Genomic DNA, 104095 nt, shown 5'->3' with positions numbered 1-104095 from the left:
TTATATTACTTCAACATTAAATTATTAATTTCAATTTGTCTTCAATATTTAGTATGTTCATCAAATATTGTTTGATTTTAGCTTTTTTCTATATAGCTTTAATTTAATTAGATTTTTGTTTTATTAATTTTAGCACTTCAACAAACTTATTAATTTAAGTTTGTCGCCAATGCAGTATTTTTCTTTTTTTTGTATTTTTAAGATTTTTATCTAATATATATATATATATATATGTTGTTTTATGTTTACTTTTTGTTCAATGACCAAACTAACTTTGAAGTTTAAGTTTTAAGTCTTTCATCGAATATATTTTGTTTTTGCTTTTTCTATAGTTTCTATATAATTTCTATATAGTTTTTTAATCACATTTTTGTTTTATTTTTGTTTTGTTTTATTTTCCATTTAGCTTTATTTATTTATTTTGTTCTTTTTTTTGCTCAGTATAAGCATATTCATTTTAGTGTGTAGCCAAGGCATTTCTATTTTGTTTTATTGCAGCTTTTTCTTTATAGCTTTATTTTTTATTTTAGTATTAGTAATTTTATTACTTCAACATAAACTAATTAATTTAATATTTTCTTTTTTTCATCAAGTATTTTCATCAAATATTGTTTGGTTTTGTCTTTTTTCTATATAGCTTTAATTAAATTGTATTTTAGTTTGATTAATTTTAGCACTTCAACATAAGCATTTTAATTTAAGTTTGTCGCCAATGCAGTATTTCTCATTTTTATTTGTATTTTTAAGCTTTTTATCTAATATTTATATGTTGTTTTATGTTTACTTTTTGCGCAATGACCAAAAATGATTTAGTTAACAATAACAGCACTGATCTGCCACAAGGGTAAAATAATAAAATGTCTACTTAAATGCAAGTAGCAAAAGTAGTGAAAAGTAGCAAAGAAAAAGGTTTCAAGACAGAAAGTTCTCACTAAATCTGTGAGTTTTAATTCAAATCAACTCTTGAGACACAGAAGTGCCTTAATTTGCAGACACAAGTGTGTAGTTCTGCTGTGAATGCAGTGTTTAGTTGTAACCCAGCAACCTTTGATGAGAAGAAATGTGAGCCGCTCCTCCAGTGAATATAAGAGCTTGACAAACCTTTCTGCCAGTCCTGTGTTTCTCCATCAGCCGCTTGAACAGAGACTCTCTGTCCTCCAGCGATGATCTGACAAAATCTGCGTCCAGATTCTGAGAAGCCATGACCGTCTGTCTGTTTACACTGGTTGCTTAGCAACAGCAATGAAGGGGGCGGGGCCGAAAACACAGAGCGCTTAACGTTTTATTTGATAAACACTTATACAGTCAAACACTCTTAAAAGTCTCAGTTCAGTCTCTCAGCCTCAACAAAAAATGATACAAATATATTTATATTAAACTATACTGTATTATATGACTTTTAAGGCTCAATTTCCAGTGTCACATAATGACAAAAGCAAAACAAAACATTATTTCTAATATTAGCTGTGTTATAAAAAAACAATTTTGCATTGATTTAAATGATCACAGTATGATTTGGCTTCAAAACCAACATCTGAACAGTCAAATGAGAAGGCAAACCAGCATTACAGTACTAAAAGTCTCATTAAGAGCAAATGTTTACAGAGAACTCACAATTTCAGAAATATAAAAAAAATATAGAAAAAAAAAAGTAATTGCGACTTACAATTCTTACATATCGTTCTTTCTCATAATTCTGAGAAAAGTAAAAATTGCAAGATATAAATTTTCTTAAAAAAATAACATTTTGCCACAAAAAATAAATATAAAATTATTTTTATCAAACAGTTAAAATTAAGTCTAGTCCTGAAACATATTTTCAAATAAAATGAGAAGGTAAACCAACATTACAGAACTAAACTTCTCATTAAGAGGAAATGTTTACAGAGAACTCACAATTTAGGCTTAGTTTTTCACATTTTTAGAAATATAGAAATATAAAAAAATAGTTACAATTCAAATTACAAAGTTACAATTCTTACATATCGTTCTTCTTTCTCATAATACTGAGAAAAAGTAAAAAATGCAAGATATAAACTTTCTTAAATTCAATTAAACTTTTTTTTTGCCACAAAAAATAAATAAAAAATATTTTTATCTAACAATAAAAATTAAGTCTAGTCCTAAAACATATTTTCATTTAAAATAATTTATCTTATAATTATTTATGATTTGTTTTTCAGAATTGTTAAAACTTATTTAGAATAAAACAACAACTTTTGTTTTGGAGTTTGTCTGACAATACTTTTTGACACAATTTCGACCTTTTTCTCAGAATTTTGAGAGATAATTATTCATAATTCTGAGAGAAAGGTCAAAATTGTGAGAAGAACTTTCTAAATAATTCTGAGAAAAAGTATAAAAAAAAAAAAAAAAAAAAATTTTTTGCCACAAAAAATAAATAAATTATTTTTATCTAACAATTAAAATTAAGTCTAGTCCTGAAACATATTTTTCATATAAAATCACAATAAGCATTATACAGATACCCATTTTCCACCACATGTAAAAAAAAAAGTAATTTATCTCACAATTTTTTATTTTTAAACTCATAAATCAGACAAAAAAAATCTAAATATAAATGTAATACAGAAAAAAATCTGCCACACAATAGCAATATAAAAAAGGTAGTTGCCACTTACAATTCTTACATAGTATAGTTCTTCGTTCTCATAATTCTGAGAAAAAGTAAAAAGATATAAACTTTCTAAAAAAATAAAATGAAACTTTTTTTACCATAAAAAATAAAAAATATTTTTATCAAACAATTAAAATTAAGCCTAGATTATATAGATTATATAGATGCCCTGTTTTCCACCACAGCTAAAAAAAGTAATTTATCTTACAATTATAATTTTTTTTATTTTTAGAATTGTAAGATAGAAACTTATTTTGAAAAAACTTGTTTGGAGTTTGTCTGACAATATATTTTTTAAAAGGTAATGGGAACTTTTAATCTCACAATTAGATTTTTTATTCAGAATTTTGGGATATAATTACTTCTAGAAATTATATATAATTCTGAGAAAAATGTCAAAATTGAATAACTTGAATTTAAAAAAAAAGAATTTTTAATTTCTTAAATTCTTAATTTTAAAAAAGTACAAATTGCAGGATATAAACTTTCTAAAAAAAAACTAAACTTTTTTTGCCACAAAAAATAAATAAAAATATATATTTTTATCTAACAATTAAAATTAAGTCTAGTCCTGAAACATTGATTCATATAAAATCACAATAAGCATTATATAGATGCCCGTTTTTCACCACAGCTAAAAAAAGTAATTTTTTAGAAACTTATTATTTTGAAAAAATAAGAAAAATATCTGTTTGGAGTTTGTCTGACAATATATTTAAAAAAAGGTAATTGCAACTTTAAATGTCACAATTCAATTTTTTTATTCAGAATTTTGAGATATAATTACTCTGAGACTTAATTACTTTTGAGCTATAATTACTCTTAATTCTGAGAGAAGTGTCAAAATTGTGAGATAGGAACTTTCTAAATAAATAATAATAATAAAAAAAATCTGATACTTTTTAAGAATTCTTAATTAATTAATTGAATTAATTAGTTCTATTTTTATTATTATTATTATTATTATTAAAAAAGTAAGAAAAGTAATTTCTCACAATACTGACTTTCTTTCAATTCTGCGTTTATATCTCAGATTTTCCTGCCAGGAAAAAAAGGCTAAATTATGAGAACAGAATTGTGAGGTAAAAAGTCACAGTTACCTTTTTATTTTTTATTTTGTGGTGTGAACAGGCTTTCGTGTGATTCTAGTGTGCATGTTTCAGTGCTTTTCACTCTTTGTGGGATTCATTGAGTGTCTCTATGTTTAACAGCAGGCCTCCTTCTGCTCTGAGAACCAGCTGATAGAGACGGCGCACAGGTCTGGGGCCCGGCAGGATCCTGAACCTCGACAGAGTCTGAGCCACCACCACCTTCATTTCTGCCATGGCGAAGTTCTGCCCGATGCAGTTCCTGGAGAATGACAAGATCGAAGATGGAGGTGTATATATTTAAGCAATAAGGTCCGCTTCGCGTCGTGCCTAACAACGCCCTTCAGCCGTGATTTATTCACGATACAGCACGGCCTCAAGTACCTTATTGCTTTTATAAAATGGTTACCACACAATAAAAATATTAATATCAAAAATATATATTAATTTATATATATATTAGGTTGTACGTTTTCATAAAGTAAAATCATTAACTGCCTTCCGCTGTAAAAAGTAGTCCCTAACTGCTGCAGCTTTGTTTACGTTGCTAAGGGTGGTTGCTAAGGAGGTTCAATGATACAGAGAACGTTGGGTGAAGCGGTCATAGCCGTGCTGTATCGTGAATAAAACACAGCTGCTGACCAATCAGAATTGAGGAATGGAACTAACCGTTTTATAAATATATATATATATATATATATATGTGTGTGTGTGTGTGTGTGTGTGTTTTAGGCAGTATAACACACCTGGGTCCCGCCGAGAAGGGAATGTAAGCGTGAGGCGAGCGTCTGTGTGAGTTTTCCGGGTCGAAGCGCATGGGGTCATAAACCTGCACAAAGAAAAACGTATCATTTAATGCATTCATTGACTGCAGATCAGACCTGTGCTACTTGACTAGTGTGTCATCACACAAATACACCTCAGGTCTGTTTGGATCAGTTCATGGACAGCAAGACTACATGCACATTATGAAATACACTATTTAGTTTTATTTTTTTATGATTGAGATATTATTATAGTTTTGTTAATATTTTAAATTATTTTTATTTGTCCTGTTTTTATTTAATTAACATTTTGGTGTGCATTTTTAATTTAATTTTTTTTGTTTGTGTATTTTTATTTACAGTACACCAGCTACAATTCAAAGATAAGTATATAGATTTATATATATATATTATTTTATTTCAGTTAAAATTTATTTTATTTCAGGTAACAAAAGTTATATATGGTTTTACTTTTAGTTACCTAATAACCCATAAATGCAACTAGCCATACAATCATGCAATGCCATTGATAATAAAGATAAAAAAGATGCATCAGCTTTTAAAAGGAAGAGAAAATACTTGCCATATCTTCTAAAAAAAAAAATGAGCTCAGTTCAGTATCATCGTTAACAAAAATTAAAACTATATTTTTAAAAAACCAAAAACATTTTTGGTAACTGAAATAAACTTGAATTACTTGAAATGTAAATACTAAATAAAACAAACTAGAAAACTTAACTTAAATTTCATTTAATATTTTTTATTATTATTATACGGTGGCCAAGAGCTCAAAGCGCTGCAACTTAAGAAAACACATGCAAAACTGAAAAAAACAACAACATCTTCATCAGTTTGACAACACAGGCGCTGCAAATAGCACGGAGCACAACGGAAATGTTTTTGCGGTGCATTGTGGGATTGAATGAGTGCACTCGGAAACGTCCACTATGGTTTCGAACACCACTTAAAATAGCCGTCCCCTCAAATAGTGCACTATTTAAGGGTATAGGGGGCGATTTCGGATACAACCTATCACCTTTTAGTTCACGGACAACACCTCTGCTCTGAACAACAGCCACGGAACAAATAATCAGGTCCCAGATGGGTTCGTCACTTTTTGAGTTCCCCCTGAAACATTTCCGTTGTGCTCTGTGCTATTTGCAGCGTTTTTTTGTGTTTGCAGCACGTTTCCGTATTTGTGTTTGTGTTGCGAGGATTTGCAGCGCTTGTGTTGTCAAACTGATGAAGATGTTTTTTTTTAAGTTGTTGTTGTTTCTTTCTGTTTGCATGTGTTTTCTTAAGTTGCAGTGCGTTGAGCTCTCTCGGCCACCATATTAATAGAATTAATTATTTATACATTATTTATTATTTGTTTAATTGTTTTTTTAGTATTGTTTAACTAAAACAATAGAAATATGGAAATAAATATTAAAAATGACTAAAATAATGCAAATGTAAAAAACGAAACTACATGAACTAAAACTAACTCGCAATAATTTAAAATATGAATAAATATTATAATACTAATATATTACAGTTTTTTACAGACGCTAGGACACATTTCTCAATGCTTAGGTCACTTTTGCTAAACTCTTGACACAGTGAGCACAACAGAAGTCTATGTGGGTTAAACCGAGGATCAATTATCATTGTTTTGGCACAAAATGCATTCAATGACTACATCTCTCAAATTTCATGAATTCTTTTTTCGCTCAGACACAACAACTGACAAAAATCGTTTTTGTACGTGCTTACATACTGTTTTCAAAACTGTTAAACTTATGTTCAAAACAATAACATAATGCAAAACTGAATAAGACAGCAAAATTCAACAGCGATATTTTATTGAAACATTTCAAATCTAAAAATGCGAGTAGATTAGCATTACTATTGTATCTGTATCAGTGGATGGTGTCTATACAAATTCTTGTATTTTGGAATTACTTACAGTTTTTTACAGACGCTAGGACACATTTCTCAATACTTAGGTCACTTTTGCAAAACTCTTCACACAATTCTCCTAAGCGACTTTCAGCTTGGCAAAGCAGTTCATTTCACATTCAAAATGCACTACAACTACCAAAACACTTTATTCAGGTCTCAAATAAACTCATTCTTCCAGAACACTAGCAAAGGTTGACAGCCGACAAACACACTTTGTCAGCCACAAAACAATGAGCTAAAAAACACTAACAACATGTAGCATTACACACTGTTTTCTTGTGTAAAACAAGGACACATCTCTGTTAATAATTGCAATATATATTGTTTATAACTGCAATATATGTTACTGGAATGAATCAGACATGATGCAGAATTCATCAATATTTTATGTTGTTTATTTTTTTTTATTTTTTATTTTTAATTATTAAAAGTCACCAAAAAAGGCAGTGCTGTGCGCCTCGCGTTTTTAGAACGAAAAGACGCGTTCGGTGTGATCGCGGCCTAAGACAGCAAAATTCAACAGCGATATTTTATTGAAACATTTCAAATCTAAAAATGCGAGTAGATTAGCATTACTGTTGTATCTGCATCAGTGGATGGTGTGTATACAAATTCTTGTATTTTGGAATTACTTAGTGCAAAAAAATAAAAATAAATAAACAACATAAAATATTGACAAATTCTGCATCATGTCTGATTCATTCCAGTAACATATATTGCTGTTATAAACAATATATATTGCAATTAAAAACAGAGATGTGTCCTTGTTTTACACAAGAAAACACTGCGTAATGCTACATGTTGTTAGTGTTTTTTAGCTCATTGTTTTGTGGCTGACAAAGTGTGTTTGTCGGCTGTCAACCTTTGCTAGTGTTCTGGAAGAATGAGTTTATTTGAGACCTGAATAAAGTGTTTTGGTAGTTGTAGTGCATTTTGAATGTGAAATGAACTGCTTTGCTGAGCTGAAAGTCAGTTAGGAGAATTGTGTGAAGAGTTTTGCAAAAGTGACCAGAGTATTGAGAAATGTGTCCTAGCATCTGTAAAAATGACAGAAAAATAGCATTGTCCCATTAGCAAATGAGTGGACTCACCTCTGGATCGGGCCAGACTTCCGGGTTTCGGTGGACGCCATAAATACTGATCAAACACAGACATCCTGCAGACACACAGATACAGCAGTGAGTTATTCTCCCATCATGCAGTGCGTCAGTGCTCAAAATGTTGGTCAGTAGTGTGAGATGCTCTGACCCTGTGGGATGACGCAGTCTCCGGCCGTCTTCATGTCCTGTGAGTAATAGCGGGTGAGCGCCAGAACGGGCGAGTGGAGTCTCAGACTCTCCTTGATGCACATCGTGGTGAAGGGCAGCTGACTCAGATCCTCCCTAAACACCAGACACACAATAATACACTCATCATGTGTGCAGTGCACAACAGAGGACATTATACACAAACACTCTATCCCACAATGCAATATGCTTAACTCTTTTGACTCATTAAAATGCAAAATAACCGTATTTCTCTGAGATTGCAACTGAATGCATTTAAATAAAAATGCATTAGCTTGGCTTGAGAAAGCTGCTACAAACAACTTGCTAATGATGCTAGAAACATGCCAACAACTTCCCTGATAGCATTTACATCTGCAAAACATCTATTGGACGTTTCCTATCAGATGTCTATTAGATGTCTTTAAGATGTTTATGATTTAGAACGTATGCAAAACTGTCATCTTACAGACGTCTCCCAGACCTTTGTACACAGATCAAGATCAAGAGATCTTTAACAGACATCTTGCAGACGTACATGTGCTATCTGGGTTGCTAACCATGCTAGAAACATGCTAGCAACTTGCTAATCAAGTTAAAACCATGTTAACAACTCGCTAATCATGCTAGTGACATGCTAGTAACTTGCTAATCATGTTAGAAACATGTTAACAACTCGCTAATCATGCTAGAGACATGCTAGTAACTTGCTAATCATGTTAGAAACATGTTAACAACTCGCTAATCATGCTAGAGACATGCTAGTAACTTGCTAATCATGTTAGAAACATGTTAACAACTCGCTAATCATGCTAGAGACATGCTAGTAACTTTCTAATCATGTTAGAAACATGTTAACAACTCGCTAATCATGCTAGAGACATGCTAGTAACTTGCTAATCATGTTAGAAACATGTTAACAACTCACTAATCATGCTAGAGACATGCTAGTAACTTGCTAATCATGTTAAAACCATGTTAACAACTCGCTAATCATGCTAGTGACATGCTAGTAACTTGCTAATCATGTTAGAAACATGTTAACAACTCGCTAATCATGCTAGAGACATGCTAGTAACTTGCTAATCATGCTAGAGACATGTTAGCAACTTGTTAATAATGCTAGTGCCATGTTAGCAACTTGTTAACACTGCTTACAACTTGTTAGTCCCTTTCGAAAAATGTTAGCAACTTGTTAATCATGCTAGAAACATACTAACAACTTGTCTATCATTCTAGAAACTTGCTAGCAGCTTGCTGATAATGGTAGCGGCTTGCTAGTCATGCTAGAAACATGTTAGCAACTTGCTGATCATGCCCGAAACATGTAAACAGCTTGCTAATCATGCTAACGACATGTTAGCAACTTGCTAATAATGCTAACAATTTGTTAGTCAGGTTAGAAACATGTTAGCAACTTCCTAATCATGCTGTAAACATGCTAATAATATCAGCAACTAGCTAGTCATGCTAGAAACAGGCTAACAACTTGCCAATCATGTTATAAACATGTTAATAACTTGCTAATCATATTAGAAACAGGTTAATAACATGGTAACCACGTGTCAATCATGCTAGCAACACGCTAATATAATGTTAGAAACAGACGAGAAACATGCTAAACTTTTTTATCTATTTAAATGTTATTTAAATTTTGAATTTGCTATTTATTTTTCACTTTAAAAATATTTAATGATTTATTGTTCTATTGTAACTACATTTTCAAAAAAATTACAAAGAAACCCTCAGAGATTATAACCGGATGCATTTAAAAATAATTAATTATTAAGCTATTTTATGGTTTTATTTAACTACATTTTAAATCCTGGATGTACTGAAGAATTTTATGTTTATTCATCAATTTAAAAATCATGAATTAATTTATTGTTTTAAGCGTTAAAGATGTATTTACTTCCAAAACAAAAATGTACATATTATGTAGTCACCCCCTTGTCATCCAAGATCTTCAGTCGTAAAGAATTAGTTTTTTGAGGAACACATTTCAGGATTGTTCTCCATATAGTGAACTTCTATGGTGTCTGTGAGTTTGAACTTCCAAAATCAAGTTTAAATGCAGCTTCAGAGGACTCTAAATGATCCCAGCCGAGGAAGAAGGGTCTTATCTAGTGAAACGATCGGCCATTTTTTAAAATAAAATAATATTTATACACTTTTCAGCCTCAAATGCTCGTCTTGTCTAGTACTGCGTGTATATTCATGTTCAAGACAGTTAGGGTATGTCGAAAAACTCCCATCTCATTTTATCCTCCAACTTCAAAATCAAATTATCTGTACATTTTTGTTCTGGAAGTGAACTTGTCCTTCAAGTAAACTATTTTAAATTATATAATTAAGCATTATAAAACGGTTAGTTCCATTCCTCAATTCTGATTGGTCAGCAGCTGTGTGGTATTCATCAGAGCCATATAAAAAGAGAGTTGCGACACGCTTTGATCTCGCCGCCGCACGGTCACGTGGTTCATGGAGCTCTCAATAGTTCCAAACAGCTCCGCGCTGTCAATGTGTTTGAATGGAGTTAAATAGGATAGACAGAAGTTTTACTATATTTGCAGCAATTTCGAGTAATTATTAACACATAATGTGCATTGATTGTGTATTGATAACTTCTCTGAATACGCTTTACAATCGCATTTTATTCTGGGGAGTGATAAAGAGACATAATTAATATGTTCTCATACTCTTTGGCAGTCAAATGTGACCAAACACCTTAAGTGTAACTTTTATTCAATTAATTAACTGTAATATATATAGTTAAGTTCTATTTAGTAAAAATTTTGAGGAGGTTTTTTTTGTACTTAATATGTGCAATAATGATCCTGACCATTTAAAAGATAACATTTTCTAATATAGTATTTAGATTACAGTTAGTGTAATATGTAAGGAATAATTGACGACGGGCCGTAGAATTCTTAGAAAATAATGCACACCCGAGGTGGTGATGCGGTCACGACGCGAAGCGGAGTGGCCGTTACACCTCGGGTGTGCATTATTTTCGTAGAATTCTACGGCCCGAAGTCAATTATTCCGCTTATACTACAGTTACCACACCTCAAGACATCGATCAAATGATATATTTCAAGACATTCGTCCCGTTTTTATCCTTAAAACGCTATTGTGAGTAGGATTAATTTCTTACGCAGCTCATCCAACAGCTTCGTTGCTAGTTCCAAAACGTCATTTTAGAACTAGTAACGACGCTTGGGCTGTTAATAGCAAAATAATACCGTTAATAATGAAGTTTAGACAGACCGACAGACAAGCAAACAGACGGAAAGAGTGAGGGAGAGAAACTAAGTGTATGACTTTACCTCTCTCACGTCTGTGTCTCTCAAGGGTGACTGGCAGCATCGTCTCTACTAACAGTTAAACTTTAAGTTCATTTTCTTCAAGACCACGCCGTTGTTACCTCGCGTGTGAGAGCTGTCATGTCGTTTTTAAGTTGTTAATCATCAGAGCAGCGCTAACAACATTAGCGCGAATGCTAACGCGAGTGCAAACTGTAACGTTATGTGTGTGCGTCTGTGAGGTGAGTGAGAGAGGGCGAGAGAAATAAGAGTTTGTGCTTTCCGTACATAATAAAACGTAATATATTGTGGAAAAAAACATGGAAATAATCTATCGTTTTTATCCTGATGTTTACTGTATTTATTAGTTTGGCCAGTGTTATCGTGGGTTTTAGTTATTTTGCTGTTTTGGGCTGTAAGGACCTTTGAAATAACTGAAATCTTATGGCGAAGTGATATAGACATGTGCTGCGGTCTAAAGCTACCTGGAACTACGTTCGCCGTGCGTTTCCCTGAATATAATGCACACCTCTAGAACGTTCGTCAGCCAATCAGATTCAAGCATTCAAGGGCCCTGTAGTATAATTAAGGTTAAATACATCTGCATGTGTATTTGGACATGATCAAACACTTTTTTTATACAGTATGTTTCGATTTAACGATTTAATGTTAAAAAAAAGTAATTTACTCTTGTTTTATGATATTCAAATATACAACATAAGTGAATATTATAAAAGGCAAGCAAAAATGGCATTTAACATAATAGAAAAGATGAAAATAATGTTTTAAAAACACAAGGCAACGAATTGCATTCAGCATACATTTTTATCGTGTTTCTTGAATGCAGTCTTTACTGAAACTCATTCAACCTCCTACAGTGAGAGAAAGATTGCAGAAAGACTAAAAACATAAAAGTATGACAACTAGTATCTGGTTATGGTCGCTATTACGGTGTTTCTCACGTTATCCAGCTGCATTTACAGTTTAACTGTTTATTTTTTTAACGATAAACATTAACTATAACACGCTTCATAAAACACCACTATTGGCCAGTTTTTCGAGAGGTCAACTGATGCGTTAAAATGTAAAGAAATGCAGTAATTTCTTCAATATACTTGCGACTGTGCTTGAGAAGCGCTGAAATGAATGGGCTTCAATGGAGGAGCTATTGGTTGTTTGGAACTATTGACCGCTCCATGACACGCTTTACTTCCGCATTCCTCAGTTCCTATGGAAGCCTATGGGAGTGTCGCAACTCTCTTTTTATATGGCTCTGGTATTCATGATAGGGCACTGCTATGACCGCTTCACTCAACGGTTTTGTGTATCATTGAACCTCCTTAGCAACCACCCTTAGCAACGTAAACACAGCGGCAACAGTTAGGGACTACTTTTTACAGCGGAAGGCAGTTAATGATTTTACTTTATGAAAACATACAACTTAATATATATAAATTAATATATATTTTTGATTTTAATATTTTTATTGTGTGTTAACTGTTTTATAAAAGCAATAAGGTACTTGAGGCCGTGCTGTATCGTGAATAAATCACGGCTGAAGGGCGTTGTTAGGCACGACGCGAAGCGGTTACCACACAATAAAAATATTAATATCAAAAATATTTATTAATTTATATATATTAGGTTGTACGTTTTCATAAAGTAAAATCATTAACTGCCTTCCGCTGTAAAAAGTAGTCCCTAACTGCTAAAGCTTTGTTTACGTTGCTAAGGGTGGTTGCTAAGGAGGTTCAATGATACACAGAACGTTGAGTGAAGCGGTCATAGCAGTGCCGTATCATGAATAAAACACAGCTGCTGACCAATCAGAATTGAGGAATGGAACTAACCGTTTTATAATGCTCTTGAAAGTAGTATACAGTATAAAATGTGCAGTGTGTTTGCAGTAAAGCTCTTTTCTGAATGAGTTTCTCTGACCAGCTGATGTCGTGTTCGTCTCCGTCCCGCAGCACTGATCTGATTTCAGCTCGACAGCGCTCCTGATGGTCCTGATGCATGGCCAGGTTGTAGAAGATCCAGGCGAGGGCGCTGGCGGTGGTGTCGTGACCTGATGAAGACAACGGTGATGCTTCATCATCCAAACACACACGGAAGCAGTCAATACATGAACATGAGACTCACCGGCAAACATGAACATATCAGCATGAGCCTTGATCTCCTCGTCCGTGAGTCCCTTGTCATTCTCATCCTGAACACGAGAAAATTACATTAAATACATGAACTTAATAAAACACTTACTTTAGTTTGTGATAGACACTACTGCTCAAAAGTTTGGGGTCAGTAAGACTTGTAATAGTCTTTAAAGAAGTCTCTTCTGCTCATCAAGGCTGCATTTATTTGATTAAAAATACAGAAAAAAACTGTAATATTGCAAAATGTTTTTACAATGTAAAACAATGTTTTTTATTTTAACATACTTTAAAATAGAATTTATTCCTGTGATGAAAAGCTGAATTTTTATCAGCTGTTACTCCAGTCTTAAGTGTCACATGATCCTTCAGAAATCCTTCTAATGTGCTGATTTATTATTAGAAAGATCAATGTTGGATAATATCAATATATATTTTTTGGAACCTGATTTTTTTTTTTTTCAGGATTCTTTCATGAATAACAAGTTTAAAGGCTACAGTGTTTATTCAAAATATACATTTTTTATAACAATGTAAATTATTTATTATTAACTTTTAATAAACTTTTAATTATTAACTTAATACATCCTTGGTGAATAAAAGTATTAATTTCCTAAAAAAAAAAAAAAAAAAAAAAAAAAATGTACTGACCAGTAGTGTACATGAACTTAATGAAACACTTATTTTAGTTTGTGATATACACTACTGCTCAAAAGTTTGGGGTCAGTACGATCTTTTATGTTTTTAAAAGAGGTTTCTTATGCTCATCGAAAATACAGAAAAAATGAATATTGTGAAATATTATTAAAATGTAAAAATGTATAATGTTTTTCTATAATAATATACATTACCATTTTATTTATATCTATAATTAAAGTTAAATTTTCAGAATTACAGTCTTCAGAGTCACATGATCCTTCAGAAATCATTCTAATATACTGATTTATTATCAATGTTGAAAAACATTTTTTGGATCCTATGCACATTTTTTTCAGGATTCTTTGATCAATGAAAAGACTTTTATTCAAAACTAAAAAAAAATTTCTAACGATATACACTGCTGTTTAAAAGTTTGGGGTCAGTAAAGTAATTAACACTTTTATTCACCAAGGATGTATTAAATTAATAAAAAGTGGTAGCATAGATTTACATTGTTAGAAAAGATTTATATTTTTAATAAATGCTGTTCTTTTTAACTTATTATTCATTAAAGAATCCTGAAAAAAGGACTCCCAGGTTACAAAAAAAATATATTGTTTGTTGAAACTGTTTCCAACATTGACAATTCTAATAATAAATCATTATATTAGAAGGATTTCTGAAGGATCATGTGACACTGAAGACTGGAGTTACAGCTGATAAAAAAAATCTGCTTTGCATCACAGGAATAAATTATATTTTAAAGTATATTAAATTAAAATACATGATTTTACATTGGAATAACATTTTGCAATATTGCTTAATTGTTTCTGTATTTTTTATCAAATAAATGTAGATTTATTGAGCACAAGAGACATCTTTAAAAACATTACAAGACTTTTATGCAGTAGTCTATAAATACACTGGTGGCCAAAACTTGGAATATTTAGGATTTTTAAATGTTTTTTTTTTTTGAGTTGCTTCGGCTAACCAAAGCTGCATTTATTTGATCAAAAATTCAGTAAAATTGTGAAATATTATTACAACTTAAAATAACTGTTTTCTGTCTGAATATCTGTTGAAATGTAATTTATTCCTGTGACCAAACCTGAATTTTCAGCATCATTACTTCAGACTTCAGTGTCACATGATCCTTCAGAAATCACTCTAATACGCTGATTTGCTGCTTAAGAAATATTTCTGATTATTAATGTTGAAAACTACGGTGCCCGCCAGGGGACACCTTCGGTTCACTTATGTTTGTCGTGGCCACGACATAATATCACGTTCCCACGAGTTAATATGACGTTCCCACGAATTAATATCTCGTGGCCACAACCTAATATCATGTTCCCACGAGTTTATATGTCGTGGCCACGACAAACATAAGTGAACCGAAGGTGTCCCCTCCCGGTCACCGTAGAAAACAGTTGTGCTGAACAATGCGTTTGTGTTAACTAAATTAAATAGCTGGAAAGTGCCAGTAAAAACATTTCTAATGTTCCAAAAGATTTCTTTTTTAAATAAATGCTGTTCTTATGAAACTTCTATTCATTGGTGAATCCTGAAAAATAAAACGTATCACAGTTTGCACGGAAATATTGTGCAGCACAACTGTTTTCAACATTGATAATATTTCTTAAGCAGCAAATCAGCATATTAGAATGATTTAATATCTACAGACTGAAGTAATAATGCTGAAATTTTAGCTTTGATCACAAAAATAAATTACATTTTAAAATATATTCAAATAGAAAGCAGTTATTTTAAATAGTAAAAATATTTCACAATTTTGTACGGTGTTTTCAGTCAAATAAATGCAGATTTGCTGAGCAGAAGAGCGAATCGTAATTAGTGTATGTTTAGAAACACTTGCTTTTGACAGCAGCAGTAGATCAATAAGATCCGTGTCTTTTTTCTTGTATCCTCCTGTGTATTCCAGGTTTTCCGTGTGGTTCTTTGCAGGTCCCTGCTGGTCGAGTTGGGAACGGCGTTCTTGCACGATCTTAGCCGTGAACTCGTGTACGATATCGCACGCCTTGCGAAAGCGCTTTCCCTGTTCGGAGCGCCAGTACAGCCAGTCCCAGTGATACGGAAGGTAATGCTGCCTCTGAACCAACAGTTTAGACAGATCCTGAATAGCTGAGATGTATTTGCTGGGTTTTCTGAAAAACAGACGTGAGTTACGAGTGTTTTTTTTGTTGTATTGGTGTACTGTGTGACATAAGGACACACTCACCCCTGACAGTGGCTGTCACAGCTGAAGGTGCATTTGAGCAGACTATCCAGTGTCATTGAGCTCATGTGCTCAAACATGTCCAGACTGTTGTGTCCTTCGGCCAGCAAGCGGCGCCATTTAGCCTGAATCACACAACAAACACATGTGACCACAGAACAAACCACTGGTCATGCAAAGCGCCTCGCACTTCAGTACAGACATGCATTCATCTTCCGTTTTCAAGACAGTGTGAAATACAAGTGCTATTGTGATGACTGCCGATGGAAATAGAAAGAAAACATGCACAAAAAACATGTCAGGTCAAGGTTTCACTGTAAAATCTGAGGAAATAAGAAATAATATTTTGCTTAAATAATGTAAAAAATATTTTAAGAACACTGAAATAAAGTACTTGGAATTTTTTGAATTGTTTAAAAAAAAATTGTAGGCAACTGAAACTAGTTTGAAGTACTAAAGTAACAAAAGATGCATATTTTTTACAAACAGAAACTAATATAAATAACACACCAAATACTCAAATTAAAATGAAACATTTATTACCATTAACTAAAACTATAAAAAAAGGGGAACGTTTTAATAAATTTGCATGTTAAATAATAAAAAAAAGTAGTTTAAGTTAAAGCACTAAAATAATTCAATATAATAATAAAAATTAAATTTAACCAACAAAAACTAATACAAAATGACCACAAAATAACACCAGAAAATACTCAAATTAAAATGAACTATTTATTATTTATAAAATAGGTGATGACTGCTGATGAAAGAAATTGGAAGAAAACATTCACAAAAAACATAAATAATGTAAAAAATATTTTAAGAACACTGAAATAAAGTACTTGGAATTTTTTAAATTATTTTAAAAAAATTGTAGCCAACTGAAACTAGTTTGAAGTACTAAAGTAACAAAAGATGCATATTTTTTACAAACAGAAACTAATATAAATGACCACAAAATAACACACCAAATACTCAAATTAAAATGAAACATTTATTACCATTAACTAAAACTATTAAAAAATAGGTGATGACTGCTGATGAAAGAAATTGGAAGAAAACATGCACAAAAAACATGTCAAGTCACGATTTCACTGTAAAATCCGAGGAAATAAGAAATAATATTTTGCTTAAATAACGTGAAACATATTTTAAAAACATTGAAATAGAGTACTGGGAATTTGGAGAAACATTTTAATAAATTTGTAGTTAACTGAATCTAATTTGAAGTACTAAAATAACAAAAAAATAATTTTTTTACAAACAGATACTAATATAAATAACCACAAAATACTAAAATTAAAATGAAACATTCATTATAATGAACTAAAACTGTAAAAAATATTTTACTATATTGAAAATAATATTTTGATGACTGCTGAAGGTGAAAATGTCACGATTTCACTGTAAAATATTATATTTTGTAAAATATTTTGCTTAACATAAAACATATTGTAAAAACATTGAAATAGAGTACTGGGAATTTGGAGAAACAGTCTTATGAATTTGTAGTTAACTGAAACTATTTTGAAGTACTAAAAAAACTAAATATGCATATTTTTACAAACATAAACTAATATAAAATACCACAAAATAACACATAAAACATTTATTATAATTAACTAAAACTATAAAAAAAATATTTTACTATGTTGAAGGGGATATTGTGGTGACTGCTGATGAAAGAAATTGGAAGAAAACATGCACAAAGTGCTTTTCAGGTCATGATTTTACTGTAAAATCTTATATTTTGTAAAATATTTGCTTAAGTAACATAAAACATATTTTAAGAACATTGAAATAGATACTGGGAATTTGGAGAAACATTTTAATAAATTTGTAGGTAACTTAAAACTAATTTGAAGTACCAAAATAACTAAATATAACTAAAACTAAATACACATATTTTTTTACAAACAGAAGTATAAATAACCACAAAATAACACACACAAATTTATAAAATTAAATTGAAACATTTATTATAATTAACTAAAACTGTAAAAAAAATATTTTACTATGTTCAAGATGATATTGACATGACTTCACTGTTAAATCTTATATTTTGTAAAATATTTTGATTAAACAACATAAAACAGGTTTTAAGAGCATTGAAATAGAGTACTGGGAATTTTGGGAAGGTTTTGATAAATTTGTATGTTAAAAAAAACTTTTTAGTAAAATTAACTGACATAAAATATAAAGTATTATATTTATAACACAAATTAAGAAGATAATAGGAAGAAAACATGCACAAAATCCTTTTCAGGTCATGATTTCACTGTAAAATCTTATATTTTGTAAAATATTTAGCTTAAATAACAAAAACATTTTAAGAACATTGAAATTGATACTGGGAATTTGAGGAATATTCTAATAAACTCATTAAAATAATTAAATCAAAAAACAATAAAAAAAAACTTTTTTGTAACATTATCTGACATAAAAATATAAAGTATTAAGGAGTTTGTTAAAGTACTAAAATAAATAAATATAAGAATAAAAAATAAATTTAACAAACAAAAACTAATAAATAATTGACCACAAAATAACACAAAAAAGTAAAATTAAAATCATTATTATAATTAAATAAAACTATGAAAAAACAATGTACTACTTGAAATAAATTAAAATGAAATCCAAAAAGCCTTAAACTTATTTTGTTTCAGCTAGTTGCCACCAACTAAAAATAAAAATTATACAGACGTATTAAAAACAAATGACTAAACATACAACCAAATTGCTAAATCTTAAAAAAGAAAATATAAACATTAATAAAAACTATAATATCATCTTAATAATCGTAAAATAACACTAAAATAAACTGAACATCTAAGAAAAGGCTTTACTTTATGCAAAATATAATTTCTTATTTTCTTCTTTTGATTTTGCATTGAAATCATGACCTGAAATTGTTTCTTCTCTCCTTTCAGATAAATATCTTGAATGTTTGAGCTGGCAGATTATCTGATGTGATAAAAGTGATTAAACTCATTGTAGGTCAGCGGTCGGCTTGCGTGCGGTCGGCTTGCGTGCAGTCGGCACTGCCAACGTAAACACGGTATCTGAGAGACGTGTTCAGCAGCACGAAACACACAAACACCAGGAAATGATCTGTCATCAAAGTAGATTGTTTTCACAAATCTGCAACCTTGTGGTGTTTCTGCTGGTCAAATGACCTCACATGCACAAAACTACAAAATGCTGTTGATTTTAAAATGTGTGTGTGCTTGACGTACATGCATGATGTTGGTGGACTGGTTGAAGATGTGAACGTATTTTTTGAGGATGTCGAAGTGGAACGCAGGAGTCAGAAGTCGCCGATGGCGTGACCATTCCTGACCGTTCTGCAGCAGGAGACAATGACCTGTAAAACACATGAGAAGAGCTTGACAAACAGAAACAAAAGTTTAGGGTCAGTGACATATTTTAATGTTTTTGAAAGAAGTCTCTTCTGCCCACCAAAGCTGCCTTTATTTGATCAAAACTACTGTAAAAGTTAGGAAATATTTGTACAATTTAAAACAGCTGTTTTGTATGGAAGCCGACAATTCCAACTATTTTTCTCGCAATTCCGAGTTTGTATTTCGCAATTACGACTTTTTTTTCTTGCAATTCTGAGTTTGTATCTCGCAATTCCGACATTTTCTTTTTGCAATTCCGAGTTTATCTCAATTCCACATTTTTTTTTCTCACAATTCCGAGTTTGTATCTTGAATTTTCCGAATTTTTCCTCACAATTCCGAGTTTGTATCTCGCAATTCCGACATTTTCTTCTTGCAATTGCGACTTTTTTCTTGCAGTTCCAAGTTTGTATCTCACAATTCCGAAAAAAAATTCTTGTAATTCTGAGTTTGTATCTCACAATTCCGACATTTTCTTCTTGCAATTGCGACTTTTTTCTTGCAATTCCGAGTTTGTATCTCACAATTCCAACTTTTTTCTTGCAATTGCGACTTTTTTCTTGCAATTCCGAGTTTATCTCAATTCCACATTTTTTTTTTCACAATTCCGAGTTTGTATCTCGCAATTCCGACATTTTCTTCTTGCAATTGCGACTTTTTTCTTGCAATTCCAAGTTTGTATCTTACAATTCCGACATTTTCTTTTTGCAATTCCGAGTTTATCTCAATTCCACATTTTTTTCTTGCAATTCCAAGTTTGTATCTCACAATTCCGAAAAAAAATTCTTGTAATTCTGAGTTTGTATCACACAATCTGAAAAAAAAAATTCTTGTAATTCTGAGTTTGTATCTCACAATTCCGACATTTTCTTCTTGCAATTGCGACTTTTTTCTTGCAATTCCGAGTTTATCTCAATTCCACATTTTTTTTCTCACAATTCCGAGTTTGTATCTCGCAATTCCGACATTTTCTTCTTGCAATTGCGACTTTTTTCTTGCAATTCCAAGTTTGTATCTTACAATTCCGACATTTTCTTTTTGCAATTCCGAGTTTATCTCAATTCCACATTTTTTTCTTGCAATTCCAAGTTTGTATCTTGCAATTCCGACATTTTCTTTTTGCAATTCCGAGGTCATCTCATAATTCCACACTTTTTTCTTGCAATTCCGAGTTTGTATCTCACAATTCCGAAAAAAAAATTACTTGCAATTCTAAGTTTGTATCTCACAATTATGAAAAAAAATTTCTCGCAATTCCGAGTTTGTATCTCACAATTCCGACATTTTCTTTTTGCAATTCCGAGTTTATCTCAATTCCACATTTTTTTCTTGCAATTCCAAGTTTGTATCTTGCAATTCCGACATTTTCTTTTTGCAATTCCGAGTTTTTCTCAATTCCACATTTTTTTCTTGCAATTCCAAGTTTGTATCTTGCAATTCCGACATTTTCTTTTTGCAATTCCGAGTTTATCTCATAATTCCACACTTTTTTCTTGCAATTCCGAGGTTGTATCTCACAATTCCGAATTTTTTTTTTTAATTGTAATTCTGAATTTGTATCTCACAATTCTGACATTTTCTTCTTGTAATTGCGACTTTTTTCTTGCAATTCCGAGTTTGTATCTCACAATTCTGACTTTTTTCTTGCAATTCCGAGTTTGTATCTTGAATTTTCCGAATTTTTCCTCTCACAATTACGAGTTTGTCTGACATTTTTCTTGCAATTCCGACTTTCTTCTTGCAATTCCAAGTTTGTATCTTGCAATTCCAAGTTTAAAAGTCAGAATTGCAAGTTTGTATCACGCAAATATGAGATAACAAGTCGCAATAGCCTTTAAAAAAAAAAAAAATATTCATTGGTGGAAATGGGCTTCCACAATTTTCTGTGAATATCTGTTAAACTGTAATTAATTTCTTTGATGTGTTGCTGATTTTCAGCATCATTACTCCAGTCTTCAGTGTCACATGATCCTTCAGAAATCATTCTAACTTGCTGATTTTCAGTGTTGAAAAAAAATCATATTTTATTTTTCAGGATTCACAGATGAACAGAAATGTCAAAAGAACAGCTTCATTTGAAATAGAAATCTATGGTAACTTAACAAATGATAAATTTAATGCATGCTTGATGGATAAAAGAATCCGTTCTTTCAAAACAAATTGCATCTGACCCCAAACTTTTAAACTGTACTGTAATTCTTGCAAACTATGTAGGACAGAGAGTATGTGTTTGGACATCACTTACCCAACCATGGTTTCATAAACCCATAAAAGATCTTGTCTTTGAAAGTAATGTTCGCTGCCAGAACAAATATAAAGAGTTTGTTATTACAACACTTTTTATAGCAACCGATGATCATCTGCACACTAGGGATGTTAACAAATGCTTGGAAGCTCTAGAATGCATTTGTGGACATTAAACAGAGACTGCTGCAATATTTCGTGTGACCCTCAGAGCGGAAACACTCGTCTCAACCCTCACACAGACACCCGAGATGAACTTCTGCGAATGTTTCGCAAGGAAGCTCCCGTATTAGGTTGTACTTGAGTTTATTTCTTCAGCAAAATTGGAAAAATGTGTCATTTCATCACTGTCTAACCAATGGATCCACTGGAGTGAATGGGTGCCATCAGAATGGGAGTCCAAACAGCTGATAAAAACATCACAATAATTCACAAGTAATCCACACCACTCCAGTCCATCAGTTAACATCGTGAGGAGACAAAAGCTGAAACAAATCCATCAAGACGTTATTAAATAAAAAATAAAGTCTATAATCCATAATAACGCTTCCTCCAGTGAAAAAGTGGTCTGATCTGAATCAGGAGAGAAATCTGCACAGATCAAGCACCGTTTACAAGGCAAAACAGCTCTAAACAAATACGAGGCTGGATTTTGATGAGAGAGACAACAGGAGGTGGACTTTTTCACTGGAGGAACACTGCAAAAAATGCTTTTCTTACTTAGATTTTTTGTCTTGTTTCCAGCCAAAATATCTGAAAATTCTTGAAACAGGAAGGATTTTCTAGACAAGTAAAAATTATTGTCTTGTTTTTAGTAAAAACAAGTCAAAATTAAGTGAGTTTTTGCTTAAAACAAGCTAAATAATCTGCCAATGGGGTAAGAAAAAAAATCTTATTTCAAGCAGACAGCTAGATTATTATTTTTTTACCCCATTGGCAGATTATTTTACTTGTTTTAAGCAAAAACTCACTTAATTTTGACTTGTTAACTGATGGACTGGAGTGCTGTGGATTATTGTGATGTTTTCATCAGCTGTTTGGACTCTCATTCTGACGGCACCCATTCATTGCAAAGGATCCATTTGTGAGCAAGTGAAGGAATGACACATTTGAGCATTTCTCCTCATGCTTTACAGTTCTATAAATTCTCACCTGAGGCTGTCAGAAGTGATTTAATGTAGTCTGGGTGGAACAACCGGACCATATTGTAGAACGGACCCAGATACCAGGCGCAGGAGTGAACGTACCTCCTGACCAGATCATCAACGGCCTGCAGTCCCTCTTCATTATGGCCCATCTGAAACACACAGCAGCTGGTTCGGTTGAGGAAAAACTCTCGCGGGCTTCCGCTCAAAGCACAAGTGTTATAATTACGACTCCTGTGGCTTTAACACTCGACTTTGTGTGAAGCGTTTTACGATCTGCTACTGCGAGACATTAAAGCCACTCTGACTTTGAAGTTTTGCTAAAAACACACAAAAACTATCCAGATGCTCAATGTACACTGCCTACTGTATTTAACAGTATGTGAAACAAATAATAGTATGCTACAATGTATCATTTTCCTAGTTATGCGAACAATGAGAGAATGTTACTTTTGAATGTTCTCTAAACATTCTGCAACAATAGTAACATTTAAAAAACATTAGCTGAACATCAATCTAAAATGTTTCTATTAGTGTATAGGGTAAAAGAATGAACTACTAGTTTTTGGCTTACACAGTTGATTGATTACATTGATAATTGCAAACATTTTTTGTATTACAAGTTTTTTTTAAATGTTAGGTATAAATATGCAAATGAGGCATTATTTAAGGAAATATGCGCTAATATGCAAACATTTCTAGTACAAAAATCTAAACACAGGATGAAGTCAGTTTCAAATTTCTTGTTTACATTTTTTTTTTTACATTTTCGAGCCATTTTTTTTTACAGAGGGAATTTTGGAATCTCATTTTGTCACTCCAAAATTCAGAAAATACTGACAGAAAACAATATATTTTTGCAATTTTGTGGGGAATAAAATGTTGTATACAATCAAGCAAATTAAAAATGAACAAATCCCTTTGTGAAACCCCTTCAGTATATAGACAGGAATACAAATATAAAGTTTGGTGTGTATAAGTGCTACTGAAGTGGAGATTTCTTGGCCTTTAAAATATGCATTGTAATTGAAATCTAATGACACAAATAGATAAAGTGCTATAGAAGAAACACTTAACAGTGTCTTTTAGATGTTTACTATCCACTAGTCTGAAAAAATACTTTATGAACAACCAGAAAGCCCAAAATCTCAAATTTGACAGGTGCATGAAAAAACACAGCGTTTTTGCCTATAATGTCTCCCCTTAAGAAAGTAGGATTCAGTTTAAATGTTTGTTTGGTTTTCCATTTTTAATTAGGCTGTCTTTCTGTTCATGTACTGCAGGCATATAAGTATCCTGGTAGAATGATGTTCTGTTTTATGTCCTCATTACAGTACATGTGCATAAAACATGCAAATAACACTGCTTGCTAAACAATGCTGAATGATCACTCACGAGAAAAGCAGTTTTGAAAAAACTCCCCTCGATGGCAGCTCATACTGAAAACCACTGATCAGATCAAACTGTGAGCTCTGAGAAGCGTGATAGTGATCTTTTGCAGAGCAGCACAGTGAGATTTAGTCTAGTTCCTGTATATTCACACAGTGAGTAGCTACTGTATCACTATTGTTATACTATAAAGCATTTCTAATGAACTGATCCATGGCATTTGTGGCTTTAGGAGAACCCGTTTTTCTGCTTCGCCTGCCAAATATGATGTTGTTGCACATGAGCTTGTGCAACTTCAAAGCAATGCAATATCAGTTTTTGAGTTTCTTTCCTCTTTTTAAGAACATGCTTCCTGTTGTTCATGGTCAACTTGAGAAATAACAGTTCTTTTGCTGGTAGGCCACAGTTTAAGAGACACGACTACGATAGGAATAGATCAGTATGACACCGCAATGCAAAATATGAACATACATTTGTGATTTGTTATAAAAAGCTACTATAGTGGTTCCACAGCTAATGTTTCCTTTAGGTTATGAAAATGTTATTTTTGAAACGTCTGGTTTTTAATTAATTTAAAATTATGTTTTTTCTTGATTAGCCGAATGTTATGGGAATATTTCATTTTTTAATGTTGCAAACATTATTGAAATGTTACTTTTGTATCTTCTCCAAACATTCTGAAACAAGTTGTTACATTTAAAAATAAAATAAAATGAACATCCAACTAAGACGTTTCAGAAAAAAAACAGTGAACAAAGTATATTACATAGTATGAACAGGGTTCGTGCAGATACTCTAAAAGGACTTTTCAAGCACTACTTTTTATTTTCAAGGGCTTTAAACAGAGATCACTTATCAAACAATGTCTTCTAAAAAAGATAAATCGATAAATAAAAATATACTAATAAAACAAACTGGCAAAAATAAAGTGAAGCAGATGCCAAGTATTACTACTATTACACTTGTACTATAGTAAAACCATGAATATATATAACTGGTTTTATAACTGTACAGCCTTGTTTTAATGTTTTCTACTGTTTTGAGGAACTGCTCCAAAATCCTGATTTGAATCAAATGATTCACGAACCCGCACTGAAGTCCAGAACTGAATCGAATGATACACGAATCCACACCAAAGTCTCGATTTCAATCAAATGATTTGCGAACCCGCTGCAATTTCTCAAACTGAATCAAATGAATTGCGAACCCACTGTGAAGTCCCGAACTGAATCAAATGAATCATGTACCTGCTCCGATGAACCAAACTGAATCAAATGAATCGCGAACCCACTTCGAAGTCCCGAACAGAATCAAATGAATCACGAAGTCCCAAACTGAATCAAATGAATCACGAAGTCCCAAACTGAATCAAATGAATTGCGAACCCACTTCGAAGTCCCGAACTGAATCAAATGAATCATGAAGTCCCAAACTGAATCAAATGAATCACAAAGTCCCAAACTGAATCAAATGAATCACGAAGTCCCAAACTGAATCAAATGACTTGCGAACCCGCTCCGAAGTCCCGAACTGAATCAAATGAATCACAAAGTCCCAAACTGAATCAAATGAATTGTGAACCCACTTCGAAGTCCCGAACTGAATCAAATGAATCATGAAGTCCCGAACTGAATCAAATGAATCACGAAGTCCCAAACTGAATCAAATGAATCACGAAGTCCCGAACTGAATCAAATGAATTGTGAACCCACTTCGAAGTCCCGAACTGAATCAAATGAATCATGAAGTCCCAAACTGAATCAAATGAATCACAAAGTCCCAAACTGAATCAAATGAATCACGAAGTCCCAAACTGAATCAAATGAATTGCGAACCTGCTCCGAAGTCCCGAACTGAATCAAATGAATCACAAAGTCCCAAACTGAATCAAATGAATTGTGAACCCACTTCAAAGTCCCGAACTGAATCAAATGAATCACGAAGTCCCAAACTGAATCAAATGAATCACGAAGTCCCAAACTGAATCAAATGAATTGCAAACCCGCTCCGAAGTCCCGAACTGAATCAAATGAATCATGAAGTCCCGAACTGAATCAAATGAATCACGAAGTCCCAAACTGAATCAAATGATTCGCAAACCTACACCAAAGTTAAGTCCCGATTCCAGATCTGAATAAAGATTCACAAACCAACATCAAGACTTCAGTATGCCAAATCATTTGATTTGAATCATTCAATTCTCCAAATGATTTAGTGCGGAAACAGGTTCGTGAATCATTTTGCAAATTTAATGATTCAAATCAAATGATTTGCTATACACGATCTGATTGGAGCGCTTCAAAACAGTGTTTAAACATGTTTAAACGACACTGTCAGTACTACTACTGGCTTATTAGCTCAATAGTTTTATGACATTAACTGAAATAAGCGAAAAAAGTCTTTTTTTATTGTGTTAATTTTGCTTAAAAAGAAATGTGCTTTTAAAAAAAAATCAACACTTATTTCATAGAGATACATTTCCTTTCAATAATTAAAACACCTTTCAAGTACTTCATCAGGCATGATTGATTTTTTTCAGGGGTTTTTCAAACCTTTTAATGAAAAAAGTCCAATTCATGCACTTTAAGCACCTTGTACGAACCCTGTATAAATGTAAATGACATATAAACTATCTATCTATCTATCTATCTATCTATCTATCTATCTATCTATCTATCTATCTATCTATCTATCTATCTATCTATCTATCTATCTTCAGGTGTCAGGAGAACTCACTAGTCCCATGTGCCCCATGATCCAGTTTCTCAGCGGCGGCTTATTGAAGCATCGCAGCGCGTGTCTTTTGAGGGCGAGCCGCGTCGCGAACGCGCACAGGAGCGCCGCACCGGACAGCACGAGGATCCCGAACAGCGAGCAACCGGAGAGGAGCGAGAGCAGAAACCCGATCAGACCCGCTGAGACCACCATCATCCAGAACCTGGAGACAAAAACACTTTTACTTTCCAATATTAATAGACCGGTTTTAATGTGAGCGCCAATCAGAGAGGAAATTAAAATCGAATAAACATAAACACATCATAAATGCGCGTATAATATACAATAAATATATAATAAAAAGACGTATATCTGCTATAAACCCTCTAAATGTCAGATGAATTTTAAATGAAGACCTGTATGATGAGCAGCTGCTTTTGAAGTGTTTGTTGTCAGATACAGTTGAGCTGCAGTTCCGGGTGTTGACACCTGATGCATCAGAAACACGCAACATATAATTGACTGTACATCATACATGATTCATCAACTCTGATATGATTCATGCACATCACTGAAACTTCATGAAAAATTATTTTGACCTTCACATAGGAGTATAGAAGGTGTTAAGATGCTCCACACACCTTTAAGAATTAAATATTGTACATCTGTAATATTCATAATATCAGTTTATTAAATGTAGTCTATATTTGAACCCGGAATACAAATTCAAATGTACATGCAGGAAATGAAAGTGTGTTGTTTCAACATGTTTGTGCTGAACAGACTTGTTTTACATCAATTTCACCAGAAGATGGCGCTGCTGTAACATGAAGAAAAATTTAACAAAAGCACGCACATCAGTCTCAAATGGGTGCTCGACTAAAAAGCAACAAGTACAAAATAAAGTGTAAAGTCGGCAACACCAAAGCTCCAAAAATATTTATTTTTAAAACAAATGAAAGTTGTTTTAAAAATAAATATTTTTGGAGCTTTGGTGTTGCTGCTGTAACATGAGGAATAGATCTTCAGCAAGTTAATCAATCTATCCAGATCATAACTGTGACCCTGGAACACAAAACCAGTCTTAAGTAGCACGGATTTCCTACCGTGAATATATCAAAACTTAATTTTTAATATAGGCTATGCACAGGGCCAGATTAACACTTTGTTGTACCCTGGGCAACAATATTCAAGGGCCCCATCATCACGACCCCAGGATCACCATAATATGGTCATATATAGAATATATTACTGTAATATACAGTAAATATACTCAATACTTCAAATCCTAACTGTCATCATATTTTGATTTACAAATATTTAAATGCTCATAGAACTACAAATGCACTACTATGTCCCCTATCAAAGACATTCACTCACATATGATGCTATGAAAACAAAACACATCAGCATCTGTATAATCTGGTAATTGACCCACTACATTGAGAGGGAGGAAAGTATCCTACATTTTCACAAAAAATGAATAGGTAAGCAACCACTTTCAAACCATTTGCCAGTAGCCAACGTTACTTTTTTCCCCGGTACTTTAGCCTACTTTGTGTAAAAACAAAAACATTTATTTCAGTGAAAAATAAGTCCAAACTCTCTATTTTAACATTTTGAACAATCTTTTGCTTTTTTTTTTTTTTGTTTTTTTTTTTTTTATTCTTATGTGTTTTAATTTTTCTGATAATCAAATGAAAGCATAAACATTTATTTATTTTTAATCAAATGAAAAATAAACCCTTTTAATTTTTGGCAAACAAACAGAGGTTTACTGTTAAAATTAATACATTGAAGAAAAATAATATTCAGTTTAAAACGTTTAAATAATAATTATAGTATTTTTTTTATCTTGATGTAATATTTATTTTTTATCATATATATTGTTTTATGTAAATTATTTAAATAGGAATATATAAACACCTACATTATACTGTACAAAAGGAATACAAGACTAATATTGTTGTTACATGTTAAACCGTACTTTTATTTTGACAGGTTGCCGTGAAGTTTCTGTGTGTATAGTATGATATGATGCTAGTTTTCTGAAATTAAACGGTAAAAGTGACACACACAGCAGTTTTGGAGATTGAGTTAATCTGTTCATGTGAGATGCAAATGCAAAAAAAATTTAGCGGGAGCATCATGCGTGCTTCAGTAACGTTATGCCTGTAGTCAAAACGCGTATCCACCATTCATACATCCAGACGCAAACGGAACAAACCGGATTCATATTAAAACGGTCTTTTTGCATTTCAGTTTTCACATTCACTAGTCCATATCGCGATTTGAATTAAGTGACAGACCAACTTTTGATTTATTAATCCAAAAATCAACGAATTCCGTGGCATTCCGACTTCCGAGCTATATAGTAAATTCCGTTTTTATGAATGGAGTGCGCGATCCCGTCCGTGTTTTCGCAGAGGAGACATTGTAAACGCGCGACTATGTAGAGACAGAAATGACATGCCTTCGTGTAAATAAGATAAATAACATAAGGCAATTTATTTTGCTCGTGCCCTTGCTGTCCTGGGCCCTTTAGATGTCGTGGGCCCCTGGGCAATTGCCCAGTTGCCCGTATGGTTAATCCGGGCTTGGCTATGCATTGCTGAGAACTTCATTTGGACAACTTTAAAGGCTTTTTTTTTTTTTTTTTTTTGCACCCTCAGATTTCTTAAATAGTTGTATCTCGGCCAAATATTGTCCCCTAACAAACCACACATCAAAGCGTATTTATTCAGCTTTCAGATGTGTATAAATCTCACTTTTTGTGGTCCAGGGTCACAATTGATGTATTATTTTTTTTTTTTTACTATGTATAAATGGTTTTGTGCAAATTTGTGCTGGTAACAAGACGTAGAAACGTTTTTAAAACATTAAAATGTCTAGTTTTCTTCTTATGATTACCATGTTATTTAAAAGTTACAAAAATGTATCTCAAATAACTTTTTCATTGTTTTGTCATGTCTGCTGGTTGATAGCGTTATTAGAACGTTTATTTATTTTATATTCTAAACATTAAAATGTCCAGTTTTCAGAACGTTCTGTAAGGTTACAAAACACGTTTCTTAGAACGCCCATAAAGAACAAATAACTTCATATGAACATTTAAAAAAAAAGTTCTAAAACATTTTCTTCCAACATGAGGACGTTCATCAATTACAAACAACATAAGGGCATTCCAAGAAGGTTGATCTCAAGACCTTTTTCTCAATGTATATCAAATGTTATTAAAGTTAGAAAAATTTGTCGGCACTAATAGCCTTTTGACTGTTACGGATGTCCCGAGTTCGAATCCCGATTTAAGGACCTTTCCTAATCCTGCCCTCTCTCTCTCTTCCACTTTGCTTCCTGTCAGTTCTGATCCGTCCTATCCTAATAAAAATGTCAAAAAATAGATCTTTAAAAAAAAAAAAGATATATAAGAGCGTTATGTCCCAATATTTTAATCGTTAAAAAGCATTAGTGAGAACGTACCTGTTAGCTGAGACGGCACCTCACTCTGTTACATTTTAATTAAGCGAGTAGCGCAAGTTTTAATTTCTTAAATTAATGTTTATTTTCCTTTTTTTTGTAAATTTCCCATTTATGTATAAAATGTCTTTTGGTAATTTAATTATTATTTAAAAATAAGAAAACTTTTTGAATATGAAGCCTATTCTCTCTTTAGAAATGGAGGTCGAATTGCAGTTTTTTTATTTTGGCATTAATTTTTGTGTCTATCTGTCCCTATTCTGATTGTTTTCCGTGAACTACATTTCCCATGATGCCTCGCGGTGCGCGTGAAAGTCTCTCAGCGGTGGAATGCGTGGAATGCGTTTCCTGTGTTTTGCATCATGAGCGCGAGAGAGAGACGCGCAGCTCCGTTCTTCAGCGCAGTCTCCGCGCTTTTCCGTGTGTTTCCTCGGAGATCCTGTCGTCCAGTCCCGCAGAGGAGCTGAATGAGCGGCTCCGAGGCGCTTCAGTGATGGCAGAGCCGCTGCTCAAACGAACCTTCTCCAAACTCCGCGCGAAGGAGCGATTTCGCCGCAAGACGGACCCCAAACTCACCGGTGAGAGACTAGACCACTTCAGACCACATCAGACCACCACACACGACATTTGCATACAGGTTTATTAATATCACAGATCAGCTAAAGATTTGCAAAAGATGCAAAATAAGTGGTTCTAAAACAATAACAAATGCTGGAAAACAGTTAGAGCTGACATTCTGTCGATATCTTACATTAATAAGTTTGTGAGTTTGGAAAACAAATGTCTGTTTCTCTAATAATATATGCTTTCTATTATGTTTAGGTTGTTATTGTTTACTTTTTACTTGTATCTACTAGTTTAGACGACTGTTTTTCCACATGTTAGAAAAAAACTAGATTTATTTTACATAAATAATAAAATTCCATAAGATACTTTTATAAACTAGAGAAGGAGGATGTATTATTTTAAGAAAACAATATATATTTTTTAAAGACTGAATTGGAGCAGATAATATTAATATTAAAATAAATAATATTTTTTTCATTTTTGTTTTGAATTTAGATTTAATAAGTTTGTCAGTTTGAAAAAACAAATGTCTGTTTCTCTAATAATATATGTTTTTTATTATGTTTATATTGTTGTTATATACTTTTTCCAACATATAAGAAAAAATAGATTTATTTTACATATAATACAATTCTACCTCTGGACATTCATTATCAAACTTCATAAGATAATTTTATAAACTAGAGAAGGAGGATGTATTATTTTAAGAAATACATTTTTTTAAAGACTGAATTGAAGCAGATGAAAATAAAATATATTTTTCGTTTGTTTTTAATTTAGTTTTAAAAAGTTTGTTTACGTTGTTATATACTTTTTACTTGTATCTACCAGTTTAGACGACTGTTTTTCAACATGTTAGAAAAAAACTAGATTTATTTTACATAAATAATAAAATTCCATAAGAAACTTTTATAAACTAGAGAAGGAGGATGTATTATTTTAAGAAAACAATATATATTTTTAAAGACTGAATTGGAGCAGATAATATTAATATTAAAATAAATAATATTTTTTTCATTTTTGTTTTGAATTTAGATTTAATAAGTTTGTCAGTTTGAAAAAACCAATGTCTGTTTCTCTAATAATATATGTTTTTTATCATGTTTACGTTGTTATATACTTTTTCCAACATAGATTTATTTTACATAAATAATACAATTCTACCTCTGGACATTCATTATCAAACTTCATAAGATAATTTTATAAACTAGAGAAGGAGGATGTATTATTTTAAGAAATACAAATTTTTTTATGACTGAATTGAAGCAGATGAAAATAAAAAATATATATATTTTTTTCGTTTGTTTTTAATTTAGTTTTAATAAGTTTGTTTACGTTGTTATTATATACTTTTTACTTATTTCTACCAGTTTAGACGACTGTTTTTCCACATGTTAGAAAAAAAAAACTAGATTTATTTGACATAAATAATACAATTCTACCTCTGGACATTCATTATCCAACTTCATAAGATAATTTTAAGAAATAATATTGTTTAAAAGACTGAATTGAAGCCGATGAAAATAAAAATATATATTTTTTTATTTTTGTTTTGAATTTAGTTTGAATAAGTTTGTTTGGAAAACAAATTCAATTTTCTTTTATTTTAAGAAAAAAAAAAGACTGAATTGGAGCAGATGAAAAAAAATATATATTTTTTTTCTAAAGATACGATTTCAGGCCAAAAGTATTGTAGACGTAATTTATTTTTGTCTTCGAAACTCATTTTTTGCCTTTGCATCAAAGTCTATTGAGATCATGAGTCAGTGTGTCCAGACTTTTGCCCGCTGCTGTAATTGATTTGTTTATTTTGGAGAAATGCTCACGTTGTATATCTCACAAAGAGCGCTCTGTCCTTTGGTATAAGGCTGCTTTAATGCTTCTTTCTCATGTGATGAGGTTATTTTGATGGAACGGCGGACAGAGAGTGACTAACGCTGCTGGATCTTGAGAAAACCGTTGTGAGTCGGTTACATAATGCCTTCATTAGAGAGAAGAGCAGCTCTGACATCATCCAACAAACGCTGCTTAGACTCTGTTACACACGTCTCTGCAAACACTTACTTTTTCAGTTTTTGGAAATTTTTATTAAAGGATTACTCCACTCTCTCGATCAAAACAATTACATGGAGACTTGGGAAGATCATTTCTCCACTGAGGGAAAGAAATGTTCCTCAAAAGATCCTGATGATCAGATGTGAGACTCTACAAAATGATTCAAAAATTGCGTCAGTCCACTAAGTGTTCTTGAAATACTACTCAAATAAGATACAGCAGGCTTTATAGGGTTAATACGTGATTATATAGTCCTTATACACCCACACAATCTTTCACTTTAACCTGAGTGACAAGAGAGCGTTTAGAGGGAATCTCTTGTGTATTAATTTGTAGACTCTAACAAACATTGCATTCAAACTCTAAGTGACCGTGTGTTGGTTTAGTCTGGTTTTATTTACTCAGCCGCTCATTCACACAGCTCACTGTTCTTTACTGCGGTACCGTAGTACACTGTTGATAACATAGTACTGTAATTAGTCCCGTTTTCTTGAGTGTGGTGCTATTTGCATGACAATCCAAAGTGCATTTAGTACACATAATCTCCTTTTAAAGTATTGCTGCAGTTTTGTGTTTGAATCCCAAGACGGACAGGTTAAGATGTCATGTTTGCATTGGGCTGTAGAATGGCATGATTATTATGATTAGTGTTTGAGTTCATGTTTGCATGATGAGATCAGCTCAATAGTCTCAGAAGTGATGTGAGAACATGTGTGGACCGTTTCAGTCCTGGTGCATGAGTAGAGCTGGATTAAAGGAGAAGTTCACATCCAGAACCAAAGTTTAAGGATAATTTACTCATCCCCTTGTCTTTCTTTAATGATTTCTCACCCTCATGTCAGTTTCAAATCTATTTGATTTTCTTTTGTGGAACACAATAGAAGACGTTTCGTTGAATGTTCATGCTGCTCGCTTTTTACACAGTGACAATAGAGGATCATTTACGCTTTTGAGCTCCAGAAAGTATCATAAATATTCAATAGTTAATGCATTAATGAATGTTAACTAATGGGAGCTTATTGTAAAGTGTTTTTGAAGTATTTATAGTCATGCATACTTTGGAAAATAGCAGCGTTGTCATTCTGCTAAATGGTGTTTATCTGAAAAGAAAAGGTCTAAGTGTGTTAAATGATGACTGTTTATGAATGTTTAATTTTTGGATGAATTATGTGTGACCGTGGACCACAAAACCAGTCATAAGGGTAATTTCTTTGAAATTGAGATTTCTGATCTGAATGCTGAATAAATAAGCTTTCCTTTGATGTATGGTCTTGTTAGGATTGAACAGTATTTGGTTGAGATACAACTATTTGAAAATCTAGAATCTGAGGGTGCAGAAAAAATTAAACATTGAGAAAATCACCTTTAAAGTTGTTCAAATGAACTTCTTTGCAATGCATATTACTAATCAAAAATTAAGTTTTAATATATTTATGGTAGGAAATTTACAAAATATCTTCATGGAACATGATCTTAATATCCTAATGATTTTTGGCATAAAAGAAAAATCTATAATTTTGTGGCCACAATATGTTTTAAATATGCTAAATATAAAGTTAAATTAAATATTTTTTTTGAAACAGAAAATATATTACTTTAATCCATATATTTGAAAATATATATATATAAAAAAAACATTTCCAAACTTACAATAGATGATATTTAGGTTAAATGCAAATTTAGATGGAATAGCCTAGATTTAATAATATTTAATTTTTAACAAAAATATTTTTTTCTTCCAATGTATTTTCTTGAAATAAAATATTTAGGGCAAAATTTTTAGTTTTCAAAATGTATATTTTTTAAATATATTTTCAAAAATAATGGCCAAAATATATTATTATAAATGGACATAAATATATTTTAGCTAATATATTTTGATTTCAATGTATATTTGTTTAAATATTTGATTGAGATACAACTATTTGAAAATCTGGAGTTCTTAGCAATGCATATTACTAATCAAAAATTAAGTTTTAATATATTTATGGTAGGAAATTTACAAATTATCTTCATGGAACATGATCTTAATATCCTAATGATTTTTGGCATAAAAGAAAAATCTATAATTTTGTGGCCACAATGTATTTTAAATATATGCTAAATATATATTATATATAATTAAATATATTTTTGAAACAGAAAATATATGACTTTAATCCATATATTTGAAAATATATATAAAAAAATACATTTCCAAATTTACAAATTACAATAGATGATATTTAGGTTAAATGCAAATTTAGATAGAATAGCCTAGATCAAAACTAGATTTAAAATGATTTAATAATATTTCATAAAAAAAAAATTCTTCCAATGTGAAATGTATTTTATTTTAAATAAAATATGTAGGGCCATTTTTTTTTTCCAAAATGAAAATATTTAAAAAATATTTTTAAAGATATGCAAAAAATTGCCTAAATATATTTGTATAAATGGACATAAATATATTTTGATTTCTATGTATATTTGTTTTAATATTTGGCAACTATTTGAAAATCTGGAATCTAAGGGTGCAAAAAAAATTAAATATTGAGAAAATCACCTTTAAAGTTGACCAAATGAACTTCTAAGCAATGCATATTACTAAATAAAAATTAAGTTTTGATATATTTACAGTAGGAAATTTACAAAATATCTTCATGGAACATGATCTTAATATCCTAATGATTTTGGCATTAAAGAAAAATCGATAATTTTGACTAGGGATGGGGCCGATCCGATCCAGTATCGGTATCGGGTTCCGATACCAGCTTAATTAATGGATCGGAAATTTCCGATCCAACCTAGAGAAATTTCCGATCCAGAGTTATGTCTACGTACAGTGCTGTCTGCTGAAATGACTTCACAAGTGATCCCGGGCTAGGTGACGTGTCTGTGCTCCAATAAGACACTGAGAGAGATGAGATGCCTCCTTTCAGAAAATCTTCAGTTTGCAGGTAGCAGTTTAGCATTGAGCGTCATACATGTCCGCTGTGTGGAAATACTTTACGGTCGGAAACGCCGCAAAGACAGCAACGTGCAATGTTTGCAAAGCCGTTGTTCCGAGAGGTGGCACCTCGTGGATTTATTTAGTAGATTAGCTGTTAAATATCACCCATCATAGAGTAAAAGTTTATAATTTGTAGACTTCGTGCGTGTTATTTTCTGTTTTTAACGTTGCCGCACACACCTGAAGCGAGCACGCGCACAGAGAGAGAGAGAGAGAGAGAGAGAGAGAGAGAGAGAGAGACGTGATTCAAACTGCGCGATTCAAAGACTGATTAATCTTTAACGTCTCTTGAACAAAAACATTCACACAAAGTTATGTTTAAATACCCGTTGTTTTATTCTGGTAACACCGTCGGTTATGTCTTCAGTGAACCGAAACAGCTGAGAAGGAGATGCGAGCCAGTATTACGTGCATTAGGCCTTAAAGAGACAGCATCCTATAAATACCTGCAGTGAGAAGCACTTGTTATTTAACAATGAAATATTAAATTTCTGCACCTGAATACTAGTATTGATTTTATTAGTAACTTTATGTTGTATTCATCTACACTTGTCATTTGTGTTAGTGTTCTTGTTTTGTTACTTATTATATTAGTTCAGCTAGTTTTTGCTGTGGATTAGAAGTACTTAAAGTAAGCATTCAGTAATTAATAAACAACAAACTTTTTTTTGTTTTGTTTGTTTTTTGCTGATCCGAAAAGTGCACTTATTGCACTTTTATTCAAAATGTTTAACATTTGAAAACCTTATTTTGTTGCTGCTACACAAGCAAGAATTTACTGAATTTATGTTGATCAGATGCACATTGTTCTATTTATAGTGTGAATATTTATTTTTTATTTCAAATATTTGAAAACCTTTTTGTTTTATGCAACAAGAGTGTATATTGCACTAGTATCTAGTAACCCTGTCTTGAAATTTAAATAAATATCAATTTAAACCCTTAAAGTTGCATATTTGTTTTCAGGATGGGATTTCTGCCATTTTCTAACCTCATACTTACCTCAAGTTGCTTTTTGGGAGATACTTAGACTTGCTTGTGGAGAAGTTTGTTACAGCCTCATAAAATCAACAATAATGATAATAGTCATAGTGATATAAAAGCAAATAGAGCTCTGGTATCGGAATAGTATCGGTATCGGCAGATATCCAAATTCAGGTATCGGAATCGGATCGGAAGTGAAAAAATGTGGATCGGTGCATCCCTAATTTTGACCCATACAATGTATTTTTGGCTATTTCTTCAAATATGGTCACATCTGTAGCAGATATGAAGTTTGACAACTTTCACTGGTTTTGTCTTCCTGTTTCTGTCTCTCTTTCTCTTTCCCCGCCTGTTATGTCTAAAATAGGGAAAGTAGTTTGTTGGCTGGCTTGTGTTAGAGCTTTGGTGTGTGTGTGTGTGTGTGTGTGTGTGTGTGTGTGTGTGTGTGTGTGTGTGTGTGTGTGTGTGTGTGTGTGTGTGTGTGTGTGTGTGTGTGTGTGAAAACAGTGCCAGTGTCTCTCAAGCAGTGTGTGTGTCATCATACACTCATTGTGGCACTATGTGAGGAATGAGACTGAGAAACATTGATAAGAGGCCGAGAGCATGAGTGTGTCTATGACATTGGCATTGCTGTCTGCATAGGCTGCATCCTAACTGAAATGAACCCTCAAAAGTGATTTGAAATATTGTGCATTGCAGAAACACTATGATATGATACCATAACTAAAGTGCATTGCACAGAAACACTACCCAGTGTTTGGAAAACACTACTAGTGCTTGGAAAAGTCCTTGAAAGTCCTGGAATTTTGTTTTACAGTATCTGTACGAACCCTGAATTAAACCGGCATGCATTTAAAATATTAATTAATGCATTTCAGGTTAATTTCATTCATGCATTTAAAGTCATTCTTGTATGATCCCTGACAACTGCTCAAGTAGCTATTGTAAATATTGGATAAAGTTTTTATTGACTTTGCATAAAAGTCTCTACCAGTTGCATGCATGTTGAAATTGCATCGTCCATATTTGAAGCTGCCTTTGAATTTGTTCAGAAAAAGTAATGCCGTCTATTTTGCCCATCTCAGATCGATTAGAAAGGAGGGCAGAATCTTATATTTAATATAAATATTAGATGATAAACCTAAAAATGTCTAAATGAAAATGAGAAAATTTTTAAAAAGTTAAAATACTAAAATGACTAAAACCAAAATAAAATAAATGAAACCTAATAATAAAAAACTTAAAAGCAAATTTAAATTAACCATCTGACACAATGCACATATTGTGTGCAGTTTTGCACTTAATTTTGCAAAAATAAATAAATAAATAAAAATGTTAAATATAAATATTAGATGATAAACCTACAAATGCTTAAATTAAAATGTAAGAAAATTTAAATAAATTGGAGTTGAAATACTAAAATTACTAAAACTTAAACTGAAATAAAATAAACGAAACCTAAATTAATAAAAAACATAAAAGTAATTAACCATTTGACACAATGCACATATAATGTAAAATAAAACAATAAAAAACAATACCTGCATGTAATTACAGCTGTAATAAGTTACAGCTAATTAATATAAATATTAGATGAAAAACAAAAAAGACTTAAATTAAAATTTGAAATGTTGCCTTGATCACTATCGTTTTTAGTATCTGAAATATAATAAAATATAAATATTAGATAAACCTAAAAAGTTGAAATACTAAAATTACTAAAACTAATGTAATTACAGAAATATTAATTAATATATAAGCATTAGATGAAAATCATAAAAAACTTAAATGTTGCCTTGACGACTATCGTTTTCAGTATCTAAAATATAATTAAAATATAACAAATATTAGATAATAAACCTAAAAATGTCTAAATGAAAATGAGAAAATTATTAAAAAGTTAAAATACTAAAATGACTAAAACCAAAATAAAATAAATGAAACCTAAAGTAATAAAAAACTTAAAAACAAATTTAAATTAACCATCTGACACAATGCACATATTGTGTGCAGTTTTGCACTTCATTTTGCACTTAATTTTGCACTTAATTTTTCCAAAAATAAATAAATAAATAAAAATGTTAAACATAAATATTAGATGATAAACCTACAAATGCTTAAATTAAAATGTAAGAAAATTTTAATAAATTGGAGTTGAAATACTAAAATTACTAAAACTTAAACTGAAATAAAATAAACGAAACCTAAATTAATAAAAAACATAAAAGTAATTAACCATTTGACACAATGCACATATAATGTAAAATAAAACAATAAAAAACAATACCTGCATGTAATTACAGCTGTAATAAGTTACAGCTAATTAATATAAATATTAGATGAAAATCATAAAAAACTTAAATGTTGCCTTGACAACTATCATTTTCAGTATCTGAAATATAATTAAAATATAACAAATATTAGATGATAAACCTAAAAATGTCTAAATGAAAATGAGAAAATTATTAAAAAGTTAAAATACTAAAATGACTAAAACCAAAATAAAATAAATGAAACCTAAAGTAATAAAAAACTTAAAAACAAATTTAACTTAACCATCTGACACAATGCACATATTGTGTGCAGTTTTGCACTTAATTTTGCACTTAATTTTGCCAAAAATAAATAAATAAATAAATAAATAAAAATGTTAAATATAAATATTAGATGATAAACCTAAAAATACTTGAATTAAAATGTTAGAAAATTTTAATAAATTGGAGTTGAAATACTAAAATTACTAAAACTTAAACTGAAATAAAATAAACGAAACCTAAATTAATAAAAAACATAAGTAATTAACCATTTGACACAATGCACATATAATGTAAAATAAAACAATAAAAAACAATACCTGCATGTAATTACAGCTGTAATAAGTTACAGCTAATTAATATAAATATTAGATGAAAAACAAAAAAAACTTAAATGAAAATTTGAAATGTTGCCTTGATCACTATCGTTTTTAGTATCTGAAATATAATAAAATATAAATATTAGATAAACCTAAAAAGTTGAAATACTAAAATTACTAAAACTAATGTAATTACAGAAATATTAATTAATATGTGACCCTGGACCACAAAACCAGTCATAAGGTTAAATTTGACAAAACTGAGATTTATACATCATATGAAAGCTCAATAAATAAGCTTTCTATCGATGTATGGTTTGTTAGGATAGGACAATATTTGGCCGAGATACATATATTTGAAATCAGGAATCTAAGGGTGCAAAAAAATCAAAATACTGAGAAAATCACCTTTAAAGTTGTCCAAATTAGGTTCTTAACAATGCATATTACTAATCAAAAATTACATTTTGATATGTTTACAGTAGGAATTTTACAAAAAATCTTCATGAAACATGAACTTTACTTAATTTCTTAATGATTTTTGGCATAAAAGAAAAATCAAAAATTTTGACCCATGCAATGTATTTTTGGCTATTGCTACAAATATACCCCAGCGACTTAAGACTGGTTTTGTGGTCCAGGGTCACATATAAGCATTAGATGAAAATCATAAAAAACTTAAATGTTGCCTTGACGACTATCGTTTTCAGTATCTGAAATATAATTAAAATATAACAAATATTAGATGATAAACCTAAAAATGCCCATCTCAGATCCATTAGGAAGGATTGCAGAAACTGCAGCTGAAAGTATGTGAGAATCAGAGTCCGAGAGAGAATGAAGGAATGTGAACTCTGCGCTTGGGAATAATGATCCCAGCTGCAGCTTCACGGCTGTTGAGAGCCGTAGCACTGCTTCCCAGAGGAACCGTTTAGTGTGTGTGTGTGTGTGTGTGTGTGTTGATCAGTGAGGGTCAGAGTTCTTTTATGGCTATGCATCTGTGAACCACATGAGAGTCCGCAACAGAAAACTCATTCTCGATCTGTTTTCCTTGATCTTTGCCTCTTCGCGTCTCTGCCTGCAGCGAATGAAACAAATGCACGCTCGATTATTGAAGGAATATTTATTTAAATCTTTATTTACTCGTCTCATGTTACTAAAACTAAAAAATATGACTTTTTCTTGTTTTCTAGTAGTTGATATGACTCATGCACTGTAGTCTAAGTATTCTGGGCTGTGTTTAACTACTATGTACTTAATTGTTAGGTATTGCAAAACACTTTTACTGGTATTGTTGTGGGTTTTGGTGATGTTAGGGACATGTTTCGCAGTTTGGTAAAGTTTAAGAGTGGGTTAAGAGATTCTGTTTACAGAAATTACATTTAGCCATTTAGCAGACGCTTTTATTCAAAGCAACTTACAAATGAGGACAATGGAAACAAATCAATGAAAGAGCAATGATATGGAAATGAATTACAGCTATAATTGCATTATTTATTTATTTTTTTTGCAAAATTGAAGTTTAAAATTTTACTGTGCATACAATAATGTGCATTGTGTCAAATAGTTAATTAGTTTTTAAATTACCTAATTTTTGATTACTTTAGGTTTTATTTATTTTATTTGAATTTTAGTTTTAGTATTTTAGGTTTATCATCTATTATTTATATTTTAATTATATTTCAGATTCCAGTAATTCCACTAATTCCAGTTTTATTTTGCACTTAAAATTAGCAAAAAAAATAAAATAAAATTGTGTGTGTGTGTATATATATATACACAGTTTTTTTTTACATTTACAATTTTTATTATTTTTTGCAAATTTTAAGTGCAATGTAAAACTGGAATTAGTAATTTTATTATGTGCTTTTGCCATTTTTATTAGTTTTATTTATTTTTTTAGTACTTTAATTTATTTTGTTTTTGTCTTAGAAATTTTAGTATTTTAACTTCAACAACTTTAAATTTTAATTAATTTAATTAAATTTATCTTTTTGTTTATGTATTATTTTTGTTTTAATCGATGTAGTGAACACTTGTATTTTTATTTATTAACCTAAAAGGAAAAAATGAACAAAAAACTAAAAAAATGTAACTAACATTAAAATAAAAATTGTAAAATACAAAGATAAAAACTATATATAGTTTATATATAAAGAAAGTAAAAAAAAAGTATCAAATTTAGTATGCATTGTAGTACTTTATATATAGTTTTTATTCATATTTTAAGTTTTTATTTGTTTGTTTATTTATACATACATGATATATATATATATGATTTATTTCAGTTCTGTTTTATTACAGTACATTTTGTTGTATTATTTTAAGTAGTTTGTCTAAATAAAAAAAAATAAAAACTATGTAGACAATAAAAAATTACTAATAAAATGACAAAAACACAACAAAATGAAGAAAAAAAACAAAAAACATTAAAATGAAAACAGAAAATACAATATTAATTTATTTAAATGGTTTTTAATCAAAATCTTAACCTTGTAATTTTATCCATTGATCTTAACAATGATTAATAAATATTGTAACAGTTGTTTATTATTATTAACTAACATTAACTAATGGAACCTTGTTATAAATTTACCATTTTGATGCTAAATGACTAATTTAATTAAAATTAACAATAGCACTGATTCTTCTAGTCATATGATGTTTTGCAAAAGAAACCAGCAAGTTTTTATCTGGGTCTGTTTATCGCCTCTTTCCCATTTCTGCTCACGTTGGTCTTTGGTCTGACATCACGAGGAACCTTCATCAGAAAAGTACAGCGTGTTCTCACTGCTCCACATTAGAATGTAAACATACGCACTTAATACATCTTTTTGCTTTATAATGTCTCTCTCTCTAGTGGCCATCTAATGCTTCAGGCTCTAGACTGTTTGTACGAAGGGTTTAAGTGCAAAATCAAGTCCACAGAAGACTTCTATTGTGATTGTGACTCAGTAATTCATTTAATATTTCTGATATTTACAGATAATTAGATTTGTATTTGTTATCTGGTATAGTAATAGTGAGGCTTGAAGTAAACAGCACTCATAGATGATTAAACTCAACAGATCTGATCTTAGAAAGTGTTGTATTAGAGATTGTAAACCATTGCAGTCGGTGTTAATTAGATCAGTTTTGTCAGGGTCTCCTGTGTAGCTTCAATAGACTTCCTCCAGGTTTGCTGTGTGTTTTTCTGAGGAAAAACATTTACGTTTTTAATCCTTTTTTAACGGCTTCCTCTTCCTGAGGCTCTTCCTGGAAGCGCAGATTCACAGCGTGAGCAGAGAACAGCGTGAAAACTGTCTGTCTGACCTAAATATATAATTGAATAAAAACACTGCTGTTCAAAAGTTTGGGATCAGTAGGATTTTTAATGTTTTTTTAAAGAAGTTTCTTATGCTCATTAAGGCTGTGTTCATTTGATCAAAAATACAGAAAAAAATGTAAAATTGTGAAATATTTTTACGACGTGAAACAATGTTTTTCTATATTAATATACATTAAAATGTAATTTATATCTGTAATTAAACTAGAATTTTTTTTTAGCATCATTACTCCAGTCTTCAGTGTCACATGATCCTTCAGAAATCATTCTAATATTTCGGAACTTGCTACATTTTTTTTTTTTTTTTTTTAGAATTCTTTGATCAATAAAAGGCTCAAAAGAACATTTAAATTTATTTAAAATAGAAAGTTTTCTAACAATATACACTCAGAAGTTCAAAAGTGTGTCAGTACATTTTTATTCTTTCTTTTTTTGAAAGAAATGAATACTTTTATTCACCAAATAAAAAGTCATAGCATAGATTTTGTTAGACATTGTTAGAAAAGATTTATATTTTGAATAAATGCTGTTTTTTTTTTTTACTTGTTGTTCATAAAAGAATCCTGAAAAAAGATTTTGACAACATTGATAATTCTAACAATAAATCAGTATATTAGAATGATTTCTTAAAGATCATGTGACACTTAAGACTGGAGTAACAGCTGATGAAAATTCAGCTTTGCATGACAAAAATAAATTATATTTTAAAGTATATTAAAATAAAACCCATGATTTTATATTGTAATAACATTTTGCAATATTACTGTTTTTTTCTGTATTTTTGATCAAAGAAATGCAGCCTTGATGAGCAGAAGAGACTTCTTTAGAAAACATTACTGTCTTACTGATCCCAAACGTTTGAGTGGCAGTGTATTTAAAAAAGTATATGTATTTTAATAGTTTTATTTATTATTACTATATTGTTCACAGTGTATTTACATTTACAATATGTTTTTTTGGTCGTATGGGAAAGCACATTTTATGGGCCTGCGTCCAAACAGAAGTAGAGTGTAATGTGCGGTTTGAGGCACTCTGTGAAAATATGTAAGCAGAAATGCAGCTGTCAGCATCTGCTCATACTAATAAACTGATAACGCTGTTCTGCACCGTATCTGTCATGTGCTGTCTGGGCCCATGTTTAATTCTATAATCCTGCTCTAAACACAGATGAGACCCGCTTCCAAAATGAAAAATAGAGCACTGCAGAAAACATTCCATACGATGTTGCTCCTGCGCAGAAACAAAACATCCATTGCAGAATCAAGAATGTGTGCAAAACAGAGCTATAATAAATGCATGGCGTTTCAGTAGGATGTCCATTGTTTTTCTGTGTAACAGCAGCGCTGATTAATCGTTAAGATAAGAAACTCATCCTAGAACAGTACGGATTGTTCAAGTTCACTTCGAGGCCCTCGGATGACACACATTATGATTTATGTCTCGTTTCCTTGAACTCTCAAAAAAGAGAAAATAATGCATGATATTTAGAGGTCATGCATGCTCTAAATAGTAAATAATCTTTTTTTTTTCAATTTTTACATTGTTTATGCAGATTATCTTCACTGTGATCTTCATTTTTTACTTTTTGTTTATTCCTTTTCTTAATCTTTGAATATACGCTTTCCTGAAGCTCAACCTGTAAAGCTGGCAACACTAATATAATAGGTTTGATTCCCTGGGAATGCATAAACTGGCAAAATAAATGCATGGATAAAAGTGAGAGCCAAATGCATGAATGCACCTTTCTTCAGTTTATTTGCATTTTTTTGTCTGTGCAATATCTCATTAAGTAGCTCTGTCTGTGTCTCTAATTCTTTTTTTCTGGGCTGCTTACACCAATGTCATAGGGTCGATTCCCTTGCAATGCATGAAGTGGCAAAAAAAAAAATGCATGGATAAAAGTGAGAGCCAAATGCATACATGCACCTTCCTTCAGTTTATCTGCATTTTTTTTGTCTCTGAAATATCTCAGAAATTAGCTCTGTCTGTTTCTCTCCTCTTTTTCTGGGCTGCTTACACCAATGTCATAGGGTCGATTCCCCTTGCAATGCATGAAGTGGCAAAAAAAATGCATGGGTAAAAGTGAGAGCCAAATGCATAAATGCACCTTCAGTTTATCTGCATTTTTTTGTCTCTGAAATATCTCAGAAATTAGCTCTGTCTGTTTCTCTCCTTCTCTTTTTCTTGGCTGCTTACACTTATGTAAGCATGCAACTTTGTTCAGTTTATCTGCGTTTTGTCTGTGAAATATCTAAAAAAAAAAATGGCTCTGTCTGTTACTCTTCTTTTTTTCTTTTTTTTCTTGGCTGCTTACATCAATGTCATAGGTTCGATTCCCTGGCAATGCATTAACTGGCAAAAAAAAGTTTTTAGTATTGCTCAGTTCTGACCATCAGAAAGACCTTGCTCAGCAAGAAGAAAAATTACAGAGAACATTGAGCGCAGATGTTTAGAAGTGAGTTTCCTCTCGATCTAATGACTGAGGACGTGAGAGACTTTCCACAGATCTGATCTGATGTTTCAAACTCTCGGAGGAAGCATCTTCATGGGGGTCTGGATCTGGATAGGCCAAGGCTCTTCCAGATTGTGTTTCCCTCTGGATCGTGCCTGTATTCGCACTTACAGGTCTTTTAGACGAGGCCAGAACTATTCCTTTAGTTGTAAAGATCATGCATGTTTATTTTGGCTCTATCATCGCCGCTCTATTAGATGAAATAACTCATAGGAGTTTCGTAATGCCTCGAGACATGCATGTTTTGAAACAGAAGATCAGCTTCCATGTTTTTAGTCTTTTCCTGATGTGATTATTAATAGTTTGGCTCGTGTTTTCGGGGCAGATGAGAGCAAGTACAGCGACAGGATGTCTCAAATTATGCTGCAGAGATGTGGGCGGCTGAAGGGGGTGGGATCGACATTCTGGGAAAAACTCTTTAACCGTTACGCCGTGAATATTCTCAGCAAACATCACCACTAATTATTTCACACTGCCAAACATGGTAAATAAACTCAGGAGTAAACAAACAGGCTGTTTCAACACATTTTATCTTTCAACAATTTGTCATGGATTTGTTTTTCGAAACACATCTGTGACTACTAACTTCTGAAACATTGAAAAATGGCACTTTAACAGAATGTTCTCCAATCAAACATGTTATTGCTGATACAGATAATGTACAAATAATGAGTATACAGTCTATAAATGACTAAACTGAAGTTCTATGTAAAAGTTTGCCAGTTCTGGGCCGGGCGCATATGCCTATTTAGAGTCGTAACAAACTAAATAGAGCCGCTCCAGTTTATCAATGTGCTGTTTAAACCTAGAATAGACTTCATAAACACACAGACTGGTGAATGAGCGTCAGAGGTGAAGGGTGAGTCCAGCGTGCCGCCCGTGAGAGCATGCTTTGTGTGAGCGTGTGTATTTTGGGGTGTTGTAATGAATAGTGAATAGGGTTAAGTGTGTGTGTGTCTGTCCAGCTGTGAAGGAAAGCCCTTTACACAGACCGCTCATTGAAAACCTCTTAGCGGCCCAACAGCTGTGTTTGTCACTGAAGTCGCTCCCTGTTTTAGCTTTTCGGATTTCCATGTGTGCCACTGTTGTCTTGTTTGTCTTCATTTTTTACTTTTTGTTTATTTCTTATCCTAATCTTTGAATATTTGCTTTCCTGAAGCTCAACCTGTAAAGCTAGCAACACTAATATCATAGGTTTGATTCCCAGGGAATGCATGAACTGGCAAACCAAAAAAAATGCACCTTTCTTCAGTTTATCTGTTTGTTTGTTTTTTTGTCAGTGAAATATCACAGAAAGTAGCTCTGTCTGTTTTCCTTCTCTTTTTATTGGCTGCTTACATCGATGTCATAGGTTTGATTCCCAGGAAATGCATAAACTGGCAAAAACAATGCATGTATAAAAGTGAGAGCAAAATGCATAAATGCACCTTTCTTCAGTTTATCTGCATTTTTTGTCTTTGAAATATTTCAGAAAGTAGCTATTTCTGTTTCTCTCCCTCTCTTTTTATTGGCTGCTTACACCAGTGACATACGTTCGATTCCCAAAGAATGCATAAACTGGCAAAAAAAAAAAGTGGATAAAAGTGAGAGCCAAATGCATAAAAGCACCTTTCTTCAGTTTATCTGCATTTTTTGTCTGAAATATCTCAGAAAGTAACTCTGTCTGTTACTCTCCTTCTATTTTTCTTGGCTGCTTACATCAATGTCATAGGTTCGATTCCCAAAGAATGCATAAACTGGCAAAAAAAATGCATGGATAAAAGTGAGAGCCAATTGCATAAATGCACCTTTCTTCAGTTTATCTGCATTTTTGGTCTGTGCAGTATCTCAGAAATTAGCTCTATCTGTTACTCTCCTTCTGTTTTTTTTTTTTTTTTTTTTTTTGGCTGCATACATCAATGTCATAGGTTTGATTTCCAGGAAATGCATAAACTGGCAAAAACAATGCATGTATAAAAGTGAGAGCCAAATGCATAAATGCACCTTTCTTCAGTTTATCTGCATTTTTTGTCTTTGAAATATTTCAGAAAGTAGCTATTTCTGTTTCTCTCCCTCTCTTTTTATTGGCTGCTTACACCAGTGTCATACGTTCGATTCCCAAAGAATGCATAAACTGGCAAAAAAAAAAAAAAAAATGCATGGATAAAAGTGAGAGCCAAATGCATAAAAGCACCTTTCTTCAGTTTATCTGCATTTTTTGTCTGAAATATCTCAGAAAGTAACTCTGTCTGTTACTCTCCTTCTATTTTTCTTGGCTGCTTACATCAATGTCATAGGTTCGATTCCCAAAGAATGCATAAACTGGCAAAAAAATGCATGGATAAAAGTGAGAGCCAAATGCATAAAAGCACCTTTCTTCAGTTTATCTGCATTTTTTGTCTGAAATATCTCAGAAAGTAACTCTGTCTGTTACTCTCCTTCTATTTTTCTTGGCTGCTTACATCAATGTCATAGGTTCGATTCCCAAAGAATGCATAAACTGGCAAAAAAATGCATGGATAAAAGTGAGAGCCAAATGCATAAATGCACCTTTCTTCAGTTTATCTGCATTTTTGGTCTGTGCAGTATCTCAGAAAGTAGCTCTGTCTGTTACTCTCCTTCTGTTATTTTTTGGCTGCATACATCAATGTCATAGGTTTGGTTCCCAGGAAATGCATAAACTGGCAAAAACAATGCATGGATAAAAGTGAGAGCCAAATGCATAAATGCACCTTTCTTCAGTTTATCTGCATTTTTTTGTCTAAAATATCTCAGAAAGTAACTCGGTCTGTTTCTCTCCTTCTCTTTTTCTTGCCTGCTTACACTAATGTCATAGGTTCAATTCCCAGGGAATGCATGAACTGGCAAAAAAAAAAAAAAAAAAATGCATGAATAAAAGCATCCACCAAATGCATAAATGAAAATCAAACTATACTTTTCTACACCTTCTTTCAGTTTATCTGCATTTTTTGTCTGTGAAATATCTCTGAAAGTAGCTTGGTCTGTTTCTCTCCTTCTCTTTTTCTTGGCTGCTTAGGCAAAACAGGAAGTCATCTGCTGGCCCACTTAACGTACTGTAACACTTCCTGCTCAGGGAAGCATAAAAGGGGTCTGTGTTGTGTTTGTCTGTTTTCATCTTAAAGTCAATTTGGCTTATGTAATGTGGCATATTTTAGAGCAAACCAGGATGAAGAAAGAAAAGAAGGGTTGGAACTGAAAACATTTAGAGTCACTTATATTTATGCATTTGGTAATGCTTTTACCTAAAACAACTTATATTGCATTCAGAGTACACATTTACATTGTATCAGTGCATGCATTCCTTAGAAATCAAACCCTTGACTTTAACAACCCTTGATACTCTATTTTAGGAGTGGGAAAGCCACTTGTTAGAGAATACTTCAAATGCATTGATTTCAGTAGACATCGAAAGGTCCGCAAAAGCCCCTTTTTGTCCAAACCTTGAATGTAAACTTTTTCCGAAACGCACTCTGACGTAGGCATCAAATGACCAGTCAAGTGCTCGGAAATCCAATTTGCTGTATTCCCAATTGATTCCCGAACTGATCCGGCTCTCTCTGCGCCCTCAAATTAGACTTGCGCATTCCTATCTGTCAAACTTTCCATCAGAGCTTTGTGCAGTGTTTAAGCAGCATTTGTGGTTTAGGCATTTGGTTGTGGAGTGTTGTCTTGGCCTTGTAAACTAGCAACGCTTTTGACATGCTCATGAGCAGTGCTAACTAAAGAGATGTTTTATTCAGCGCTTCCAGAGTCATGCGAGGCAGCAGAGATAATGTGCAGAGCCGATCTGGAGGGCAAACGGGAGTTATTCATGGCTTCTGGAGCTGGATAAGATATTTGGCTAACTGTGTGTCACAAGCCACGTTCATAATTTCAAGAGGGGAAAGAACAGACTGAGAGAGAGAGAGAAAGGGGGAAAACAGGGGAGGAGGGAGTTTGGAGAAACTTCCAGATGTGCAAGAGGGTGGGAGTGCAAAGAAGGAGATGGTAAATATCTGCAGCCCTCCTCTCGATGTCTGTTTTTGGTCTTTTTTTTATTCTTTTCAGTCGTCCTTTTTCTTCGCTGCTCTCTGTCCACCTACGTCACTGTAAACTCATCTCAGAAATGTTGTTTTAGGGAGGAATGAAACCCTGTAAAGCTTAATAGCCCCCAGTTTCACTTTTACTTGCGGTATTTGATATTTCCGAGTGTTGCAAGTCTCCAACGATCCATTCTTCAAGTTAGTCACTCCAATCCAGACAAATATTTCAACACCAAATAAGGCCAAAAACTCCTGCTATGGTAATGATTGCTGGTTTCTTTCCTCTGCCTTAGAAGTGACAGGGAAAGTGGACCTTTTCCAAAGTTCTTCAGCAACTGCATCCACCTCAGGCCAGGCTGAAACAGAAAGCTCCACCGTGGAGGAGTGCACCAAACGCTCCCAGATCACCGTCTCCAAAAAACAAAACTGGGCCAAACTTCCCTCCACGAGTAGAGACCCAGCCAGCACAGATTTGTGTACGAGCCTGGTCTATGGGCCGCAGGACTGGGATTTGTGCTCAGGAAAGGCTGAGGTCTCAAAACAGGCCTGGAGCCAAAGGACTTTGAGTGAGGATGACTTTAAGAGGAAGCGGAATGATCTGGAATTGGAGTTTGGATATTCCAGGACACCGTGTGACTCGGTTGACTTCGGTTTACCAGAATTGACCCCTGCATCCACAACTTATGTGGATGTGTGTGTCCCCTCTAGCTCAGCGAAGATCTCTGGGCAAGGTGCCTACCTTCAGCACCTGGACAGGAGTAGTCGAGCCTGGGTGCTGTCCACCGGAAAGCCCCAGGCATCAGATGAAGTCCTCCCAACCAGAATCACAGAGTGGCGACAGGGCAAAGATGGAGATGGGAACATTTGGTACAACCCCATTCCTGAAGAGGATGACTCGAGGGCCAGCGGAGGAGCGGATCAGGAAAACTATGGAGATCCGTGGAGAAGGAGAGAAACGGCCGAATTGGCAAAGGAGAAAAGAGACCAGAAACGATCAGGGGCTTTGAGTCCCACCGGTGTCCATCAAATGAGAGAGATTCAAACGGAGGCCGACGTCATCAGGGCGGATAGTTCGGGTATGATCAGGTTTTCCATTATGTAAGAGTTTGTCAGAAGCTAAGCTGCATTGCCAGCACACTTTCATTTCACACAGCTGGTCTTAAAAAGGAGGCTAAAATGAGCAGTGCTGTTTTGAAACAATATTTATAACAAGTAGAAAGAAATGTTGTGCTATGATTGGCATTCACACATTTAAAAAAATGGGATGGGAAGCAACCACAGTAAATGTAATTACAAATTCTTTTCTTAAAACCTAGTGAGCTGCCTACATAGATGGCATTTTAGGTGTGCTCAAAAGGTGAAGTTTGTTCCAAAAGGTAGGTGGCATAATTATAATTGTGCTACCTTCTTTTTGGCAAAGTTATATGTGACCCTGGACCACAAAACCAGTCATAAGGTTAAATTTTACAAAACTGAGATGTATACATCATATATAAAGTTCAATAAATAAGCTTTCTATTGGTATATGGTTTGTTAGGATAGGACAATATTTGGCCGAGATGCATCTATTTGGAAATCTGGAATCTGAGGGTGCAAAAAAATCAAAATACCGAGAAAATCACCTTTAAAGTTGTCCAAATTAAGTTCTTAACAATGCATATTACTAATCAAAAATGACATTTTGATATATTTACAGTAGGAATTTTACAAAAAATCTTTTTGGAACATGATCTTTACTGAATTCCCTAATGATTTTTGGCATAAAAGAAAAATCAATAATTTTGACCCATACAATGTATTTTTGGCTATTGCTACAAATATACCCCAGCGACTTAAGACTGGTTTTGTGGTCCTGGGTCACATATGAGATCTATGGAGCACTTCAAATGTGAACTTGTTTTTTACTGCCTATGTAGAGCAGTGGTTCCCAGCCACGTCTCCTTAATCAAACACACCTGATTCAGGTCATTAACTCATTAGAAGACACTCCAAGACCTGAAGTGGGTGTGTCAGACAAAGGAGACTACAAAATCTGCAGTGTTGTGGGTTCTCCAGGAACGTGGTTGGGAACCACTAATAAAGCAAAGCTGGGAAGCTCTTGCACTCGAAGGCCTACTGTTCTGCTAAGATTAGTTCCAGCCCTGATGGAACTCACCTCTCTGTAGCTTCCTAGTACCTGAAGACCTTGATTAGCTTGTTAAACTTTTCAGGAAAGTTGATCTTGAGATCCACAGTAGATCCCTGATGTAGTGTGGTCCAAATCAGTTTACGACAGGGGTGTCCAATGCTGCTCCTGGAGGCTCACCTTCTAGATAAGTTTATCTCCAGCTCTAATGAAACCCACCTGAATCAGCAAATCAAGGTATTCTGGATCTCTAGAACAGGGGTCTTTAGACTCAGTTCTTGAGGGGTGGTGTCCTGCAGAGTTTAGCTCCAACTTGCCTCAACACACCTGCCTGGAAGCTTCTTGTTGGCCTAGTAAGACCTTGATTAGCTGGTTCAAGTTGGTTAATTAGGGTTGCAGCTAAACTCTGCATGACAGTGGCCCTCTAGGACTGGACACTCCTGAGTAGAGTTTGGCTCCAACCCTGATGAATGTACCTGTCTGGAGCTTTCTAGGAATCCTGAAGAACTTTATTAGCTTGTTCAACTCTGCAGGAAAGTGGATCTTCAGATCCAGAGTTGCCCAACCCTGATGTAAAGCGTTCCAAATTAGTTTAGGACAGGAGTGTCCAATCCTGCTCCTGTAGGCTCACCTTCTAGACAAGTTTATCTCCAGCCCTAATTAAACTCACCTGGATCACCTAATCAAGGTCTTTAGGATCTTTAGGACAGGGGTCTCCAAACTCGTTCCTGGAGGGCCGATGTCCTGCAGAGTTTCGCTCCAACTTGCCTGAACACACCTACCTGGAAGTTTCTAGCATGCTTAGAAGGACCTTGATTACTTGGTTCAAGTCTATTGAATTAGGGTTGGAGCTAAACTGCAGGACAGTGGTCTTCTAGGAGCAAAATTTCACACTTTTTCTGTAGAGTTTAGATCCAACTCTGGTCAAACTTACCTGTCTGTAGCTTTTATTAATGCTGAAGAACTTGATGTGTGATGGAAAGTAGATCTTGAGGTCCAAAGTTGCCCACTTATGATGTAGAGTGTTCCAAATCAGTTCAGGACAGGGGTGTCCAATCCTGCTCCTGGAGAATCAACTTCTAGACAGGTTTATCTCAAGCCCTAATTAAACCCACCTGGATCAGCTAATTAAGGTCTACAGGATCTTTAGAACAGGGGTCTCCAAACCTATCCTAGAAGGGCCAGTGTCCTGCAGAGTTTAGCTCCAACTTTCCTCAACACACCTGCCTGGAAGTTTCTAGCTAGCCTAGTAAGACCTTGATTACCTGGTTCAAGGGAACCTAAACTGTGTAGAACACTGGCCCTCCAGAACCAAGTGGAGATTTCCATTTCTGCTCCCAAGGTTAAATTTCTGTTGTCCTGTGTAGGTAGTAAACATCCAGGCAACTCACTAGGTTTTGGAACAGACTTGATACTAGAGCACAACTTCTACTTGCCTGTCTGAGCATAAGTTGTAAGTTCTTGTACATTTCTAACATTGTATGTTTCTTTCGGTTTAGATCTGGTTGTGCTACAGTCAGACTGTGTTAGCTCTACTAGTGGTGTGAACTCTGACAGTCCCGGGGCATCAAAGAAAAGCCCGGGAGAGGGTGGAAGTGGCAGCAGTGTGATGGACAGGATCAAGTCTCCAGGTACAGTGCGCCGGCTTTCTATGAAGATGAGGAAGCTTCCGGAACTAAGGCGGAAGCTTAGCCTACGCTCGTCTCGTAATCAGCGCCACGGACAAGGGAACACCAGCGGTGCACAAGTAGCATCCGACGAGGCTTCCCCACCAAATGCACGCAAGGAATCATCCAATGTCATCAGCAAGTACCACCTGGACTCTAGTGCACCCGCAAGGCCAAGGCGCCGATCCTCTCGAACGCGTTCTGCGAGTAAGGGAGGATATCTTAGCGATGGAGACTCACCTGAACTCTTGCCAAAGGGTCAGGGGCCCAAAGGGTCACCTACACCACCACCACACGGCTGTGGACCACAGGATTCTTTCACTGTGGTAGACGCAGAGTCGTTCCGCTTGTACTCGATGGCGGATCAGCCTCGCTGTGCTCAGAGACTTTCAGGGCTGCTCACAGTGCATCTGCTGGGCGTTGACGAGCTGCTACGATCTCCTCGGACCGACGCTACTAAAGAGGTCTTCTGTGCCATTCAAGTGGATGGGGTTACCCGGGCTCGAACGTCCCTGCTCACCTGTCGAGGGGCGAGTCTCCCGCTGAACCACACCTTTAATCTGGAGCTTGAGAGAGCGAGGTTGCTCAAACTGGTCATCCTGACGCCAACGACTGTTAGTGCAAACAACGGATCTTCTGCGCCTGCCGCTCCCGCACGTAACCGGGTGTGCTGTCTGGGTGCTGTGGCTTTACCGCCCCTCTTCAAGGGTAAGAGAACAACTTATTTGCATATGAAGTCCCAAGGTGAATTCTGATTGGATGAGTCATTTTCAAAGCTATTAAAATACTATGAGAATAAAGTCGAAATACTATGAGAATAAAGTCATAATATTATATAAATAAAGTTGAAATAATACGAGAATAAAGTTAAAATATAATGAGAATAAAGTCAAAATTACGAGAATTAATTCTTAGCAATTACGAGATTAAATGCATTACTAAATAAATATTCATCTATGATGTTTAATGTTTCAGTTTTCATCACTATTTATAAACTATGACCGCGTTTTAGTGCCACGTTAAAAAATTCAATCTAAGATTGCAAGAATAAAGTCAAATTACTCTCTGAATATTTTTATTCTTTATTCTCGTAATATTTCAATCTTTATTCTTATAACATTTCAACTTTATTCTCAAAACATTTCAACTTTATCAAAACATTTCGACTTTATTCTTGAAATAAAACTTCAACTTTATTCTCGTAGTATTTCGACTTTATTCTTGTGATATTTAACTTTCTTCTCATGAATATTTCAACTTTATTTTCGTAGTATTTTGACTTTATTCTCAAAATATTTTGATGTTATTCTTAAAACATTTTGACTTTATTCTTGAATCATTTCAACTTTATTCTCGCGGTAAAATTTCTACTTTACGAGATATTTATTTTATTCGAAAAATGTCTACTTTATTTTCGTAATATTTTGAATTTATTCTTGAAATATTTTGATGTTATTCTTGTAGTATTTCAACTTTATTCTCAAAATATTTTGGTGTTATTCTCGTAATATTTGAACTTTATTTTTATAGTATTTTGACTTTATTCTCTAAAAAATTAGACTTTATTCTCAAAACATTTAGACTTTAGTCTCATGATATTTCGACTTTAATCTCTAAACATTTAGATTTAGTTCTCAAAATATTTAGACTTTTATTCTTGTAATATTTCGGCTTTTTTTTTTTTTTTTTTACGTGCCACTAAAAATCTTAATAAACAAAATAAATTTTAGCCAGTAAAGATTTGACAAGACCCCATTACATAATAAATTCTGTAGCACTGACATATTTATATAATTGCACAACCATTGCACAGCCATACCCTGCTTTGGCTTTAATCTTGCGCCTTGCTCTTATCTCTTTATCTCGTCTGTCTCTCTCTCCCGCAGCGTCTCGCAGTCAGCAGCTGTGTGTCCGTCTGGAGCCTCGCGGGTTGCTGTATGTGAAGCTGACCCTCCTAGAGCAGTTTGTGACCCCGTTCCCCCGCCAGAGTGACCTGCCGCCCCCGAATGTGTTTGGGGTGGAGCTGCGCCGCCTGGTGGAGAAGGAGGCGACTACGCTTAAAGTGCCTTTGATCATTCAGAAGTGTGTTTCTGAGATTGAAAGGAGAGGCCTGAGGGTGAGACAAGCTCAGATATCTGTCAGACATGATGTGTGTTAAATATGACTGTATTAAATATGACTATATGCCTTTCTGTGTGTCTGTAGGTTGTGGGATTGTATCGTCTTTGTGGCTCCGCAGCGGTGAAGAAGGAATTGCGGGATGCGTTTGAGAGGGACAGTGCAGCGGTTACCTTAAATGATGAGCTCTATCCAGACGTCAACGTCATTACCGGTCAGTCAACCACAAATAACACTGTACTTTGATATTTACTATAAAAGCTTAGTTCTGTCGTGGAAATTAACATTTTAATTGTGGCATTTTTCCCTCAATTCTGAGTTTATATTTCACAATTCTAATATGAGAAAAAGTCAGAATTGTGAGAAATATACTCAGAATTCTGAGAGGTGAAGTTGAAATAATGAGAGGGGTCGTAATTTGTGAGAAAGTCAGAAATTTGAGCAAAACATTTTTTTTTTATGGTGGAAGCAGAGTTATTATAGTTGACTAAAACCATAAATTAAATTAAATAAATGTTAACTGAAATCAAATAAAATCTAAAAAACATTAATTCATTTTATTTGAACTAATTTGCAAAGCAGCATTTCTCATTTTTATCTAGTTTAACTTGATGTACTAAAATAACTAAAACTGAAATAAAAATTAATACAAACTATATAGACAAAAATTAGAAAATGCACATAAAAATGACTAAATCTTTATGTAAAATGAACATGAAAAAAATTATTCTCAAAATATTTAGATTTTATTCTTGTAATATTTTAACTTTATTCTCATAGTATTTCCACTTTATTTTTGAAATATTTAGACTTTATTCTCGTAGTATTTCCACTTAATCTTTTTAATATTTAGACTATTCTAGATATATTTTTACTTAATTCTCAAAGAATTTCAACTTTATTTTTGAAATATTTAGACTTTATTCTCGAAATATTTCTACTTTATTCTCATAGTATTTCCACTTTATTTTTTAAATATTTATACTTTATTCTTGTAATATTTCTTCTTTATTCTCGTAGTATTTCCACTTTATTTTTTAAATATTTTCACTTTATTCTCGAAATATTTCTACTTTATTCTCATAGTATTTCCACTTTATTTTTTAAATATTTCGGCTTTATTCTCGTAATATTTCAACTTATTTAATTTACTAAAAACAACAAAACTAATAAAAATGAGAAAATGCACAGCAAAAATGACTAAATCTAAAAATAACATGAATTTTCAGAATATTAACAAAAACTATAATGCTGTATACAATTATACTAAAGTAACAATGGGTGGAAACAAGCTTGAATTCTTAATTAATTCTAAATTCTTAATTCTACATTTTTCTGAGAATTGCAAGGAAAAAAGTCTGAAATATGAGATATAAATTGCTCTATGGTGGAAACAATCTTGACTTTCAAGTGTGAGTTTATATCTCAACATTCAGAATTTTTTTTTCTTAGAAATTAGGTTTTTATCTCTTAATTTTGAGTTTATATTTTGCAAGAAAATTGCAAAAAAAAGTCTGGATTGTGATTTAAAAAGCTTTCATAATTTAGTTGGTATATCAAGCTATTTGAATGTAAGTTAATAGTGGATTTTTGTTGATGAAAGTATTGATTGATTTGTAATGTTGTTGTCAGGCATTCTGAAGGACTACCTGCGTGAGCTGCCGTCTCCTCTCATCACGAGGACCCTGTATGAGGTAGTTTTAGAGGCCGTGATGGTTCGACCGGCCTGTAGAAACGACAGCGACGCTCAACGATCACAAAACACCGTCTCACTGCTGCAGTGTCTTCCAGAACCAGAGAGGGTAATGCATCTGTCTGAATGTCTGTCGGACGTTTTTGATCAATCGAATGAATCCAGTCTAAAAGTTCTAAAAATTTCTGCTTATATCAGTGTTGCCAAGTCCACGGTTTTCCAGTCTACTTTTATTTTTAGTTTATATGCACCCTTTAAAATCCAAATCAAATATCTTTGTGCATTGCATCTATTTAAAAAATAAATTAGAATTTTTATCAAAATGCATTTATTTATTTTTGTTTGTAAAGATGATATTTTCCAATACAATTCAGTGAGTTATTACTGTTATGATTATTTTAACTCTCATTTACCCTTGAGTTTGCCATAAATATAGCATTTGATTCTGGTGTTTAATGGTAAAAAATGAACAAATTTTAAACTGGTCATAATATGTCATTTAAATATAAGCATGTTTCCAAAAGGTGAATAGACACATGCATCACATTTTTGAATAAGATTGATAATGTTGTTGAATTCATATAAACAAAATGTTTCTGTTTTTTACATTTACACTACCAGTCAAACGATTTTGAACAGTAAGATTTTTTTTAATGTTTTTTAAAGACGTCTCTTCCGCTCACCAAGCCTGCATTTATTTGATCCAAAGTACAGCAACAGCTGTAATATTGTGAAATCTTTTTACTATTTAAAGTAACTGCTTTCTATTTGAATGCATTTTAAAATGTAATTTATTTCTGTGATCAAAGCTGAATTTTCAGCATCATTACTGCAGTCTTCAGTGTCACATGATCCTTCAGAAATCATTCTAATATGCTGATTTGCTGCTCAGGAAACATTTTTTATCATTATTATTATCTGTATTTAAAACAGTTACTTTTAGGATTCTTTGATGAATAGAAAGATTCAAACAGCATTTATCTAGAAATTGTAGAAATGAATACTTTTATTTAGCAAGGATGCTTTAAATTGATTAAAAGTGATGATAAAGACATTTAAAATGTTACAAAATATTTTTATTTCAGATAAATGCTGTTCTTCTAAACTTTCTATTCATCATAGAAACCTGAAAAAATTCTACTCAGCTGTTTTCAACTTAATAATAATAATAAATGTTTTTTTGAGCAGCAAATTAGAATATTAGAATGATTCTGAAGGATCACGTGACACTGAAGACTGGAGTAATGATGCTGAAAATTCAGCTTTAATCACAGAAATAAATTACATTTTAAAATATATTCAAATAAAAAGCAATTATTTTAAATAGTAAAAATACTTCAAATTTTGACAGCTTTTCCTGTATCAAATAAATGCAGGCTTGGTGAGCAGAAGAGGCTTCTTTAAAAAGCTAAAATCTTGACTGGTAGTATATTTATTTATTTCAGATCTACACCATTGTTAATTATTTATGATTATTATTTATTTAGACTGAGCTCTGCTGGATTGATTGAGGTGTCATTTAGAAATATAAACAGATTATTAGGTTGCATGTAAATGCTTCTACTGTTACTCTTTTATTAAACTGCACAGCTGACAGTAGCGGACAAGTCCTTGAGTTTTCTGGAAGATTGTAACCTCAAACAATTCAAACTAAGTTTTTGGCATCAATAATTAAGCTGTTTGTCACTGTTATTTCATTGCATCTTGTCACATATACGACTCTCCGTGCATCTGCCAGACTCGAGTCTGAGCTTCTTCCTGTCGTCCTCTTTATTAAAAAACAGTAAGAGGAAGTGATTTTCTGTAAGAGTATTTAGGTAAGAGGGGGTGTGTGTGTGTGTGTGTGTGTTGTACGTGGAGTTTGTTTGTCCCATGTGAGCAGCAGAACAGCAGCCGGAGGGTTTCCAGCATGTTCCAAAACAAACTGATTGGGAATGAGAACCTTCTGCTCCTCCTGCTCTCATACACTCACACACTCTTTCCTTTCTCATCTCCTGTTCTTCATTTAGATGCAAACTGGCCACTTTAGGAGCTTGCCTAATTTTACTATGTTTATGCATCCTGATATACTATGTTACATGGGAATTAAATGTGGTTATTTGTATTTACAGTAACCATTCAGCAACCGTTTTAGTATATCTTCTCAAGCGACAATCCAATGAAACTTGGATACATTTTAGAGTAGTCAGTGTGCAGCTTGTAAAGCAGTGTAGATTTACTGTCCTCTGAAAATAACTCAACATACAGCCATTATTGTCAACAAACGTGAGTTCACCCTAAGTGATAACAGAAGTGTGTTGTTTAACCATGCAAACGTGTGTATCTTCTATTAGAGCAGTTCAAATGAGGTGCTTTAGGTACAGTTCTCTCATACTGACCACTGGATGTTCAACATGGCATCTCATGGCAAAGAACTCTCTGAGGATTTGAGAATTAGAATTGTTGCTCTCCACAAAGTTGACCAAGGCTATTAGAGGTTCAGTAACACCCTGAATCCGAGTTACACTACAGTGGTCAGTGAGTGTACTCACTTTTGTGACATACTGTCTAATTTTGAGTGACAATGTCTGAACTTTTGTCAGCCTGATGAAAGTCATAAAATAAGAGTTTAAAAACCACAGTTGATATTTTCTTTCTAAAGTCCATTGTGGGATACAGTACCTAATACGGCACATTTTGGCAAATGCATAAAAGTTTGTGTGATTCTGATTAAATCCTGCCTTGTTTACTTTTAAATGTCATATTACGTAAGTAAAATGGGTTGTAAATGCATCTTCAGTACTTGCTGTTGTTTGATGGGTGTGTGATTTATTTATTTATTTATTTTATCTCCTGAAGGCGACTCTTTCCTTCCTGCTGGATCATCTGAGTCTGGTGGCGTCTTTCAGTGACAGCAACCGAATGACGTGTCAGAATCTGGCTGTGTGTTTCGGGCCGGTTCTCCTGACGCCCACACAGGAGTCGTGGCAGGCCGGGATGATGGCTCCCGGATCGGGGGCCCTGACGGGGTCCGGGGCCGGTCGAGGAGGCCGCAGCTTCGCGCACAGTGAAGAGATCGCCAGCGCCGTGGACTTTAAACGACACATAGAGGCGCTGCACTACCTCCTGCAGCTCTGGCCTGGTGAGACTGAGCCCCAAAACATCATTTACTCATTTACACAAAACATCTGACTTTATTCATATCTGAATCAAATGATTTGTGACCCCATTCTGAAGCCCTGAACTGATTTAAATGATTCATGAACCAGCACCAAAGTCCAGATCTGAATCAAACGATTCGGGAACCCATTCCGAAGTCCCGAACTGAATCAAATGTTTCACAAACCAGCTCCAAATTCCTGAACTGAATGAAATGATTCACATACCAGCACCAAAGTCCCAAATGCATCAAATGATTCATAAACAAGCTTCGAAGTCCCAAAACGAATCAAATGATTCACAAACCAGCACCAAAGTCCTGAACTGAATCAAATGATCCACAAACCAGCACCAAAGTCCCAACTGAATCAAATGATTTGTAAACAAGCTCCGAAGTCCCAAAATGAATCAAATGATTCACAAACCAGCACCAAAGTCCCAACTGAATCAAATGATTCGTAAACAAGCTCTGAAGTTCCAAAATGAATCAAATGATTTACAAACCAGCACCAAAGTCCCAACTGAATCAAATGATTCGTAAACAAGCTCTGAAGTTCCAAAATGAATCAAATGATTCACAAACCAGCACCAAAGTCCTGAACTGAATCAAATGATTCGTAAACCAGCTTCGAAGTCCCAAAATGAATCAAATGATTCACAAACCAGCACCAAAGTCCTGAACTGAATCAAATGATTCGTAAACAAGCTTTGAAGTCCCAAAATGAATCAAATGATTCACAAACCAGCACCAAAGTCCTGAACTGAATCAAATGATTTGTAAACCAGCTCCGAAGTCCTGAACTGAATCAAATGATTCGTAAACCAGCTCCGAAGTCCCAAACCGAATCAAATGATTTGTGAACCCATTCTAAAGTCCTGAACTGAATCAAATGATTCACAAACCAGCACCAAAGTCCTGAACTGAATCAAATGATTCGTAAACCAGCTCCGAAGTCCCGAACTGAATCAAATGACTCGCGAACCAGCACCAAAGTCCCAAACCGAATCAAATGATTTATGAACCCATTCTAAAGTCCTGAACTGAATCAAATGATTCACAAAACAGCACCAACGTCCCAACTGAATCAAAGGATTCGTAAACAAGCTCCAAAGTCCCAAAATGAATCAAATGATTCACAAAACAGCACCAAAGTCCCAACTGAATCAAATGATTCGTAAACAAGCTCTGAAGTTCCAAAATGAATCAAATGATTCACAAACCAGCACCAAAGTCCTGAACTGAATCAAATGATTTGTAAACAAGCTTTGAAGTCCCAAAATGAATCAAATGATTCACAAACCAGCACCAAAGTCCTGAACTGAATCAAATGATTTGTAAACCAGCTCCGAAGTCCTGAACTGAATCAAATGATTCGTAAACCAGCTCCGAAGTCCCAAACCGAATCAAATGATTTGTGAACCCATTCTAAAGTCCTGAACTGAATCAAATGATTCGTAAACCAGCTCCGAAGTCCCGAACTGAATCAAATGACTCGCGAACCAGCACCAAAGTCCCAAACCGAATCAAATGATTTATGAACCCATTCTAAAGTCCTGAACTGAATCAAATGATTCACAAAACAGCACCAACGTCCCAACTGAATCAAAGGATTCGTAAACAAGCTCCAAAGTCCCAAAATGAATCAAATGATTCACAAAACAGCACCAAAGTCCCAACTGAATCAAATGATTCGTAAACAAGCTCTGAAGTTCCAAAATGAATCAAATGATTCACAAACCAGCACCAAAGTGCAAACTGAATCAAATGATTCGTAAACAAGCTCAAAAGTCCCAAAATGAATCAAATGATTCACAAACCAGCACCAAAGTCCTGAACTGAATCAAATGATTCGTAAACAAGCTTTGAAGTCCCAAAATGAATCAAATGATTCACAAACCAGCACCAAAGTCCTGAACTGAATCAAATGATTCACAAACCAGCACCAAAGTCCTGAACTGAATCAAATGATTCGTAAACCAGCTCCAAAGTCCCAAAATGAATCAAATGATTCACAAAACAGCACCAAAGTCCTGAACTGAATCAAATGATTCGTAAACCAGCTCCAAAGTCCCAAAATGAATCAAATGATTTACAAAACAGCACCAAAGTCCTGAACTGAATCAAATGATTCGTAAACAAGCTTCGAAGTCCCAAAATGAATCAAATGATTCACAAACCAGCACCAAAGTCCTGAACTGAATCAAATGATTCGTAAACAAGCTTTGAAGTCCCAAAATGAATCAAATGATTCACAAACCAGCACCAAAGTCCTGAACTGAATCAAATGATTCGTAAACAAGCTTTGAAGTCCCAAAATGAATCAAATGATTCACAAACCAGCACCAAAGTCCCAACTGAATCAAAGGATTCGTAAACAAGCTTTGAAGTCCCAAAATGAATCAAAAGATTCACAAAACAGCACCAAAGTGCAAACTGAATCAAATGATTTGTAAACAAGCTCCGAAGTCCCAAAATGAATCAAATGATTCACAAACCAGCACCAAAGTCCTGAACTGAATCAAATGATTCACAAAACAGCACCAACGTCCCAACTGAATCAAAGGATTCGTAAACAAGCTCCAAAGTCCCAAAATGAATCAAATGATTCACAAAACAGCACCAAAGTCCCAACTGAATCAAATGATTCGTAAACAAGCTCCGAAGTCCCAAAATGAATCAAATGATTCACAAACCAGCACTGAAGGCCCGGTCGGAATTAAGTGTTTCGTGATGATTTGGCTTTTGCTAGTGAATCGCTTAAAATGAATGATCAAAGTCACGAGTTTGAATCAAGCCGGAGCGGTTCCAGCGTAAATGACTTGATTGGGTTCATCTGTTCCTCTTTTCGTGTCCTCAACCATGTTTACATGAAACTGGCTTAGCTCACTATTTTTATGACATTAAATGAAATAAGTGAAAAAAGTATGTTTTTTAAGTGTGAATTTTGCATCAAAAGAAATGTGCTTACTGAAAAAATTTAACACTTATTTTATAGATACATGTTTTTCAGTAATTCAAGAACTTTTCAAGTACCTCTTAAGGAATATTGCTATTTTCAAGGGTTTTAAAATCCTTAAGTTTCAAGTACTTCAAGCACCTTGCATGAACCCCGTGAATGTCATCTGGTTTTAATTGTCCTTGAGCGTCATATTCCGACCCTTGACTCGTGCGCATTAGCTGAAGCGTGTTCTCGTGACGCAGCACGTGTGCAACATGCATGTGACAGCTGTGGCAGATTTGCATGGCACATCAGTCTAAATGTGCGCTCATCTGCTATGTGTCAAGCGTGTAACGCATTTCATGTGTGTTTCTTCTTCGCAGTACCCAAAGGACGAGTGACGGATGACTCGTCCCAGAGTTCCTCGCTGCGGCGATCTCAGCGCGTGCCGCTGCACATGGAGCTCCCGGATGTTCAGGACGTGGTGGTGGTTTCCCGTAGGGGGCGTGGCCGACTGGAGAGCCCGCCCTGTAACCGCTACGCTGGCGATTGGAGCGTTTGTGGGCGGGACTTTGTCTCGAACGACGAGGCGGATTACGACGAGGTGGCGGGCAGCGAGAGCGACGACGATGACATAGAGGAGCCGAAGAAGAGAGACGTGTGGACCTCACCCGACGGTTTGTACGTGGATGACTTCGCGCTCGACTTTGACGCTCCGTTCACGTGCAGATTGAGTCTGAAAGACTTTGACACTCTGATTTCAGATTTGGAGAGAGAGTTAGCCAAACAAATCAACATCTGCCTCTGAACCAGAACTGAATGTGCACAATTGTCATTTGGACCAGCTGAGCGCTCGACAGATGCGTTTTGGAGACGCAGCGTGAAGTTAAAATAGAGTAACTTTCAAAAGATATTTGTGTTCCGTTGCATGTCCAGTTTTGACACAAAATGACAACCACAAGTTGCCACAGAAATGCCAACATAACAGTCAAAATGAAAATATATACCGTGTTTTCCGAATAAGTTGCACTGGGTCAACATTGCATCGTTATGAGAACAAAAAAACACACATATAAATTGTGTTTAAGTTACATTTTAGAATAATGCAACATTCAGAAATAATGTAAAAAACGCTAATTGAAACAAAATGTTTACAAAAATTATAAACATATTTTAGATTTAGAAAATTGAGTTACTTGCAACTTTTTTCTTATAATTATGTTTGTTCTTAGAATACACAGACTCAGAGAACTATGAGATACAAACCTGTAATTCTAAGAAAACAGGTCAGAATTGTGAGATAAAATATTGCAATTAACTTGTATTTAGTTGCAGAAACAAAAAATTGAATTGTGAGATATAAACACAGAATTCAGAGAAATAGGTCAGAATTGTGAGAGATAAATTTGGAATTCACTTTTTCATTTTATTTTTTAGTTATGGAAACAATTCCAAACAAACAATAGAATTGTGAGTTATAAACTCTGATTTTAGAGATAAACACTCAGAATTGTGAGAAACTGAGTTTTTTTTTCTTTCTTAGAATTACAAGTTTATATCTTGCAATCTTGGCTTCTGAGTTTCTAAAAACAGCAATTGTTACGAAAAAAGTCAAAATTGTAAGATAAAAAGTTGCAATTGCTTTAAATTTTTTGTTGTTGTTCCTTTGGTACAAAGCATCTATAAAATTTCTGAATTTATAAAGTGCAACATATTCTAAAAAATATGGTAGATTTACTGATTGATTATTATTCTTTTTTTTTTTTTTTCAAAAACTTTTTCTTGGCACAGTTTTCATTGTTGGGTAATTTATGCCCAATCCTAGCGTTTATGTTGAGAACATTTGATATAAGTCAGAATTTTGAGATATAAAGTTGGAATTAACCTTTTGCTTTAGTTGCAGAAACAATTGCAAAAAAAAAAAAAAAAAGTTTGAAATCTGTTTTTGAAATCTGAAATTTTTCTGCAACTAAATAAAAAAACAATTTAAAGTTAATTGCGAGTTATAAATTCATAGGAAAAAGTCAGAATAGTGAGATTTTTTTTTCTTAAAATTAAAAGTTTATTTTTCATCTTAAAATTTAGACTTTTCTTAGAATTCTGAGTTGATAAAAAGAGTAATTCTTAGAATTGTGAGAGGAAAAACTTTTTCAATTACCTTTTTTTATTTTACATTTTCTCCCCTGTGGCAAAAACAAGCATCCATAAAAATCTTTTTATCCGTGTAAATGTGTACAAGTCAAACTTTTCTAAATATATAAAATGCAACATATTCCTGCAAAATATGGTAGGTTTACTAATTGATTATTATTATTTTTTATTTTTTTGCCAAAGAATTTTTCTTGACATGCAATAAATGTTTTCATTGTTGGGTATTTGTGCCCAATCCTAGCGTTTATGGTGAGAACATTTGACGTAAGTCAGAATTGTCAGATATAAACTCAGAATTCCAAGTAAAAAAGTTAGAATTGTGAGATATAAAGTTGAAATTATTATTTTTTTCTTCACAATTGTTTCTGCAACTAAAAAAAAAAATTAAAAGTTAATTGCGAGTTATAATCTCAGAATGCATAGGAAAAAGTCTAAATTGTGAGATATAAGTTCGATTCAGATAAAGTCAGATAAAATGCAACATATTCCGAAAAATATGGTAGATTTACTAATCAATTATTATCATTTTTATTTTTTTGCCAAAGAATTTTTCTTGACATGCAATAAATGTTTTCATTGTTGGGTATTAGTGCCCGATCCTAGCGTTTATGGTGCGTTTTGAGACATTTGATAGCAGCTACTGTAACATAATATCAACAAGCACAAAGACTGATTTTTCTCCATTGTTCTTCTGAAGGGCAGACGTGTATTAATTATTCTAGCGATCTGTATAGTGCATCATAACGCTGTATAAACACTAGCTGTTAATGAGGTGCTGATGCTGAAGGACGACGGCAGGCGTTTGGTCTGCGTTACGTTTGTGTGAAGTTTCTCTTATTTAAAGCTCTGTGTACGACTCTTTATTCCAGAAGGCTGGTTTGTGACGACCAGCGGCGTTCGGGCCAAGATCTCATCACTCTTTCCAGCGGGACATTCCGTTACGTGCCTTTCTCTGCCAGACTCTCTCTGGCAGCGCTTTTCTGACCAGCCTTAGTTTTACTTTCCTGCGTAATGTTTAACGCTCAACGTATTTATTACATTCCCTTGAGGTCACATCATAGGAACGTTCTGGGTTTGATGCATCTTCAGCATTTGTGACGTAATGTCTTAAAGCCAGAGTCAATATGTGACGTAATGGGGCTGAATGCTTCAGTAATTGATGTTATTTAAAGGTTGGAAAAGCAATGACAACTTTTCCTAAACTAATCCCGTCTGTCATTGGTCGGTCAGACAGATAGCCCCGCCCCAAACTCGCGTGATTGGTTGAGTCGGTGTTTTGAAAGTGTCACAATGTGACATTAAACACAGCTCATCCAGAAGTAACCAAAAATGTATTTTTAGCTCGTATTGAATCTAGAACATTCGTTTAAAGCTGAATATGTCTTTGAGATGCAAGTAGACAATCTGTAAAATTCAATATAGTGACTGAATTTGCACACTTTCTAAGCCAAAATGTTTGTTTTTTCATATTCATGTGCTAAAATGACACGATGTATCAGGACATGCACACGCACTAAAGTGTGCTCTTATGTTTAATGTTATCTTTTATAACCAGTGTTGTCAAGCCAAAGACTGTTGTGATGATTATTGCACTTCTGTGTCTAGTTTTCTAGATTGTGCTTGCGCTGCTTTAGCTGATTTGAGATCAGTTACGGAGAGCAGCTTTTTTTGACCTTGTTTCATATCTGAGCGCGGTACAAATAATCTCGACTGTGATTTGATTCGAAAAGCCACAAGTGGAATATAAAGGCCATGACTGAGCTCACCAGCTCCTTATGCAAAACCTTTGACATGTTTTATTGGAATTCTATTTTGTTTAGTTGTATAAACAGTATTATTGTATTGTATTATTGCACCTGTAACATTAAGCACTTCTGTCTGTGCTCATGCATAGCTAAACCGCTGCCATGAGATGTACCATTCAGTGTTATGTAAAAGAAATAAAGCACAGTGTTACGTTTCTACAATGTCTGTTTTCTGTTTTAAACATCCTAAATGTCATTTAAAGGAAAAGTTACAAGAGTAGTTCAGCCAGAAATTGAAATTTGCTCACTCTCAGATTCATCAGATTTGAAAAAAAGTGTCATTCCATTACTGTCTCATCAATGGATCCTCTGCAGTGAATGGGTGCCGTCAGAATTAGAGTCCAAAAATTCAAATGTGCTCAATCTTTAGGTCATCCAAGATGTAGATGAGTTTGTATCCTCATCAGATTTGGCAAAATGTGTGATTCCATCACTGTCTCACCAATGGATCCTCTGCAGTGAATGGGTGCCGTCAGAATGTGAGTCCAAACATCTGATAAAAACATCACACTAATCCACAAGTAATCCACACCACTCCAGTCCATCAGTTAACATCTTGACAAAACAAAAGCTGAAACAAATCCATCCTTAAGAGTCCATAATAACACTTCCAAAAGTGAAAAAGCGGTAAGGAATCTGTACAAAACAGCTTTAATATGTGGCTGGATTTTAATTGGATTTTAAAAATGTCTTAATGTTGGATTTGTTTCATCTTTTGTCTTCTCAAGATGTTAACTCATGGACTGGAGTGGTGTGGATTACTTGTGGATTATTGTGATGTTTTTATCAGGAGTTTGGACTCTCATTCCGGCGGCACCCATTCACTGCAGAGAATCCATTGGTGAGTAAGTGATGGAATGACACATTTCTCCAAATCTGATGAAGAAACAAACTCATCTACATCTTGGATGAGCACATTAGAATTTTTGGACTCTCATTCTGACGGCACCCATTCACTGCAAAGGATCCATTGGTGAGACAGTGATGGAATGACACATTTTGCCAAATCTGATGAGGATACAAGCTCATCTACATCTTGGATGACCTAAAGATTGAGCACATTTGAAATTTTGGACTCTAATTCTGACGGCACCCATTCACTGCAGAGGATCCATTGGTGAGCAAATGATGAAATGACACATTTCTCCAAATCTGATGAAGAAACAAACTCATCTACATCTTGGATGAGCACATTTGAATTTTTTTACTCTCATTCTGACGGCACCCATTCACCACAGAGGATCCATTGGTGAGCAAATGAAGTAATGACACATTTCTTCAAATCTGATGAAGAAACAAACTCATCTACATTTTGGATGACTTAAAGATGAGCACATCTGAAATTTTGGACTCTCTTTCTTAAGGCACCCATTCACTCCAGAGGATCCATTGGTAAGACAGTGATGGAATCACATTACTCCAAATCTGATGAAGAAACAAACTCATCTACATCCTTGATGACCTGAGGATGAGCACATTTAAATTTGTGGGCTCTCATTCTGACGGCACCCATTCACTGCAGAAGATCCATTGGTGGGCAAATGAGGGAATGACACATTTCTCCAAATCTAATGAACAAACAAACTCATCCACATCTGGGATGGCCTGAGGTTGAGCACATGTCCAGCACATTTTAATTTTTTGGCTGAACTGTTCCTTCATGCCGCTCCAAGCCAGTATACTGTTATGTCCGCCAAGGATATAACAGTTTTGGTTGCTGTTTGCTTTAAGAGTCAAACTCTGAAACCTCTAATAGTGTTTAATTTGCGGTGCTGAAGCTGGTAAGTGAGCGTGACTGTTCACGTGTGCGCGTGTGTGTTGAGGTTTGGACTGAAGAGGAGTTGGAGTTGTTTCTGAATGAGTCTGACAAACACATTGATGCACACGTGAATCCGCACACGCCTCGTGTTTCTTTAATTAAGCTGTGTTGGAATAAAATACTAGTGGATTTCTTATTTGTAAACTGCATGCAAAACACTCAAAGGTTTGGGATCAGTAAGACTTAACGTTTTTTAAAAGAAGTCTTCTATGCTCATCAACGCTTGATCAAAAATACAGAAAAAACAGTAATATTGCAAAATGTTATTACAATATAAAATAACGTTTTTTATTTTAATATACTTTAAAATATAATTCATTCCTGTGATGCAAAGCTGAATTTTCAGAATTTTGAAGTGTCACATGATCCTTCAGAAATCATTCTAATATGCTGATTTATTATTAGAATTATTAATGTGGGAAACATTTGTTTTTTTAAGCATGTGATTCTTTTTTCCAGGATTCTTTGATGAATAACAAGTTAAAAATAACAGCATTTATTCAATTCTAAATCTTTTCTAACAATCTATTCTGTCACTTTTTATTTGGTGAATAAAAGTATTAATTTCTTCCAAAAAAAGAAAGAATAAAAATTTACCCACCTTTGAACACTAGTGTATATTGTTAGAAAACCTTTCTATTTTAAAGAAATGTTGATCTTTTTAACCTTTTATTGATCAAAGAATCCTGAAAAAAGTATCACAGGCTCCAAAAAGTACTGTTTCCAACACTGATAATAAATCAATATATTAGAATGATTTCTGAAGGATCATGTGACACTGAAGACTGGAGTAATGATGCTCAAAATTCAACTTTAATTACAGATATAAATTAAATTTGAATGTATATTAATGTAGAAAAACATAGTTTTACATTGTAATAATATTTCACAATATAAATGTATTTTTACGTATTTTTGATCAAATGAACACAGCCTTGATGAGCATAAGAAACTTCTAACTGATCCCAAGCTTTTAAGCAGTAGTGTATGTATTTCTATGTATGTAGTGTAGTTTGTATTAAAAATGCATGAAATGAAATAGTATTTAGTGCATAATCAGTACTGTATAGATTTATTATTAGAATTCATTCTGAGCAATGAACAGTGATATGAGTCATAAAGGCACTTGTGAAACGTCCACATCATTCATGTGTGTTTTCATCCCAGTGACAGATACTTCCTGTGAAGCGTGTGCTGCTGTCTCACTCCCAAACACTCGTCTCTCTTCTTCACCGCACTCCTACAGACAGAAAAAGAGAGACGGGTCAGCATAATCAATCGAACCTAACTTGACTGTGTTTCTGATTAACATGCAGCAGTTTCTAAACAATGTAGAACATAATGTTCACTCAGTTGAGTTTGTGTGATGATGTTGTGATGGAACAGAATGTTTGTGTGTTAAAGTGACTCACTGAGAGGAGCAGATGCTGTTGTGGCTGAGACGGGGCTGCTGGATCCTACAGGACAAACAGAGATCAGATCAGATCAGGTCAGTCAGGAGCAGTGTTGGGGGTAATGCATTACAAGTAACGCAAGTTATGTAATAATATTACTTTTTCCAAGTAACTAGTAAAGTAACGCATTACTTTTTAATTGATAAGAAAATATCGGAGTTACTTTTTCCCCCATTTATTGATTAAAAGCTCTTCTGTCCCCATGTTGAGAGAAATTGTGAGTAAGATGTTACTTTAGTTCTAGAATAAATGTCAACATGCATTCATTCAGTGTTCTTCAAAATGAATGAAAACACTGAAATTCAACGCAAACCTGCAATAATTAAATGTTAAATAATACAAATATCCTTTATGTATTTAATCCCATTTTATTAACCTTCGATGATCCAATTCATCCATACTAATGAGCACAAATGACTCAAGATAATCTAACATTTGTTTTCCTTTTTTTATTGCTGAAGAGTTGACGTTTGTTCTTCTGCGGTCTACTGTACAGACGGAGATTTACTTTTCTCTAAGCCTGAGGCTTTTGCTGTAAAAAGGCTTTTACATTTGACAAAAATACAACTTTTTATATTAAAAACAAACAAGCAAGCCCTGGCCAGATTTAAAAAGTAACGCAAAAGTAACGTAACGCATTACTTTCCATAAAAAGTAACTAAGTAATGTAATTAGTTACTTTTTTTAGGGAGTAACTCAAAATTGTAATGCATTACTTTTAAAAGTAACTTTCTCCAACACTGGTCAGGAGCTCATTGCACAAACAGAGAAATAAATATTGTGTTCATTTCAGATGGAGTTTCATTCTGTACCTTGCCGATGTGCTCTTGGGATTTACCTGTGTCTTCTTGGCTTGCCTGAAAACAAATTCAATCAGTATGAGTATCTGATCTATTTGTGTTTGTCCAACTGGGATGATTCAGAGGTCAAAACAGCAACTTGTGACAAAAAAACAACACTACACACTCCATTATAATAAATGTGAGTAGATATAATAACACATGCTCATTCAGACTGACACTATGTTCATATTTGTGTTGCCACTTTATTTAGCCACTTAATTTAATTTACTCAAGCTGCTCTTGTTTTTCCCCGCTTGTCTGGAATGATTTTAATTACAAATATCATGCACTGGAGATCAAATGTTTTTTTTAAATGTAAATTAAAATGAAAACAATATATTAAATGAGTGAAATTATGTTAACAAATGAGCTACCACTTGTTTCTGGTAACATTAGTTAATGCACTAACATGAACAAGCAGTAATTGCATTTCTGTTCAATACTATTAACAAAGATGCTATAAAAATGCTTTAGAAAAAATATATTGCTGCTTGTTATTTCATTAGATTCGGCATTAATTAATGTTAACATATGAGAGCTTTTTGTAAATTGTTACCAAATGGAAGTATCTTTGGAAAAATACTTCAAAAGCAATTAATAATCTTAGTTAATGTTAATTTCAACATTTATTGATACATTAAAAGAAATTAAAATTATATCTTTTAACATTATGTAATGGAACACTGAACATGCATTTTTCTTAACTAATGTTAACAAAGATTAATAAATACTGTAATATTGCTATGAATTTTATTTTTGGATATTTAAATTATTATACACATTATATTTAATTATACATTTTATAATTACATATACGTTTTCATAAATGTTAAATTATCCATTATTTAATGAAATATGCACTAATTTGCATACATTTCTAGTACAAAAATCTAAATGTTGGATAAAGTCAGTTTAATTATTATTTTTTTTTTACATTTTAGAGGCAAACATTTTTTACAGAGGGAATTTTGTGTATCTTATTTTGTCACTCAGAACAGGCAGAAAACAATAATATTTTTATAATTTTGGGGGGAATAAAATGCACAAAATCAAGCAAATTCTATATGAACAAACTCCTCTGTAAAAACCTTCAGGATGTAGACAGGAATAAAAATGTAAAGTGTGGTGTGTGTAAGTGCTACTGAAGTGGAGATTTATGGCTCAGTGTAGGAGAAAAAAAACACATTTTGAGAAAATGGCCTTTAAAAATATGTATTGTAATTGAAATCTATTGACACAACTAGATAAAGTGCTATAAAAGAAACACGTAACAGTGTATTTTGGATGGTTTCTTCCCACTAGTCTGATTTTTTTTTTTTTTTTTTGAAAAACCAAAAAGCCCAAAATCTCAAATTTGACAGGTGCATAAAAAAACTGTGTTTTTGCCAGCAGTGTCTCCCATTAAAATAAGGATTTTATTAGGCTCCTATGTATAGGTTTCTACCTAAGTACCAGTATTTCTGATTGGGCTGAGGCTGGGATTTAGCAAGTTTGAAGTATATGATGGACGTATACTATGTGTCGAGAGTATTTTTTACTTTATTTTTAAAATATAGATTATGATATGACAACATTTGGCTGAGATACAACTATTTGAAAATCTGAGAGTGCAAAAAAAATCTAAATATTAAGAAAATCACCTTTAAAGTTGTCCAAATGAAGTTCTTAGCAATGCACATTACTAATCAAAAATTATGTTTTGATATATTTACAGTAGGAAATTTACAAAATATCTTCATGGAACATGATCTTTACTTAATATCCTAATGATTTTAGGCATAAAAGAAAAATCAATAATTTTGACCCATACAATGTATTTTTGGCTATTGCTACAAATATATGTGACCCTGGACCACAAAACCAGTCTTAAGTCGCTGGGGTATATTTGTAGCAATAGCCAAAAATACATTGCATGGGTCAAATTTTTTTATTTTTATTTTATGCCAAAAATCATTAGGAAATTAAGTAAAGATCATGTTCCATGAAGATTTTTTGTAAAATTCCTACTGTAAATATATCAAAATGTAATTTTTGATTTGTAAAATGCATTGTTAAGAACCTAATTTGGACAACTTTAAAGGTGATTTTCTCAGTATTTAGATTTTTTTGCACCCTCAGATTCCTGATTTTCAAATAGATGTATCTCGGTCAAATATTGTTCTATCCTAACAAACTATCCATCAATAGAAAGCTTATTTATTGAGCTTTCATATGATGTATAAATCTCAGTTTTGTCAAATTTTACCTTATGACTGGTTTTGTGGTCCAGGGTCACATATTTGTGCTACTTAAAACTGGTTTTGTGTTCCAGGGTCACATATCTCTCACCTCTGAGCTTTCCTGTCCAGCGTCTTCTGAGTGGCCGAAGACAGAATCCGTGTGTTTTCAGGACTGTCTTTGTCCTGCTCAGAAGAAGTGCAGTCAATATGAGTGTACAACACTTGTGTGTGTGTGTGTTTAAGTGAGTGTTTGTGTGTGTACCATGTCTCTAAGTGTCCTCTCTCTCCGTATCTCTCTGTCGTGCTGCAGTAGAGTCAGTCTGTCTCTCACAGGCCACACAATGAAGATCTGATGGACGTCATGCAGTGCTAACCGCAGCTGTGACACATACACACACATCAAATATAGAACAGTCCCACAGATATAGTAATGCTGTATGGTTATATCAGGGCTCTACAGTGCGACCATATCACTTGCATTTGCGACTGAAAAATACTGTGTGCAACTATGAAGAAAATATTTAAGAGCAGCTTGTGCGACTGACCTGATCTACATATTAGTGTTTGCGCTGAGGGGAGCTTTAAATGTTTCTACGTGTTTTTGCAACGTTGAGTAATGTATCACAGACATACCTCACCAATCCTTAATAAACAAAGTGTAGAGAGAGTGTAAATAAGAGATTGATTGTGCAGAGCACAGTTGATTATAATGGATCTTTGTGAGACTGCGATCAACTAAGATGAGTGACAGCTTTCAAATGAATCAAATGAATGAATGATTCAGTAATGAAATCAGTGAACTGCACCTGCAGGCAGATTTACTTTCATTTTTAAAGTATCTTTTCAGTTCTTTAAATCATTCAAATTTCTGTATTCAAATTTTTATATTTAAAACAATAATCTCATCATGAATTTATGAATGCCACCTCTGAGCCTCATTAAACATGAAAATACATCTACAAGACACTTTTGCGTTCTTCTGCGCCACCTCTGTAGTACAAATTATTTTTGTTAATACTGATTTAATATTTGATTGGTAACTTCTTATCCTACTTGTTCTTATTCTGTTGTTTTAATTAGAAATTCTAAAAAAGGATAAAAAAATATATATAAAAAAACAAGATGATATACTTTTAATAAAGTTAGAAAAATGCCATTACAAAGGTAAAAACAAAATTCCCAAGAGTCAAATATCACCTCGTAATAGGAAAGCTAATTTTTTATTAGATTTTTTTGTTATTGCTTAGAATGCGCTCCTAAATTTTATTCATTAGGAGCACAAGTGCTCCTAAAATAAAAGTAAGTGTAGAGCCCTGTATATATGGGTATGGCATATAGTACTTATAGTAATGTATGTTACCTGAGATGTGACACGCTGATATAAGGACAGATCCTGATGGGAGACAGAGACTCTCTTTTGCTGGGAATCCGTCTGGAAGGAGCGAATGAAATCCCTGGAGTCCTGAAGAACATTGACACTCTTGACTAACAACAGCTCTGATGATTTTGATGTACGTTCATGTCTAAGTATGTGTGTTTACCTGTATGGTTTTGCGCAGGTGTGTGATCTTGTCCGTCTGTAGGAGTCTGCGTGTCAGAAAACCTCGAGCCACGGCAGTAAGACGACAGAGAGGCTTCATCTGATCCACACACACCTCCTGCACAATCACTCCGTGAGTAACTCACATGTAATATTCAAACGTAGTATAGCAGTGTTATTTTAGTAGCATTGATGCACTATAGTTTTTGATAATATTTAAAAATGTAATTATTTTTATATTTGTTGTGTTTTCATTTTAATCTCCTGAGACCCAGATTTTTATTTTTTTTTGTAAGGAAAAATGTAGTATTTTTCATGTCATTTTTTATTGTTTAAAGCATGAGAATTAAAAAAGGTAGACACCGGGACTCAATTTAAATAAATAAATAAATAAAAAGACATGAATGAATGTGTGTTGGAAAAAACAATAGATTTTTATTTTATCATCAATGCATTTTTAGGTTTCAGGATTTTTTTATACCAAACTTTGTATAAAAATGATTCTCAGCTATGTTATGACAGAATGATTTGATATACCATTTTTCTTTATGCAAAATGTGTGTAAAAAAAAAGGCCATAAAAGGGTTTCCCGTTAGATACAATGTATCTATAAACTGTATCTAATTTGCATATTAATGTGTTTTAGGGGCAATGTGCAATACAAAAAAAGAAGTGTAATAATGGGAGTAATAATTGACAAGATTTTCATAATAATATACAATATTTCATAGGAATATTGTAATATATTTTCTTTCCCTATTCATTTGCTGTGTTGTGTTGTTGTGTTTCCCTGTTTTGTAACAGAAAGTCATATTCTGATTTAAAACCCCATAACATTCTGCTGAGATGTTGATTTTTGACAAACAAAAATTAGTTAGATTTCAATGATAATTACTAAATATTATGATATTTTCATAAGAGTGTTACATTTGATCACTAAATTAATGTCAGCCACTTTGAAGACCAGGGAGAGGGAGTGGTTATGGTGAAACATCCAAACATTTGGTATCAAAAGCCCTGAATGTGTTTTTTACATGACATCCAGATTTAAAACTGTGGCATGTATAGTCTCAGAGAAATTCACTAAAATATATTTTAGTATATATAGTTTTAGTAATTGTGTTGTTTTTATCATTTAATTTTTTATATAGTTTTAAAGTTTTATAGTATTTGTTAATGTTTATTTTATATCAATTAATGAGAATGTTTATAATTTATTTAAAGACCCTGTTGAACATCAAAAACTTGATTGACTGTCATGCCACAATGCATTTCTCCTATGCTTCCCAAAATTGATTCTGATGACTAAATTAACAGAATTAGTCTAAATTAGTCTACTTGCATGGCTTTACCTCAAAGATAAACTGAGCATCAGAAGTTAATCTAGGACAGCAGTTCTTAAACAAAAGGAATGTGTCTTTAGCAATACCTGCTGTAGATGTTGTGTTTGTCTCTTCTGTGCCATGAGGAGCTCAGAAATCTGGTGAGCATGTTCTTTCTCTAAACGCTTACGCAATATTTCCAAAGCCTGAATCTGCTGCTCCACTGCAAACAAAAACATAGACAGAACGATGTATATGTATGTATATATAAATAATATGATTAATTTATTTTGATTTAGTTGCTATTTTTCGTATTTGCATTTTCTTTTAGATTTTACAATTTTAGTAATTTTGTGGTGTTTTTGTCATTTTTTAAAAAGTTTTTTTTATGTCTATATTTTTTATTTAAGTTTTAGCTTTTTAATACTTTTGCATTTTAATACATCAAGTAAAAGTAAATGAAAATGAGAAATGCCTTGGCAACTACAGTTGAGGTCAAAAGTTTACACCCCCTTTCAGAATCTGCAAAATGTTAATTATTTTAGCAAAAAAAGAGGGATCAAAGAAAATGCATGTAATTGATTATTTAGCACTGACCTGGATAATATATTTCACATAAAAGATGTTTAAATATAGTCCACAAGAGAAAATAATAGTTTATAAAAATGGCCCTTTTCAAAAGTTTACATCTCCTTGATTCTTAATACTGTGTTGTTACCTGAATGATCCACAGCTGTTGGATGAGTGCCTTCTTTGTTCTTCAGAAAAATCTTTCTGGTCCCACAGATTCTATGGTTTTCCAGCATTTTTGTGCATTTAAACCCTTTTCAGCAATGACTGTATGATTTTGAGACCCATCTTTTCACACTGAGGACAACTGAGGGACTCATATGCAACTATTACAGAAGGTTCAAACACTCACTGATGCTCCAGAAGGAAAAATGCCACATTAAGAGCCGGGGGTGAAAACTTTTGAACACAATGGAGATGTGTACATTTTTCTTATTTTTTATTTTTTTTTGTCTAAATTTAACATTTTTTTCATTGAGTACTGCCCTTCAGAGGCTACAAAAGATGCTCAAATTTTTCCCAGAAGACAAAAATTTTAAATTTACCCTAATCTTCAAATTTAAAAAGTTTTCACCCCCCAGCTCTTAATGCATAATTTTTCCTTCTGGAGCATCAGTGAGTGTTTGAACCTTCTGTAATAGTTGCATATGAGTCCCTCAGTTGTCCTCAGTGTGAAAAGATGAATCTCAAAGTCATACAGTCATTGTTGGAAAGGGAAAGAATTTGTGGGACCTAAATGATTTTTCTGAAGGAAGGCAGGCAGTTTAACTGTTCAGGACAAACAAGGGACTCATGAACAACTATCACTAAACAAAAAAACACAGCTGTGGATCATTCAGGTAACAACACAGTATTGAGAATCAAGGGGATGTAAACTTTTGAACAGGGTCATTTTTATAAATTCATCTATTATTTTCTCTTGTGGACTATATGTAAACATTATCTTATTCAGTTCAGTACTAAATAAAAAATAACATGCATTTTGTATGATGTGAGTTTCAAGCTGATATCTTACTAACCTCCAATCTTGTGTTGTGTCCTACTGAGGTGTTTGATGTTCATCTGGTCGTCCAGGAGCTGCTGTGAGTGTCTTTCTGTCTCTAATTGTCGTCGGATGGGCCCGTCTGAATCTACCTGTGGTCTGTTCAGGGATGGCGAGGGGTTCTCCACATCATAGGAGCGATTGAGAACCGCTGAGGTCGACCGATGGGCCGGTCTGGGTTTCTCACGGCTCACATCTGGTGTTTTATCGAACCCGGTGCTGGTGGGTGTAGAGGTAATGATTGACAGCTGTCTGTCACTGAACTCTGAAGCGTTGCAGTTCCATTCTGCACCAGGAGAGGGCGGTGAAGATGCTGCCAAAGCTGAACGTTGATCATTATTTATTTCTGACGGGTGTGTTTCAGATCCAGCGGTTCAGACTCGCTGACGGGGCTGGAGATTAGGATGTTTCTGTTCGCTCGTGGTCTCCGTGTGAGAGGGCTGCGGCTGGGCTGAGGGCTGGGTAACTGAACGTAGGAGCCTGTCAGACTGAGACAAAGCCCGGTCAGGCTGGAATCAGGGGATTCTGGGTCACTGGACTCTTCAGATGCCAGTTTCTCCATGCGCTGGTTGAGCAGGCGGAGGGTCTCTCTTTTCAAAGAGCTGCTGGGACCGAGCGTCAGCTTCGGAGCTGGAGCCGTACTCGGCCTCACGCAGGAGTGGATCGGGCTTGTTTTGGAGCTGAGAGTCAGAGAGGAGTCTGATGTGGGTGTCACTGCGCTGTCCAGCTCCTTCTGCACCTTTTTCAGCTGCGGGAACTGAAATAGGTTAGAATTTTCTACAGGAGGCTCAGACTTAGATGTAAACTAGATGTCCAACATCAGATATTCTGTGCGTGAATCTGAAGAGGGCAACATTTTTGTTACTTAAAAGAAAAAAAAAACAACTGAATATATAAACATTTTTATTTCAGCTAGTTGCCAAAGCAGCATTTCTCACGTTAATTTGGTTTTGCACGATAAAATAACTAAAACTAAAAAATAATAACTAAACATAGACATACAAAAAAAAAAAAAAACATGACCAAAACTCAAAATAAATTTACTACAACTTAAAACATAGATAAAATTTTAATTAAAATAAAAAACAAAAATAAAAGATAATTTAAAATAATAAAATTATAAAAATTAATTCATCAAATTTATATTAATAAAAATTAACAATAATGTGTTATAATAATAACAACAATAAAATGACAGTTTCTGTCAACAAAATAGTATAAGATATACACTGCCACTCGTTTGGGATCAGTAAGATGTTTTTTAAAAAAAAACTTATGCTCATCAAAGTTCAATTTATTTGTTGAAAATACAGAAAAAAAATTATTAAATATTATTGCGATTCAAAATAACAATTTTTCATTTGAATATACTTTAAAATAGATTTTATTTCTGTAATGCAAAGCTAAATTTTCATCAGCCATTACTCAGAAATCATTCTAATATACTGATTTAGTACTGTTATTATCAATGTTGGAAACAGTTGTGCTTCTTAATATTTTTTTGGAACCTGCTATTCTTGATTAATAAAAGAACCGCATTTATTCAAAATATAAATCTTTTTTAACAATATAACTATTTACTATCACTTTTTATCATTTTAACACATCCTTGGTGAATAAAAGTATTAATTTCTTTCAAATAAAAATGTACTGACCCCAAACATTTAGATGGTAGTTAATATTGTTACAAAAGATTTATATTTTAAATAAACATTGTTCATTTCAACTTTTTATTTGTAAAAGAATCCTAGGGGGAAAAAATCACAGGTTCCAACAAAATATTAAGCAGCACAGCTGTTTTCAACATTGATAATAAATCAGCATATTAGAATGATTTCTGAAGGATCATGTGACACTGAAGACTGGAGAAAAGATGCTGAAAATTCAGCTTTGTATCAGAGGAATAAATTACATTTTAAAACACAGTCACAAAGAAAACAGTTATTTAAATAGAAAAAATATTACACAATATTACAGTTTTTTTCTGTATTTTTGATCATATAAATGCAGCCTTGATGAGCATAAGAAACATCTTTAAAAACCATTAAAAATGACTGATCCCAAACTTTTGAGCAGCAGTGTATATGCAAAACAACTTAAGACTGATAATATCTTGCAACCTACAGTAAAAACTTTGTTTCTTAATAAGCACTGAAATTATTTAACTATTAGCTCATTTAATAAACACATTAGACCAGGTTTAGCTTACACTTGCAACATTCATTGTAATAAATAAAATTAAGTACATTACTAAATGAAAACAAAAATTTTATATATCATTGCCTTTTCATTACATACATTTAAATTTGGTAGATTTTGCCCTATAATTACGTAAACAAAATTTGTTTTAAACTTTCTAGAGTTTAATCCAATTTCATACAGGACATAAAGCAACTATAATGGCAATTGATCCTGATTTTGGGTGTTAGTGTTTAGCAGGTGTTTTAGGTGTAAACTAGATCAATCAGCAGAGATTCTATGAGTGAGCCTGAAGAGGGCGACTGTCACTCATTCTGTAAGGCTGTATGCGTGTGTCTCTGTGTGTGTATCAGGGTTATTATAGTTAACTGTAGTTAACACTTTTGTTACTTTAAAGACAAAATTTATATAAAATGATAAAATATTAAAATAACTAAAAACTCAAATGAACAAAAAATACTAAAACTTTAACTTAAAAAAATTAAATAATTCAAAATAAAATTAATTAAGTTGTTTTTATATAAAAATAAAAGATAATTCAAAATTAAAAACTAATAATATCTTAATGTGACTAAAATAACACTGGTGTGTGTGAGTCTGTTGAAACACTCGTGCTCATGTTTAATCACGCTTATAATCCTAAAGTCAATTTCCAAGGCGACGTGTCTGTGTTTACAGATCTGAAATACTACCACAAAATGAGCAGTGTATTGTACTGTATACTACATCTGCAGTTTAGTATTATATAAACAACTTAAATCTGACAATATCTCACAACCTACAGTAAATACTCTACACTTTGTTTCTTAATAATCACTGAAATTATTCAGTGCTTTTACAATAAACACAAGAGATCTATATTAAATTACTTAGTTGACATTTGCAACATTCTTTGTAATAATAAAGTTAGGTAAATTAATAAATTACCAATTGAAAAAAATTATATATCATTGCTTGTTCATTAAATAAATGTAAATTTTAAATGCCTAGAACCCCTATAGATGATCATCTTTGTGTAAGGATTTTTTATTTTCTTTGACAAATGTATATTATGAATATGAAAAAATAATAAAATACGGCTGGCTGCCCCCTATTACAATATTTAGAGTATTTATTATATATTTACTTATTCTATCTGGGTTTATTTATTTGTAACTATTAAAAATTAATTATTTATTTAATTATTTTATTTATTTATTGTTCATCTATATATTGTCATATAATAATGATTTGGCAGATTTTGTTCTATAATTATGTAAACTAAATCATTTTCAGTGACATTCCCAATATTTTTTACATTTCATTTTAGAGATTAATTCAGTTTGATACAGAATATAAAACAACTAAAATGCATTTGATTAGAATAATGACATGATTATATATTATACAAAAATATTGAATAGGAGACAAAGATTGATTACTGACCTTTAGATTGTCCTCATATGAACACAAAACTGTGTTTTCTGAAAATTGTACTCATTTATAAATTATGTATTTTCAGTATACACTGAAATTTGTATTTCTGATCTCCATCTTACTAAAAATCCAGTTTGATACAGAATATAAAACAAATAAAATGCCAATCGATGCATGTGATTAGAATAATGATACACTGCAAAAAATAATCTAAATATAAATATTTTACACTGCAAAAAATGCTGTTCTTACTTAGATTTTTTGTCTTATTTCCAGACAAAATATCTAAAAGTTCTTAAATCAAGAAGGATTTTCTAGACGAGTAAAAATTATTGTCTCGTTTTCAGAAAAAACAAGCAAAATAATCTGCCAATGGGGTAAGAAAAATAATCTTGTTTTCTGTTTGAAATACAATTTTTTGACTTTTTTTCTGAAAACAAAACAAATTTTTTTTTTTAGATATTTTGGATGGAAACAAGACAAAAAATCTAAGTAAGAAAAGCATTTTTTGCAGTGTGTGATTATATAAAAATACTGAATAGGAGACAAAGATAAATTACTGACCTTCAGATTCTCAAAATATGAACAAAAAACTTTTTTTTTAATTAAATGTGAAGCTTTGATCAAAGAAAGCAGTTTACTTGTATTATTTTGCGGATTTATAAATTATATATTTTTAGGATACACTGAAATTTGTACATCTTATCACCATTTTTCTAATAATCCATCTTTCTTGTGCTAATATTAAATGTCTGTAACACTTAAATGGTTGGCTATGTTAACTGGAACATTGAAAATCTAGAGATTTAGAAGCGTCCCAGGTTTTGTGTATCAGTCAGTGTTTAGCAAATGTTGAACAGTGTAATCTTGTTGTTTAGTGTAAGTCAATGTGTGAAACTGACCTGGATGTTGTTGAGGATGTGCTGCACTCGCTCCAGAAGAGCATCTGTCTGTCTCGTCTGTCTCCTCGTGTCTCTCTCAACCGCCGTCTGTCTGTCTGCAGCCATCTGAACACGCAGCGCTTCACTGACCTGCACATACATACAGAATCAGTCACTTCAAACCAGCTATTAAAACATTCAATAGCAAATAATAGTCCTAGACACACACTAGCATTTGTGTTGTCATCAGTCTCACTCTGTAAACAGTTTTGAACATGCAGTAGATATATCATATTTAATGTTTATGATGATAATCCTACCCAGAGCTGGTTGGCTGTGTTGTTTTCAGCACGCTGGTCAGAGTTACTAGTGTTGACTAAAACTCACTACTGATTGACTCATGTGATCGTCTGTTTCTATGCGACCGTGGCGTTACACAACAAAAGCACGAGACAAACTGGCGACCACTCAACCGCAACACACACAAACACACCATAATGTGGGGGTTTCCAGCTTTTAAAATGTATTTTCTTGTATGAAGTCCCAATTTTTAATTTGAAAAATTAATATTATGAATATTAAAAAAATTATGAAATATTATTTGGAAAAGATTTAGTTTGAGTCACATTATTATTTATATTCTGCTGTGTGTAAATATATTATATATTTACTTATTTTATCTGGGTTTATTTATTTATTTTAATCTATTTTTTTAATATATATTTGAATATTTTTTTATTATTTATTTTATTATTTCATTCATTTATTGTTCATCTATATATTGTCATATGCCTTATTATTTATTAATATTAATAATCAGGCTTGTGTCCCAAAACATTTAGTTATTTAACTGAATGACCTAAAATATGCTTAAAATACTATTTAGAGAATGTTTATTTTTTTTATTAACTTGCATTATTGTTTTTTCACCCATAACAGTACTGTGCTGTTATATTTATTATTTTATTTAAATCTAATTTTTATTTATTTACTTTTATTTGTCATATATCATATATTTATCATATATATCATATATATATAATCATATATTTTTTATTTTTATAAAGTCCCAATTTTTAATGTGAAAAATTAATATTATGAAAATAATAATAATATAATAATACTATGTGGAAAAGATTTTGTTTCTATTAAGTCACATTATTATTGTTGTGTCTACCCATTACAGTATTTAGAGTATTTATTACATATTTACTTATTTTATCTGGTTTTATTTATTTAATCAAATTTTTATATATTTAAATCTTATTTGTATTATTTATTATTATGTTATTTCGCCATATTTTATTTATTTATTGTTCATCTATATATTGTCATATGCCTTATTATTTATTAAAAATAATGATGATAATAATAAATATCAGGCTTGTCTCCCAGAACATTCAGTTAAAATATTATTTAGAGAATGTTTATTTTTTATTAACTTGCATTATTGTACTGTACTGTTATATTTATTATTTATTTACTTTTATTTGTTTACTTTAATCTTATTTTTATTTTTAGTTTAGTTTTTGCCATATTTTATTTTATTTATTTATTGTTCATCTATATATTATCATATGTATTATTATTATTAATAGCAATGGTAATAATAATAATTATCAGGCTTGTCTCCCAGAACATTCAGTTATTTAAGATGACTTAAATTATTTACTATTATTTTTAATAATAGTAAATATAATCAAAATTTTTATTTATTTTTTATATATTTTATGTATTAATTGTCTATACATTATATGCATTATTATTTATTAATATGTCAGTACTTTACTGTTATATTATTTGTTTTTTATGTATTTGTATGTATTTATTTTATTATAATTATATTTACTGCAATGTCAGTTTTATTATTTATTTATTTACTAATTTATTTATCTATTTCTTTATATATTTTAATCAAATTTTTATTTACTCTAATCTTATTGTATTGTTTATTCCTCATCTTTATATATTTTATTTTATTTATTAATTGTTCATTTATATATTATTCCACACATTAACATTTATTAATATTTCAGTACTGTAATGTTAGATGTATTATTTATTTATTTTATCTATTTTTATTGACTAAAATTATATGTTATTATTTATTCCTGATTTTTATTCTTGATATTAATTGTTCATCTGTATTGTTATATATAACTATTAATTAATATTAATATTTCTCCTATTTGCATTTTCAGGAATGAAGGGTCACGTGAGGTGAGTGTCGTTCTCATAAACATATAAAATACAAATATATAATATTTAAAATATTAAAATTCTCACCACAGGCTGTAAGAGTCTCCTGCCGCGGAAGTGAATGGTGGAGAGCGCCCTCTGCGGCCGCGGTGAGGAACTGCAGGCAGGCGGCAGCAGCGCTTTCACAGTCCTGCTGTAAAACTGCTCATAACTCTCCATTTCTCTCAATATGAGACACCAAACACACCTAAAAAAAAGACATTCGAATATTAAATTAATTGAAGCTGACCTAAATGATCTCAAACAAAAACAGCAGTTGAATCTACAGTCTGCCTTCTAGCATTAACGTTAACGTTTTGTGATGCTACAGTATATATTCATACTATTTAGACATTTTGATCACTCACCGCTGTGCAGCCGAGTGCTCTGTCTTTCTCTGTCTAACGCCTTTAAGCAAATACCTGTTATCTAACTAATATACTTAATTATTACAAGAATTACCGGCGTTTGTTTTGTTTATGTTTCGTTTCTTCTTTCATTCGCCTCGCGCTCTCCTCAGCGCGCATCCAACGGTTATAGACGCGTTGCATAGCAACCTCGGAAAGTCCCGCCTCCTGTCACATGATTCACTTTAACGGTATCAATGCGGCGCAGCGTTCACGCAGATCACGAAAACGGACTCGCTGGCAAAAATATATATATATTTTTAATTTTATAAATATTAATAACTACATTTTTGTCGTGTGTAGTCATTAAAATGTAGAGAGCATCGAAATATAATACGATATTCTTTTGATTTTTGCCATATTTTATTTATTAATTGTTCATCTATATATTATCATACGCATTATTATCGATTATTATTTATAATAGTAATAATTATCAGGCTTGTCTTCCAGAACATTTAGTTATTTAAGATACCTAAATGATATATATATATGTTTGCCTTCTTGACATATTATAAATATGCCTAAAATATTATTTAGAGAATATTTATTTTTATTACATTATTTATTATTACGTATTTATTATTATTATTATATGTTATTTATTATTACGTATTTATTTACTTTAATCTTATTTTTATTATTTATTTCGTATTTTTATACATTTTATTTATTAATTGTTTATCTATACGTAATATGCATTATTATTTATTTATATGTCAATACTAGTTATAAATATTTATTTTATATATTTAATTTTTTTATCTAATTGTATATACTTTAATCATACTTTTATTATTTATTTCTTTTTTATACATTTTATTTCATTTATTGTTAATTTATTTATTATTCTACACATTTTTATTTATTAATATTTCAGTACTGTAATGTTAGATTTATTATTTATTTATTTATTTTATCTAATTTTATTTACTTTAATCTTATTTTATTATTTATTAACTTTTATTTGTTTACTTTAATCTTATTTTTATAATTTATTTGTTATTTTTGCCATATTTTATATTATTTATTAAATGTTCATCTATATATTATCATACGCATTATTATTTATTATTAATAATGATAACATCAGGCTTGTCTTCCAGAACATTTAGTTATTTAAGATACCTAAATTATTTTTTAAAAATGTGCCTTCTTGACATTATAAATATGCCTAAAATATTATTTAGAGAATATTTATTTTTTTATTACACTGCATATTATTTTTAAATTCTCCCTATCCATTTTGGTACTGTACTGTTAGATTGATTTTTTTATTTTTTTTATCTATTTTTATTTATTTTGTATTTTTATATATTTGATTTATTAATTGTTTATCTATACATTACATGCATTATTATTTATTTATATGTCAGTGCTAGTTATAAATATTAATTTATTTGATATATTTGTATTTATTTAATCTAATTCTATTTTATTTAATCATACCTTTATTTATTTATTTTCCATTTTATTTCATTTATTAATTGTTAATTTATATATTATTCTACACATTTTTATTTATTAATATTTAGTACTGTAATGTTGGATTTGTTATTTATTTTTTCTATTTTTATTTACTTTAATGTTATTTTATCATTTATTTCGTATTTTTATATATTTTATTGATTCATTATTTATCTATAAATGACATGCATTATTATTTATTTATATGTCAGTGCTAGATATAAATATTTATTTATTTTATATTTTTATTTATTTTAATCCAATTCTATTTATTTATTCATACTTTTATTATTTATTTCTTATTTTTATACATTTTATTTGATTTATTCATTGTTAAGTTATATATTATTCTACACATTTTTATTCATTAATATTTCAGTACTGTAATGTTAGATTTATAATTGATTTATTTTATCTGTTTTGATTTACTTTAATCATATTTTATTATTTATTTCTTATTTTTATTCTTTTTTTTTTTACTTAATTTATAAATTGTTCATCTATATATTATGATGTACATTGTTTATTGATATTCTTTTTATTTTTTTTATATACAAACAGTTTTGCATGTTTTTTTGTCGTTTTTTGACTTTTTATGAGTATAACTAGTTGTTAAAATGCTGTCCCGTCAAGCTCTCTTCGGTCACGTGTTCAGCCGGCGGGCGGTGACGTCAGCGGCCGGTGCCGTTATTTGGCGGCGGATGTCGGGAGCGCGCGCAGACACACAGCAGGATCACAGAGAGACGCGCTGATGAAGATGATGACTATGATGGAGATGCAGTATAACAACAATAATAACGGATACGGTCTGGAGGAGTACATGATCCAGGAGGATGAGTGGGACCGAGACATGCTGCTCGACCCCGCCTGGGAGAAACAGCAGAGGAAGGTCAGAGTTCGCCTCAGCACGAACACAACAAAAATAATAAAATAAATGATGAAAATAATGACGAAATGATTTCAAAATGATGAAATAAAGCAGTAACAGTAAAAAAAAAAATTACATAAAAGTACATACAAAATTAATTAGAAAAGTTTGTTTATACAACTCATTTCGTATAAAAACTGAAAAAAGACGTTTAAAACAAACGTCCAGTCAAGTAAGATACAATTGAAAACAATTATAATAACTTATGACACTTTAAACATATTTAAAACAATCCTGTAGACAGAGTCAAGAAGCATAAAATGATGAAAATAACTTCTAAAGTAGTTCAAAAAGTACTGAAAATATGTAACAATCCACTAATTTAACAAAAGCAATGCATTAATGGACAATAAGCAAGTTAAGTTTGCTTATATGACTCCTTTCATATGCAAAAGTTACTCTAATTAAAAAGAATTTAAAAACAATTTTAAATAGTACTTAAGAAGCATAACATAGTCATTAATAAATAATTTTGTAATCACTAGTGCAAAATAAAAGTAAAGAATACATATAACAATCCACAAATTTAACATAAGAAATAAATGTGACTCTGGAGCACAAAACCAGTCTTAAATAGCACGAGTATATTTGTTAATATAGTCAAAAATACATTGCATGGGTTGAAATTATTGATTTTTCTTATTCTTTTTTCTTATTTTCTTTTTCTTTCTTTATGCCAAAAGTCATTGGGCTATTAAGACCATGTTCCATGAATATATCTGGTAAATTTTCTACCATAAATATATTAAAACTTAATTTTTGATTGGTAATTTGCATTGCTAAGAACTTCATTTGGACAACTTTAAAGGTGATTTTCTCAATATTTAGATTTTTTTGCACCCTCAGATTTTCAAATAGTTGACCACAGACTAGAAGACTTTGTTTACAATATACTAATGTAAAAAAATGTATATGTATATACATATTGCTATGAATATTGTTTTAATAATATGTATATTGCTATACATTTTATTTTATTTTTGGATATTTAAATTATTATATTATATATTGCGATTTTTTTTTTCAAATAGTTGTATCTCTGCCAAATATTGTCCTATCCTAACAAACCATGCATCAAAAGAAATCATATTTATTCAGCTTTCAGATGATGTATTGAAAAATGGACCCTTATGATCAGATCACAAATGTATTAAACAGTATGCAAGCTGAAATTGCTTATAAAACAAATTGCATATGTGAAAATAATTCAAATTGAAAAAGAAAAAATATATATATCAAGTGAGGTCAAGTAAGAAAAAAAAACAATTATAATGTATAATATTAAAAAAAAATTCAAAAGCGCATTAACAAGACTTATTAATAATTTTTTTTTTTAAATTCCAAATATTTTATCACTAGTTGGGTCTGTAGTATTCGTAAATCTTTGTTTAAAAACAATAGAACTCTATTATAAATCCTGACTTGTTTTGCATGTACATAAAAGTGTGTTTGTGTATTTGTTAGTGTGTGTGTGTGTGTGTGTAGAGAGTATCCTCTAACAATAGCTCTGAGTGTGTGTGTGTGTGTGTGTGTGTGTGTGTGTGTGTGTGTGTGTGTGTGTGTGTGTGTGGTATGAGATCTGTAGACAGAGGATGACGATGCTCTAATTTTATCAGCGTAACGGTCTCTCACTAATCCTCCGTCCTTCATGCTGAATTCACACCTGAACTCTGTCACCTCTCCTTGGAGGGAAAGTTCATCTACATGATCCACGTCCTTCAGACACATCAGGACACTGATCACTTTAGTCACTGACTGAAACGGCCTTGCATTCTGGCAGTTTTTGTTGCTCAGTAATGATTGGAGAAGTGTTGGATGTTCTACAGCTCATTGTTAACTCTATTTATATATGTGGCTGCTTGTAAAGTGTACAGACATCCATCTGAGCACACAGAGAAAACACCCGAACCAAAGACAGATGAGTTCCTTGAGTGGAGTGTGATGAAATGTAACACGTGTTTGTCTTCGTTGAGTCTGAGTTCATGTTTGTGACGCTCTAGATCTTGACAGAAACTCACAATAACACTGTATGTGAATTAAAAGTGATCAGACAAATGACCTGCTTGATTGTCATGGAAGCACTGAAGGAGAAAAAAATATAAAAAATTAAAGTATAAAATGCAATTTTAAATATTTGTAAAAACAAAAATAATGCAGTGCAAAGTGGACTTTTTATATGTTGAACAAAATTAGTAAATTAAGTTAAGTTTGTTTATACGACTCAAATAAAAAAGTGTAAAATCAACAATAATTTATAACAATTTAAAATAGTACTTTAAGAAGAGTTATTACAGATAGCATAACAGTCATTTCTAAATATTTTTAAATCAATAATATAAAAATGCTAAACATAAAATTTTAAATGCAATTTTAAATATTTGTAAAAACAAAAATAATGCAATGCAAAGTGGACTTTTTATGTTATATAATAATAAAAAATATATATATGTATATATATATATTGTATTATATATCATAAAAACATAATTTCTAATGTAGTGCAAGATAAAAGTACTGAAAATATGTAACAATCCACTAATTTAACAAAAGCAATACATTAATTGACAATATGCAAGTTAAGTTTGTTTATACGACTCTAAATAAAAAGGATAAAATAAAAAGTTAAAAAAAAAGTTAAAAATCATTTCTAACAATTTAAAATAGTACTTTAGGAAGAGTTATTACAGATAGCATTACATAGTAATTTCTGAATATTTTTAATAATCAATAATATAAAAATGCAAAATAGAAAATGCAATTTTAAATATTTGTAAAAACAAAAATAATGCAATGCAAAGCTCGACTTTTTGTATGTTATATAATGAAAAATATATATATTAATTTTTTTTCATAAAAGACCATTTATGAAGAAGAAATGCATATACTTATGAAGTGTGAAGTCTGATCTTTGAGAAAAAAACTCTTATTCTTTTACTTTTATGGTGTGACAGCCAAAATTAAGAAAAAAAAACACTTAATAATATACAAATAGTATGAGAGAGATTTATCTGATAGACACTTATTTTCATATAGTGTTATTTATTTAACATGAAATTATAATTAACATAATTTTTCCTGTATGTCTTGTTGGACAATTTCAAGACAAACTTTGACAACAAGATATATATTATAAAAAAAATTGCATAAAAAGTAAGCAAACTAAATATTTTAAACATATAAAAATAAAATACATTTTTTTAAAAATATTTATAAAAATAACAATGGAAAGTAGAGTATTATATTTTGTTATATGCTAGAAATTTAGATATTTTTTAAAATGTAATTAAATATATATAGAAGCAGGGGTCGTTTAGTCCTTGCATGTGAGGTTAGCTGAAGTGTGACCTCGTCTCATCATCTGCAGTTCTGGCCGTGTGTCTGGATGTGATGTGTGTCTTTGTGTATGTGATTAATCCCACTGCTTTCTGTGAACTGAGGAGTGAATGCGGCGCTGATGCCAAACTGCGGCTGTCGTCGCCTCTCTCTTGCGGTTTTCCTCTGGCATGTGTGCTTCACTTTATAGGTTCACTCGTGTTTCAGAATGCGTGTGATTTATGAGGAACAGAGCGGCTGTCATTGACAGGACGGACATTCTGTGCTTGGCCGTGACGCACAGACGTGCTTTTGTTTTGATCCGAACCATTAGCCAAAGAGTTATTTACTCACTGTTTTAGACCGCTCTTGTTTCAGGTGGAGGAAATCATCCAAAATCACTTTCAGATATGAAATGCACACTTTACATCAGCCATTCACCATGATGAGGTCAATAAATGTTGTGTACAATTTTCACTCAAGAGTAAATTTCCTATATAATTACAAAGAAACAGCAATTGACACTTTGTATAAAAACTGACATTTTCCTGTATTTTCTCAATGTACTCCAGTTCTCTTTTTTAAGGTAAAAACTGTTCAAATATATCTAAAAACAATGCAGTTGAATATGGGCTTTTATACAGTGTATATTTGTACATTATTTATTAAATTAAATATACACTGCTGTTCAAAAGTTTGACATCACTAAGATTTGTAATGCTTTATAAAGGAGACTTTTCTGCTCATCGAGGCTGTGTTTATTTGATTAAAAATACAGAAAAAAACTAATATTGTGAATTATTATTGCAATTTAAAATAGTGGTTTTCTATTTTAATATACTTTAAAATATAATGTATTTCTGTGATGCAAAGCTGAATTTTCAGCATCATTACTGCAGTGTCACATGATCCTTCAGAAATCATTTTAATATGCTGATTTATTATCAAAGTTGGAAACAGTTGTGCTGCTTAATATTTTTTTGGAACCTGTGATGCCTTTTTTCAGGATTCTTTGATTAATAAAATGTTAAAACAAACAGCATTTATTCAAAATAGAAATCTTTTCTAACAATATTAGTCTTTACTATCACTTTTTTTTTTAAATCAATTTAACACATCCTTGCTGAATAAAAGTATTATTTTGTTTACAAACAAAGAGAAAAATAAAAAAATGACTGACCCCAAACTTTGAACGGTAGTGTATATTGTTACAAAATATTCCTGTTTTAAATAAATGCTGTTCTTTTTAATGTTTTATTCATCAGAGATTCCTGAAAAAATATCAAACTGCAAAACTGTTTCCTGAACACTGAAGTAATGATGCTAAAAATTCAGCTTTGCATCCCAGGAATAAATTATATTTAGAAATATATTAGAATAGAAAACAATTATTTTAAATTACAATATTATTTCACAATATTACATTTTTTTCTGTATTTTTATTTCAATAAATGCAGCATTGATGAGCAGAAAAGACACCTTTAAAAATCTGAATATTAAAATGATTTCTGAGGGATCATGTGACACTGAAGACTGCAGTAATGATGCAGAAAATTCAGCTTTTTCATCACAGAAATAAATTATATTTTTAAATATATTAAAATAGAAAACCATTATTTTAAATCGCAATATTATTTCACAATATTACAATTTTTTTCTGTATTTTTTGGCAAATAAAAGCAGCCTCGATGAGCAGAAAAGACATCTTTAAAAAAATCCTAATCCTAATCCTAAACTTTTGAGTGGCAGTGTATATATAGGTAAAAATGCAAATATATATATATTTGCATTTTTTAAATTATTTATATATATTTTATATATTTATAATTATTTATATATAATTAAATATATATAAATAAATAATTATATATTTATATATAATTATTTATATATATTTTTTGCATTATTTAAATTATTTATATATATATATATATATATATATAAATTTAATATTTAGAATATTCATTTCATCCTAATTAACATAAAAAAATTCACATTAAAAAAAAATTATAGTGCAGCATGTTGAAACGATTGTTAAAAGTCTTCAAAAGCATTATTTGTATTCACTTTGTAATGTCTCTAAATCATCTTTGAACTTTAATGAATTGTTTTATACAGAATTAATTGTTGCTAAAACAAAATTTTACTTGAAAATACTTGAGAATTATTCTGAATAAGTGACAGAATGTGAAGTAAACACTAAAGTGTGTTTGTGTGTGTGTCTCAGACGTTCACGGCCTGGTGTAACTCTCACCTGCGGAAAGCAGGAACGCAGATCGAGAACATCGAGGAGGATTTCAGGAACGGCCTGAAGCTGATGCTGCTGCTGGAGGTGATCTCGGGTACGTCAGTGCACCTGATGAGGAGGTTTATGGGTTCTTCTCTCTATTAGTGATGGTTGGTTTTTCCTCCAGGTGAAAGACTTCCCAAACCAGACAGAGGAAAGATGCGCTTTCACAAAATCGCCAATGTGAACAAAGCTCTGGACTACATCACCAGTAAAGGAGTCAAGCTGGTGTCCATCGGTGCCGAGGGTGAGAGATTTCCTTCGACATATGACAAATACATTTATTTTACATTATAGAACATTATACAGAACTGAATTTCAGAAGCACTAAAGCAAATAATTAGAACTTTAGAGATTTTGAATGCTTCAAACTCACATCTCAACTCTGCTTTTGTTGCTAATAGATGCTTTTTAAATGTAGTAAAATTACATTGTGATTATGATTTGATCATAACTGTGATTTGTATTTTAAATCCTGAACAGAATTTAAGTTTTTAAGCAGGATAGGTTTTTGATTTGCATTTAATTAACGATTTGATACAGTTCAAAATGAGATTTGATTTTACATTAATCTCTTTTATATTAATATTCGATTCAGTGTTAATTTGATTCTTTATTTTTGAAGATATTAATAATAATATTTAAAAATAGTTTAATAGTTACATTTTATATTTAATTTTTTCTATTTGTATATATTCCAAAAAATTCTAAATATTTTATGTAATTTAAAAAAAAATATTTGTAATATCAGAGCGACATAGTATTTATTATTATTTGAAATATATTATTATTTTAATACAGTGAAATACAGTTAAAATACAGTGATTGTGAAGAGTGAATATAGAAATGCCAGGAAATGTACTTATCTCTCTAAGTTCACTGTATTTTAACCTTCATGTAATTCTTAAGTATTTAAAATAATAAAAATCAATATTATGTTACTGTAACATTTTTATAAATACTTCTATTCATTAATAAATAAATAAATAAATAACAGTATATTTATTTATTTATTTATTTATTTATATAAATATATATATATATATATATAAACAATCAAAAATATATAAAATGCAATGTTTTAATATTGCAACGTATTTATGTAATTTGCACTTATATTGTTCATATATTTAAAAAAGGTCATAAAATCTTTTTTTACAGAATTCACAGAATTTTTTTAATTTATTTTAAATTTATTTTTAAATATATACAAATAGACAAATCCAAATAAAAGTAATAAAGTCCACATTTTAATATTTAATTTAACAAATGTTTTTATTAAATGTATTACATTTTTGCAGATTTTAATTTTTCAAATGTTATTTAAAACATTTTAATGTTTAAAATATTCATTCTGCCCTGTATAATATTTGTTCCCTCTCAGTCGGTCTCTTCGACGTCACGTCGGAGACCGACGAATTGGGATATCGCTTAGAGATACCAATCCTCTTCGTGTGTAAACTAAACGATGCATGCATGATTGCATCCAGCTGTCGCTGATCACAGCGTGAGCATAAATAGGCATAAATAGGCAGCAATGCATAGTGCAATGTAGGGCTGTGCAATATGGACAAAATAATCATATTGCGATTTTTTGAACGAATATTGCGATTGCGATTTTATTTGCGATTTTTATTTATTTATTTTGCTTTTTCAAACAAGCTACATACATACATTCTAAATGTATTCAGTGCACAAGAAGTGCATAAAACATTTCACCATGAAATAACATTGTATTAAGTTTAATAAACAAAACTGTAGTAAAATTGTCTTTAAAACAGACAACATAAAATAAATAAGCCATTTTACTTTTTTCCCGGTACTTTAGCGTACTTTGTGCAATAACGAATACATTCATTTCAGTGGAAAAATAAGTCCAAAACTCTAAACTTTAACATTTTGAGGGTTCTAAAATCTTTTGCTTTTTTTTTTTTTTTTTTTTTTTTTAGAAATTCTTATGTGTTTTAATTTTTCTGATAATGAAAAAGCATAAACATTTATTTATTTTTAATCAAATGAAAAATAAACCCTTTTAATTTTTGTCAAACAAACAGAAATTTACTGTTAAAATCAATGCGTGGAAGAAAAATTATATTCAGTTTAAAACGTTTAAATAATAATTAAGTGGTTAATCTTGTTGTAATATTTTTTTATCATATATATTGTTTTATGTAAATTATTTAAATAGGAATATATAAACACCTACATTATACTGTACAAAAGTAATACAGGACTAATATTGTTCTGTTACATGTTAAACCGTACTTTTATTTTGACAGGTTGCAGTGAAGTTTCTGTGTGTATGTGATGCTAGTTTTCTCAAATGAAACGGTAAAAGTGAAACTCACAGCAGCGATTTGGCGATTGAGTTTATCTGTTCATGTGAGATCCAAATGCCAAAAATTAGCGGGAGCGTCACGTGTGCTTCAGTCTGCATGTAGTAAAGAAATAAAACGCGTCTCTGCCATTCATACATACAGAAGCAAACGGAACATGCAGGATTCATATTAAAACGGTCTTTTGCATTTCAGTTTTCACAGACACTAGTCCATATCGCGATTTGAATTAAGTGACAGACCAACTTTTGATTTATTAATCCAAAAATCGACGAATTACGTGGCATTCCGCGCTATAGTAGATTAGGTTTTTATCAATGGAGTCCGCGATCCAGTCCGTGTTTTCTTGGAGGAGACATTGTAATCACGCGACCATGAAGAGACAGAAATGACATGCCTTAGTGTAAATAAGATAAATAACATAAGGCAATTTAGTATGTTTAATAAAAGAACTATGTATAGACCTGTTCTATAGGAAAGATAACCTTAAATGACTTCTATTGTGATGTGGCGCTATATCGAAAATAAAATGAACCTGACGTTCAAGGGGGGCGGGGGTGCCGTTGGGGGGATAGATAAAATCGCAGCCTTGTGCGGTTTAGAAATCGCATGTGCTTAAATCGCGATTTTTTTGCGATTGCGATTAATTGCACAGCCCTAGTGCAATGCAATGCATAGACTATGTCCGGTGCAATGCATAGACTAGTCTAGGCGCCAGGCCCTCTCTCGATGAATCCTTCAGAACCGATAGAAGGCTCGGGATAACATTAGAGACTTAAGTGAATTCCATATATCTTCCACGGTAACCCGTTGAGGCCGTGTTTCTCTAAGCGATATCCCAATTCGTCGGTCTCCGAAGTGACGTCTCCGTTCCCTCCTTCAGGGAACGATGGTTTCAATACGTAACCGAGACGTTAATCACAGTTATTTGCACGAATTAAGCTAAATTGAATTAAAGTGTCTGAGAGCTCAAACTGAAGCGTGTCTGTTTGCTCCTCAGAGATTGTTGATGGGAACGTGAAGATGACTCTAGGAATGATCTGGACCATCATCCTCCGCTTCGCCATCCAGGACATCTCAGTGGAGGGTAAAGAGAGATTCACACACTGCATTTCATGAATGAACACACGCATGTGATTAACACTGATTCTCTATCAGAAACCTCGGCTAAAGAAGGGCTCCTGCTGTGGTGTCAGAGGAAAACGGCCCCGTACAGAAACGTCAATGTACAGAACTTCCACTGCAAGTACGTCTCCCTGATGCTTATCTTTGAAATAATTGAAATAAAGTAACGCATTACTTTTTAATTGACAAAAAATATCTGAGTTACTTTTTCAAATAAGTTAAACCAGTTACTTTATCCTCTCATTTATTGATTAAAAGCTCTCCTGTCCCCATGTTGAGAGAAATCAAGAGTAAGATGTTACTTTAGTTCTAGAATAAATGTGAACGCGCATTAATTCATCTCACTCACTGAAAAAACAGATACAGTGTTCTTCAAAATAAATAAAAACACTGGAATTCAATGCAAACCTGCAATAATTAAATATGTTAAATCATACAAATATCCTTTATGTATTTAATCCCATTTTATTAACCTTCGATGATCCAGTTCATCCATACTAATATGCAAAAATGACTCAAGATAATCTAATATTTGTTTTCATCTTCTTATTGCTGAAGAGTTGACATTTGTTCTTCTGCGGTCTACTGTACAGACGTCAATTTACTTTTCTCTAAGCCTGAGGCTTTTGGTGTGAAAAGGGCTTTTACATTTGACAAAAATAGAACTTTTTATATTAAAAACAAACAAGCCCTGCCCAGATTTAAAAAGTAACACAAAAGTAACGTAATGCGTTACTTTTCATAAAAAGTAACTAAGTAACGCCATTAGCTACTTTTTTAGGGAGTAACTCAATATTGTAACACATTACTTTTAAAAGTAACTTTCCCCAACACTGGTTGTAAGGAACATCTCTCTAGGTTGGATAGTTCAGCGAAATCAGAAATTCTTCAGTTTTGCTAATGTTTGCTTTTCCTCGTTCAGCTGGAAGGACGGTCTTGCGTTCTGTGCGCTTATTCACAGACACAGACCCGACCTGATCGACTACGCCAAACTCAACAAGGTCTCTGTTCATCAGTGTATAATAGTTACTGACTCAACCTCTGTGTTTGTGTGTGAGTGAACTAACAGATAAAGAAAACAATCACTCACCCAAACAGTTTAACCAGTGTGATTTTAGTATTAAATACTATTATAGGTTTTAAAATATTAATATTTTGAATAAGCTTTTATTTTTTTATTTTATACTTTTCCATTTTAATTATTTTTAAGGGGAGACACTTCAGGCAAAAATGCTGTTTTTTTTTTCATGCACCTATCACGTTTGAGGTTTTAGGCTTTTTGGTGTTTCAAAAAGTGTTTTTTCAGACTAGTGGAAAGAAAACACCCCAAAGACACTGTTAAGTGTTTCTTTTATAGCACTTTATCTATTTGTATCAATAGATTTCAATTACAATACATATATTTCTAAAGGGTGTTTGCTCAAAATGAGTTTTTCCTCCTACACTACACCATTAATCTCCACTTCAGTAGCACTTACACACACCAAACTTTACATTTTTATTCCTGTCTATATTCTGAAGGTTTTTACAGAGGGATTTGTTCATATAGAATTTGCTTGATTTTATACAACATTTTATTTCCTACAAAAATGGTAAAAAATATAGTGCTTCCCGAAAGTTTTTTTCTGAATTATGTTGTGACGAAATGAAATACCCAAAATTCCCTCTATAAAAACTTTTGACTCTAACATGTCAAAAAAAATTAAACAAGAATTTTGAAACTGACTTCATCCAGTGTTTAGATTTTTGTACTAGAAATGTATGCAAATTAGTGCATATTTAATTAAATAATGGATCATTTGCATATTTAAACCTAACATTTTAGAAAACGTGTAATACAAAAAATGTTTGCAATTATCAAAGTAATTAATCAACTGAGTAAGTGAGGTGATAATTATTAGTTATTTTATTTTTTACCATATTCACCTGCAGTGTCTTGCCTTAAATAATTTTGCATGTGCTTTAGTAATTTATTTAGATTTGTTTATTTAAAAAAAATAGTAATATTTGTTTATTTTTTTAGTCCAGTATTAGTTTTAGTTCAGTTTTTTATTTTGTATTTATTGTTTAAGTCCATGTATTTAATTGTATTTTTACTTTGGTAACAATCACTTTTGCGCTTAAACATGAAAATCTGAAGTAGAAAGACTGAAAAGCATTTTCTTGTAAAACACACTGGTTATTCTGGTTGCAGGGCTTTAACAAAAACACAAACTGAGGGATGAGAACTTGTTTCCTGTTGGTTTTGCTACTGACAGACGAAGGCAGTTTCTCAGTCACAGATGCTCTATTTAAAGAGCTGATCTTATTCTCTGGTCAGAATGATGTGAGTCATTTGATCCTGAACTGAAGGCTTTAGCAGGTCTGCTTGAATAACCGTTCGGGATTTAACGGGATCCCTCACACTGAATGATAATCCTGACAACCGTGTCTGAAACCAGAACTGGTTAACAGCCCGTCCACAGACTGTGTGAAACGCATGAAGAACGTCATGAGCTAATCTCAGCCAGGGTTGCCAGGTTTGCCAAAACAAAACCAGTCCTAAAATATCCCAATAGCAATTTTTGGACTTCAATTCTGTCAAAAAAATATTCTGGAAATGGGTGAAGTTTGCTTTAACCCACAGAAACAGTGTAAAAGTAGCTCAGTTGTGCTGTAAAACTGCAGACTTGGCAACCCTGATCTCAACATGCAAGAATGAAGGCACATAAACACTGTTAAAGTTTTTATGAATATTCAGAATTTTGAAAAAATACATTTTATATTTATTTTAAATTTTTTTATGTATTTGTTTATATTCTTAAATTAAAAAAAAAAGTTTTAGTAATTGTATTTTTTTTTTTTGTTATTTTAGTACATCAATTTGAACTAACTTAAAATGAGAAATGTTGCAATCATAGCTACCTGAAATGATTTTCTTTTAGTATTTTCTTTTATTTATATTTAATATTTTGCCATTTAATTAATTTCAAGTAACACAAATTCTTTTTATGGTTTTAGTTAACTATAATAATGATTAATTTAGAAATAAACCCATTCATTGCTCTGGTTTTCTCTGCACAGGACGATCCTCTTGGAAATCTCAATCTGGCTTTAGAAATTGCAGAGAAACACCTGGACATCCCGAAAATGCTGGACCCTGAAGGTAAAGAGGGACTGATCGTCTCAAATCTTTTATTAATAGTATTTTTTGCATCTTCCGGTTGCCAAAGTTGTAGTATAATTAATATATTTTTATAGTTTTGTCAATATTTTGATTCGATTTTATTTTTAATATTTTCTGTTTTTCACTTTAATTTTAAAGTTTCACAAATTTTTTTTTTTTTTAATATGCCGTTGTTTTTTATTAATTTTTATTTATTCGTTTTATTTAATTTAATATAAGTTATTTTAACAGTTCAAGTTTGAGAAAATAAGAAATGCTGCATTGGCATTAAAGTTTTTAATTTATTCGTTCTTCTTTATTTCAATTAACAAAAATATTCCAATAGTTTCAGTTAATAAAACCCTGATTCATTTCATTGTATTTTGTATTTTTCATTAAAAATTTTTGTTAAAATATAAATATTTTAAATATAAATATATTTTAAAATATTAAAATATAAATGTTAGTAATTTAGTTGTGTGCTTTTGTCATGTTTATTAGTTTTATTCATTTTATTTATTAGTAAAATGAGAAATAAGTTTAGTTTTTTTAAAAGTATTATTTTTATTTTGTATCAAGTAATGATTTTTTTTTTGTGGTTTGAGTTTCAGTTAACAATAATAATCCTGGTTGCATTTTGATGCATTTACATTGAAAATGCAACAGCAGGTGTGTGTTTGTGATAAATAAATAATCATGTATGTGAAGATTTTAAATGAACGTTCTAAATGTAGACACCCTAAAAAGTGCACAAGTCACGTGACTCCTATATTATTATACAACAATACAGTCGTGCTGAACTCAGGAGCAGATTTAGGAAACACAGCTGTCTGTGTGTTGCATTTCGATCATGCACCTCATGACCTGACGGCCTTCAGCGACCCATCCCAGAATGCAATGCAAATATCCCCCTCTGATGGCTGTGTGGTGCACTCATTTAGATCTTTGTGTTTAGGTGCTCTAAATATGTATTGCACATATGTTGCAGTGTTTGTTTTTGTAGTTGTGAGTTTAGTTCTCATAGGTGTGATTTTATGTGTCTCTGTGCTCCAGACATCATTAACACCCCGAAGCCTGATGAGCGGGCCATCATGACATACGTGTCTTGCTTTTATCACGCATTTGCTGGAGCAGAACAGGTATTTCTGCACTAACTGTGAGCTACCCATATATCTGATTAAAGAAAGACAGTGCAGACATCATGTGACATCTGTGTGTTTCTAGGCAGAAACGGCGGCTAACAGGATCTGTAAAGTGCTTGGAGTGAATCAGGACAATGAGAAACTGATGGAAGAATATGAACGACTGGCCAGTGACGTACGACAACAACACTAAACACTTACATATTATATTATATTATATTATATTATATTATATTATATTATATTATATTATATTGTATTATATTATATTTTATTATGTTATATTATATTATATTATAATTATTATATTATATTTTAATTTAGTTTTATTATATTATATTATATTAAAATAGATTTTGTAAAAATAAAAAAATAATCAAGGACGCATTAATTTGATCAAAAAGTGACAGTAAAGACATTTAAAATGTTACAAAATATTTTTATTTCAAATAAATGCTGTTCTTTTGAACTTTCTATTCATCTGTGAATCCTGAAAAATAAAATGTATCATTATATTATAGTATATTAAAATAGATTTTGTTAAAAAAAATTTAGCATATTATATTTTTATTATATTATATTATAGATTTTGTTAATAAAAATAATAATCAAGGATGCTTTAAATTGATCAAAAAGTGACAGTAGAGAAATTTATAATTTTGACAAAATATTTTTATTTCAAATAAATGCTGTTCTTTTGAACTTTCTATTCATCTGTGAATCCTGAAAAATAAAATGTATCAGTTTCCACAAAACTATTCGGCAGATATTCAGATTTCAGATTTTCAAATTGGTGTATCTTGGCCAATTATTTTTCTTAAAGCTTATTTATTTAGATTTTAGATGATGTATAAATCTCAAAGACTGGTTTTGTGGTCCAGGGTCACATATATATTTTATATAATCTATATATGCTTCTGCTGTCTCCTGTAGTTGCTGGAGTGGATCCGTCGCACCACGCCGTGGCTGGAGAAACGAACCCCTGAAAACACAATGGATGCCATGAGGCGTAAGCTGGAGGATTTTAGAGACTATCGTCGCGTGCACAAACCACCCAAAGTCCAGGAGAAATGCCAGCTGGAGATCAGCTTCAACACACTGCAGACCAAACTCCACATCAGCCACAGACCTGCATTCATGCCATCCGAGGGGAAGATGGTGTCTGTAAGAGACACACAAACACATGCACAAGTTCTTACAAATGTGGTTTACAGGGTTTTTTTACTGTACAAACTGTATTTTCTATCCCTCTACACCTAAACTTAACACTCACAGGAAGCTACTGCCAAATTTTGAATTTCAAAAAATACACTTTAGTATGTTTTCAAACTAAATAAACCATGTTTATGTTGTACAGTGGTACCCATGTCAGTATACACATTTGTGTCCTCATAAACCATATATACTAGAACACAAACACAGATCCTGTCATTAGTGTGAGTTAATGTGCATGTGTGTGTTGATGTGCAGGACATTGCGGCGGCTTGGCAGGGTCTGGATCAGGCTGAGAAGGGTTATGAGGAGTGGCTGCTCAGTGAGATCAGGCGTCTGGAGCGTGTGGAGCATTTGGCGGAGAAGTTCCGGCAGAAAGCAGCAACACATGAGAGCTGGGCTCAGGGTGAGATAATGTCACTTCAGCAGGAGTCAGAATTCCGAGATACAAAAAGTCATAATTCCGAGATACAAACTCGCAATTGTGAGGAAAAAAAGTCAGAATTCCGAGATACAAACTTGCAATTTCGAGAAAAAAGTCAGAATTCCGAGATACAAACTCGCAATTTCGAGAAAAAAGTCAGAATTCCGAGATACAAACTCGCAATTGTGAGAAAAAAAAGTCAGAATTCTGAGATACAAACTCACAATTGTGAGAAAAAAGTCTGAATTCCAAAATATACAAACTTGCAAACATGAGAAAAAAAGTCCGAATTTCAAGATACAAAAAGTCCGAATTCCGAGATACAAACTCGCAATTGTGAGAAAAAAGGTCAGAATTCCGAGATACAAAAAGTCAGAATTCCGAGATACAAACTCGCAATTGTGAGAAAAAAGGTCAGAATTCCGAGATACAAAAAGTCAGAATTCCGAGATACAAACTCGCAACTGTGAGAAAAAAGGTCAGAATTCCGAGATACAAAAAGTCAGAATTCCGAGATACAAACCCGCAACTGTGAGAAAAAAGGTCAGAATTCCGAGATACAAAAAGTCAGAATTCCGAGATACAAACCCGCAACTGTGAGAAAAAAGGTCAGAATTCCGAGATACAAAAAGTCAGAATTCCGAGATACAAACTCACGATTTTGAGAAAAAAGGTCAGAATTCCGAGATACAAAAAGTCAGAATTCCGAGATACAAACCCGCAACTGTGAGAAAAAAGGTCAGAATTCCGAGATACAAAAAGTCAGAATTCCGAGATACAAACTCACGATTTTGAGAAAAAAGGTCAGAATTCCGAGATACAAAAAGTCAGAATTCCGAGATACAAACTCGCAACTGTGAGAAAAAAGGTCAGAATTCCGAGATACAAAAAGTCAGAATTCCGGGATACAAACTCGCAACTGTGAGAAAAAAGGTCAGAATTCCGAGATACAAAAAGTCAGAATTCCGAGATACAAACTCACAATTGTGAGAAAAAAGGTCAGAATTCCGAGATACAAAAAGTCAGAATTCCGAGATACAAACTCACGATTTTGAGAAAAAAGGTCAGAATTCCGAGATACAAAAAGTCAGAATTCCGAGATACAAACCCGCAACTGTGAGAAAAAAGGTCAGAATTCCGAGATACAAAAAGTCAGAATTCCGAGATACAAACTCACGATTTTGAGAAAAAAGGTCAGAATTCCGAGATACAAAAAGTCAGAATTCCGAGATACAAACTCGCAACTGTGAGAAAAAAGGTCAGAATTCCGAGATACAAAAAGTCAGAATTCCGGGATACAAACTCGCAACTGTGAGAAAAAAGGTCAGAATTCCGAGATACAAAAAGTCAGAATTCCGAGATACAAACTCACAATTGTGAGAAAAAAGGTCAGAATTCCGAGATACAAAAAGTCAGAATTC

General features: G+C 32.4%; 3 protein-coding genes and 1 long non-coding RNA gene across 4 annotated transcripts in view; 2 read left to right on the top strand and 2 right to left on the bottom strand.

Annotated features, from left to right (window-relative positions):
- Positions 1–3483: 3483 nt before the first annotated feature.
- cyp4f3 (cytochrome P450, family 4, subfamily F, polypeptide 3) lies at positions 3484–28295 on the bottom strand. Its single transcript, XM_073828524.1, has 12 exons — positions 26945–28295; positions 22827–22971; positions 21676–21729; positions 19266–19393; positions 16033–16154; positions 15670–15958; positions 13147–13213; positions 12943–13072; positions 7683–7816; positions 7526–7590; positions 4473–4555; positions 3484–3988 (listed from the first exon to the last, which is right to left on the bottom strand). Exons 1-12 carry the CDS (start codon positions 27137–27139, stop codon positions 3808–3810), a joined length of 1593 nt encoding a protein of 530 aa, XP_073684625.1. The 5' UTR covers positions 27140–28295; the 3' UTR covers positions 3484–3807.
- Positions 28296–30818: 2523 nt separating this feature from the next.
- Positions 30819–67509, top strand: LOC141298188 (rho GTPase-activating protein SYDE1). Its single transcript, XM_073828700.1, has 8 exons — positions 30819–30978; positions 50005–50787; positions 53336–54211; positions 55390–55619; positions 55709–55835; positions 57254–57423; positions 60153–60435; positions 63775–67509. Exons 1-8 carry the CDS (start codon positions 30894–30896, stop codon positions 64197–64199), a joined length of 2979 nt encoding a protein of 992 aa, XP_073684801.1. The 5' UTR covers positions 30819–30893; the 3' UTR covers positions 64200–67509.
- A 3922-nt stretch (positions 67510–71431) lies between these two features.
- LOC141297634 (uncharacterized) lies at positions 71432–74063 on the bottom strand. The gene is made up of 3 exons (XR_012341422.1): positions 73944–74063; positions 73791–73864; positions 71432–71477 (listed from the first exon to the last, which is right to left on the bottom strand). It is a non-coding gene; the product is annotated as an uncharacterized lncRNA (long non-coding RNA).
- A 13435-nt stretch (positions 74064–87498) lies between these two features.
- Positions 87499–104095, top strand: part of LOC141298440 (alpha-actinin-2-like) — a 35527-nt gene continuing 18930 nt past the window's right edge. Inside the window, exons 1-11 of the mRNA XM_073828961.1 lie at positions 87499–87652; positions 93231–93345; positions 93418–93537; positions 96627–96713; positions 96785–96872; positions 97674–97752; positions 99815–99896; positions 100950–101035; positions 101121–101213; positions 101972–102202; positions 102509–102656. Of these exons, the coding sequence (XP_073685062.1) occupies positions 87515–87652; positions 93231–93345; positions 93418–93537; positions 96627–96713; positions 96785–96872; positions 97674–97752; positions 99815–99896; positions 100950–101035; positions 101121–101213; positions 101972–102202; positions 102509–102656 (1267 nt within the window). The 5' untranslated portion in view covers positions 87499–87514. The remainder of the gene's footprint in view (positions 87653–93230; positions 93346–93417; positions 93538–96626; positions 96714–96784; positions 96873–97673; positions 97753–99814; positions 99897–100949; positions 101036–101120; positions 101214–101971; positions 102203–102508; positions 102657–104095) is intronic.

The sequence above is a fragment of the Garra rufa genome, chromosome 22, assembly GCF_049309525.1.
Source record: "Garra rufa chromosome 22, GarRuf1.0, whole genome shotgun sequence".
Classification (NCBI taxonomy): domain Eukaryota; kingdom Metazoa; phylum Chordata; class Actinopteri; order Cypriniformes; family Cyprinidae; genus Garra; species Garra rufa.
The sequence above is the reverse complement of the archived record's forward strand: the minus strand, read 5'-3'. Positions and strand labels throughout refer to the sequence as shown.

Coding starts and splice junctions, on each gene's coding strand:
- cyp4f3 (XM_073828524.1), bottom strand. CDS start 27,139: ATGATGGTGGTCTCAGCGGGTCTGATCGGGTTTCTGCTCTCGCTCCTC. Junction 13,214..15,669: donor ATCTACTGCTGCTGTCAAAA/GCAAGTGTTTCT, acceptor TCTCGTGTTCAG/GATGAGAATGACAAGGGACT. Junction 4,556..7,525: donor AAGTCTGGCCCGATCCAGAG/GTGAGTCCACTC, acceptor TTCTTTGTGCAG/GTTTATGACCCCATGCGCTT.
- LOC141298188 (XM_073828700.1), top strand. CDS start 30,894: ATGGCAGAGCCGCTGCTCAAACGAACCTTCTCCAAACTCCGCGCGAAG. Junction 30,979..50,004: donor GACGGACCCCAAACTCACCG/GTGAGAGACTAG, acceptor CCTCTGCCTTAG/AAGTGACAGGGAAAGTGGAC. Junction 55,836..57,253: donor AGACGTCAACGTCATTACCG/GTCAGTCAACCA, acceptor TGTTGTTGTCAG/GCATTCTGAAGGACTACCTG.